Below are 144,179 nucleotides of genomic sequence, written 5' to 3' on the forward strand. Positions count from 1 at the left end.
TGTCTACAGAGTTGATGTGTCTGGTGAAGGCTTCCAATTCCTGTGTTTTAATCTTGACCCAAATATCATCCATGTACCTAAACCAATGAGTGGATGGAATTTACATTTTGACTCTCACCACCCACAGGAGCACAAAATGAGAGTGATCAGAACACTACACCAACAGGCTGAAGGTTTGCCTATCAGCAAAGAGGGAAAAGTAAAAGAACTAAAAACACATCAAGGAAGTCCTCAGAAGTTGTGGCTATCCCAACTGGGCCTTCATCAAATCCACAAAAAGACCCAGCAGAAGCTCCTCCATAACAGACAAAGAAGAGAACAATAAATGAAGCAATGTAGTCATTCTATATGTTGTAGGAATATCTGAAAAGCCCAGGAAGATTTTCAAACAACACGACATACATACACACTTTAAACCCCAAAATACACTAATGCAGAAACTTGTCCACCCCAAGGATACAACACCCAGACACAAACTGAGCAATGTGATATACATAGTACAATGCAGTGAGAAATGTGCAAGTTGTGTACACTGGAGAAACAAAACAACCACTTCACAAACACATGGTACAACATAGGAGAACAAGCCCATCAGGACAAGATTCAGCAGTCCACCTGCATTTGAAAGACAAAGACCACTCTTTCGAAGACAGAAAAGTCCATATTCCTGGACAGAGAGGACCACTGGTTTGACAGAGGGTCATAGAGGCCATCTATATTCTCTCTCAACAGAGGGGGACGGATTTGACATCACCTATCTGAGGACACAGATAAACCTCCAAGTGGCCTCAACTACTCTCAGAAAGAGTGCTAATGACCAGATGAGTGCAAAGGATATAAATCCTTCCATTCCCCACCATTCAGTCAGAACTGAAGAAGTGTCAGACTGCGGTGCTATCTCAAAATTAAATGAATTTCCAAACTACCAATCTTTAAGGAAATCTTTCTTTAATTGAGCTCAGCCACCGGATCATGACTCCGCGCGGACAAGGCTGACCTTTTGCCTCCCAATCCCTCCCTTTCCGATCCCCAAATCTCTGCTTCTCATTGGCTGTCTTCCAAGTCATTCTTCAGACTTCTTTTCCTCGTCATTTCCCAGGAATGTGCCCCCTCCCCTCATCTCCACGACAACCAGGCTTAAAAGGGATTTATCAGGCAAAAGTTTCAGAGTTTATCTTTCGTTCTCCTCTGCTCCCTTTCTATGCCAGCATTGCAACGCTGACATGAAGCTTCTTGGATGAGAAGTGAAATATCTTCAAGGAAAAACAAAGTCCAGTTGCCTCTTGAAAAAGCATCTTTGAGTCAAGGAAATGTAAACAGCCTCATTTACCTGTAGACATTGCAGTTCAGGAAAATAAAGACATTTTTCAGTTATGTGCTGAATTTGGTAGACGAATACAAGATAAAGATTCTAGATACAGAATAGAAACTAATGCTTTAGTTACTTAACCATATCAAAATCTAAAATTAATATAGATATACAAGTAGATGCAAAAAAACAATAGGATATGCTGGTATTAAATCATCTTACTATTTTTACCCCAATCTGATCAAAATATTCCATTCTCTTCACAATGGCCTTTGATATAAAGAGTGCAGTCCTAATAATCATATGCAGTTTTGTTCTCTGCAGAATGTCAGTCAGTTTCTCCTGGGTGCCCCAGTACTTTTTCATTTTTAAATAAGAGTCTAAATAAGCAGCCCTTCGGAGTAGAATTTGCAGTCAAAAAGGATATATTCGATGTCTTCAATGGGTGTTGCTTTACAAATAGAGTCTTTTTTTTTAAATGAAACTCCGTGAAACCTCCAATGCCAACATCCTTAGAAGAGATCCTGTAGCATCTCTTCTTTAAGAGTTTCCAACCTTTCCTATTCTAGTAAAGATTCCTGAAGTGGTGGTTTGGAGAAACCATAGAGCATCCATAGGAATGTGTAATCTGGACCCAATTTACTGTTCTGATCTAGGCTTCCTTAGAAAGTATAAAGCACATAGTCCCACAAAACCTCTTTTATTTATATGGACTTCCGGTGGCACCGCAGGGGCTGGCAGATGCTCCTTTTGGATCGTCAGCTCTGCGATCTCATTAAAACCGCTAAGACAGTGCAAATCAGCTGTCTGGCGGTTTGGAAACTTTCCCCTTGGGAGAAGAGAGGAAGGCGAGCAGCCGGACAAAGGTAGAGTTCCCCAAAAGCCCTAGGAGTAATTCTGGGGCTTGGAGGGTGAGAGCTCCCTGGTAGTCCGACTGAGCTCCAGATCTGGGACTTTTCTGCTTAAGCAGAACAAGACGCCGCAACTACCCCTGCAATCAACATTTAGCTTCAAAATAATCTTAAAGCAGGCAGAACAAAAACAGGAGTCCTAGCAACTGCAAGTACTGAACTTTAACACTATATAAATATTTCTTCCTTCTAAGATCTTCAAAAAGGAAAGGAAACATGGCGCCTGAACTGTAACAGGGCATGGGAAAAGTGAAAGTTATAGTGAAAGTGATTGTTAACATCATTAGTGCTTCTAAGGCTGTTTAAGACTATTTTTTTTTAATTTGATTTATATGCCGCCCTTCTCCCAAGACTCAGGGCGGCTTACAATGTGCTCAGCAATAGCCTTCATCCTTTTGTATATTTATACAAAGTCAGCTTATTGCCCCCACAAACTGGGTCCTCATTTCACCTACCTTAGAAAGGATGGAAGGCTGAGTCAACCTTGAGCCTTGGCGAGATTCGAACCCTGCAGTAATTGCAGGCAGCTGGTCTTAATAAGCTTAATAACAGGGTGCCTTAAACCCCTGTAGTACCAAGGCTCTTATTGGATTCTATATTAAAGAAAGAAAGATTTAAAGTGGAAAGATTACAATCTGGACTTTAAATAAACTATAATACTTCCAAACTACTCAAAATTTCCACTACCGGTTCTCCAGAACTGGTCAGAACCTGCTGAATACCACTTCTGGTTCAAGGCTAACTCAGCCTTTCATCCTTCCAAAGTCAGTCAAATGTGGACCCAGTTTGTTGGGGGCAAGTCATTCCACTGATTAATTAATTATTCTAACATTCAGAAAATTTCTCCTTAGTTGTAGGTTGATTCTCTCCTTGATTAGTTTCCATGCTTTGGAGAATAGGTTGACACCCCCTCCCCATTCTTTGTGGCAGCCCCTCAAATATTGGAACACTGTTTTCATGTCACCCCTAAACCTTCTTTTGATTAAACTAAACATACCCAATTCCAGCACCCACTCCTTATATGTTTTAGCCTCCAGTCCCCTAATCATCTTTGTTGCTCTTCTCTGCACTCTTTCTAGAGTCTCAACATTTTTTTTTTACATTGTGGTATCCAAAACTGGATGCAGTATTCCAAGTGTGGCCTTACCAAGGCATTATAAAATGTTATTAAAACTTCATGTGATCTTGATTCTATCCTTCTCTTAATGCAGATTAGGATTGCATTGGATTTTTGGGAGCTGCAGCACACTGCTGGCTCATATTGAAGTGATTGTCCACTAGGACTCCAAGGTCCCTCTCACAATTACTACTATTGAACCAGGTACTACCTATCCTATACCTGTACATTTGTTTTTTCTTGCCTAAATGTAGAACCTTACTTTTTCACCATTGAATATCCCTCTGTTAGATAGGGCCCAGTGTTCAAGTCTGTCAAGATCTTTCTGTATCTTAATCTTTTGGAGTGTTGGCTATTCTTGGTGTTAACTGCAAATTTGATGAGTTCCCCGTCTATCCCCTAATCCAAATAATTGATGAACATATTGAAGGGCCTAAGACAGAGCCTAGGAGTAACCCACTACATACTTCCCTCCATGTAGATGCAGTTCCATTAAGGACTACACGGCGGTAATGTTGCCTAACCCATATTTTTCTATCTTATCAAGGAGTAGATTGTGGTCTACTTTATCAAATGTCTTACTGAAGTCCAAGTAAACTATATCCACTGCATTTCTCTGATCCACTAATTTTATCCTTTTGTCTGGCATGATCTGTTTTTGACAAACCCAGAAGCAGAAGTCATGAGTCCAGTAGGAACTCTAGATGCTCATAGAATAGAATAGAATAGAATAGAATAGAATAGAATAGAGTAGAGTAGAGTAGAGTAGAGTAGAGTAGAATAGAATAGAATAGAATAGAATAGAATAGAATAGAATAGAATAGAATAGAATAGAATAGAATAGAATAGAATAGAATAGAATTCTTTATTGGCCAAGTGTGATTGGACACACAAGGAATTTGTCTTGGTGCATCTGCTCTCAGTGTACATAAAAGAGAAGATACATTTGTTAAGAATCATAAGGTACAACACATAATGATAGTCATAGGGAACAAATAAGATGTTAAGCAATGAATAAGAGTTATGCAAACTGGTTTATCAAAAGCTTACTTTATAGTAGAAAAAACAGTCTCATAGTCTTTAAACAAATTCCAAGTCTTTGCCAGTAAATCAGTCCAGTAGTTACAGAATCTTCTTACCCAACAAACAGTAGTTGGTTAGAATAACAAACTCACTCTGGTTCACAAACCACGATGGTAGCAGATTCCATCAAACGATGATTAGCAGATAGCAACTCCTCTCAATGGTAGCTTATCATAGCAGCTTCATCATCAATGGCAGCATAGCATAGCAGCTCAGCTCAGCATAGCATAGCTCACTCAGCGTAGCTAGCCAGCCACTGAATATGTTACAGGAGCTTTCTTAAATACTCTTATAACCAGTCATTATGTAATTACAGCATGACTCAGCATTAAAGTCACATAATGCATTTTCAGATTAAAGTTACAGTACACTTATATTGCCTGGACAACATAGTTAGGCTCAAACCATATCCTAACATAAGCAATCAAATCATATTAGGAAACAGTCAATATAAATCGCAAGGATATATATGGTCTGTCATGTGCAGAGAAATCCCATCCAGCTCCAAAGATGGAGTAATCCTAGAACCGGCAGGCTCAAAAACCCAAAGTCACTCAATTTTGCCCAAATTCAGCTGAAGCCTATTGTTTCCCATCAAGATATTCACAGCATCCAGGCACTCATATAAGACATTCACAGCATTACTTAATTTACCAGCGGTAAATTGATAAAGCTATAAAAAGACAGGACAGATACTATACCCAATCAAAGGGTCTTTGTACAAAGGGAAATTGAAGTAGAGATAAGAAGTTAATACTATGTGTATGATCTTAGTTAAATTAATGATATTTTGAATGGTGAGCAATCCCAGATTTGTGAAAAGAATCCCAATGGATTATCTTACATACAGTATATTTGTAAAACATAGGGCCCACTAGCATTCTTAAACTTTCTTTCCCAATGGAGTACTTTGGAAACTACACTCTTGAGGAAGTTACAAGAGTGATATTTCTTCTGCTTATAATTTTCCAAATCACAGTAATCTCTTGTTTCATCGCAATGCCACGTCCCTTGGGATTTTCCTTCCCAACAATCTGAAGAGCAAGATGGCGTGATCCATCATCCGGGCTGCATAAACATCTTGGGTAAGGCTTTGGGCAGAGCGGATAGTATGTAGATGGATATTGTCTCATCCTCCGGGTGTTAATCTTTTATTTGTCTGGGCTACAGAAGCCAGTGCAGGTTCATCTTCAAAGATGTTCTGCTAACAATGATATGAATATAGTTACAAAGCAGGAGGGAGTGCAAATATAGGAAGGATGGTCCTCTTACTCCTGCTATTTCTGCTGCTCCTCTTCCTACCCTGCACAGCTTCCAGGATGTGGAAGACCCACTGCCCCTTGACTCTGGAGCGGGATGGGGAACAGCCATTGAGTCATGGCAAGCTAGGAGACCTTCTCATTAGCGGCATCATCTGCGGAATGAAGACTCGTTTTCAATCAACTAATTGTCATGTTTTATGGAGCCCTGGGCTACCTGGGCTTCCTGGCTGCCGTCTGCTTCACAGTAACTTTCCTGGCCAGGAATCTTCAATGAAGCCAAGCTGATCATCTTCAGCATGCTGGTCTTCTGCGGTGTCTGGATTTCTTTTGTGCCCACCTATTTGTGCACCAAGGGGAAACTCATGATAGCCGTGCAGGTCTTCTCCATCTTGGCCTCCAGTGCTGGGCTGTTGGGTTGCATCTTCATCCCCAAATGTTACATTATTATCCTGAGGTCACATCTCAACACTAAGGAGCAGCTTATATTAAAATAAAATAAAAATGTAGTCTTATTTTTTTTTAATTTTAAGATGATAATTTAAAATTCCTTATCACCAAACAATTTTATTTGGCATAGGATGGTGATCGAATCAGAGCAGAGACTGAATAATTCCTTTCAAAAATGATTTTCTACGAAAAGAGACATAAAAATATTTTATTTTATTCTATATAACAAAGCTTGATCTGGGTTTCTCATTCCTAGGAATTTTGCTTATTTTTTCCTTCTTTTGCTTAATATTTTCCTTGACTTTACTTACAATTCCGTAATTTATTTTACTTACAATTTATTATTTTTTAGGACACAGCCTGACATAAACACTTGTGTGCATGATTGTAATCAGTTTGAATCCTACATGGACTTTATTTATATCCATTGTACTAAAAGATTAAACAAGAAAAATAAAATGAATAAAATGATTATGGTTTCTATTGTGCTTGATGTTTACTGATTCACCTGGATTCTCATCCAGACTCAATTATTTACTTATTATGTGATCCTAGACCATGAGACAACCATCAAGGTCACCACTGCAGGTGCTTAAGAAAGAGATGGACTGTTCCAGTGGTGAAATCCAATTTTTTTTTACTACTGATTCTAGCATGGCTTGGTAGGCGTGGTGTGGCATGGTGGGCATGGCAGGGGAAGGATATTGCAAAATCTCCATTCCCACCACATTCTGGGGCCAGCCAGAAGTGGTATTTGCCGGTTCTCCGAACTGCTCAAAATTTCCGCTACCAATTCTCCAGAACCTGTCAGAACCTGCTGGATTTCACCCCTGGACTGTTTCCATAACAAAAGGACATCTTATAATTAGACAATGTGATCATCCAGGGGTGGGGAGAAGGGGAAGCTATTATTTAACTAAACAAACATTTGCACGGGAAAACCAGAGCTGGTTTTGATTCTTCAGTACCAAAATGGTGCATCCAATAAAGTGTTACTTTTTGGAATTCAAAGCTCCCAAGTGAGTTTCCTTAGTTGGGTTCTCACTAGTCGGACAGTTGACAATGATTTTATGTTATAAAAACAGATTATTGAATATCAGTAGACATGCTGGATTTGAATTTGGATCCCAAATGTTTACTGTGCAGAAATAAAGTACTGGGGCTCAGTTTCCTCTCTAGTGACCATCCAGCAATAGAGCTGGTTATCATCAGCATATAGTGGTACCAAACATCAAGGATGGGTGTGTGTGACCTTCCCGAGTAGTCTCTGTTAATGTTGAAAAGCAAAGAAGAGAAGATACCATCCAAAACAACATCAGAAGTTGTTAAGCAGGAGGCTTAGGCCTGGCCTGCCAAGAACAAAGAGGCAGAGTCCAATTCTCTCTGAGTCACACATTTATTTAAATCTGGACAAAGGTGGGTCCTGCCATAAAGCTTGAAGAACCTAAATGCTTTCTTCAGCATGCCTTTATACTTTCCTTGGTTACACAAGCATGTTGTGACCCCGACTCCCGAGCCTGTCCTAACAGAGGAAGAGAACTCAAAAGGTGATGGGGAGGAACTGATAAGGCCTCCCTCTCCAGGACCCTCCTCTCTGGCAATGCCTCAGGTTCCATCCGAAGGCCAAGAGGAACAGCCTGGGATATGCCAGGAGGAAAGCATATTGGAACAACAACAGATAGGGAGCAAGGATGATGAATCCTGGCTTGATCCCAGGCAGCATCGGAGGGAGAAGCGTGCGCAGCAACGAAAGAGGCGTGGGAGGGCCAGAGATTGAGCTGAGTCACTGAGCCACACCCCACAAGGAATAAAAGTGGGTGTGATTGCTCTTCAGGCTTTGTGACAGTCAAAGTTAAAAACCTGAGAGTCACATCGTGTTACCTGAAATCTGGATTGGACCTTGGCCAATTCTGGCTTTGTGGATTACTTTTTGCTACTGAAATGGACTGAGGAGAAACTCTCTCTCTCTTGCTGACTGTGAGTGAAAACTGACTTGGCAGGCATTTCTCAGTTTACTGCCGAAACTCTTATCTGCAAGGGTTTCTAGTCTGATTGCTTAATAAAATCTTGGCAGGCGTGCCTGGTTGTGTATTTGCCTGTGTGGGGAAGGGCGACAGAACAAAGCAGGAAATACAGCTCTTTGCATGAAAGTAGTTAAAAACAGAAGTTGCTATAGTGTTATTGCTCAACAAGTACATTTAGAAAGAAGCATATTTAGCAAGCTGTAGAGTAGAGTAGAATAGAGTAGAGTAGAATAGAGTAGAGTAGAGTAGAGTAGAACAGAACAGAACAGAACAGAACAGAACAGAACAGAACAGAACAGAATAGAATAGAATAGAATAGAATAGAATAGAATAGAATAGAATAGAATAGAATAGAATTGTTTATAGGCCAAGCGTGGTTGTACACACCAGGAATTGGTCTCTGGTCATAAACTCTCAGACATTGCATCCTATCTCTGGTTTCCTGTCATGCCTCCATTGAGCTACAGACAGGCACACATTGTAACAATTCATTTAGGCTCTTTAATTCAGATATGTCAATGAAAGAATCCTAATCATCATAATCCTGACCACAAAGTATTTCACCCAGTTGAAGATGTTTTACAGATGGCATCTGTCACCGACGAGACTGGCAAAGATACACCCAAACAACAGTGCAATTTGTTGGAAATGTAAGAAATCCCAAGGAACGTATTACCATTTATGGTGGACGTGTCCGGCAGCAAAAAAAAATTGGTCAAACATTAAGAAATGGATAGAACAAATAACAGAACAACAAACAGAAAAGAAACCAGAAACATTCTTGTTAGGAATTTTTACAAAACCATATTCCAAAGAAATAAAATATTTGATGCTACACATCTTAACAACAGCACGAATAATGTATGCAAAAAACTGGAAAGAGGAAAGAACTCCAACAGAGGAAGAATTGATAGATAAGATCTTAGAATGCACTGAGATGGACAGATTAACAAAAGAAATTAAGGAAAAAGAAGAGACAGAATATTATAGAATATGGAATAAATGGTATAATTGGTTTAAGACTAACAATAAAGAATAATAACTATTAGGAGAGAAAAATAGAAGTACAAAATAGAGATGTATCATACAGTATGTGCGGAGTGAAATAAAAATGTATATAAAATGAAGGTAGAAATGTATAATAGTAAAGAGATAACTAAAATGGACAGTTCTCTATAGGGGAAAAAGGGGAAAAAAGAGGGGGGAAGGAAAAGGAGGGGAAGAAGATGGAGTAATAGATTAAGATAAAGGGGAAGAAGAATAAAGTAATAACTGGAAGACCACTAAGAAACAATGCTTAAATATGATAAGTTATTTATATGTTGTATGTTGTGTAAATGTCCAATATGTGTTCTAATAAAATTACAAATTTTTAAAAAAACAACCAAAGTCTTTCACCCAGGAGTTGAACTCTCATCCTCTAATGTTCATTTCCTAAGGTATCCCAGTAGAAAGGGCCAGAACTACTACAAAACAGTACCCCCAGAGGCAAATCTGTGATTTTTCACTAACATACTATTCTCCAGCCCTCCCTTTGAACATGGAGACTGAGAAGAACTCAAAGGTCTCCAGAGGAGATGTTGCTTCTCAATATAATTATCACTATCCCAGTCTTTGGGACGTCTTCTGCTACTTCTCCTGTCATTGCCTTTCATGTAAAAATCAGACTAAAGCAACATGGAAGAGGTCTTGCATCAGCCTCCAGTCATCCTGAGTGTTATATGCAACATTTTGGACAGGCAAAGACTCGTCTGTTGAATGCACTTTTCACTCCTTTCCATGTGAAACTTGGTTTGTCTCTGTCTGAATCAGGAAAATCATTTGCTTTTTCATTTGTGAGCATGCTTTGAATTCTTCGAAGCCCTTTTATGGTTTAGAATCTGAAGTGACTGATTCAGCCAAAGGAGCAATGAACCTCCTGCCACTGCTTCTGATGCTTGGGCTGACCCAAAGAAATTTTGGGAGGCTCACAACCAAATGCCCCCTGATTTTGAAGCAGCAGGACAAAGGAAAGCCATGGAACTATTATGGGCCAGGAGACCATATCATCACTGTGTTTGAAACTGCAACAAATCCTTCTCCTGAGCTGTTACAATTTAACGGGGCTCGTTATATTTCTTCTCTGTAAGTCATTCAGTGTGATGGGGTTGCATTTCCCCTCATTTGCATTTCTACTACTCTTCTTCCTTTCTTTTTCTTCCAATTATTTCTAAATTGTAAGATATGTGTATGTTGGTGAATTATTTTGATTTATAAAGCTCTCCTCTTTTGCCCTATCTGGTACAAGATTCAAATGTAAGGATGGGGCAGAAAGAAACCTAAAAGAACCTGAGAAAAACAAACACAGAATTCAGAGGATCTCCTAAAATGAGTTCATCCTGTTCATATTGATTTTTTTATTTCATGTAGTTATTGAAAAGTAGTATTAATTGCTTGTCCTTATAAAATAAGAATGACTTATTTTTAGAATTGCTTAGCTGGCTCATTTATTCATCCATGCTTTAATGATTCAGTAGCGGTCCTTGACTGGATGACTATGAATCATGGTCATTGGAGATAAGAAAATCAGCATGAGTACAAATAATGATATATCTGTGACTATTGACCCTGATTGAACGCTATGCCCATCCCATCTTCTCAACACTTTTGGAAATTAAACGGTGATATGTGACTATCATTTCTTCTGGTTTTTGATCAGTAATGGTTTGTTTTGATGTTTTTGTTGTTCATGATGATAACATAAACATATTTGTACAGTACTAGAAATACTAATCTGGCAGGAATGCAACCCTACATTTTCGTCATTCAAGTGGTCAACAAATATTCCTGGCTCCTACACAATCTCACACTTGGTTACAGCATCCATGACAACTATCTGAGCACACTTGCCACTTCAGATGCCTTGTTGGACACACTTTCTACTGGAGAAGCCAATGTTCCCAACTATAGCTGTGGAAGGAAAGACAATCTTTTGGCTCTTCTTGATGGAGCCAAAAGAGACATCTCCATCCAGATGTCAACTTTAGTAGGCATCTACAAAGTCCCACAGGTTTGTGTGTGTGTTTCTCTGTAGGTAAAATGAGTGGAATGGTGGTTTGTGAGCAATAGATCCAACATACCTTCTCTATGGAATTCAAGAGCTGCTTTTCACCATGGCCATTGTAGATGTCATGGATAGGGATAGGGATTCCTAGTGGTGAAGGGTCAAGGATTGAAGCAGCCATATCCTTGTACATGTTGTTAATGTTGTCTGTTTTAGATTCTGTATCTTAATATGGCCAATGGCTAATCAACAGTTCTAAGCCATTCTATTATGTTCATTAGAACAAAGTTGAATCTATTCAGAGCAAATATTTTGGACTTGAACTCACCCAAAATATAATGCTCTTTATTGCTTTTTCAGATCACTTGTTCATTTGTTTCGGAGGCTCTGAGTGATAAAAGGCAATTCCCCTATTTCTACCGGATGGCTCCCAAAAATGGGATCCAGTATCCCGCAATCGTCCAACTGCTCCTCCATTTCAGATGGACCTTAATTGGACTCTTTGCTTCAGACACAGAGAAGGGGGAGAATTTCATGAAGATGTTTACTCCAATGCTTGTGAGGAATGGGATTTGTGTTGTTATATCACAACGATTCTCAACGACTACACCTACAGCACCCTTCAGGGATGCCATCTCTAAATGGAGACAGGTCAATGTCTTTGTTTTCTTTACAGACTTTAGTACCATGATGGATGGAATTCACCATGTTCATTTTGCACTTGAAGGTCTGCCACAACCCATTGAAGGGAAAATATGGATCATCACACTTTTTGGAGATTTGCCAGTGAAAAGTCATAGACTTTACGAATACGTTCACAGTATTTGGAACTTTTATATACAGGAAAGAGAGTATGATGATACCTTTCAACGATTTATCTTTGTGGAACCACAATTTCAAAATCAGTCTTTTCACTGTTCTCTTTCAAAGTACATCCTTTCTGTCAAAGTCCGAAGAAGATGCACACAGAAAGAGCCCCTGAAGACCGAACGGAAAAAACACAATGACAAGTACTATATTGACCATCGTGCTTATAGTGTCATTAAGACTCTGGCCTATGCCTTGAATGCTGCATATTCCTCCAGATCCAAGAAGAGAAGGAAGAAGAGGTTGGTGGCTTCAAGACTTCAGCCATGGCAGGTAAGGGGACTGTTAGGATACAACTAATGATGGATATTGGTTTAAAGATGGATTATCCAATTGTAATACATGAGGACAACCAAGGTGCTATAAAAATGGCAACAAATTTAGCAGTTAAAACTAGATCTAAGTAAACTGACATTCGGTATCTGAATGTTCGTCAGTGTATCCAAAGCAACATGGTTAAGTTGGAATATTGTATGTTGGAAGACAATATTGCTGATAATTTTACCAAAGCACAAGGTGCTATCAAACATAAAATGTGTTGTGAAAGCTATGGATTAAGAATCTAAATTGTATATATTGACCTGTCCAAAGGGGAGAATGTTAGGATATGGTTTGAGTCTAACAAGTTGTCCAGGCAATATATGTGTTCTGTGACTTTAATACGAATATATATTGTGTGACTTTAAAGTTTTACTGCTGATTCATTGTAATGCTGAGACATGCTGTAATTAGATATCACTGGTTGTGAACGTATTTAAGAGAGGTACTGTAATGTATTCAGTTGATGATAAGATACCATTGTGTGTGGAGTTGCTATCATTGTGCTATCATCATTGGATGGATCTGCTACCATCGTGGCTTGTGAACCAGAGTGAGTTTGTTATTCTAACCAACTACTGTTTGTGTGGTAAGAAGATTTTGTATCACTGGACTGATTTAACTGGCAAAGACTTGGATTGATTTAAAGACTATGAGATTGTTTTTTCACTATAAAGTAAACTTTTGATAAACCAGTTTGCACATCTCTTATTCATTGCTGTCAGCAATGTTTCTCTGTGCTCTACACTCTGCTGGTTGGTAACGCAACAACAATATCCTTAACAGGGACCTTACATGGGTTCATCAAGCTTAGTTCCTTTGAAAAATGAATCCAAAGGAAAAGAAGGGAAGCCATCTCAACCTACTTGTGCTACAAAAGGGCAACAGGTTTGGCCAACCTAGTTGCTTGGGCATAATCTTCCCAAGAGATATATTTTAATATTAAGCACTAAAGATTTTAAAAGGACGATGTGTGTATTTTTAAAATAAATCCCTGTGTGTATGGGTTCATTAATGGCACTCTACTATTTTAAGCTCATAAATTTCAAGGTGATCCAAATGCTTCCTCTCTTCAAAGATTATCCATTCTTTGGATAATCTCCCTGTGGTTTTCATAGAGTTTAAGAATAATCTCTTGATTTCTTTGTTAGTTCAGTTTCTGCTCTAGACTGTTCCCTACATTTCATTATTTTCTCAGTATATATTTTATTTATATATGATTGAAAAATTTCACAGAACTGTTTGAAGACAATGGTAGAAATTGTTCTTCCAGCTAAGAATAACAGAATAACAGAATTGGAAGGGACCTTTGAGGTCTTCTAGTCCAACCCCCTGCTCAGGCAGGAAACCTTATACCATTTCAGACAAAGGATTGTCTAATATCTTAAAAACTTCTTGTTTTGGAGCATCCACAACTTGTGGAGGCAAGTTGTTCCACTGATTAATTGTTCTAACTGTCAGAAAATTTCTCCTTAGTTCTAAGTTGATTCTATCCTTGATTAGTTTCCTTTCAGTGCTTCTTGTCCTGCCCTCAGGTGCTTTGGAGAATAGCTTGATTCCCTCTTCTTTGTGGTAACCCCTGAGATATTGGAACACTACTATCATATCACCCCTGGTCCTTCTTTTCATCAAACTAGACATACCCAGTTCCTGCAACTCTTCTTTATATGTTTTAGCCCCTTGTCCCCTAATCATCTTTGTTGCTCTTCTCCGCACTCTTTCTAGAGTCTCAACATCTTAGATCTAGAATCTCAAGCATATCTGCTAATTAGACAACTAGTATTAGAACAATGGAGACAATGCCGGCTGGCGACCCCCAGGAGGAGAGCCTTCTCTGTGGTGGCACTTACCCTTTGGAACAATCTACCCCCAGAGATACGAGTGATCTCCGACCTCCGGACTTTTCGTCGGGCCCTAAAAACTCATCTCTTTCAGTTAGCCGGTCTTCCTTGATTTTATGATTTTATGGTTGGTTTTAAATTTTGATATGGATTTTAAATTGATAAATTTTAAACTATGGGCCAAATTTAATTATTTTAAATCTATTTTTAATCGCACTTTATGTATAAATGTTTTTATTTTGGCTGTTCACCGCCCTGAGTCCGAAAGGAGTAGGGCGGTATAGAAATTCGAATAATAAATAAATAAATAAATAAAATTCAAATGTTCAAATATGTAGAGACCAAGTAGGGTAAGAAACCAAAGATTTCCACTTTTAAACTTCCATTCTAGGTTCATCCCTTTCTGAAGAAGAATGCGTTTTGCAATTTTTCAGAGATGAAAATGTATTTGGACCAAAATGGAGATCTGATAGCAGATCTGGATATTATGAGCTTGGTGGTTTTCCCTGAGGAGAATTATATTCAAGAGCAAATGGGGAGTTTTGAAAGGCATCGACTTATTATCAGCCAAGAGACTCTTTCCTTGCTAAAGTGGCTCAACAAGGTGGGTGAAATATTAGCCTTTTTTCTGTTTTCAAAAGCCTTATGACCCAGTCACAAAGGTGGGTGCACTTCACTGATAATGGAATGTATAGAGTAAAACTTATAACTTTCCTAGATGGATATTATTATCAACTAATATGATCTTTTCCTGCTAAAGTGGCTTAGGAAGATGGGTGAAATATGGACATTATTCTATTTTTTTTTTCATAGCCTCAGGATATATTTCAAGTAAGCTAGTCAGCTAAGTGGAGGATTTTCCATGAGAATTTAATGTGGAAGTAGAAACTTTATAGTTGCCTCAGACTATTTGGTAGGTTGCAACACTATTGACCAAGGTATCCTTGAGATGCTATAATATGGGAGCCTGCTTTAATCTCTCCCCATCATCCAGTCAGTGATGAGGAAGCTTCTTGGATGTGAAATGAACCATATTCAAAGGAAGATGAGAAAATCCAGTTGCCTCTTGAAAAAGCACCATTGGATGGCTGAGAATCTTCATAGACATTTCTAGGAGACATTTCATTGTCCAAACTAGGCAACAGATAGTTTGGGCAAGGAAACATCTGCAAGGGAACAACCAAGCTTAGAGAGCACCAAGGACCCCTCAACTCAACCCTGGCCTACAAATATTATACTTTATTGGTACTATTTTAAGATGATTATTTATTTATTTATTTATTTTATTTGTTTCCATTTCTATACCGCCCTTCTCCAATAGGACTCAGGGCGGCGAACAGCCAGAATAAAAAACAGAACATACAAAATTTAAAAACAGTATTAAAATAATTAAATATTTTGGCCGTAAATTAAAACAACCCAATTTAAAATCAATTTAAAATTTAACTCAAGCCAGCCCAGCTAGTTGAAATAAATAGGTTTTCAGGGCCCGATGAAAAATCCGGAGGTCTGTTATTGTACGTATCTCTGGGGGGAGGTTGTTCCAGAGGGTGGGTGCCGCCACAGAGAAAGCTCTCCCCCTGGGGGTCGCCAGCCGACATTGTCTGGCAGATGGCACCCTGAGGAGGCCCACTTTGTGCGAGCGTACTGGCCGTTGGGAGGCTATTGGTGGCAGAAGGCGGTCTCGTAAATATCTCGGCCCTAAGCCATTCAGCTAAATCCAGACTCAGATGCTGGGGAATTATTTTTTAGGATACAGATCATGGCTTTTTTGCATCCTCTCTGTTATTAGGATCTCTAACTAAAGAGTAACCCACAAGTATTGGAGATTGTCTTGCTAATACCCTCAGGTTCAATTATTCCTTGTGCTCAAATAGCAAAGAAGAAGGCAATTCAGTTGATCTGTGCCTGAATTCAGGTTGTAACTGAAGCAAGCTGATCTGTCAGAAGCAAAAGCAAGAATTAAATAAAGAATTTGCCAGCAGTCATATCTCCTACCACCATTTGAAACTATTTAGAAATTTCATATCTATCTAAAAGAAGCCCATAGTCTACTTGATAAATGTTCTTGTTGACCTCAGTTTCCTATGGAACAGTGAACCCTAATGTATTTTCTTTGGCATTTACTATTTTTCCGCTTAGTCTCTACCTCAATCCAAATGTGTAGAAAATTGTTATCCTGGATTTGTCAAGCGGGCTCGAGAAGGAGAACCAGTTTGCTGTTATGACTGCATTCCTTGTCCAGAGGGGACCATCTCCACCCAGGAAGGTGGGTGACTCTGGAGGATACTGGAGGTATACAGAGATCTTGACCAAAGTGCACTTTAAAGACATATGTAAGCTTGAATATTTTGCTGTTGCTCTTTATATTCAACAATTTATTTCAGAATAGGGGGAATAAGCAAAAATTCTGAAGATGAGGCAAGAAGAACATGGTGGATGTTTTAGCCAGAGGCAATCTCTCTTCTACTAGTCAGTTTGGAACTGTCTTTCCATGTTTACCTCTGTTAGGAACATCTAAATTCTTTGAAAGTTGAGAAACAGTTTCAGATCAATGTTTTGTTTTCACCCAAATCAACTTTACATTATGGGCCAAAGGATATAAAGCCATCAAACATGTGATAGGCAGCATATAAAAATAACAAACAAATAAAATACCTTACTCAATCAATTGAATAACCTGTTTATTCAATGTTTATTAAGGTTATACAGCCTTATAAAGCCTTATAAAACCTTATACAGCCTTATAAAGAGAAATGTATAGTCATGAGGAACATGGAGGTAAACAGTTGGGTTCAAGGGACAAGAGAAAACTAAATTGAGCACCCATCGTAAAATCCATTAAGAATTTTCACTGTGAGAGGAGGGACGAAACTAAATTTTCTATTAGCAGGGATAAAATCTGTCTGTCTTATAGATTGAGAAATAAAGCACCGATATTGCTTATAGCCCAGTTCAACAATCCTGGGTTCTCTAAAGCCAACAATAAAATATTTTACAAACCCAAATTAGAACAATGAAACCTAAAAAACTAAGATCAGCTCTGTTGAACGAATCACATTTTAAGGGATTTCCAGAAAACCTCAAATGTTGGAGTGAATCTCAACTTTAAGTACTGTATTTTTCAGAGTATAAGTCACTCCAGAGTATAAGTCGCACCTTAGTTTTTGGGTAGGAAAACAAGGGAAAAAATTCTGCCTACAAGTATCCATCGGTATTCATCTGGCTAGTGTCCTTGTAGCAAACAGCAAACAGTCTGGTCAGCTTCAGCAAGTTATCGCAGTCTGATTCAGTGCAAGCAGCTGATTGGCAATTGGATCGGCCTCCCGGAATACTGCCAATCAGCTGTTCCAGTCTGCGGGGATCGCCACAGCCCATCGCCACCTCCACACGTTGCATTTTTTGGCCTCCGTGCACCACGTTTTTGGTCTCCGTGCACCACTGATCCCTGCTTCCTGGAAACAGCCCAAAATGCATGGAGGCCAAAAATGGGTGTGAGGAGGCCAAAAATGCTACGCGCGGAGGCGGTGATCGGCAGTGATGTGCTGTGGCAATTCCACAGTCTGGAACGGTTCTAAAATGGAGCGTGCAGAGAGCAAAAATGTGACGTGTAGAGGCCAAAAATAGCCAAAGGATGGGGGACAGCAGGTGGGTGGGGCTTCGGCAACATTCAGTGTATAAGACACAGCACAATTTCCACCCACGTTTTATGGGGGTGGAGTGCATCTTATACTCCGAAAAGTACAGTAGTTAATGTATTTTCCCAGGAATGGATGGTACCACCATCTGTCCAGAAGGAGGCAGTAGTAAACCCCTTTCCCAGGGGCCTCTCCATAGGCCCAACCATAAAACACAAACTTTCATACACTGTGGAATATTTTTAGGACAGTTTGATGGGAAATGGTGGCTGCTCAGGTATAGTACCCAGGCTGTTGTCTGAGTTACAGCAGAAAGACGACACCGGTTGCTCTTGCCAATGACCTCTCCAGAGCTCAGGATGTGGGTGGTAAAACCATACTGTCTCTTCTGGATCTCTCATAAGCTTTTGTTGCCATCAACAAAGGTATCTTTCTAGACCAGCATTGGGGATTGGGAATGAGAGGCATACTTCAGCAATGTTTCTCTTCTTCACAGATGATTTCAGTTGATATTGTTGGGGGACAGAGTTCAGGGCCTAGGCCCCTTCTCCTTTCCTTTCTATAATGTGCATTAAACTGATAGGTGAGTCATTTGGAAGGAGAGATTGCTGCATAAACATTGATTTCTCTTTCCTCAGATACTGAAAAGTGTACAAAGTGCCCTGATGATCAATATCCAACTGAGAACAAAGTCCAATGTATCCACAAAAGAATAACCTTCCTGTTCTATGAGGAACATCTGGGCATCATTCTGGTCTCCTTTGCCATACTCTTATTCCTAATCACAGGATTTGTTTTAATCATATTCCTTAAATACCTAGAAACTCCCATTGTCAAAGCCAACAACCGGGACCTCTCCTTCATCCTCCTGGTCTCCCTCCTGCTTTGCTTCTTGTCCTCCTTTTTATTCATTGGCCAACCAAGAAAAGCCACCTGTCTTTTGCGACAAACTGTGTTCAGCATTGTCTTCTCAGTAGCTGTGTCTTCTGTGTTGGCCAAAACAATCACAGTGGTGTTGGCCTTCCTTGCCACAAAACCAGGGAACAAAGTGAGAAGATGGTTGGGGAAGAGCTTGGCCAACTCCATCATCCTTTCTGGTGCTGCTGGCCAAATTTTCATCTGTGTCATGTGGCTGGGAGTTTCTCCCCCATTCCCTGACTCTGATCTTCAATCCCAGCCTGGAGAGATCATCCTTCAATGCAATGAAGGCTCTGTCACCATGTTTTATGTTGTCCTTGGCTACATGTGTTTCCTAGCTGCCATTTGCTTCACTGTAGCTTTCCTGGCCAGGAACCTGCCTGGGGCCTTCAATGAAGCCAAGTTGATCACCTTCAGCATGCTGGTCTTCTGCAGTGTTTGGGTCTCCTTCCTCCCCACCTACCTGAGCACCAAAGGAAAGTCCATGGTGGCTGTGCAAGTTTTCTCCATCTTGGCCTCAAGTGCCGGTCTGCTGGTTTGCATCTTCTTCCCCAAGTGCTACATTATCATCTTGAGACCACTTCTAAACACCAAGGAGCATCTAATGATAAAAGTAGGGAACTGATAGTGAAATTAATTCTTATGTGGAACGTCTTAGCATAGTATTCTTCTCTTTCTCAAAGGCAGGTGAGGACAGAAGAGCTGATTGTCAAGAACATGCTGATACCCCTCAGTTGCAACATTCTGCATGACCTACTACAGTTATTTCTGCAGATGTTACGTGACAACATAGATCTTATGGGACCTCAGAGTTTTATGCCTTTGGTGTTGATTCATCACTCTCCCAACATCCTTTCTATACCCCGTTGTATAACCCCAGACATCCGGATGAATGTGTCATTCCATCCCACAGAGGAATGGGTCTCCCTATGCTGAATTCTTCATGTTTGTGGGCTCTGGAGGGAGCCTAAGCCACCCTGCAGGGGCAGTAACGCAAAGGGGTGCACCCTTTGAGGTTGGGGGGAGTTGCAGCTCTCCTGTCTGGCCTGGGGTCTTTTTTCCCTCTCAGCCATGGCAAGAAGAAGAAGCACTCTAAAGATGGCTGCTACAAAGCTGGGACAAATGAAGAATTACAGCTTAGACTGGTGCAGGAGAGAAGGTGAGACATGGTGGAACTGGGGGAAAGGATTTTTCTTTGTTTTAAATTACACCAAGAAATAAACCAAAACTATTTGCCCAGAACCATGTGTTAAAGTGGTGCCTAAGGTTTTTGGGGTGATCTGAAGAAATACCTAACTGGAAATGAAAGGTGCAGAAGAATAAAAAACAGATTTTTAAATAAACAGAGAAGTGACTCTTAAACTGGGGAGAAGTGGTACTGGGAAGTCATTTTTAAATATTAGAATTATCTATATACAAAACTTACTCTGCTTTTATATTTGTTATATAATCCAAATAACAATGGACTAGTAAACTGAAATCTAAGTGGAGAGTGCCACCTGCTGACAAAAAGGAAAACCACAAAGAAGTGATTCAATTAAAGAGACATTTGAACATTATATGAGAGGATCGAATTTGGAAAGAGGACATAAAGGGCTTTTGATAACCTCTCAGTGTACTTGAATGGAACTGAGTGTTAACCTTTATTGTTGTTTTGATTTGCTTTCCCTTTCTCCTCTCTTTCTTTTAAAGCATAGCAATTAAAGTATAAAGCGGGCAAGAGATGATGGATGGATGACTCCCTTTCTCTATCGCTGCTTTGAGTTGTCTTTTAGTCACTCTCACTCTCCACTCTTTTTTTTTTCTCTTTTTTTTTAGGCAGGTAACATGATTAGTAGTTAGACAGGAAAGAAAGAAAAAGCCTTTTAATATAGGGTGAAATGATTAAAAGCTAGAATAAGTGATAGAAATAAAGGGAATAATAATATATACATTTTTATTTGATAACATGAAAGTAATAATGAGAAATAGGTGGAATACTTGAATAATGATAGATTGTAACCTAATATAGATGTGTATTGTTATTAGAAATACATAAATTGATTGAATGTAATAATAATGTTTAATCTGATCAGTTTTATTTGTATTGGAATGTATGGTGTCCAGGTACCACACTGTTCACGCATTGATTTGATATTTTTATTAAAAAAATTTAAAAATAAAAAATCTGGGCGGGGGGAAGGAATGATCCCATTGTAAAACTTCACCCAGAAGGAGTGCAACAACCTTTGTGAAGGCTCAATGCAGGAAAGAAAAAAGAAAACTTGAGACTAGATTGGCCTCTTAGCAAAAGAAACCACTTGATCCTCTTGTCTCCAATTGGAAATTTTCAGCATTGTACCATGCGGATCGAAAAATAATCTTAAATAGAAAATGGCAGGAGGCTTTCCTGAGGCTTTACACCATGTAAATATAATTATAACACTCACAGTACAAACAAAAAGATGCAACCCCTTCTCTCAAGTCAACATGTACACATGCCCCTCAAGTGTCACACACTGTCAGCTGCCACCTTCTGCTTGCTTGTGCTTCCCTGCTATGCGGTGACAGGCTGCCATGAACTGTGGGGAGGACGACTGAAGGAGGGAAGGCTTGGGGAAATGAAAGTAAGTGATTTATATCCTTGAGATGCTGACTCAAGGTCACCCAGCTGGAAGAAGTACGGAACAGGATACCAAACTGAGCTTGGACTGACCATTATGAAAACCTCTTGCCTGAACCTGATTGGTTATTCCGGGATGGGCAAGGAGAGTTAGCTAAGGGAGGGGAACGTGGAACTTTGGGATTTTGGCTCATGATTCTCAGTTCTGGCTTTGCAATATTGCAGTACACTTGGCTTCTAATAAACTATGCCTTTCTCAAGAAATGAAGCCAAGGATTCTTTCTATTTAGAGATCTAAGGATAGTCCCCCTATAAAACAATCTCTCTGTACCCCCATTTTCTCTGTCACTGATCAGCTTCATCCTGCTTGTCTTCTGTGGTGTCTGGATTTCTTTTGTGCCCACCTATCTGTGCACCAAGGGGAAATTCATGGTGGCCATGCAGGCATTCTTCATCTTGGCCTCCAGTGCTGGGCTGCTGAGTTGCACCTTCATCCCCAAATGTTACATTATTATCCTGTGGCTACATCTTAATACTAAGGAGCAGCTTATATTAAAATAGAGTAAAAATGTAGTGTTAATGATAGAATGATTACTACATTTAGAATTCTTTACAACCAAACAATTTCATTTGGCATAGGGATAATGGTTGAATCAGAGCAGAGACTGAATAATTCCTTTCAAAAATGATTTTCTATGAAAAGAGGCCTCAAAATATTTTATTCTATATAAAAAAAGACGATCTGGATTTCTCATTCCCAGGAATTTTCTTTACTTTTCTTGTTTTGCTTAATCGTTTCCTTGTCCTTTACTTACAATTATTATTGTTATTTTTTTTAGAGAGAGTCAGGACACAGCCATATTTAAACACTTGCGTGAATAATTGTAATCAGTTTCAATCCTGCATGGACTTTATTTATATCAGAAAGAAGCATATTTAGCAAGCCTATGAACAGAACAGAACAGAACAGAACAGAACTCTTTATTGATCAAGTGTACTTGTACACATAAGGAATTTGCATAAGCTCTCAGATATTGCGAGGTGGTGCAGTGGTTAGAGTGCAGTACTGCAAGCTACTTCAGCTGACTGCTAGTTCAGCAGATCAGCGGATCAAATCTCACCTGCTCAAGGTTGACTCAGCCTTCCATCCTTCCGAGGTGGGTAAAATGAGGACCCAGATTGTTGGGGGCAATATGCTATTTAGTATACTCTCTTTGGTGTAAGCTACCCAGAGTCCTCCGAGAGTGGGCGGCATAGAAATATGAATAATAAAAATAATTTTAAAAATAAAAATAAAAAGAACAGAACAGAACAGAACAGAATTCTTTATTGACCAAGTGTACTTGTACACATAAGGAATTTGTCTCCGGTGCATAAGCTCTTAGATATTGCACCATATCTGTGTCTATGGAGATTTTCAGTCATCCAAGTCATGGTTATCCCAAAGGTGGGACAACCATGTTAAAGAGGCCATCTATGTCAAAACTGAACAGCCCTCTCACAACACAGGGGGAAGGATATGATATCATCGATCTCCATTCTTCAACACAGTCCTTTCAACAGTTCCAAGAAGGCTCCACACCCATTTGCACCACTCAGTTGATCCTGATGACACAGGTAAACCTCCAGGTGACCTTAATGAACCACTAAAAGAATGCAAATGACCAACTGTCTGCAAGGAGTATAAATCCTTCCAATCCCCACCATTCTTCAGAGCAGAAGAAGCTTCTCGGATGAGAAGCGAAATGTCTTCAAAGGAAAACCAGAAAGTCCAGTTGCCTATTACAAAAAACACCTTTGAAACACCCGGTCTGTGGTTTCCTATCATGCCTCCATGGGTACGACAGGTACACATTATAACAATTTGTTTATTCCCTTTAATTCTGCCATTTTAATGAATGAATCCTGATCATCATAATCCTGATCAACAAAGTCTTTCCCCTGGGGGTTGAATTCTCATCCTCCAATGTTTATTTCCTAAGGTATCCCAGTAGAAAGGGCCAGAACTATTACAAAACAGTATCCCCAGAGGCAAATAGTATCTTAGTGATTTTTTCACTAACATACTATTCTCCAGCCCTCTCTCTGAACATGCAGATCCAGAAGAACTCAAGGGTCCCCAAAGCAGATGTTGCTTCTCTCTATAATTATCATACTGGGATCCCAGTCTTTGGGACATCTTCTGCCCAGTCTTTGGGATGTTTTCTGCTACTTCTCCAACCATTGCCTTTCATGTATAAATCAGACTAATGCAACGTGAAAGAGGTCTTGCATCAGCCCCCAGTCATCCTGAATGTTATGCACAACATTTTGGGCAGGCAAAGACTCGTCTGTTGAATGCACCTTTCACTCCTTTCCATGTGAAACTTGGTTTGTCTCTGTCTGAATCAGGAAAATCATTTGCTTTTTCATTTGTGAGCATGCTTTGAATTCTTCGAAGCCCTTTTATGGTTTAGAATCTGAAGTGACTGATTCAGCCAAAGGAGCAATGAACCTCCTGCTACTGCTTCTGATGCTTGGGCTGACCCAAAGAAATTTTGGGAGGCTCACAATCAAATGCCCCCCGATTTTGAAGCAGCAGGACAAAGGAAAGCCGTGGAACTATTATGGGCCAGGAGATCATATCATTACTGTGTTCGAATCTGCAACAAATCCTTCTCCTGAGCTGTTACAATTTAATGGGGCTCGTTATATTTCTTCTCTGTAAGTCATTCAATGGGATGGGGTTGCATTTCCCCTCATTTGCATTTCTACTACTCTTCTTCCTTTCTTTTTCTTCTAATTATTTCTAAATTGTAGGATATGTGTATTTTGATTTATAAGGCTCTCCTCATTTGCCTTATCTTGTAAAAGACTTAAATGGAAGGATGGGGCAGAAGGAAACCTAAAAGAGCTTGAGAAAGACAAACACAGAATTCAGAGGATATGAGTTCATCCTATTCATATTGATTTTTATTCCATGTAGTTATTGGAAACTTATATTCATTGCCTGTCCTTATAGTTGTATTCATTGCCTGTCCTTGTAGAATAAGAATGACTTATTCTTAGAATTGCTTAGCTGGCTCAGTTATTCATCCATGTTCTTGCTTTAATGATTTAGCAGCTGTACTTGACTGAATGGCTATGAATCATGGTCATTGGATATATCTGTCACTATTGACCCTGGTTTAAAGCTATGTCCATCCCATCTTCTCAACAATTTTGGAAATTAAATGGTGATATGTGACTATAATTTGCCTCTCATTTTTTTTATCAATATTGGCTTATTTTGATGTTTCTGTTGTTCATGATGGTAACATAAACATATTTGTACAGTACTAGAAACAGTAATCTGGCAGGAATGCAACCCTTCATTTTCGTCATTCAAGTGGTCAACAAGAATTCCCTGCTCCTACACAATCTCACATTTGGTTACAGCATCCATGACAACTATTTGAACACACTTGCCACTTCAGATGCCTTGTTGGACACGCTTTCTACTGGAGAAGCCAATGTTCCCAACTACAGCTGTGGAAGGAAAGACAATCTTTTGGCTCTTCTTGATGGAGCCAGAAGAGACATCTCTATCCAGATGTCAACATTAGTAGGCATCTACAAAGTCCCACAGGTTTGTGTGTGTGTTTCTCTGTGGGTAAAATAAGTGGAATGGAGGTTTGTGAGCAACAGATCTAACATACCTTCTCTATGGAATTCAAGAGCTGCTTTTCACCATGGCCATTGTAGATATCATGGATAGGGATAGGGACTCCTAGTGGTGAAGGGATAAGGATTGAAGCAGCCATATCCTTGTACATGTTGTTAATTTTGTCTGTTTTGTCGTCCCTTTGTCAAATCTTTCCGGCAGAATGCCCAATAAAAATATTTCTGGTTTCATCTCTATATATTGTTTTATCATTTTTTCCAACCAAGCATGTATTTCTGTCCAGTATTTTTTGGCTTTTGGACATGTCTGCCACATATGGAAATATGAACCAGACATTTCCAACATTTAGCAGATCTATCCTTATACATTTTTGCCAGTCTTGTTGGTGCAAAATGCCATCTATAAAAACATTTAAATTTTCTTTATATGCAATTGACATAGTCGATTTAACATTTCTATCACACAATTTCTGCCTTTTGTCTAGTTCTATTGCATATCCAAAATTTTTAACCCAAACAATCATTGTCTCCTTTACCTGTACGAAACCTTTCCAGCTTGATACCTAATAAGTAACAATATATGTTCTTTATCAGTTTTTCATCCGTTCCAGTTAGTATCTGGTCCAATTCTGTTAACTCTTTATTGAAACCATACATCTTTCTCATATCGAGATTGTATCTGCATATTTAGCCACCATGCAATGTCCATCCCTTGAATATTAAGTTCCTGCTTGGTTTTTAATTCCCCTTTTTCATTCAAAATATCTTTATATTTTAGAATTTTTTCCATATTAATAACATTAGGATGTATCAATGCCTCCATTGCCAGACTGGTATTTTCAAGTAGTGTTGTTCTTTAATTTTAAGCCATACTGATAACAGTGCATTTCTAACATAATGTCTTTGAAAGTAACTAGGTATCTTATTCTTCCCATGCCATAAAAAAAGCATGCCAACCTAGTTGCAGGTCATGTCCTTCTAAAGTTGATAGTCTTTTATACCATAAATTGATCCATTCTTTCACCCATGTAAGTACCGAGGCCTGGTAGTACAATTCCCAATCTGACAGCCCAAAACTCCCTCTCTCTTTTTTTTTGGAGTCTTGCAACATTTTCAAACCTATTCTTGCTTTTTTCCCTAGCCAAATATTGGAATAAATATAATAGTCTTGGTAAAATATTCTTTTTTATAGTATTTTTTTTCTTCCTGTTAATGACAGTTGCAGATCTTTCCATTTCTCCAAATCTAGTTTAATTTGTTGCATCAGTTTCATATAATTGTCCTCTTTAATTGTTATACATTTTGCTGTTAATTGTATTCCTAGGTACTTCACTTTTTTAGCTCTCTGTATATCAATTCTTTCCATCAAAACTCTTTTTTGTGTATCTGTGAGATTTTTAACCAAAATCTTTGTCTTGTCTTTATTTATTTTCAATCCTGCAACTTCCCCATATTCTTCTATCTTTCTGATGAACCAGTCCAGTTTCTAAAGGGGCTTCTAATATAAAGACCAAGTCATCTGCAAATGCCTGTAGCTTATATTTTTCTTTTTTTATTTCCATTCCTTTTATTTCTTCATCTTGTCGAATATTTCTGGCTAAGACTTCCAGAGTCAGAATAAATAGCAAAGGGGACAGGGGTCATCTTTGTCTGGTGCTTTTTTTAATATCAAAGTTATTCGTCATGTCCCCCGTTTGCCATCACCCTAGCTGATTATTTGTGGTATATTGCTTTAATCATATTAATAAATCTCTCCCCAAAGAACATATATTTTAATTGTAATAGCATAAATTGCTTAATAATGTTGTGAAATGCTTTCTGTGCATCTAGGAAAATCAATGCCACTTGTTTTCCAGGGTGTGTTACATAATACTCCAATGTATTTAAAATCACTCTCATGTTTTTACTACATGAGCTACAGTTTTTAAAAATTACACCATTTCCATTCTCTTTCTCTGCAGTTCTCTCTGTAAACAGCTCTGTAAACAGGTGCAGGCAGTTTATCTGAGCCTTGTAACCATGTTCTTTTCATAAACCACCCAAGGTCAATTGTTAATCTCACTTTCTTTTCTTCACTTTCTCTCTATAACAGTTTTTTCCCAACCAGCAGGTATCACTATTGCTCTATTTCTCTTCTCTCCTTTAACTTCCTTTAACATAAATCAAATCTTTTTCCTTTAGGGGTTCCAGAGCCCGAGTTTTATATTCCAAAAAAGAAAGTTTTAGTTCACTGAAATCCAATTAATCCAATTAATATTATCCTTAGAATAACCAGTCCAGATTTCCTCTTTTAAAGCTTATTTCTCTCAAACAGTTCAAATAATTCAAATAATTCAAATTTCTTATCTGGATCTATTTCATCTTTGTGCTTATTCACCACTATTCTCAGAGGGTGGAAGATAGACAAATCCACCCCCTTCTTTTACAGTCCCACTGTCACTCAGGCCAGTTTTAAAAGGGGCAAATTCCTGAACAGAATTTGGAAAATTCTCACCCACACTCTTCTTCCCAATCTTCACTGATTCTTCTCTGGTCGGGGAGTCACAGCCTCAGTCAGGCACACAATGGCTGTCTTTTTCTTCCTGCTGGTTTGAGAGCTTTCCTCCATATCAAAAAAGGAGTTTGCAATCTCCTTGTGATCTATGGAGTGTCCTCTCTTCTTCACCACCCCTCCAGTGTGGCGTAGGTCCCTCCGACCCTCTGGCAGAAGGAATTTGGAGAACTTCCATAGAGCCCTGTGGAAAATACATTCTATCACCACAACAGTGACCCCCACCTCTCTCACTCTCTTAATCCCTGTTTTATATTCTTATCTTGATATGGCCAATGGCTAATCAACAATAAGCCATTCTATTATGTTCATTAGAACAAAGTTGGATCTATTCAAAGCAAATATTTTGGACTTGAACTCACCCCAAATATAACACTGCATTCTTCATTCCTTTTTCAGATTACTTGTTTATTTGTTTCAGAGGCTCTGAGTGATAAAAGACAATTCCCCTATTTCTACCGGATGGCCCCCAAAAATGGGATCCAGTATCCCGCAATCGTCCAACTGCTCCTCCATTTCAGATGGACCTTGATTGGACTCTTTGCTTCAGACACGGAGAAGGGAGAGAATTTCATGAGGACTTTGACTCCAATGCTTGTCAGGAATGGGATTTGTGTTGTTATATCACAACGATTCTCAACGACTACACCTACAGCACCCTTCAGGGATGCCATCTCTAAATGGAGACAGGTCAATGTCTTTGTTTTCTTTACAGACTTTCGTACCATGATGGATGGAATTCACCATGTTCATTTTGCACTTGAAGGTCTGCCACAACCCATTGAAGGGAAAATATGGATCATCACATTTTTTGGAGAATTGCCAGTGAAAAGTCATAGACTTTACGAATACGTTCACAGTATTTGGAACTTTTATATACAGGAAAGAGAGTATGATGATACCTTTCAACGATTTATCTTTGTGGAACCACAATTTCAAAATCGGTCTTTTCGCTGTTCTCTTTCAAAGCACATCCTTTCTGTCAAAGTCCGAAGAAGATGCACACAGAAAGAGCCCCTGGAGACCGAAGGGAAAAGACACAATGACAAGTACTATATTGACCACCGTGCTTATAGTGTCATTAAGACTCTGGCCTATGCCTTGAATGCTGCATATTCCTCCAGATCCAAGAGAAGAAGGAAGAAGAGGTTGGTGGCTTCAAGACTTCAGCCTTGGCAGGTAAGGGGACCTTACACGGATTCATCAAGCTTAGTTCTTTTGAAAAATAAATCCAAAGGAGAAGAAGGGAAACCTTCTGGGACAAGTAACGGGAGCTCACCCCATGACACGGCACTAGGAATTCGAACCACTGAACTGCCAACCTTTCGATTGACAAGCTCAGCGTCTTAGCCACTGAGCCACCGTGTCCCTTTGTATTAGCACAATTCAAATATTCAAATAAGAAACCAAAGATTTCTGCTTTTAAACTTTCTGGTTGTTTCTATTCTAGCTTCATCCCTTTCTGAAGAAGAATGCATTTTGCAATTTTTCAGAGATGAAAATGTATTTGGACCCAAATGGAGATCTGATAGCAGATCTGAATATTATGAGCTTGGTGGTTTTCCTCGAGGAGAATTATATTGAAGAGCAAATGGGAAGTTTTGAAAGGCAGCAACTTATTATCAGCCAAGAGACTCTTTCCTTGCTAAAGTGGCTAAACAAGGTGGGTGAAATATTAGCTTTTTTTTCTGTTTTCAAAAGCCTTATGACCCAGTCACAAAGGTGGGTGCACTTCACTGATAATTGAATGTGTAGAGTAAAACTTATAATTTTCTTAGATGGATATTATTATCAACTAATATGATCTTTTCCTGCTAAAGTGGCTTAAGAAGGTGGGTGAAATTCGGACATTATTCCATCAGGACACATTTCAAGTAAGCTAGTCAGCTAGGTGAAGGATTTCCCATGAGAATTTATTTTTTAAAAAAATTGTAATTTTATTATAACATATATATAACATTCACATAACATACAATATATACATAATTTACCTCTTTTAAACATTGTTTCAGTTTTTTTTCAGTTTTCTTCCCCTATATCTTCATTTCTTTCTTCTTCTCCCCCCCATTGTCCTTTTCTTCCCCCTAAAAAAAAATAAATAAGTTTTTTAGCTTTAACAAGCTTAATGTCAGCGTTCCAGAAAACCCCCACTCCAAGTAAAGATGCGGAAGCAAGCATTTTCCAAAGTCCTCTTTCCTAAAATAGGCAAACTGGCACATCTGGGAAAATCCGAATCTGAAAAGCCCGAGTTTTCCTTCAATAAGTCAAAGCTCCCAAATCCATCCCCTTTTCCACCCAGTCGGTCACATGCTCCAATCAACGTCCGTTCCATCCTGATCCAGCCTCCTGACCACTCCTCCTCCAGATGCCGGATCGCCCTGACCTTGACCGACAGGAAGAAGGTTATTATGTCTACTAACCCCTCCTCCTACTTTCCCACACATGAGAAAGTGGCAGCATTGGATCTTCCGGCCTAACATGGCTTCCAAAGCTGACAGGCGTCTCCCCCCACCCCCAGGAGGACCTTTCGGTTTATCAGGAAATTTGTCGTGAAACTGTTTCACAAACGCATCATCACATCCTAACTCTTAACCAAAGTAGCTTCAGCCAAAGGGTAGCCTTTCCAGTCCACCAAATATTGTAATCGACCCCTATAGAGTCTAGAGTCCAGGATTTTCTTCACCTCATAATGAGTCTCCCCTTGTATTATTAAAGGAGGGGGAGGAGCAGCTGGCAAAGGTCTGAGGGTAGATTCTCTGACCAGTTTCAATAAGCTACTGTGGAAAACAGGGTGTACTTTCCCTAAGATGCGTGGGAGTCTAAGTTGGACAGTCACTGGGTTAATCACTTTCTTTTGTGTTTTGTCAGGAGGAGGGGTTATTTTTGCGGGCGGGGGGGGGGAAATGCCTGTTAGCTTTGGAAGCCATGTTAGACCGGAAGCTCCAATGCTGCCACCTTCTCATGTGTGGGAAAGTAGGAGAAGGAGTTAGTAGACACAATAACCTTCTTCCTGTCGGTCAAGGTCAGGGCAATCCTGCATCTGGAGGAGGAGTGTTCAGGGGGATGGATCAGGATGGAAAGGACGTTGATTGGAGCATGTTTCACTCTTTGTGTTTCGTAAGTTTTTCTGTCTTCCTTATATTTGATCTCGCTGTTGCAATCTTGCGAGATCCGGCCATGAATGGTGTGCATGGGCTTTTAATGTTTTTAAAATGTTTTTATAGTATTTTTAAATAATTTATCAATGTTCATCGTTCGCATTATTTTTGCTGTAAGATGCCCAGAGTTCCTTGGTAGTTGGGCGGCATAGAAATACAATAAATTAAATTAAAGTAATTTACTGGGGAATTATTCTTTAGGATACAGATCATGGCTTTTTTGTGTCCCCTCTGCTATTAGGATCTCTAACTAAAGAGTAACCCACAAGTATTGGAGATTGTCTTGCTAATACCCTCAGGTTCAATTATTCCTTGTGCTCAAATAGCAAAGAAGAAGGCAATTCAGTTGATCTGTGCCTGAATTCAGGTTTTAACTGAATCAAGACTGGATGGAGGTCCTTTTGGTTCCAGTAAGAAATCATCTTTGGAATTAAAAACAGAATGGTTGGGATCAGAGTTTCCTGACAGGACAGGTTATTTATTTATTTAGCGTATGGTAAAAAAAAGCACATCACAATTGCAGTCTCAATGAGCAAACATGAAACTATTTGCTCTGTTTACAAATTCAGATGATTTAAATAGTGAATTATAGATATATAAAGAATGGAGGAATGGATTTTAAGCAGCCATGAGAAGGAACCCATTTTTTGTCACAATGCTTAAATTTTTTCTCTATTCCATTCTTTCCAACTTTATTAAGTACAAAAGACTTTTCTTGCAAGCTGATCTGTCAGAAGCAAAAGCAGGAACTAAATAAAGAAATTGCCAGCAGTCATATCTCATACAACCATTTGAAACTAATTAGAAATTTCATATCTATCTAAACAAAGCCCATAGTCTACTTGATAAATGTTCTTGTTGACCTCAGTTTCCCATGGAACGGTGAGCCCTAATGTATTTTCTTTGGCATTCACTATTTTTCCACTTAGTCTCTACCTCAATCCAAATGTGTAGAAAATTGTTATCCTGGATTTGTCAAGCGGGCTCGAGAAGGAGAACCAGTTTGCTGTTATGACTGCATTCCTTGTCCAGAGGGGACCATCTCCACCCAGGAAGGTGGGTGACTCTGGAGGACAGGATACCAGAGATCTTGATCAAAGTGCATGTTAAAGACATATATAAGCTTGAATATTTTGCTGTTGCTCTTTATATTCAACAATTTATTCCAGAATAGGAGGAATAAGAAAAAGGTCTTGAAGATGAGGCAAGAAGGACATGGTGGACATTTTAGCCAGAGGCAATCTCTCTTCTACTAGTCAGTTTGGAAGTATCTTTCCATGCTTACCTTTGTTAGGAACTTCTAAATTCTTTGAAAGTTGAGAAACAGTTTCAGCTCAATGGCTTGTTCTCACCCAAATCAACTTTGCATTATGGGCCAAAGGATACAAGCCATCAAACATATGATGGGCAGCATATACATTTAACAAACAAATAAAATACCTCGCTCAATCAATTGAATAAGCTGTCAATGTTTATTAATATTATACAGCCTTATAAAGAGAAATGTGTAGTCACAAAGACCATGGAGGTAAGCAGTTGGGTTCAAGGGACAAGAGAAAACTAAATTGAGCATCCATCGTAAAATCCATTAAGGGAATTTCAGTGTGAGAGGAGGGATGAAACTAAATTTTTTATTAGCAGGGATCAAATCTGTCTGTCTTGTCACCAACACTCCAACTATCCATCTTATAAATTGAGAAGTAAAACACCAATATTGCTTATAGCCCAGCTCAACAATCCTGGGTTCTCCATTTATTCTGGGTGTCATTCTCTAAAGCCAACAATAAAATATTTTACAAACCCAAATTAGATCAATGAACCTAAAAAACTAAGATCAGCTCTGTTGAACGAATCATCTCAACTTGAAGTAGTTAATGTCTTTTCCCAGGAATGGATGGTACCACCATCTTTCCAGAAGGAGGCAGTAGTAAACCCTTTCCCAGGGGCCTCTCCATGGGCCCAACTATGGAATAATTTTAGGACAGTTTGATGGGAAATGGTGGCTGCTCAGGTATAGAACCCAGGCTGTTGTCTGAGTTACAGCAGAAAGACGACACCAGTTGCTCTTGCCAATGACCTCTCCAGAGCTCAGGATGTGGGTGGTGAAACCATACTGTCTCTTCTGGATCTCTCATAAGCTTTTGTTACCATCAACAAAGGTATCTTTCTGGACCAGCATTGGGGATTGGGAATGAGAGGCAGACTTTAGCAATGTTTCTCTTCTTCACAGATGATTTCAGTTGATATTGTTTGGGGACAGAGTTCAGGGCCTAGGCCCCTTCTCCTTTCCTTTCTATAATGTGCATGAAACTGATAATGAGTCATTTGGAAGGAGAGTTTGCATAAAAGAAATATTGCTTTCTCTTTCCTCAGATACTGAAAAGTGTACAAAGTGCCCAGATGATCAATATCCAACTGAGAACAAAGTCCAATGTATCCACAAAAGAATAACCTTCCTGTCCTATGAGGAACATCTGGGCATTATTCTGGTCTCCTTTGCCCTCCTCTTATTCCTAATCACAGGATTTGTTTTAATCATATTCCTTAAATACCTAGAAACTCCCATTGTCAAAGCCAACAACCGGGACCTCTCCTTCATCCTCCTGGTCTCCCTCCTGCTTTGCTTCTTGTCCTCCTTTTTATTCATTGGCCAACCAAGAAAAGCCACCTGTCTTTTGCGACAAACTGTGTTCAGCATTGTCTTCTCAGTAGCTGTGTCTTCTGTGTTGGCCAAAACAATCACAGTGGTATTGGCCTTCCTTGCCACAAAACCAGGGAACAAAGTGAGAAGATGGTTGGGGAAGAGCTTGGCCAACTCCATCATCCTTTCTGGTGCTGCTGGCCAAATTTTCATCTGTGTCATGTGGCTGGGAGTTTCTCCCCCATTCCCTGACTCTGATCTTCAATCCCAGCCTGGAGAGATCATCCTTCAATGCAATGAAGGCTCTGTCACCATGTTTTATGTTGTCCTTGGCTACATGTGTTTCCTAGTTGCCATTTGCTTCACTGTAGCTTTCCTGGCCAGGAACCTCCCTGGGGCCTTCAATGAAGCCAAGTTGATCACCTTCAGCATGCTGGTCTTCTGCAGTGTTTGGGTCTCCTTCCTGCCCACCTACCTGAGCACCAAAGGAAAGTCCATGGTGGCTGTGCAAGTTTTCTCCATCTTGGCCTCAAGTGCCGGTCTTCTGGTTTGCATCTTCTTCCCCAAGTGCTACATTATCATCTTGAGACCAGATCTAAACACCAAAGAGCATTTAATGATAAAAGTAGGGAACTGATAATGAAATAAATTCTTATGTGGAACTTCTTAGCATAGTATTCTTCTCTTTCTCAAAGGTAGGTGAGGACAGAAGAGCTGGTTGTCAAGAACATGCTGATACCCCTCAGTTGCAACATTCTGCATGACCTACTACAGTTATTTCTGCAGATGTTACGTGACAACATAGACTTTATGGGACCTCAGAGTTTCATGCCTTTGGTGTTGATTCATCACTCTCCCAACATCCTTTCTAGACCCCGTTGTATAACCCCAGACATCCGGATGAATGGGTCATTCCATCCCACAGAGGAATGGGTCTCCGTGTTCCCTGTGTTGAATTCTTCATGTTTGTGGGCTCTGGAGGGAGCCTAAGCCACCCTGCAGGGGCAGTAAAGCAGAGGGGTGCACCCTGTGAGGTTGGGGGGAGTTGCAGCTCTCCTGTCAGGCCTGGGGTCTTTTTTCCCTCTCAGCCATGGCAAGAAGAAGAAGCACTCTAAAGATGGCTGCTACAAAGCTGGGACAAATGAAGAATTACAGCTTAGACTGGTGCAGGAGAGAAGGTGAGACATGGTGGAACTGGGGGAAAGGATTTTTCTTTGTTTTAAATTATATCAAGAAATAAACCAGAACTATTTGCCCAGAACCATGTGTTAAAGTGGCGCCTAAGGTTTTTGGGGTGAGCTGAAGAAATACTAGCTGGAAATGAAAGGTGCAGAAGAATAAATAACAGATTTTTAAATAAACAGAGAAGTGACTCTTAAACTGGGGCGAAGTGGTACTGGGAAGTCATTTTTAAATATTAGAATTATCTATATACAAAACTTACTCTGCTTTTATATTTGTATTTGTTGTATAATCCAAATAACAATGGACTAGTAAACTGAAATCTAAGTGGAGAGTGCCACCTGCTGACAAAAAGGAAAACCACAAAGAAGTGATTCAATTAAAGAGACATTTGAACATTATATGAGAGGATCGAATTTGGAAAGAGGACATAAAGGGCTTTTGATAACCTCTCAGTGTACTTGAATGGAACTGAGTGTTAACCTTTATTGTTGTTTTGACTTGCTTTCCCTTTATCTTCTCTTTCTTTTAAAGCATAGCAATTAAAGTATAAAGCGGGCAAGAGGTGATGGATGGATGACTCCCTTTCTCTATCGCTGCTTTGAGTTGTCTTTTAGTCACTCTCACTCTCCACTCTTTTTTTTTCCTCTTTATTTTTTTAGGCAGGTGACATGATTAGTAGTTAGACAGGAAAGAAAGAAAAAACCTTTTAATATAGGGTGACATGATTAAAAGCTAGAATAAGTGATAGAAATAAAGGGAATAATAATGTATGCATTTTTATTTGATAACTTGAAAGTAATAATGAGAAATAGGTGGAATACTTGAATAATGATAGATTGTTACCTAATATAGATGTGTATTGTTATTAGAAATACATAAATTGATTGAATGTAATAATAATGTTTAATCTGATCAGTTTTATTTGTATTGGAATGTATGGCGCCCAGGTGCCACACTGTTCACACATTGATTTGATATTTTTATTAAAAAATTAAAAAAATTAAAAATCTGGGCAGGGGGAGGAATGATCCTGTTGTAAAGCTTCACCCAGAAGGAGTGCAACAACCTTTGTGAAGGCTCAATGCAGGAAAGAAAAAAGAAAACTTGAGACTAGATTGGCCTCTTAGCAAAAGAAACCACTTGATCCTCTTGTCTCCAATTGGAAACTTTCAGCATTGTACCATGCGGATTGAAAAATAATCTTAAATAGAAAATGGCAGGAGGGCTTTCCTGAGGCTTTACACCATGTAAATATAATTATAACACTCACAGTACAAACAAAAAGACGCAACCCCTTCTCTCAAGTGAACATGTACACATGCCCTTCAAGTGTCACACACTGTCAGCTGCCACCTTCTGCTTGCTTGTGCTTCCCTGCTATGCGGTGACAGGCTGCCATGAACTGTGGGGAGGAGGACTGAAGGCTTGGGGAAATGAAAGTAAGTGATTTATCTCTTGAGATGCTGACTCAAGGTCACCCAGCTGGAAGAAGTACGGAACAGCCCTCTCACAACAGAGGGGGAAGGATATGATATCATCGATCTCCATTCTTCAACACAGTCCTTTCAACAGTTCCAAGAAGGCTCCACACCCATTTGCACCACTCAGTTGACCCTGATGACACAGGTAAACCTCCAGGTGACCTTAACGAACCACTAAAAGAATGCAAGTGACCAACTGTCTGCAAGGAGTATAAATCCTTCCAATCCCCACCATTCTTCAGAGCAGAAGAAGCTTCTCGGATGAGAAGCGAAATGTCTTCAAAGAAAAACCAGAAAGTCAAGTTGCCTATTTAAAAAAAACACCTTTGAAACACCCTGTCTGTGGTTTCCTGTCGTGCCTCCATGGGTATGACAGGTACACATTATAACAATTTGTTTATTCCCTTTAATTCAGCCATTTTAATGAATGAATCCTGATCATCATAATCCTGATCCACAAAGTTTTTCCCCTGGGTGTTGAACTCTCATCCTCCAATGTTTATTTCCCAAGGTATCCCAGTATAAAGGGCCAGAACTACTACATAACAGTATCCCCAGAGGCAAATAGTATCTTAGTGATTTTTTCACTAACATACTATTCTCCAGCCCTCCCTCTGAACATGCAGATCCAGAAGAACTCAAGGGTCCCCAAAGGAGATGTTGCTTCTCACTATAATTATCATACTGGGATCCCAGTTTTTGGGACATCTTCTGCCCAGTCTTTGGGATGTTTTCTGCTACTTCTCCTGTCATTGCCTTTCATGTATAAATCAGACTAATGCAACGTGAAAGAGGTCTTGCATCAGCCTCCAGTCATCCTGAATGTTATGCACAACATTTCGGACAGGCAGAGACTGTGCTGTTGAATGGATCTTTCACTCCTTTCCATGTGAAACTTGGTTTGTCTCTGTCTGAATCAGGAAAATCATTTGCTTTTTCATTTGTGAGCGTGCTTTGAATTCTTCGAAGCCCTTTTATGGTTTAGAAACTAAAGTGACTGATTCAGCCAAAGGAGCAATGAATCTCCTGCTACTGCTTCTGATGCTTGGGCTGACCCAAAGAAATTTTGGGAGGCTCTCAACCAAATGCCCCCTGATATTGAAGCAGCAGGACAAAGGAAAGCCGTGGAACTATTATGGGCCAGGAGATCATATCATTACTGTGTTCGAATCTGCAACAAATCCTTCTCCTGAGCTGTTACAATTTAATGGGGCTCGTTATATTTCTTCTCTGTAAGTCATTCAATGGGATGGGGTTGCATTTCCCCTCATTTGCATTTCTACTACTCTTCTTCCTTTCTTTTTCTTCTAATTATTTCTAAATTGTAGGATATGTGTATTTTGATTTATAAAGCTCTCCTCATTTGCCTTATCTTGTAAAAGACTCAAATGGAAGGATGGGGCAGAAGGAAACCTAAAAGAGCTTGAGAAAGACAAACACAGAATTCAGAGGATATGAGTTCATCCTATTCATATTGATTTTTATTCCATGTAGTTATTGGAAACTTATATTCATTGCCTGTCCTTATAGTTGCATTCATTGCCTGTCCTTGTAGAATAAGAATGACTTATTCTTAGAATTGCTTAGCTGGCTCAGTTATGCATCCATGTTCTTGCTTTAATGATTTAGCAGCTGTACTTGACTGAATGGCTATGAATCATGGTCATTGGATATATCTGTCACTATTGACCCTGGTTTAAAGCTATGTCCATCCCATCTTCTCAACAATTTTGGAAATTAAATGGTGATATGTGACTATAATTTGCCTCTCATTTTTTTTATCAATATTGGCTTATTTTGATGTTTCTGTTGTTCATGATGGTAACATAAACATATTTGTACAGTACTAGAAACAGTAATCTGGCAGGAATGCAACCCTTCATTTTCGTCATTCAAGTGGTCAACAAGAATTCCCTGCTCCTACACAATCTCACATTTGGTTACAGCATCCATGACAACTATTTGAACACACTTGCCACTTCAGATGCCTTGTTGGACACGCTTTCTACTGGAGAAGCCAATGTTCCAACTACAGCTGTGGAAGGAAAGACAATCTTTTGGCTCTTCTTGATGGAGCCAGAAGAGACATCTCTATCCAGATGTCAACATTAGTAGGCATCTACAAAGTCCCACAGGTTTGTGTGTGTGTTTCTCTGTGGGTAAAATAAGTGGAATGGAGGTTTGTGAGCAACAGATCTAACATACCTTCTCTATGGAATTCAAGAGCTGCTTTTCACCATGGCCATTGTAGATATCATGGATAGGGATAGGGACTCCTAGTGGTGAAGGGATAAGGATTGAAGCAGCCATATCCTTCTACATGTTGTTAATTTTGTCTGTTTTGTCGTCCCTTTGTCAAATCTTTCCGGCAGAATGCCCAATAAAAATATTTCTGGTTTCATCTCTATATGTTGTTTTATCATTTTTTCCAACCAAGCATGTATTTCTGTCCAGTATTTTTTGGCTTTTGGACATGTCTGCCACATATGGAAATATGAACCAGGTATTTGGTTGCATTTCCAACATTTAGCAGATCTATCCTTATACATTTTTGCCAGTCTTGTTGGTGCAAAATGCCATCTATAAAAACATTTAAATTTTCTTTATATGCAATTGACATAGTCGATTTAACATTTCTATCACACAATTTCTGCCTTTTGTCTAGTTCTATTGCATATCCAAAATTTTTAACCCAAACAATCATTGTCTCCTTTACCTGTACCAAACCTTTCCAGCTTGATACCTAATAAGTAACAATATATGTTCTTTATCAGTTTTTCATCCGTTCCAGTTAGTATCTGGTCCAATTCTGTTAACTCTTTATTGAAACCATACATCTTTCTGATATCGAGATTGTATCTGCATATTTAGCCACCATGCGATGTCCATCCCTTGAATATTAAGTTCCTGCTTGGTTTTTAATTCCCCTTTTTCATTCAAAATATCTTTATATTTTAGAATTTTTTCCATATTAATAACATTAGGATGTATCAATGCCTCCATTGCCAGACTGGTATTTTCAAGTAGTGTTGTTCTTTAATTTTAAGCCATACTGATAACAGTGCATTTCTAACATAATGTCTTTGAAAGTAACTAGGTATCTTATTCTTCCCATGCCATAAAAAAAGCATGCCAACCTAGTTGCAGGTCATGTCCTTCTAAAGTTGATAGTCTTTTATACCATAAATTGATCCATTCTTTCACCCATGTAAGTACCGAGGCCTGGTAGTACAATTCCCAATCTGACAGCCCAAAACTCCCTCTCTCTTTTTTTTTGGAGTCTTGCAACATTTTCAAACCTATTCTTGCTTTTTTCCCTAGCCAAATATTGGAATAAATATAATAGTCTTGGTAAAATATTCTTTTTTATAGTATTTTTTTTCTTCCTGTTAATGACAGTTGCAGATCTTTCCATTTCTCCAAATCTAGTTTAATTTGTTGCATCAGTTTCATATAATTGTCCTCTTTAATTGTTATACATTTTGCTGTTAATAGTATTCCTAGGTACTTCACTTTTTTAGCTCTCTGTATATCAATTCTTTCCATCAAAACTCTTTTTTGTGTATCTGTGAGATTTTTAACCAAAATCTTTGTCTTGTCTTTATTTATTTTCAATCCTGCAACTTCCCCATATTCTTCTATCTTTCTGATGAACCAGTCCAGTTTCTAAAGGGGCTTCTAATATAAAGACCAAGTCATCTGCAAATGCCTGTAGCTTATATTTTTCTTTTTTTATTTCCATTCCTTTTATTTCTTCATCTTGTCAAATATTTCTGGCTAAGACTTCCAGAGTCAGAATAAATAGCAAAGGGGACAGGGGTCATCTTTGTCTGGTGCTTTTTTTAATATCAAAGTTATTCGTCATGTCCCCCATTTGCCATTACCCTAGCTGATTATTTGTGGTATATTGCTTTAATCATATTAATAAATCTCTCCCCAAAGAACATATATTTTAATTGTAATAGCATAAATTGCTTAATAATGTTGTGAAATGCTTTCTGTGCATCTAGGAAAATCAATGCCACTTGTTTTCCAGGGTGTGTTACATAATACTCCAATGTATTTAAAATCACTCTCATGTTTTTACTACATGAGCTACAGTTTTTAAAAATTACACCGTTTCCATTCTCTTTCTCTGCAGTCCTCTCTGTAAACAGCTCTGTAAAGAGGTGCAGGCAGTTTATCTGAGCCTTGTAACCATGTTCTTTTCATAAACCACCCAAGGTCAATTGTTAATCTCACTTTCTTTTCTTCACTTTCTCTCTATAACAGTTTTTTCCCAACCAGCAGGTATCACTATTGCTCTATTTCTCTTCTCTCCTTTAACTTCCTTTAACATACATCAAATCTTTTTCCTTTAGGGGTTCCAGAGCCCGAGTTTTATATTATAAAAAAAAAAAAAAAAAAAAGCTTTAGTTCATTGAAATCCAATTAATCCAATTAATATTATCCTTAGAATAACCAGTCCAGATTTCCTCTTTTAAAGCTTATTTCTCTCAAACAGTTCAAATAATTCAAATAATTCAAATAATTCAAATTTCTTATCTGGATCTATTTCATCTTTGTGCTTATTCACCACTATTCTCAGGGGGTGGAAGATAGACAAATCCACCCCCTTCTTTTACAGTCCCACTGTCACTCAGGCCAGTTTTAAAAGGGGCAAATTCCTGAACAGAATTTGGAAAATTCTCACCCACACTGTTCTTCCCAATCTTCACTGATTCTTCTCTGGTCAGGCAGTCACAGCCTCAGTCAGGCACACAATGGCTGTCTTTTTCTTCCTGCTGGTTTGAGAGCTTTCCTCCAGATCAAAAAAGGAGTTTGCAATCTCCTTGTGATCTATGGAGTGTCCTCTCTTCTTCACCACCCCTCCAGTGTGGCTTAGGTCCCTCTGACCCTCTGGCAGAAGGAATTTGGAGAACTTCCATAGAGCCCTGTGGAAAATACATTCTATCACCGCAACAGTGACCCCCACCTCTCTCACTCTCTTAATCCCTGTTTTATATTCTGTATCTTGATATGGCCAATGGCTAATCAACAATAAGCCATTGTATTATGTTCATTAGAGCAAAGTTGGATCTATTCAAAGCAAATATTTTGGACTTGAACTCACCCCAAATACAACACTGCATTCTTTATTCCTTTTTCAGATTACTTGTTTATTTGTTTCAGAGGCTCTGAGTGATAAAAGACAATTCCCCTATTTCTACCGGATGGCCCCCAAAAATGGGATCCAGTATCCCGCAATCGTCCAACTGCTCCTCCATTTCAGATGGACCTTGATTGGACTCTTTGCTTCCGACACGGAGAAGGGAGAGAATTTCATGAGGACTTTGACTCCAATGCTTGTGAGGAATGGGATTTGTGTTGTTATATCACAACGATTCTCAACAACTACACCTACAGCACCCTTCAGGGATGCCATCTCTAAATGGAGACAGGTCAATGTCTTTGTTTTCTTTACAGACTTTCGTACCATGATGGATGGAATTCACCATGTTCATTTTGCGCTTGAAGGTCTGCCACAACCCATTGAAGGGAAAATATGCATCATCACATTTTTTGGAGAATTGCCAGTGAAAAGTCATAGACTTTACGAATACGTTCACAGTATTTGGCACTTTTATATACAGGAAAGAGAGTATGATGATATCTTTCAACCATTTATCTTTGTGGAACCACAATTTCAAAATCGGTCTTTTCGCTGTTCTCTTTCAAAGCACATCCTTTCTGTCAAAGTCCGAAGAAGATGCACACAGAAAGAGCCCCTGGAGACCGAAGGGAAAAGACACAATGACATGTACTATATTGACCACCGTGCTTATAGTGTCATTAAGACTCTGGCCTATGCCTTGAATGCTGCATATTCCTCCAGATCCAAGAGGAGAAGGAAGAAGAGGTTGGTGGCTTCAAGACTTCAGCCTTGGCAGGTAAGGGGACCTTACACGGATTCATCAAGCTTAGTTCTTTTGAAAAATGAATCCAAAGGAAAAGAAGGGAAACCTTCTGGGACAAGTAACGGGAGCTCACCCCATGACACGGCACTAGGAATTCGAACCACTGAACTGCCAACCTTTCGATTGACAAGCTCAGCGTCTTAGCCACTGAGCCACCGTGTCCCTTTGTATTAGCACAATTCAAATATTCAAATAAGAAACCAAAGATTTCTGCTTTTAAACTTTCTGGTTGTTTCTATTCTAGCTTCATCCCTTTCTGAAGAAGAATGCATTTTGCAATTTTTCAGAGATGAAAATGTATTTGGACCCAAATGGAGATCTGATAGCAGATCTGAATATTATGAGTTTGGTGGTTTTCCCCGAGGAGAATTATATTGAAGAGCAAATGGGAAGTTTTGAAAGGCAGCGACTTATTATCAGCCAAGAGACTCTTTCCTTGCTAAAGTGGCTCAACAAGGTGGGTGAAATATTAGCCTTTTTTTCTGTTTTCAAAAGCCTTATGACCCAGTCACAAAGGTGGGTGCACTTCACTGATAATTGAATGTGTAGAGTAAAACTTATAATTTTCTTAGATGGATATTATTATCAACTAATATGATGTTTTCCTGCTAAAGTGGCTTAAGAAGGTGGGTGAAATTCGGACATTATTCCATCAGGACACATTTCAAGTAAGCTAGTCAGCTAGGTGAAGGATTTCCCATGAGAATTTATTTTTAAAAAAATTTGTAATTTTATTATAACATATATATAACATTCACATAACATACAATATATACATAATTTACCTCTTTTAAACATTGTTTCTTCGTGGTTTTTTTTCAGTTTTCTTCCCCTATATCTTCATTTCTTTCTTCTTCTCCCCCACCCCCATTGTCCTTTTCTTCCCCCTAAAAAAAATAAAATAAGTTTTTTAGCTTTAACAAGCTTAATGTCAGCGTTCCAGAAAAAAACCCACTCCAAGTAAAGACGCGGAAGCAAGCATTTTCCAAAGTCCTCTTTCCTAAAATAGGCAAACTGGCACATCTGGGAAAACCCGAATCTGAAAAGCCCGGGTTTTCCTTCAATAAGTCAAAGCTCCCAAAACCATCCCCTTTTCCACCCAGTCAGTCACATGCTCCAATCAACGTCCGTTCCATCCTGATCCAGCCCCCTGACCACTCCTCCTCCAGATGCTGGATCGCCCTGACCTTGACCGACAGGAAGAATGCTATTATGTCTACTAACCCCTCCTCCTACTTTCCCACACATGAGAAGGTGGCAGCATTGGAGCTTCCGGCCTAACATGGCTTCCAAAGCTGACAGGCGTCTCCCCCCACCCCCAGGAGGACCTTTCGGTTTATCAGGAAATTTGTCGTGAAACTGTTTCACAAACGCATCAGCATTCACATCCTAACTCTTAACCAAAGTAGCTTCAGCCAAAGGGTAGCCTTTCCAGTCCACCAAATATTGTAATCGACCCCTATAGAGTCTAGAGTCCAGGATTTTCTTCACCTCATAATGAGTCTCCCCTTGTATTATTAAAGGAGGGGGCGGAGCAGCTGGCAAAGGTCTGAGGGTAGATTCTCTGACCAGTTTCAATAAGCTACTGTGGAAAACAGGGTGTACTTTCCCTAAGATGCGTGAGAGTCTAAGTTGGACAGTCACTGGGTTAATCACTTTCTTTTGTGTTTTGTCAGGAGGAGGGGTTATTTTTGCGGGGGGGGACGCCTGTCAGCTTTGGAAGCCACGTTAGGCCGGAAGCTGCAATGCTGCCACCTTCTCATGTGTGGGAAAGTAGGAGGAGGGGTTAGTAGACATAATAGCATTCTTCCTGTCGGTCAAGGTCAGGGCGATCCCGCATCTGAAGGAGGAGTGGTCAGGGGGCTGGATCAGGATGGAACGGACGTTGATTGGAGCATGTGACCAACTGGGGTGAAAAGCGGATGGTTTTCGGAGCTTTGATTTACTGAAGGAAAACTCGGGCTTTTTAGATTCAGGTTTTCCCAGATGTGCCAGTTTGCCTATTTTTGTAAAGAGGACTTTGGAAAATGCTTGCTTCCGCGTCTTTACTTGGAGTGGGGTTTTTTCTGGAACACTGACATTTTTGGGGTTGCTATAAATCGTATAAGTTCATGATGTTTCATGACTTAGCTTTATACATTTCTTTACAATTATTATATACATATTTTAATTATATCTTTAATATTATACATTTCTATATTCTTGTTATATTAAAAAAAATCCTTTTTTATTTATACTACTTGTTTTTGTCCATTCCAATTTTTATTCCACTCCATACATTTGTTATGTATATATTTTATACTTCTAATTTTCTCCCCTGATAGTTATTATTCTTTATTTCTCACCTTAAGCCATTTATACCATTTATTCCATATTCTATAATAATCTGTCTCTTCTTTTTCTTTAATTTCTTTTGTTAATCTGTCTATCTCAGCACATTCTAAAATCTTATCTATCAATTCTTCCTCAGTTGGAGTTCTTTCCTGTTTCCAGTTTTTTGCATATACTATTCGTGCTGCTGTTTAGATGTGTAGCATCAAATATTTTATTTCCTTGGAATATGGTCTTGTAAAAATTCCTAACAGTAATGTTTCTGGTTTTCTTTCTATTTGTTGGTTTGTTATTTCTTCTATCCACTTCTTAATATTTGCCCAATTTTTTTTTATTGCTGTCAGGCACGTCCACCATAGATGGTAATATGTTCCTTGGGATTTCTTGCATTTCCAACATTTTGAGCTATTGTCTGGGTACATCTTTGCAAGTCTTGTCGGTGGCAAATGCCATCTATAAAACATGTTCAACTGGTTTTCTTTGTATGCCGCCGATAATGTTAGTTTTGTATTTACTTGCCGCATTATTTCCCATCTCTCCAGATCTATTGTATAATTAAAGTTTTGCGCCCATTTAATCATTGTATTCTTCACTATCTCTTCCTCCATTTTATATTGTAATAGATATTTATAAATTTTGATAATTAGCTTCTCTTCTGATCCTAATATAATTTTGTCTAATTCATGTTTCACTCTTTGTGTTTCGTAAGTTTTTCTGTCTTCCTTATATTTGATCTCGCTGTTGCAATCTTGCGAGATCCGGCCGTGAATGGTGTGCATGGGCTTTTAATGTTTTTAAAATGTTTTTATAGTATTTTTAAATAATTTATCAATGTTCATCGTTCGCATTATTTTTGCTGTAAGATGCCCAGAGTTCCTTGGTAGTTGGGCGGCATAGAAATACAATAAATTAAATTAAAGTAATTTACTGGGGAATTATTCTTTAGGATACAGATCATGGCTTTTTTGTGTCCCCTCTGCTATTAGGATCTCTAACTAAAGAGTAACCCACAAGTATTGGAGATTGTCTTGCTAATACCCTCAGGTTCAATTATTCCTTGTGCTCAAATAGCAAAGAAGAAGGCAATTCAGTTGATCTGTGCCTGAATTCAGGTTTTAACTGAATCAAGACTGGATGGAGGTCCTTTTGGTTCCAGTAAGAAATCATCTTTGGAATTAAAAACAGAATGGTTGGGATCAGAGTTTCCTGACAGGACAGGTTATTTATTTATTTAGCGTATGGTAAAAAAAAGCACATCACAATTGCAGTCTCAATGAGCAAACATGAAACTATTTGCTCTGTTTACAAATTCAGATGATTTAAATAGTGAATTATAGATATATAAAGAATGGAGGAATGGATTTTAAGCAGCCATGAGAAGGAACCCATTTTTTGTCACAATGCTTAAATTTTTTCTCTATTCCATTCTTTCCAACTTTATTAAGTACAAAAGACTTTTCTTGCAAGCTGATCTGTCAGAAGCAAAAGCAGGAACTAAATAAAGAAATTGCCAGCAGTCATATCTCATACAACCATTTGAAACTAATTAGAAATTTCATATCTATCTAAACAAAGCCCATAGTCTACTTGATAAATGTTCTTGTTGACCTCAGTTTCCCATGGAACGGTGAGCCCTAATGTATTTTCTTTGGCATTCACTATTTTTCCACTTAGTCTCTACCTCAATCCAAATGTGTAGAAAATTGTTATCCTGGATTTGTCAAACGGGCTCGAGAAGGAGAACCAGTTTGCTGTTATGACTGCATTCCTTGTCCAGAGGGGACCATCTCCACCCAGGAAGGTGGGTGACTCTGGAGGACAGGATACCAGAGATCTTGATCAAAGTGCATGTTAAAGACATATATAAGCTTGAATATTTTGCTGTTGCTCTTTATATTCAACAATTTATTCCAGAATAGGAGGAAAGAAAAAGGTCTTGAAGATGAGGCAAGAAGGACATGGTGGACATTTTAGCCAGAGGCAATCTCTCTTCTACTAGTCAGTTTGGAAGTGTCTTTCCATGCTTACCTTTGTTAGGAACTTCTAAATTCTTTGAAAGTTGAGAAACAGTTTCAGCTCAATGGCTTGTTCTCACCCAAATCAACTTTGCATTATGGGCCAAAGGATACAAGCCATCAAACATATGATGGGCAGCATATGCATTTAACAAACAAATAAAATACCTCGCTCAATCAATTGAATAAGCTGTCAATGTTTATTAATATTATACAGCCTTATAAAGAGAAATGTGTAGTCACAAAGACCATGGAGGTAAGCAGTTGGGTTCAAGGGACAAGAGAAAACTAAATTGAGCATCCATCGTAAAATCCATTAAGGGAATTTCAGTGTGAGAGGAGGGATGAAACTAAATTTTTTATTAGCAGGGATCAAATCTGTCTGTCTCGTCACCAACACTCCAACTATCCATCTTATAAATTGAGAAGTAAAACACCAATATTGCTTATAGCCCAGCTCAACAATCCTGGGTTCTCCATTTATTCTGGGTGTCATTCTCTAAAGCCAACAATAAAATATTTTACAAACCCAAATTAGATCAATGAACCTAAAAAACTAAGATCAGCTCTGTTGAACGAATCATCTCAACTTGAAGTAGTTAATGTCTTTTCCCAGGAATGGATGGTACCACCATCTTTCCAGAAGGAGGCAGTAGTAAACCCTTTCCCAGGGGCCTCTCCATGGGCCCAACTATGGAATAATTTTAGGACAGTTTGATGGGAAATGGTGGCTGCTCAGGTATAGAACCCAGGCTGTTGTCTGAGTTACAGCAGAAAGACGACACCAGTTGCTCTTGCCAATGACCTCTCCAGAGCTCAGGATGTGGGTGGTGAAACCATACTGTCTCTTCTGGATCTCTCATAAGCTTTTGTTACCATCAACAAAGGTATCTTTCTGGACCAGCATTGGGGATTGGGAATGAGAGGCAGACTTTAGCAATGTTTCTCTTCTTCACAGATGATTTCAGTTGATATTGTTTGGGGACAGAGTTCAGGGCCTAGGCCCCTTCTCCTTTCCTTTCTATAATGTGCATGAAACTGATAATGAGTCATTTGGAAGGAGAGTTTGCATAAAAGAAATATTGCTTTCTCTTTCCTCAGATACTGAAAAGTGTACAAAGTGCCCAGATGATCAATATCCAACTGAGAACAAAGTCCAATGTATCCACAAAAGAATAACCTTCCTGTCCTATGAGGAACATCTGGGCATTATTCTGGTCTCCTTTGCCCTCCTCTTATTCCTAATCACAGGATTTGTTTTAATCATATTCCTTAAATACCTAGAAACTCCCATTGTCAAAGCCAACAACCGGGACCTCTCCTTCATCCTCCTGGTCTCCCTCCTGCTTTGCTTCTTGTCCTCCTTTTTATTCATTGGCCAACCAAGAAAAGCCACCTGTCTTTTGCGACAAACTGTGTTCAGCATTGTCTTCTCAGTAGCTGTGTCTTCTGTGTTGGCCAAAACAATCACAGTGGTATTGGCCTTCCTTGCCACAAAACCAGGGAACAAAGTGAGAAGATGGTTGGGGAAGAGCTTGGCCAACTCCATCATCCTTTCTGGTGCTGCTGGCCAAATTTTCATCTGTGTCATGTGGCTGGGAGTTTCTCCCCCATTCCCTGACTCTGATCTTCAATCCCAGCCTGGAGAGATCATCCTTCAATGCAATGAAGGCTCTGTCACCATGTTTTATGTTGTCCTTGGCTACATGTGTTTCCTAGCTGCCATTTGCTTCACTGTAGCTTTCCTGGCCAGGAACCTCCCTGGGGCCTTCAATGAAGCCAAGTTGATCACCTTCAGCATGCTGGTCTTCTGCAGTGTTTGGGTCTCCTTCCTGCCCACCTACCTGAGCACCAAAGGAAAGTCCATGGTGGCTGTGCAAGTTTTCTCCATCTTGGCCTCAAGTGCCGGTCTTCTGGTTTGCATCTTCTTCCCCAAGTGCTACATTATCATCTTGAGACCAGATCTAAACACCAAAGAGCATTTAATGATAAAAGTAGGGAACTGATAATGAAATAAATTCTTATGTGGAACTTCTTAGCATAGTATTCTTCTCTTTCTCAAAGGTAGGTGAGGACAGAAGAGCTGGTTGTCAAGAACATGCTGATACTCCTCAGTTGCAACATTCTGCATGACCTACTACAGTTATTTCTGCAGATGTTACGTGACAACATAGACTTTATGGGACCTCAGAGTTTCATGCCTTTGGTGTTGATTCATCACTCTCCCAACATCCTTTCTAGACCCCATTGTATAACCCCAGACGTCCGGATGAATGGGTCATTCCATCCCACAGAGGAATGGGTCTCCCTATGCTGAATTCTTCATGTTTGTGGGCTCTGGAGGGAGCCTAAGACACCCTGCAGGGGCGGTGAAGCAAAGGGGTGCACCCTGTGAGGTTGGGGAGAGTTGCAGCTCTCCCTTCAGGTCTGGGGTCTTTTTTCCCTCTCAGACATGGCAAGAAGAAGAAGCAGCCTAAAGATGGCTGCTACAAAGCTGGGACAACTGAAGAATTACAGCTAAGACTGGTGCAGGAGAGAAGGTGAGACATGGTGGAACTGGGGGAAAGGATTTTCCTTTGTTTTAAATTATACCAAGAAATAAACCAGAACTATTTGCCCAGAACCATGTGTTAAAGTGGCGCCTAAGGTTTTTGGGGTGAGCTGAAGAAATGCCTAACTGGAAATGAAAGGTGCAGAAGAATAAATAACAGATTTTTAAATAAACAGAGAAGTGACTCTTAAACTGGGACGAAGCGATACTGGGAAGGCATTTTTAAATATTAGAATTATCTATATACAAAACTTACTCTGCTTTTATATTTGTATTTGTTGTATAATCCAAATAACAATGGACTAGTAAACTGCCACCTGCTGACAAAAAGGAAAACTACAAAGAAGTGATTCAATTAAAGAGACATTTGAACATTATATGAGAGGATTGAATTTGGAAAGAGGACATAAAGGGCTTTTGATAACCTCTCAGTGTACTTGAATGGAACTGAGTGTTAACCTTTATTGTTGTTTTGACTTGCTTTCCCTTTCTCCTCTCTTTCTTTTAAAGCATAGCAATTAAAGTATAAAGCGGGCAAGAGATGATGGATGGATGACTCCCTTTCTCTATCGCTGCTTTGAGTTGTCTTTTAGTCACTCTCACTCTCCACTCTTTTTTTTTCCTCTTTATTTTTTTAGGCAGGTGACATGATTAGTAGTTAGACAGGAAAGAAAGAAAAAGCCTTTTAATATAGGGTGACATGATTAAAAGCTAGAATAAGTGATAGAAATAAAGGGAATAATAATGTATGCATTTTTATTTGATAACTTGAAAGTAATAATGAGAAATAGGTGGAATACTTGAATAATGATAGATTGTTACCTAATATAGATGTGTATTGTTATTAGAAATACATAAATTGATTGAATGTAATAATAATGTTTAATCTGATCAGTTTTATTTGTATTGGAATGTATGGCGCCCAGGTGCCACACTGTTCACACATTGATTTGATATTTTTATTAAAAAATTAAAAAAATTAAAAATCTGGGCAGGGGGAGGAATGATCCTGTTGTAAAGCTTCACCCAGAAGGAGTGCAACAACCTTTGTGAAGGCTCAATGCAGGAAAGAAAAAAGAAAACTTGAGACTAGATTGGCCTCTTAGCAAAAGAAACCACTTGATCCTCTTGTCTCCAATTGGAAACTTTCAGCATTGTACCATGCGGATTGAAAAATAATCTTAAATAGAAAATGGCAGGAGGGCTTTCCTGAGGCTTTACGCCATGTAAATATAATTATAACACTCACAGTACAAACAAAAAGACGCAACCCCTTCTCTCAAGTGAACATGTACACATGCCCTTCAAGTGTCACACACTGTCAGCTGCCACCTTCTGCTTGCTTGTGCTTCCCTGCTATGCGGTGACAGGCTGCCATGAACTGTGGGGAGGAGGACTGAAGGCTTGGGGAAATGAAAGTAAGTGATTTATCTCTTGAGATGCTGACTCAAGGTCACCCAGCTGGAAGAAGTACGGAACAGCCCTCTCACAACAGAGGGGGAAGGATATGATATCATCGATCTCCATTCTTCAACACAGTCCTTTCAACAGTTCCAAGAAGGCTCCACACCCATTTGCACCACTCAGGTGACCCTGATGACACAGGTAAACCTCCAGGGGACCTTAACGACCCACTAAAAGAATGCAAGTGACCAGCTGTCTGCAAGGAGTATAAATCCTTCCAATCCCCACCATTCTTCAGAGCAGAAGAAGCTTCTTGGATGAGAAGCAAAATGTCTTCAAAGAAAAACCAGAAAGTCAAGTTGCCTATTAAAAAAAAAAAAAACCTTTGAAACACCCTGTCTGTGGTTTCCTGTCGTGCCTCCATGGGTACGACAAGTACACATTATAACAATTTGTTTATTCCCTTTAATTCAGTCATTTTAATGAATTTATCCTGATCATCATATCCTGATCAACAAAGAATTTCCCCTGGGGGTTGAATTCTCATCTTTCAATGTTTATTTCCCAAGGTATCCCAGTATAAAGGGCCAGAACTACTACATAACAGTATCCCCAGAGGCAAATAGTATCTTAGTGATTTTTTCACTAACATACTATTCTCCAGCCCTCCCTCTGAACATGCAGATCCAGAAGAACTCAAGGGTCCCCAAAGGAGATGTTGCTTCTCACTATAATTATCATACTGGGATCCCAGTCTTTGGGACATCTTCTGCCCAGTCTTTGGGATGTTTTCTGCTACTTCTCCAACCATTGCCTTTCATGTATAAATCAGACTAATGCAACGTGAAAGAGGTCTTGCATCAGCCTCCAGTCATCCTGAATGTTATGCACAACATTTTGGGCAGGCAAAGACTCGTCTGTTGAATGCACCTCTCACTCCTTTCCATGTGAAACTTGGTTTGTCTCTGTCTGAATCAGGGAAATCATTTGCTTTTCCATTTATGAACATGCTTTGAATGCTTCAAAGCCCTTTTATGGTTTAGAAACTGAAGTGACTGATTCAGCCAAAGGAGCAATGAATCTCCTGCTACTGCTTCTGATGCTTGGGCTGACCCAAAGAAATTTTGGGAGGCTCACAACCAAATGCCCCCCGATTTTGAAGCAGCAGGACAAAGGAAAGCCGTGGAACTATTATGGGCCAGGAGATCATATCATTACTGTGTTCGAATCTGCAACAAATCCTTCTCCTGAGCTGTTACAATTTAACGGGGCTCGTTATATTTCTTCTCTGTAAGTCATTCAATGGGATGGGGTTGCATTCCCCCCCATTTGCATTTCTACTACTCTTCTTCCTTTCTTTTTCTTCTAATTATTTCTAAATTGTAGGATATGTGTATTTTGATTTATAAGGCTCTCCTCATTTGCCTTATTTTGTAAAAGACTCAAATGGAAGGATGGGGCAGAAGGAAACCTAAAAGAGCTTGAGAAAGACAAACACAGAATTCAGAGGATATGAGTTCATCCTATTCATATTGATTTTTATTCCATGTAGTTATTGGAAACTTATATTCATTGCCTGTCCTTATAGTTGCATTCATTGCCTGTCCTTGGAGAATAAGAATGACTTATTCTTAGAATTGCTTAGCAGGCTCAGTTATGCATCCATGTTCTTGCTTTAATGATTTAGCAGCTGTGCTTGACTGAATGGCTATGAATCGTGGTCATTGGATATATCTGTCACTATTGACCCTGGTTTAAAGCTATGTCCATCCCATCTTCTCAACAATTTTGGAAATTAAATGGTGATATGTGATTATAATTTGCCTCTCATTTTTTTTTATCAATATTGGCTTATTTTGATGTTTCTGTTGTTCATGATGGTAACATAAACATATTTGTACAGTACTAGAAACACTAACATGGCAGGAATGCAACCCTACATTTTCATCATTCAAGTGGTCAACAAGAATTCCCTGCTCCTGCACAATCTCACATTTGGTTACAGCATCCATGACAACTATTTGAACACACTTGCCACTTCAGATGCCTTGTTGGACACGCTTTCTACTGGAGAAGCCAATGTTCCCAACTACAGCTGTGGAAGGAAAGACTATCTTTTGGCTCTTCTTGATGGAGCCAGAAGAGACATCTCCATCCAGATGTCAACATTAGTAGGCATCTACAAAGTCCCACAGGTTTGTGTGTGTGTTTCTCTGTGGGTAAAATAAGTGGAATGGTGGTTTGTGAGCAACAGATCCAACATACCTTCTCTATGGAATTCAAGAGCTGCTTTTCACCATGGCCATTGTAGATGTCATGGATAGGGATAGGGATTCCTAGTGGTGAAGGGATAAGGATTGAAGCAGCCATATCCGTGTACATGTTGTTAATGTTGTCTGTTTTAGATTCTGTATCTTGATATGGCCAATGGCTAATCAGCAATTCTAAGCCATTCTATTATGTTCATTAGAACAAAGTTGGATCTATTAAAGCTGAATATTTTAGACTTGAACTCACCCCAAATATAACACTGCATTCCTTTTTTAAAAATCTGTTTTATTTACTTTATTTGAATAACATATAAAAATTCCATTTCAATCAAATAGCGTGTTGTCTGGGTACAGTTGTTTGTAGGCAATCATAATCAAAATGTTTACAATAACATTCATCACAACATTGATACTATAATAATAATAATATTTTGTTTATCTATTTTATCCAAGTTCTGTTTTAACATTTATCCTTTTTACGTCCCCGCATTTCTAACCATTGGTAAAATATGTCCCATGTCAAAAAGTGTTCAGTTTCTTCTTTGTCCTTAATAGTAAATGTTAGTCTATCCATTTCTGCACGTTCTAATATTTTCTTAGTTACACTCTCATCTGTCAGGATCTCATCACACTTCCGTTGTTGAGCATGTACAATTCTAGCTGCAGTTAATACATATAAAATCAAGTATATAGTCCCTTTGTCATATCTTTCCAGCAGAATGCCCAATAAAAATATTTCTGGTTTCATCTCTATATGTTGTTTTATCATTTTTTCCAACCAAGCATGTATTTCCCTCCAGGATTTTTTGGCTTTTGGACATGTCCGCCACATATGGAAATATGAACCAGGTATTTGGTTGCATTTCCAACATTTAGCAGATCTATCCTTATACATTTTTGCCAGTCTTGTTGGTGCAAAATGCCATGTATAAAACATTTTATACAAATTTTCTTTATATGCAGTTGACATAGTCGATTTAACATTTCTATCCCACAGTTTCTGCCATTTGTCTAGTTCTATTGCATATCCAAAATTTTTAACCCAAACAATCATTGTCTCCTTTACCTGTACGAAACCTTTCCAGTTTCTTTCTTTCTTTCTTTCTTTCTTTCTTTCTTTCTTTCTTTCTTTCTTTCTTTCTTTCTTTCTTTCTTTCTTTCTTTCTTTCTTTTTCTTTTTTTTTTCTTTTTTTCTTTCTTTCTTTTTTTTTTTGCTTTAAATTATATGCCGCCCTTCTCCGGAGACTCAGGGCGGCTTACAATGTGTTAAGCAATAGCCTTCATACTTTTGAATATTTATACAAAGTCAGTTTATAGCCCCCACAATCTGGGTCCTCATTTTACCTACCTTTGAAAGGATGGAAGGCTGAGTCAACCTTGAGCCTGGTGGGATTTGAAGTTTGATACCTAATAAATTACAATATATTTTCTTTATCAGTTTTTCATCCATTCCAGTTAGTATCTGGTCCAATTCTGTTAACTCTTTATTGAAACCATACATCTTTCTTATATCGAGATTGTATCTGCATATTTGGCCACCATGCGATGTCCATCCCTTGACTATTAAGTTCCTGCTTGGTTTTTAATTCCCCCTTTTCATTCAAAATATCTTTATATCTTACAATTTTTTCCATATTAATAAGATTAGGATGTATCAATGCTTCCATTGCCAGACTGGTATTTTCAAGTAGTATTGTTCTTTAATTTTAAGCCCTACTGATAACAGTGCATATCTAATATAATGTCTTTGAAAGTAACTAGGTATCTTATTCTTCCCATACCATAAAAAAAGCATGCCAACCTAGTTGCAGGTCATGTCCTTCTAAAGTTAATAGTCTTTTATGCCACAAATTGAACCATTCTTTCACCCATGTAAGTACCGAGGTCTGGTAGTACAAACTCCCTCTTTTTTTTTTTTTTTTTGGAATCTTGCAACACTTTCAAACCTATTCTTGCTTTTTTCCCTAGCCAAATATTGGACTAAATATAATAGTCTTGGTAAAATATTCTTTTTTCTTCCTGTTAATGACAGTTGCAGATCTTTCCATTTCTCCAAATCTAGTTTAATTTGTTGCATCAGTTTCATATAATTGTCCTCTTTAATTGTTATATCAATTAATTGTATATCAATTCTTTCCATCAACACTCTTTTTTGTGTATCTGTGAGATTTTTAACCAAAATCTTTGTCTTGTTTTTATTTATTTTCAATCCTGCAACTTCCCCATATTCTTCTATCTTTCTGATTAACCACTCCAGTTCCTAAAGGGGCTTCTAAAATAAAGACCAAGTCATCTGCAAATGCCTGTAGCTTATATTTCTCTTTTTTTATTTCCATTCCTTTTATTTCTTCATCTTGTCGAATATTTCTGGCTAAGACTTCCAGAGTCAGAATAAATAGCAAAGGGGACAGTGGTCATCCCTGTCTGGTGCTTTTTTTAATATCAAAGTTATTTGTCATGTCCCCCGTTTGCCATTACCCTAGCTGATTATTTGTGGTATATTGCTTTAATCATATTAATAAATCTCTCCCCAAAGAACATATATTTTAATTGTAATAGCATAAATTGCTTAATAATGTTGTGAAATGCTTTCTGTGCATCTAGGAAAATCAATGCCACTTGTTTTCCAGGGTATGTTACATAATACTCCAATGTATTTAAAATCACTCTCATGTTTTTACTACATGAGCTACAGTTTTTTAAAATTAAACTGTTTCCATTCTCTTTCTCTGCAGTTCTCTCTGTAAACAGCTCTGTAAACAGGTGCAGGCAGTTTATCTGAGCCTTGTAACAATGTTCTTTTCATAAATTACCCAAGGTCAATTGTTAATCTCAATTTCTTTTCTTCACTTTCTCTCGATAACAGTTTTTTCCCAACCAACAGGTATCACTATTGCTCTTTTTCTCTTCTCTCCTTTAACTTCCTTTAACATACATCAATCTTTTTCCTTTAGGGGTTCCAGAGCCCGAATTTTATATTCCAAAAAAAAAAAAAAAGCTTTAGTTCATTGAAATCCAATTAATCCAATTAATATTATCCTTAGAATAACCAGTCCAGATTTCCTCTTTTAAAGCTTATTTCTCTCAAACAGTTCAAATAATTCAAATAATTCAAATAATTCAAATTTCTTATCTGGATCTATTTCATCTTTGTGCTTATTCACCACTATTCTCAGGGGGTGGAAGATAGACAAATCCACCCCCTTCTTTTACAGTCCCACTGTCACTCAGGCCAGTTTTAAAAGGGGCAAATTCCTGAACAGAATTTGGAAAGTTCTCACCCACACTCTTCTTCCCAATCTTCACTGATTCTTCTCTGGTCGGGCAGTCACAGTCTCAGTCAGGCACACAATGGCTGTCTTTTTCTTCCTGCCAGTTTGAGAGCTTTCCTCCAGATCAAAAAAGGAGTTTGCAATATCCTTGTGGAGTGTCCTCTCTTTTTTACCACCCCTCCAGTGTGGCTTAGGTCCCTCCAATCCTCTGGCAGAAGGAATTTGGAGAACTTCCATAGAACCCTGTGGAAAATACATTCTATCACTGCAACAGTGACCCCCATGTCTCTCATTCTCTTAATGTCTATTTTATATTCTGTATTTTGATATGGCCAATGGCTAATCAACAATAAGCCATTCTATTATGTTCATTAGAACAAAGTTGGATCTATTCAAAGCAAATATTTTGGACTTGAACTCACCCCAAATATAACACTGCATTCTTCATTTCTTTTTCAGATTACTTGTTTATTTGTTTCAGAGGCTCTGAGTGATAAAAGACAATTCCCCTATTTCTACCGGATGGCCCCCCAAAATGGGATCCAGTATCCCGCAATCGTCCAACTGCTCCTCCATTTCAGATGGACCTTGATTGGACTCTTTGCTTCAGACACGGAGAAGGGAGAGAATTTCATGAGGACTTTGACTCCAATGCTTGTCAGGAATGGGATTTGTGTTGTTATATCACAACGATTCTCAACTACTACACCTATAGCATCCTTCAGGGATGCCATCTCTAAATGGAGACAGGTCAATGTCTTTGTTTTCTTTACAGACTTTCATACCATGATGGATGGAATTCACCATGTTCATTTTGCACTTGAAGGTCTGCCACAACCCATTGAAGGGAAAATATGGATCATCACATTTTTTGGAGATTTGCCAGTGAAAAGTCATAGACTTTATGAATACGTTCACAGTATTTGGCACTTTTATATACAGGAAAGAGAGCATGATGATACCTTTCAGCCATTTATCTTTGTGCAACCACAATTTCAAGATCGGTCTTTTCACTGTTCTCTTTCAAAGCAGATCCTTTCTGTCAAAGTCCGAAGAAGATGCACGCAGAAAGAGCCCCTGGAGACCGAAGGGAAAATACACAATGACATGTACTATATTGACCACCGTGCTTATAGTGTCATTAAGACTCTGGCCTATGCCTTGAATGCTGCATATTCCTCTAGATCCAAGAGAAGAAGGAAGAAGAGGTTGGTGCCTTCAAGACTTCAGGCATGGCAGGTAAGGGGACATTACATGGATTCATCAAGCTTAGTTCTTTTGAAAAAGGAATCCAAAGGAGAAGACCTGGATGTTGAGTGTCAAAAACCCCTCAACAACACATCACCTTGATGGATGGTATTGAAGACCATGAAGGGGATCCGGAGAATACTGAAGGATTCCAGCAACAAAACATGGTGGAGGGGGGTGTTGCGTTAGGACACCATGTACCCTAATAGTGGGTGATGGACGGAAGGCAAGAAGAGGGAGGTTGGAATGGGAACGTAAATCAGATGCTGAAGAGATAATAGTGCGGAGGGGAATGATGTCCTATGTCTGCGATGAGCATGAACGGAACAAGCGGCAGCTTTGATTGTGACAGCTGTGAGAAATCATTGCCTGCTTAATGATAGTTAACTGTATCCACGCCCTATAAAACAGTACGGGCAGAGAGCCAGGGAGTCTCTGACTTTGTTTTGCTTAGAAGCTCAATCTCTACTGTACGCTGCTGTGTTGCCTCCATTAAACTGGGTTTTGGAACAAATCCTCCTTTTCATGTGTGCATGTTGGTTTGTACCCGGTGAAGCACTGGCGGCTCCAGAGGGGCTGAGTCTGGAACTATCTCAACCTACTTGTGCTACAAAAGGCCAACAGGTTTGGCCAACCTAGTTGCTTGGGGCATAATCTTCCCAAGAGATATATTTTAATATTAAGCACTGATGATTTAGAAAGGACGATGTGTGTAGTTTTAAAATAAATTCCTGTATGTATGGGTTCATTATTGTCCCGCTAGTATTTTATGCTCATAAATTTCACGGTGATCCAAATGCTTCCTCTCTTCAAAGATTATCCATTTTTTATATAACAGTCCAACTTGATTACTCTTCTTCTTTTAATTTTAAAAATATCAAATCTTCTTCTTTTTTAAAATCCAGTCCAAATTTTAAAATTCTGTCCAGTCTTTTAACCATGTCTCAATATTGAATTTTTTCAATTGGTTCTGTTCAAAAATCAGTTGTTTGTCGAGTCTTTGTTTCTTTGAAGTTACATTTCAAATTTTTCATGCCCCTTTGCTGCTCAGCCACTGTTTTATTGCTTGGGGTCTTATAGTTAAAAATATTGCTCTAAGCGTAGTTACAAGCCTGGGTTGGTTGTCACTCACCTGGCTTCAAAGAGCTCCATTTCAATCCACTTTCCTCCTGTACATCACTCAGTCCGGTTGTCCCAGCTTCGTGGCAGCTGCCATGGCTGCCTCCCCCCACCTCCGACTAACAGAGAGTTCCCTCCGACCTCTGAGGAACTTGCCTGTTCCTCTTAGTCGTCCAAGGTGCCTCTCTTTCTACCCCATCCCTGAAGGATGGTTTTGGTCCGAAGACCCATTGGCGGCGGTTTGTTAGCCGGGGTTTTCGTGGCGCTCATCGGAGCTCGCTAATTCCCTGACTGTCTCGCCGCGACACCAAACCGGAAGTCCTTTATCCATTCTTTGGATAATGTCCCTGTGGTTTTCATAGAGTTTAAGAATAATCTCTTGATTTCTTTGTTAGTTCAGTTTCTGCTCTAGACTGTTCCCTACATTTCATTATTTTTTCAGTATATATTTTATTTATACATGATTGAAAAAAATCACAGAACTCTTTGAAGACAATGGTAAAAATTGTTCTTCCAACTAAGAATAACAGAATAACAGAATTCGAAGGGACCTTGGAGGCATTCTAGTCCAACCCCCTGCTCAGGGAGGAACCATTTCAGAAATGGTTGTCCAATATCTTTAAAGTTTCCACTTTTGGAGCATTCACAACTTCTGGAGGCAAGTTGTTCCACTGATTAATTGTTCTAACTGTCGGAAAATCTCTCCTTAGTTCTAAATTGAGTCTCTCCTTGATTAGTTTCCTTTCAGTGCTTCTTGTCCTGCCCTTAGGTGCTTTGGAGAATAGCTTGATTCCCTCTTCTTTGTGGCAAACCCTGAGATATTGGAACACTGCTATCATGTCTCCCCTAGTCCTTCTTTTCATTAAACTACACATACCCAGTTCCTGCAACCGTTCTTCATATGTTTTAGCCTCCCATCCCCTAATCATCTTTGTTGCTCTTCACTGCACTCTTGCTAGAGTCTCAACATCTTAGATCTAGAATCTCAAGAATATCTGCTACTTAGACAACTGTATTAGAACAAGTCAAATGTTCAATTATGTAGAGACCAAGAAGGATAAGATACCAAAGATTTCCACTTTTAAACTTTCTGGTTGTTTCCATTCTAGCTTCATCCCTTTCTGAAGAAGAATGCATTTTGCAATTTTTCAGAGATGAAAATGTATTTGGACCCAAATGGAGATCTGATAGCAGATCTGGATATTATGAGCTTGGTGGTTTTCCCCGAGGAGGATTATATTGAAGAGCAAATGGGAAGTTTTGAAAGGCAGCGACTTATCATCAGCCAAAAGATTCTTTCCTTGCTCAACATGGTGGGTGAAATATTAGCCTTTTTTTCTGTTTTCAAAAGCCTTATGGCCCAATCACAAAGGTGGGTGAATTTCACTGATAATTGAATGTGTAGAATAAAACTTATAATTTTCTTAGGTGAATATTATTATCAACTAATATGATCTTTTCCTGCTAAAGTGGCTCAAAAAGGTGGGTGAAATATGGACATTATTCTATTTTTTTTTCATAGCCTCAGGACATATTTCAAGTAAGCTAGTCAGCTAAGTGAAGGATTTTCCATGAGAATTTAATGTGGAAGTAGAAACTTTATAGTTTCCTTAGACTATTTGGTAGGCTGCAACACTATTGACCAAGGTATTCTTGAGATGCTATAATATGGGAGCCTGGTTTAAGTTCTCCCCATCATCCAGTCAGTGATGAGGAAGCTTCTTGGATGAGAAACGAAACATATTCAAAGGAAGATGAGAAAGTCCAGTTGCCTCTTGAAAAAGCACCATTGGATGACTGAGAATCTTCATAGATATTTCTAGGAGACATTTCATTACCCAAACTAGGCAACATCATCAATGCTAACAGATAGTTTGGGCAAGGAAACATCTGCAAGGAAACAACCAAGCTTAGAGAGCACCAAGGATCCCTCAACTCAACCCTGGCCTATAAATATTATACTTTATTGGTACTATTTTAAGATGATTCAGCTAAATCCAGACTCAGATGCTGGGGAATTATTTTTTAGGATACAGATCATGGCTTTTTTGTGTCCTCTCTGTTACTAGGATCTCTAACTAAAGAGTAACCCACAAGTATTGGAAATTGTCTTGCTAATACCCTCAGGTTCAATTATTCCTTGTGCTCAAATAGCAAAGAAGAAGGCAATTCAGTTGATCTGTGCCTGAATTCAGGTTTTAACTGAATCCGATGACATTGAATTGGTCCAATTTTGGTTCCAATAAGAAATCATCTTTGGAATTAAAAACAGAATGGTTGGGATCAGGGTTTCCTGACAGGACAGGTTATTTATTTATTTAGCATATGGTAAAAAAAAAGCAGATCACAATTAAAATCTCAATGAGCAAACATGAAACTATTTGCTCTGTTTACAAATTCAGAGGTAGACTATTTAAATAGTCAATTATAGTTATATAAAGAATGGAGGAATGGATTTTAAGGAGCCATGAGAAGGAACCCATTTTTTTTTTCACAATGCTTAATTTTTTTCTCTATTCCATTCTTCCAACTTTGTTAAGTACAAAAGACTTTTCTTGCAAGCTGATCTGTCAGAAGCAAAAGAAAGAATTAAATAAAGAATTTGCCAGCAGTCATATCTCCTACAACCATTTGAAACTAATTAGAAATTTCATATCTATCTAAAAGAAGCCCATAATCTACTTGATAAATGTTCTTGTTGACCTCAGTGTCCCATGGAACGGTGAGCCCTAATGTATTTTCTTTGGCATTCATTATTTTTCCGCTTAGTCTCTACTTCAATCCAAATGTGTAGAAAATTGTTATCCTGGATTTGTCAAGCGGGCTCGAGAAGGAGAACCAGTTTGCTGTTATGACTGCATTCCTTGTCCAGAGGGGACCATCTCCACCCAGGAAGGTGGGTGACTCTGGAGGATACTGAAGGTATACAGAGATCTTGACCAAAGTGCACTATAAAGACATATGTAAGATTGAATATTTTGCTGTTGTTCTTTATATTCAACAATTTATTTCAGAATAGGAGGAATAAGAAAAAGTTCTTGAAGATGAGGCAAGAAGGACATGGTGGACATTTTAGCCAGAGGCAATCTCTCTTCTACTAGTCAGTTTGGAACTGTCTTTCCATGTTTACCTTTGTTAGGAACTTCTAAATTCTTTGAACGTTGAGGAACAGTTTCAGCTCAATGGCTTGTTCTCACCCAAATCAACTTTACATTATGGGCCAAAGGATACAAGCCATCAAACATGTGATAGGCAGCATATAAATATAACAAACAAATAAAATACCTCACTCCATTAAATGAATAACCTGTCAATGTTTATCAAAATTATACAGCCTTATAAAGAGAAATGTGTAGTCACAAGGACCATGGAGGTAAGCAGTTGGGTTCAAGGGACAAGAATTGAGCACCCATCGTAAAATCCATAAAGGGAATTTCAGTATGAGAGGGGGGATGAAACTAAAGTTTCTATTAGCAGGGATAAAATCTATAAAGTCTTATAGATTGAGAAGTAAAACACCGATATTGCTTATAGCCCAGGGTTCTCCATTTATTCTGGGTGGCATTCTTTAAAGCCAACAATAAAATATTTTACAAACCCAAATTAGATCAATGAAACCTAAAAAACTAAGATCAGCTCTGTTGGACGAATCAAATTTTAAGGGATTCCCAGAAAACTTCAAATGTTGGAGTTAATCTCAACTTTAAGTACTGTATTTTTTCGAGTATAAATCACTTCAGAGTATAAGATGCACCTTAGTTTTTGGGTAGGAAAACAAGGAAAAAAATTCTGCCTACAAGTATTCATCGGTATTCATCTGGCTAGTGTCCTTGTAGCAAACTGCAAACAGTCTGGTTACCTTCAGCAAGTAATCGCAGTCTGATTCAGTGCAAGCAGCTGATTGGCAGTTGGATTGGCCTCCCGGAATACTGCCAATCAGCTGTTCCAGGCTGCGGGGATCGCCACAGCCCATCACCACCTCCGCGCATTGCATTTTAGGCCTCTGTGCACCATGTTTTTGGTCTCCCCGCACCACTGATCCCTGCTTCCTGGAAACAGTGGAAAATGTGTGGAGGCCAAAAAGACCATATTACCTAAATTTTTATATTTGTTTCAGGTCACCCCAATTAAAATAGATAAACTGTTTTTTGAAAAGCTGAATAAAATAACATCTAAATTTATATGGCAAAGGAAAAGGCCATGAATAAAATTTAAGCTGCTTCAGGATACAAAAGATAGGGAGGTATATTACCAGGCAGCAGTACTATCGTGGGTCAAAGATTGGATAGAATTAAAGAACTCTAGAATTTTAACAATTGAGGGACACGAATTCCAAACTGGCTGGCACTCCTTTATGTGGGATGAGAAATACAAAACACATTCATATTTTAAAAGACACACAATAAGAAATTCATTATTACAAATTTGGCGTAAAATTAAAAAAAACAACATTATATGAAGATACCAAATTGGCTAGCACCGGCAGAATCAATTAGGCACCCTAATTTAACAGATAAGACAAAAATAATTAGATATAAAGATATAATTGACTATCAAGGCAAATTAAAGGCAAAACAACAATTGGAGACAGATTTACACAGAGAAATAGACTGGTGGACTTATACTCAAATACAATCCAAATACAGAGAACATATAAAAACATATGAAATTTATAATCAAAAACAAGAAATAGATAAAATTATATTAGATTCAGAAAATAAATTAATTAGTAGAATTTACAAATTTCTTCTACGCTATAAATTGGAAGAAGAGACAGTCAAAGAAACGATGATTAAGTGGGCTCAAAACATCAAACACACAATACCTTTGGAAAAATGGGAAAGTTCTGGCAGGTAAACCTAAATTTAATTAAAGCAACGGCGTACAAGGAAAACCAACTGAAAATGTTTTATCAGTGGCATATGTCTCCAACCAGATTGGCAAAAATACAACCTAAAAATAGCCCGATTTGTTGGAAGTGCAAAAAGGCACAAGGGACTTTCTATCATTTATGGTGGACGTGCCCGGCAGCAAAGAAATTTTGGTCTAACATCAAAAAATGGTTGGAACAAATAACAAAAACACAGATTGAAAAAGAAACAGAAGCATTTCTATTAGGAATCTTTAACAAATCATACCCTAAGGATATCAAATATCTCACAATTCACATATTAACTGCTGCAAGAATAACCTACGCAAAAAATTGGAAGCAAGAAAAAACACCAAGTGAAACAGAAGTAATAGGAAAAATTTTAGAATGCGCTGAAATGGATAGGTTAACCAAAGAATTACAAGAAAGAGAAGAAACAGACTATTATAAAATATGGAATAATTGGTATAATTGGTTAAAAATCAGAAATATACAAAAAATAAAGGGGGAAATATTACCGATTTAAATATATATATATATATAATAAAAAATGTTATTAGATTAAGGAGAGGTGAAGGAATATATCATAAGTAGAATTGTAGAATGTCACTCTGAAAAAATGCTTAAGAAGAAATTATACTCTTTTTGTGTATATGTTGTATAAATGTTTGTTGTGTATATGTTACGTATGTCTTTTTTAATATTTATATTCAATAAAAACTACTTTTAATAAAAATAAGCTTTTGTTACCATCAACAAAGGTATCTTTCTGGACCAGCATTGGGGATTGGGAATGAGAGGCATACTTCTGTTTGAATGTTTCTCTTCCTCACAGATGATTTTGGTTGATATTGTTGGGGGACAGAGGCCCCTTCTCCTTTCCTTTCTATAATGTGCATGAAACTGAGAGGTGAGTCATTTGGAAGGAGAGATTGCTGCATAAACATTGATTTCTCTTTCCTCAGATACTGAAAAGTGTACAAAGTGCCCAGATGATCAATATCCAACTGAGAACAAAATCCAATGTATCCACAAAAGACTAACCTTCCTGTCCTATGAGGAACATCTGGGCATTATTCTGGTCTCCTTTGCCCTACTCTTATTCCTAATCACAGGATTTGTTTTAATCATATTCCTTAAATACCTAGAAACTCCCATTGTCAAAGCCAACAACCGGGACCTCTCCTTCATCCTCCTTGTCTCCCTCCTGCTTTGCTTCTTGTCTTCCTTTTTATTCATTGGCCAACCAAGAAAAGCCACCTGTCTTTTGAGACAAACTGTGTTCAGCATTGTCTTCTCAGTAGCTGTGTCTTCTGTGTTGGCCAAAACAATCACAGTGGTGCTGGCATTCCTTGCCACAAAACCAGGGAACAAAGTGAGAAGATGGTTGGGGAAGAGCTTGGCCAACTCCATCATCCTTTCTGGTTCTGCTGGTCAAATTTTAATTTGTGCCATGTGGCTGGGAGTTTCTCCCCCATTCCCTGACTCTGATCTTCAATCCCAGCCTGGAGAGATCATCCTTCAATGCAATGAAGGCTCTGTCACCATGTTTTATGTTGTCCTTGGCTATATGTGTTTCCTAGCTGCCATTTGCTTCACTGTAGCTTTCCTGGCCAGGAACCTCCCTGGAGCTTTCAATGAAGCCAAATTGATCACTTTCAGCATGCTGGTCTTCTGCAGTGTCTGGGTGTCCTTCCTACCCAGTTATTTGAGCACCAAAGGAAAGTCCATGGTGGCTGTGCAGGTCTTCTCCATCTTGACCTCAAGTGCTGGTCTGCTGCTTTGCATCTTCTTCCCCAAATGCTACATTATCATCTTAAGACCAGATCTAAACACTAAGGAACATCTAATGATAAAAGTAGGGAACTGATTAAAAAAAATCTTAAATCTTGTGATGGGTCAGGTGTGGATATGTCAGGTGAGGGTTTTCTGATGTGATTTATTTATTTATTTTATTTTAATTTTATTTTATTTCTATACCGCCCTTCTCCTGCGGGACTCAGGGCGGTGTACAGCCGAGATAAAACATTGCATATAAAATTTAAAAACAGTTTAAAAAACAATTAAATAATTTCGGCCCAAGATTTAAAACAACCCAATTAAAACCAAAATTCGATTAAAAAACTGAGAGGATGGAATCAAGCCAGCCCGGCTAGATGGAATAAGTGTGTTTTCAGGGCCCGACGAAAAGTCCGGAGGTCTGATATCATGCGTATCTCAGGGGGTAGGTCATTCCAGAGGGCAGCTGCTGCCACAGAGAAGGCTCTCCCCCTGGGGGTCACCAGCCAGCACTGTCTGGCCGACGGCACCCTGAGGAGGCCCTCCCTATGCGAGTGAACCAGTCGGTGGGAGGCTATTGGCGGCAGAAGGCGGTCTCGCAGATATCGCCTTCTGAGACAGCTGAGTCAGCTGTGTGTGTGTCAAGTAAAGGTCTTGTAAAGGGTCTTTGGAAACCAACTCACAAGCTTGGAGAATGAACCTTTACCTTCATCCTACACCCGAGCTACAGATATTCATCACTATTGCAATGTTATAGGGTTTCCTGCTGAAGCAGGAGTTTGGATTAGAAGACTTCCAAGATCACTTCCAACTTTGTTATTGAAACTGCTTAGTTTAAATTGAGTATGTGTTGCAAAAATGATCCCAACAATGAGATATTCTCCTGCCATGTAAGGCTTTGGTGGTTCTAATCCATCCCACTTCCAAGCCAAGAAACATTTGGTCTTCTATACCCCATAGATTTCATGGAACAGACACATTATCATCTGAACCATTTCTCTGGTGACAGATAGTGTCACTTGTACAGTCACCCCTCTTATCACATAGACACAGTAATGACTGCAGGTCAAAGGTCTAATATGACATGATTGAGATCCCTATGGGCTTTTGTGATTTGGATTGTGGAACAGCGAGAATCCACATGATGCACAAAGGATACAGATGTTCTATTCAAGATATCTCTTTATGTCAATTTATAGCAATAGCAGACTTATATATCACTTCACAGTGCTTTACAGCCCTCTCTAAGCAGTTTATGAATCAGCATATTGTCCCCAACAACCTCATTCCTCATTTTACTGATCTTGGAAGGATGGAAGGCTGAGTCAACTTGTCCTCCACTCCTCCGCTCACAACAAAATACCTTATACTACCAGACTTGAAATTTTGGGCTTAGAAAATTTAGAACTACTCCGCCTTCAGTATGACCTAAGCATAGCTCATAAAATCATCTGCTACAATGTCCTACCTGTCAATGACTACTTCAGCTTCAACCACAACTATCCATGAGCTCACAATAGATACAAACTTAAGGTAAACTGCACCAAACTCAATTGCAGAAAATATGACTACAGCAACAGGGTGGTCAATGCCTGGAATGCACTACCTGACTCTGTGGTTTCTTCCCCAAACCTCCAAAACTTTAATCTTAGACTGTCTACTGTTGACCTCACTCCATTCCTAAGAGGTCTGTCAGGGGCGTGCATAAGCTCACCAGCATGCCTACCATCCCTGTCCTAATGTTCCGTTTAATTGTATTCATTTTATGTATTCAATTTATGCTTATACTTATATATATTATTTAATACGTACTTGACAAATAAATAAATAAATAAATAAAATAATAAATAAATAAATGAACTGGTGGGAATAGAACTCTGGCAGTCAGTAGAATTAGCCTGCAATACTGCATTCTAACCACTGTGCCATCACAACTCCTTTTGATTCTTATTTCCCTGCATCAGCTTCAGTTTGTTTGAGTGGGGTGAAGATTGGAGAAGGTAGTTGAGGAGGTGGTGGGTTGTGATGATTGGAGCGAACCTGGATCTCTTCTAAACATGCATCAATCATTATGCAAGTCCTGTAGACTTGATGTACCATTTGGGGAACTCCTTACCTGATGAATTCATTTGCAAATCTGTCATTCAGGCCACGCCTGAACTGTAGCCATTAGGGAGGATCCATTCCAATTCAAACCAGCTGCAATCAGTTTGTATTCTTCTATGTAGAAACTTACTCTGTGGTTGTCTTGTTTAAGTTAGTACAGTTGTTGTGTGGTGGTATCTTCTTCTATGGGATCACTGAAGTGTTGCCTGAAGTTGGTTATGAAGTTTTGGGAATTATCCAAGATTGGATCATTGAGCTCAAGCACAAGCCATGCCCATCTGGTGTCTGAAGCTGTGAGGAGGCCACGAATGAAGGATACTCATGATCTTTTCATCACAAATTCCCCTGGTCTGGTGCTGATGAACATGTTGCATTGAGCAAAAGATGTTGCCATTTTATCTGAGTCTCCCACATACCTCTCAGATAAGCAGTCAAAACCCAGACACACCCAGGACCTAGTAGCCAAGCACTAAGATTAGAAGCCAAGGACCATACAGTGGGAAAATTCAACAATGAATACTCCTCTGCCTGTTGATATCAGGTAGTTCTGCCTATCTCCTAAACTTCCTCCTCTTACTCAAACTGCCAGTTCTGTTTTCTAGGCTAATGTCATGGCTTTATAGACAAGGCTCTAAATATAGAGCCGTGGTGGCCCAGTGGTTAGAATGCAGTACTGCTGGTCTAACTCACTGCTCACTTCAGGAATTCAATTCTGAGCAGCTCAAGGTTGACTCAGCCTTCCATCCTTCCAAGGTCGGTAAAATGAGGACCCAAATTGTTGGGGGCAATATCCAGACTCTGTAAACCATTTAGAGAGGGCTCTGAAGTGTGAAGTGGTATATAAGTCTAAGTGCTATTTCTATACCAATATATTATTTATTTATTTATTTATTTATTTCAATTTGTATACCGCCCTTCTCCTAGTGGACTCAGGGCGGTGAACAGCCAGAACTAAAACACATGCCAATACAAAATTTAAAATTATTAAAAGAATTACATAACTGGCCCAATTTAAAACAATTCAATTAAAACCCAATGACATTTTAAAACTAAAAACTAAAAAAGACTAAAAAGGGGGAGGGGGTTCACGCCAGCCCTGCTTGATGGAAAAGAAAAGTTTTCAGGGCACAGCGAAAGACCCGGAGATCCGATATCCTTCGTATCTCCAGGGGCAAATCGTTCCAGAGGGCAGGAGCTGCCACAGAGAAGGCCCTCCCCCTGGGGGTCACCAGCCGACAGTCCCTCTCTGTGGGCGCGTACTGGTCAGTGGGAGGCTATCGGCGGCAGAAGGCGGTCCTGCAAATACCCAGGTCCTATGCCATGGAGCGCTTTAAAGGTGGTAACCAACACCTTGAAGCGCACCCGGAAGACAACTGGAAGCCAATGCAGCTCATGCAGGAGAGGTGTCACATGGGAGCGCCCCCATGTGACACCTCTATATCTATATCTATATCTATATCTATATCTATATCTATATCTATATCTATATCTATATCTATATCTATATCTATCTATCTATCTATCTATCTATCTATCTATCATCTATCTATCTATCTATCTATCTATCTATCTATCTCTATCTATCTCTATCTCTATCTCTATCTCTATCTCTATCTCTATCTCTATCTCTATATATACCCAAACTCCAAATAAGAAATGTAACACCCAACAAACAGCCGAAATCACCAAGAACATAGGTATTACCAACTGCACGTTCCAAAGGTTTTTTTCAGTGGGGTTCTCACACAGTCTCAAATGTGAGAGTCCCACAGAAGTCCTCACCAAATGCATGTATACAACCATAAGAAGGGCCACCATGTCCCTTTAAATGAGTTTCTGGGTGGGTGTGGCAAGAAATCAAGTTGCACCACCCAAAGGTTGTAGGCATTGCCACCACCACAGATGCAGGCCTCACAGGTGACTATTTATTTAATAAACTAAAAAAAACTTCAAATTATGAAGAATCTCTTTCTTACATCAATGCAGAAAGATAACACAGAAAATATCCTGGAGGGGGGAATAAAAACATGTATCCACTCTGTAACTTTCTCCCTATTTACTGACTGATACAGTTCCAGAGCCATCGTTTTCAGTCATGGGTTCCTCCCGGTTCCTCCCAGTTCCGCTGAGCCGGTAGCGGTGATGATATGACGTCACTGAACTGGTTCTGCCCCCCCGTCCCCCACCCTCTGCATTATTCTTACCTTTTATTTGGCCCCAACCCCAATCTATTGCTGCCTCCTGAGTCCCAGCTGATAGGCTAGAAGGAAAAAACCTGTTTAAACTCTTGCCGTGGGGCTTCAAAGGGCCGCCCTACAGCTGATCAGTGTTAAAAGGCAGTGTGGTGGTAGACCAGTGCCTCCAAAAACAAATGAGTAGACCGGTGCCTGCAAAAATAAATGGGTAGACCAGTGCCTCCAAAAACTAATGGGTAGACCGGTACAGCTCTGCAAGCAGTTAAAATTTACACACTTTCCACCGCGCCCTAAAAACGTTTTTATTCCAACAGGCTGGTCTGGCCTAACTCTCCCTTTTAAATTGGGTTTTAAATGTTTTACATAAATTGGATGTTTTTAAATTTGTTTTTGAGCCCAAATTATTTAATCTATTTTTAATAACTTTTAACTTTTATATGTTACTTGTATTTTTATCTTGGCTGTTCACCGCCCTGAGTCCCCTGGGAGTAGGGCGGTATATAAATATGATAATAAATAAATAAAAATAAATAAATAAATAAAAGCCTGGTAGACCAGTCCCTCTGCTAAATCCTAAAGAATTGTCACATGACCATCAAGCCATGCCCATAAAATAAGCCCACAGAACCAGTAGTAAAAATTTGTAGAACCCACCCCTGATCGTTTTCCTATCTTAGTCAGCTCTCATCAAAAAAACATATAGTTCTATCAATTCTCAAGACAAAGATAGTTTGACACCCAGAGAATTCCTCAAGCATCACTTTCTAGACATGTCCTGACAGGAAGGACGGCAATCACTACAGAATAGTGCCTCAGGGGTGTAGCTGTGATTTTTCACATGCTTTTCTCCAGCTGCCCTGCAAATGGAGCCCTTTAAAATGTTCAGCATCCCCAGAGAAATTGCTTCTCACTGTCTTTATCACTATCCTAGTCTTTAAGACTTCTTTGGCTACTTATTCAGTGACTGCCTTTGACGTAAATAGTCTAAAACAACCTGAAAGAGACCTTGCACCAGAAATGAATAAAATGGCTCTGGTCACAGTGTTTGTGGCACATGTTTTGGAACAGGCAGGGGCTGTGACCCTTTCACTCCTTTCCAGGTGAAGCTCAGTTTGTCTCTGAATCAGCAAAGACTGGCATTTTCATCTGGTGAAAGCTCTTTGAATTCCACTCACACTTCTTGTTGCTCGTTTTAAGAAATGGGAAAGAGATTAATTCAATCCGATGAATTATGGAACTCAAACTTTTGCTTCTAATACTGCTGGTGTCCCAGCCAGTCTCCGGGAAATTTAGAATGAAATGCCCACTAAAATTTGTGGACCAGGTTGAAAAAAATCCATGGAGCTATTACAGGCCAGGAGACTATCTCGTTAGTGTTGTCGTGACAGCTTCAAACATTGTTGTTCAGCCATTACATTTCAACATGGCTCCTTTTATGGTCTCTAATCGGTAAGTCATTCTGTGTGATGCAGTTGCATTTCTTTGGTTTGAAATGAAGTGTCTTCTTCATTTCATTTTTTCCCCCTACCTATTACAAAGTTGCAGGACAGCAGTAAATTCTTGAATCATTTTAATTTATAGGGCTGTCTTAAGTGGTCTTTCTTGTATGAGACTCAAATGCAAGGAAGGGGAGAAGGAAACTTAAAAGAACCCCAGAAAGAGAAAAAACAATACAAAGAATTTCCCCTTCCTCTTTCAGTCTAGATTTCATCATTTCAATATTGACTTTTATTCAATGTACTTATTGAAAAGGTTCCATAGTTTTGTCTCATTGCTATTCAATGCTTTCATAATGCCTTGGTAAGGCCACACTTGGAACACTGCATCCAGTTTTGGTCACCACAATATAAAAAAGATGTTGAGACTCCAGAAAAAGTGCAGAGATGAGTGTAGGAAGTTAGCACCCACCCCTTTCCTAGAAGAATGAAATATTTTGGGTAATATTAAAAAGGCAGAATATTATGTTTCCCTGTATGAGAAATGGAGAAGCATGTTTTTAAAGACAAAGCAGCTCCCACCTTCCTGCCCCCACCCTTTTGTTAATGGGCCAGAGGCAGAAACTCAATCTTTGTCGATGGACCTTCATCTGCAACACAATAGCAACAGAAACTAACACAATGGGACCCATCTAGACAGAAACTCACCACATGGCACCTGGGAAGATTACATCAGCCAGCAGGGCTAGCTAAGACCCCCACCCCCTGAGAGTCTGACAACCAATCAGGAAACTCTTTCTGGGCCCCAAGAAATGCAGAGCCAGAGAGAGCATAAAAACCCGAAGATTTACTGTATCACCCCTTTTCTGTTCAGGAATTCAAGCCATGTGATCCTGTCCACCATTAAATCATCTTTCCAAGCAGTCTCCATGTTTCCAGGGTCTTTTTCCCCACTTGGAGCAGAACCCAGAAGGATATTTCTTCCTACATGAGCAACCAAGATGATTAGGGATCTGGAGGTTAAAACATATGAAGAACGGTTGCAAGAACTGGGCATGGCTAGTTTGGTGAAGAGAAGGACAAGGGGTGACATGATAGCAGTGTTGCAATATCTAAGGGGCTGCCACAAAGAAGAGGGAGTCAACCTATTCTCCAAAGCACTTGAAGGCCAGACAAGAAGCTAAACTAATCAAGGAGAGAGGCAACCTAGAACTAAGGAGAAACTTCCTGACAGTTAGAACAATTAAATCAGTCGAACAACTTGCCTCCAGAAGTTGTGAGCACTCCAACACTGGAAGTTTTAAAGAAGAAATTAGACAGCTACTTGTCTGAAATTGTTTAGGATTTCCTGCCTGACTAGGGGCCTGGACTAGGAGACCCTCAAGGTCCCTTCCACCTCTGTTATTCTGTTATTCCTTATCCACCTAGGAACAGAGAATGGATTGTATTCGGTGTGTGTGATGGGTCACTTATGAAGCATGGCCCTCCTTTTATGGTGCTTACTTTAATCATTAGACAAATGAAAATAAGCACTACTACAAATAATGATATGCCATATTTGTGACTGTTAATTCTGTTGGAAGACTATCTCTATCCCATCTTCTAAATACTCTTAAATGATGATGGCTGACTATCATTTACCTCTGCCTTTGGATCAGTATTGGCTTAAGTTTCAATAGGCTTGTGGAGATAAAGTGGAATAAGTTAAATGAGGATTATGTTCATGCTGTTGATCATGATCATTAAATGAATTTTTTTTTTTTACAGTAGGTTAAATATTGATATGACAAGTCTCTTACCCTTCGTTTTCGCCATTCAAGAGATCAATAAGGACAGGCAGCTCCTGCAGAATCTCACACTTAGCTACAACATCCATGACAATTATAAGAACACTCTTGGAACTTCGGGTACCTTGTTAGACATGCTGTCTACTGGAGAGGCCAATGTTCCCAACTACAGCTGTGGAAGGAAGGACAACCTCATGGCTCTTATAGATAGAGCTGCCAGTGACATCTCCATCCAGATGTCAACATTAGGAGGCATCTACAAAGTCCCTCAGGTTTGTCTATGCGTTTCTCTATCTGGCAAAATTAGTGGGTGAGGGGGTGGTGAGCGAGTAGTTTTGAGTAGTTCAGAGAACTGGCAAATACCACCTCTGGCTGGCCCCAGAGTTGGGTGGGAATGGAGATTTTGCAGTATCCTTCCCCTGGCACACCCACCAAGCCATACCTACAGAACCGGTAGTAAAAAAAAAAATGGATTTCACCACTGATTTAAGGTAAAGGTAAAGGTTCCCCATGCACATATGTGCTAATCATTCCTGAGTCTAGGGGGTGGTGCTCATTTCCGTTTCTAAGCCGAAGATCTAGTGCTGTCTGAAGATGTCTCCATGGTCATGTGGCTGGCATGACTAAACACCAAAGGCACACGGAACACTGTTACCTTCCCACTAAAGGTGGTCCCTATTTTTTCTACTTGCATTTTTTACCTGCTTTCGAACTGCTAGGTTGGCAGAAGCTGGGACAAGTAACGGGAGCTTACCCCGTTACACGGCACTAGGGATTCAAACCACTGAACTGCCAACCTTTTGACTGACAAGCTCAGCATCTTATCCACTGAGCCACTGCATCCCTTTCACATAGATTTACTGGTGTAAAATTAAAGCTATGAAAACTGACAGACTCCCCAAATTCTGTCTTTTAGAACAAACAAAATTTCAATTAAGAAAATGTAATTGAATTGTACAATGACAAATTAGATTAGAAGCCGTGCCCTCTCTCTATACTGTATAACTTTGATACAACTGGAGAAGAAGCTAAAAAGATTGCTGCTCAAAGGATCCAGGATATCAAAACAGAGAAAGATATAGCCGTCCTTAGTAAGACTGGAACATTGAAATGGAGGAGCTGCTACAAATGTTCCATTAAAATTAAAAATTTACGTATGATACGGCAATTTATTGGAAGAAAACAGTTCAGCTGAAATGTGTGTAACTGGATTTGGCTCAGTGGTGGTTGCTACTGGTTCGGTCTGGATCTTGCTGTTGTGGCTCTGTTACCTGAGCCTGTGTCATCGGCAGGAGAGGACTCCGAGAGTGAAGGAGAGGAGTTGGCAAGGACCCTCTCCAGGACCCTCCTCTCTGGCAATGCCTTCGGTGTCCGCTGAAGGGCAAGAGATAGGGCCGGGCCAAGCATGTCCACGCAGCCACAGATGGACAGTGATGAGGGTAATGAGTCTTGGCTGGATCCACGCCAGCGTCGCAGAGATAAGCGCGCGCAACAGAAGAAAAGGCGTGCCCGACATTAGGCTGAGTCACTGGACCACACCCCACAAGGTATAAAAGGGAGTGTGGTGGCCAGTCAAACCTTGTGATGAACAAAGCTGAAAGCTTCCACGCCATTCTGCATTACCGGACTTTTGCTATAGACTTTGCTGGATTATCTCTGGACTTGATTGACTCTGTAATTATTGAGCTGTTTCCTTTGATGTACCAGAAGTGGGGAGAAGTTATCTCTCCTCTTCGTAAGTAATAAACTCTTGGCAGGCAGCCACTAGGTTGTTGCCAAGTTCCGTTATCATAAGGAAAAGGATTTTGCTGGCTGGTTTGGTCTTTAACTCTTGAACGTCTGTTGATGTATGTGCGTGTTGGACGGGGACAGAACATTTGCAAACCGGTAGTAATGGTGGCGGGACATGCGCAGAAGCTTCTGAAAATATGATTTGCATTCTTTATTTTTTTTTTACTTAATTGGTTTCTTTTATTCTGTTTTATATACTTCCTTGTTAATGTCATGTGTTTTGCCTTCTGTGTTTTGATATGGTCTAATAGCTAATCAACAATAATCATTCTAATGCATTGATTAGGACCAAGTGGGGTTTATTAAAACCTAATATTTTGGACTTTGCCTGATCTCAAATATATCATAGCATTCTCCATTGTTTTTTAGGTCAGTGATGTAAGTGTTTCAGAGGCTCTGAGTGATAAAAATCAATTTCCCTTTTTCTACGCAATGGCACCCAAAGAAGGGATCCAGTATCCAGGAATTATTCAAGTGCTCCTCTATTTCAGATGGACCTTGGTTGGTCTCTTTGCTTCTGACACAGAGAAAGGAGAAAAAATCATAAGGTTTTTGACTACTGTGCTTGTCAGAAATGGAATTTTTGTTGTTATATCACACCTATTCCTAAAAGCTAGACCTACAGATCACCTCAGGGATGCCTTCTCTAAGTGGAGACAAGTCAATGTCTTTGTTTACTATTTAGAATACGGCAACTTCCTGGATGGAATTCTCCTCGCTTACTTAACCCTTGAAGGTTTTCCAGGACCCATTGAAGGGAAAGTCTGGATCATCACAATTGTGGCAACATTGCCAATCAGAAGGGAAAGAATTTTCAAATATGTCCATAGTATTTGGAACTTTGAAGTGCAGGACAAAAAAAGGCCAACAAATTATGTCATTAAACCTGATATCTTTCTGAAAACCCGGTTTCAAGATCAATCTTTTCATTGTTCTGTTTCAAAGTACATCTTTTCTGTCAAAGGCCGGAGAAGATGCACCCAGAAAGCACCACTGGAAACCCAACAGGAAAAAAACAGGTTACGGATCCCAAATGACCATCCTGTTTACAATATTGTTAAGACGCTGGCCATTGCCTTGAATGCCGCATATTCCTCCACAACAAAGAGGAGAAGGAAGGACAGCAAAAAGTCTTCAGCCGTGGCAGGTATGGTGATCTGTCCCCGTCCACACACACACACAAACACAGCCAGCCAAGGGTTAAGGAAGCACTTAGCACGCACCCAGGTCTTTATCTCCAACTTGGCAGTGATATACACACCGTCTGCCAAGTGCTTTTATTTCCACAGAAACAGAAAGATAATATACTCAGCGTACAAGAGTCCAACAAAAACAATATTCCTCTCAGCAGCTTCGGACGAGGCTCTAGTGACTATCCAGGGTTTGTTTTTGTTCGTCACAGGGATCACTGGCCACCACCCTCTATTATATAGTCTCTGGGGTGTGGTCCAGTGACTCAGTTCTAATCCCTAGCACGCCTCCTGAGCTTCTGCAATCGTTTATCATGCCTTCGTTGGCGTGCATCAAGGAATGACGTCTCTCCTTCACTCTCATCCGAGACACCTGTCTCCCGGCTAATCTCCTCTCCCTCGGCCGGCACCTGAGACAGTGCCAGAGGGGAGGGGCCTGGAGAGGGAGGCCTGGCTGACTCCTCTTCCTCATGCTTGGAGCTTTCTTCCTCCGATGGGATAGGCTCAGAGGGCGGGGCCACAACATATGGGATCTCAACAACATTATTTATTTATTTATTTATTTATTTATTTATTTATTTATTTATTATTTTATTAATTTTTTATACTGCCGTTCTCCTGCTGGACTCAGGGCAGTGAACAGCCAAGAATAAAAACATCACATACAAAATTTAAAATTTTTAAAAGAATTAAACAACATTAAATGTTAAAATATTTAAATTTAGTAGCTAAAGCAGTGGTAAGCCAGAACACACAGCCTTTATCCTGCAGTGGATGGACAATGACTAAAATGATGATGATGGGGATGATGATGATGATATAGATATATTGGCACCAGAGGTGGTATTCAGCCGGTTCAGACCAATTCACCCAAACTGGTAGCGGCGATGGCAGGTGGGCCTGCCCACTCTCCCCAGCTCCAAGTCATGCTATTTAGGCATGTTTTCGAGGCCGGGCGCATCCGTGGTGAATCAGTGGTAAAGGTAAGTGAAACACACCCCTGCTTGGCAGCCAATCTGATATCACCAGCCAACTAATATCCCTTCAATTCTCTTTCATTCACATCAATAAACATTCCCATCAAATTAACTAATGTTTTGGTATCATTACACTACACTGCTACTAATTTATTCTAATTAATAAGCAGCACGTATATATACAAAAATGTGAAAATGAAATCTTAATGAAAGGTCTAAATTATAGCTGTTCTTTATTTATTTATTTTTAAATTTGATTTATATGCCGCCCTTCTCCGGAGACTCAGGGCAGCTTACAATGTGTTAAGCAATAGCCTTCATACTTTTGTATATTTATACAAAGTCAGTTTATTGCCCCCATAATCTGGGTCCTCATTTTACCTACCTTAGAAAGGATGGAAGGCTGAGTCAACCTTGAACCTGGTGAGATTTGAACTTGCAGTAATTTCAGGCAGCAGATGTAAGTGGATGTTAATTAGTCTGCTGAGCCACCAGAGCTCATAGCTCTTTTAAAAGAAACCATAGTTTGTCAAGTCTTAGTTTCTAAAAAATCAGATTTTTTTCCAATTGGATTCTACTCATGCGCCTCTCTATCAGGAAATCATAAATATTTAGCTTTGTCTAATAGCTGCATTAAAAAAAAACATGATTTATTAACTTTATTGTATTACTCCTAGTGGACTCCTAGTGTATTAGTCTTAGTGGACAACCATTTAGATATGAGCCAGCAGTGTGCAGCAGCTGCCAAAAAGGTCGACACAGTTCTGAGCTGCATAAACAGAGGGATAGAATCAAGATCATGTGAAATGTTAATGCCACTTTATAATGCCTTGGTAAGGCCACACTTGGAATATTGCATTCAGTTTTGGTCGCCATGATGTAAAAAAGATGTTGAGACTCTAGAAAGAGTGCAGAGAAGAGCAACAAGATGATTAGAGGACTGGAGGCTAAAATATATGAAGAACGGTTGCAGGAACTGGGTATGTTTAGTTTGATGAAAAGAAGGACTAGGGGAGACATGATAGCAGTGTTCCAATATCTCAGGGGTTGCCACAAGGAAAAGGGAGTCAAACTATTCTTCAAAGCACCTGAGGGTAGAAAAAGAAGCAATGGGTGGAAACTAATTAAGGAGAGAAGCAATTTAGAACTAAGGAGAAATTTCCTGACAGTTAGAACAATTAATAAGTGGAACAACTTGCCTGCAGAAGTTGTGAATGCCCCAACAGTGGAAATTTTTAAGAAGATGTTGGATAACCATTTGTCTGAAGTGGTGTAGGGTTTCCTGCCTGTGCAGGGGGTTGGACTAGAAGACCTCCAAGGTCCCTTCCAACTCTGCTATTCTATTCTATTCTATTCTATTCTATTCTATTCTATTCTATTCTATTCGATTCGATTCGATTCGATTCGATTCGATTCGATTCGATTCGATTCTACTCACAGTATATGAGAATGGATGACCAAGGACTGATTGTTATTCATAATTAGCCAGTTTTATGAGAAAGATTAAAAGTTATTTGAGTACAGTTTTTATCCACTCAATTATCATACCATCCAACCCTTTCTTAACTAGGCCCCTAATCATCACATCAAGAAGATGTAGTTTGTTAATAATTTTGCAAGTTACAAAAGTATTAAAAAAACCTTTCAAGTATGAAAAAAACTGTATATAAAAACAAACCAGTATTTCAGTTTTTAAACTTCCTACATGTCTCCTTTCCAGTTCCATTCGTTTCTGGATAAGAATGAGTTTTGCAATCTGTCCCAGAAGAGTCTCTACTTGGACCAAAATGGAGATGTAACAGCAGATCTAAATATCTTTAGCTGGGTGGTTTCCCCAAAAAAAGATCCCATCAAAAAGCGACTGGGAAGTTGCGAAAGACAGAGACTAATTATCAACCAAGATACTATTTCACAGCTACAGTTGCTGAACAAAGTGGGTCAGATTTGGTGTCTTTTCTTTCCCAAAGGTTCTTTTTCAAGAAACAACTAGACTTTTTTTGTTTTTCTTTGAAGACATTTCGCTTCTCATCCAAGAAGCTTCTTCAGTTCTGACTGGATGGTGGGGAAATGGGAGGATTTGTATTCCTTGCAGATAGCTGGGCATTTGCATTCTTTTAGAGTGTCATTGAGGCCACTTGGAGGTTTATCTGTATTCTCAGTGTCACCCGAGTAATACAAATGGGTGTGGAGCCTTCTGGGAACCCCTAAAAGGACTATGTTGTAGACAGGAGATAGATGATGTCATATCTGTCCCCCTCTGTTGAGAGAGGGCTATTCAATTTTGACATAGATGGCCTGTTTGACCCCTATTTCAAAGAAAAAACAAGAAAGTCCAGTTGCCTCTCGAAAAAGCTCTTTTTGGGACAACCATGACCTGGATAACTGAAAATCTTCATAGATATGTGTCTTTTCTCTGTTTTCCAAAGCCTTAGGCCCTATTTCATGTGGGCTAAGCCACCAGACTCAATGTCATTCACAGAGCCTGGTCTTCAGTACTGTTGACCAAAGTATCCTTTAGATGCTGTAATGTCGAACAGTGTTTTAAGTTAATTCAGACTTGTCCACCATGTGTGTCGGATGACAATTCTTTAGGACACAGATCATAAACCAGGAGCCTGGTTTAGCTCAACAGACAGAAGCATTGTAATTTTAACACCAGCTGTCTGCAATTAAAGTAAGATCGAATCTCACCAGGCTCAAGGTTGACTCAGCCTTCCATCCTTTCTAAGGTAGGTAAATTGAGGACCCAGTTTGTGGGGGCAATAAGCTGACTTTGTATAAATATACAAAAGTATGAAGGCTATTGCTTAACGCACTGTAAGCCGCCCTAAGTCTCCGGAGAAGGGCAGCATATAAATAAAATAAAATAAAATAATTTATTTTTATTTTATTTTTATTTTATTTTGAATTTGTATACCGCCCTTCTCCCTGAGGACTCAGGGCGGTGAACAGCCAAATAAAAACATCAAATACAAATATTAAAATACAGTTAAATATATATATATATAAATTTGGCCCCATTAATTAAAATGATAAACAAAACAATTAAAAACACTTAAAAAGAATTAGGCCAGCCCGGCTTGTTGGAAAAAGAAGGTTTTAAGGGCACGGCGGAAGGCACTGAGGTCATGGATTCTCCTTATCTCTGGGGGCAATTGATTCCAGAGGGTAGGTGCCCCCACAGAGAAGGCCCTCCCCCTGGGGGTCACCAGCCTGCAAAATAAAATAAAATAAAATAAAATAAAATAAAATAAAATAAAATAAAATAAAATAAAATAAAATAAAATAAAATAAAATAAAATAAAATAAAATAAAATAAAATAAAATAAAATAAAATAAAATAAAATAAAATAAAATAAAATAAAATAATAAAATAATCCTTTTGTGTCCCCTCACAATCTGGTATCCCCATAAATCTGATGAGAGCGCTCAGGTATGGGGAATTGTGGTCCTTATGGCCTCGGATTTGCTTGTTCTTTGTCTTCAAAAAAACAAAGAAGTAGGCGATTACTTGACCAATTCCTGAGTTCAGATTTGGACTGAATCTGGAGAAATTTTAATTAAGACGGGATGGGGGGGTCACTGGTGCCAGTGAGAAATAAGCTTTGGAATTAGGATTCAGTTTGACCTGAGTGGTCATAATGTCTCCTGAAATATCAGGTCCACGGTTGGTGATATTTTTAGCAGTCTGGACCTCACCAGAATTATCTATGGCTCTTCCCATTGGGATAGTGGAATAGGCCTTTTGCTCCTAGGAAAGAGGCCCAAGGTTTTCAGTTCAAGGGAAATTATAATCGCTGGTCAGATGTGAGACAATGCCCTGAGACAGAAAGTTGAAGCACTGAAATATGATTCTGACCTAAAGAAAAGCCATTCCTGATATCAGAAGTAATGTACAACCTGGAAGGAAATGCTGCTAAGATTTGGCCTTTAGCTTTCAAGAGGGTACTTTACAGTGGTAAAATCCAAATTTTTTTTACTACCGGTTCTGTGGGCGTGGCAGGAGAAGGATACTGCAAAATCTCCATTCCCACCCCACTCCTGGGGGAAGGATATTGCAAAATCCCCATTCCCTCCTCACTCCTGGGGGAAGGATATTGCAAAATCTCCATTCCCACTCCACTCCTGGGGAAAGGATATTGCAAAATCTCCATTCCCACCCCACTCTGGGGCCAGACAGAGGTGGTATTTGCCGGTTCTCCAAACTACTCAAAATTTCCACTACCGGTTCTCTAGAACCTGTCAGAACCTGCTGGATTTCACCCCTGGTACGTTATCTGAAAATCCCTTGAATGCCATTGTTTATCTTGATTGTTAACTATCTTAAGTATCTCTGGAGAACATATTTATCTAATAATAAACATAAGTGTGTCTTTCCATGCCAGTTGGTGTCTCCTAACAGAAAAGACCTTTTCTTGGATATATAGCTGGGCCTTAGAAATATCCGTTTCCCACACAGGGCTCATACTCATGTCCCATGTGCTGCAGCAAAAGATTCCTCACCTACTCTTTTTGAGGGACGTGTTCTCGTGAACTCACTGTCACTGCGTTATGTGTTTGTCAGCCAAGCTTCCATCCTAAGACTTACGGTAGCCTGCCAGAGAACTTTATCACATCTCTGTAGCAACAGAGATAAGACTGTCTTGTGATTTCTGAGGTACTGCGCATGTCCAAGTTTAAGGAAGTAACTTCCTGATCTTTTCCTTTGTCCGTCTATGTTATAAAACTGCCGGTAACAATGTAGTTAGTAAGTTTGTTTTATTTCTTTATAATAAAATGTTTCTTAGAATATATTTCGGGTTTTCTTTCTTTAAAGTATACAGCATGGAAAACAAGATCCATCCGTCTCTAATTAAGTGCAATTACCCCAGGGGAGTATCGAAGCTGATTTACGCTTTGACACTCACTCCATCTCACCTACAGTAGCTATAGTTCTAGACACTAGGCAGCCACTTTTAGTCATAGTTCCACAGCATGGAACCCATTTGAATTGAACAAATAAATGAACGAATAAACAAAGAACATCTGAAGAGCCATGGTGGCACAGTGGTTAGAATGCAGTATTGCAGGCTATTTCTGCCGACTGCCAGCAATTTGATTCTCACCGGCTCAAGGTTGACTCAGCCTTCCATTCTTCTGAGGTCAGTAAAATGAGGAGTCAGATTGTTGGGGGGCAATGTGCCCCCCAACATGACTGTGAATGTAAACCACTCAGGGAAGGCTGTAAAGCATTCTGAAGCAGTATATAAGTCTAAGTGCTATTGCTATCTTCTTTAAAGTTGTCAGCCCTGATGTGTAAGGACTTTTTTCCTTTATATCTTAGTTCTCTGCTGCTTTCAAAGGGTTTGAAATGCTTCATGTAGTCCAGAAGAAACCTTTCCAAATCCTACTGGTCAGATGTTTTTTTCTTCATCACAGTTTTACTCCATTTTAATGAATCTAATACAATGAAGATCATGTTCTAAAATTTAATATGAATGGATCATCAGAGTTTAAAACCGTGGATCTATGACAAGTGGAGGAAGGAATGCTAATATAACCATGAGGAGGATCTCTCTAGCTGTCACCTAATCCTTAAATCTTTTCTCAATCTCCTCCCTCCATGTTATTAAGTGGAAAAAATCCTTTATTTCGATGTGATATTTCAGAAGCAAAAGGGGGTAACTAGATGACAACTCTGCAAATAGTTGTATCTTTTATAATCTGGAAAGAGTCAGAGATTTCATATTTACCTAACTGAAGCCTAGAAACTACTTGGCTAATGTTGATGTCAACCTCCATTTTCCATAGTTGGTGAATCCTAACTTTTTTACCCCTTTGGTATTCCTTGTTTTCATTCTTAGTCTCTGCCTCAGTCCAAATGTGTGGAAAATTGTCATCCTGGATTTGTCAAGCGAGCTTGGGAAGGAGAGCCAGCTTGCTGCTATGACTGTGTTGCTTGTCCAGAGGGGACCATCTCTACTCAGGAAGGTGGGTGACCCCAGAGGAAAGGGTACTGAGTTCGTCCAAATCCAGTTGTTGTGATCAATGTGCATGTTAATGATACATCTAAGCTTGACTATTTTGTTGTTGTTGTTTATTTTCAACATGCTCCATTATTGAATAGAATAGAATAGAATAGAATAGAATAGAATAGAATAGAATAGAATAGAATAGAATAGAATAGAATAGAATGGAATGGAATGGAATGGAATGGAATGGAATGGAATGGAATGGAATGGAATGGAACGGAACGGAATGGAACGCACAAGGAATTTGTCTTGGTGCATACGCTCTCTGAGTACATAAAAGAAAAGATACATTCATCAAGAATCATAAGGTACAACACTTAATGATAGTCATAGGGAAAAAGTCAATATAAATCTTAAGGATACCAGCAATAAGGTTACAGTCATACTGTCATAAGCGGGATGAGATGGGTGGTGGGAACGATGAGAAGATTAATAGTTGTTAAGTCTACTAAGTAGACTTAGTAAATAGTTTGACAGTGCTGAAGGAATTATTTGTTTAGCAGAGTGATGGCGTTCGGGGGAAAAACTGTTCTTGTGTCTAGTTGTTCTGGTGTGCCGTGCTCTATAGCGTCCTTTTGAGGGTAGGAGTTGAAACAATTTACGTCCAGGATGTGAGGGGTCTGTAAATATTTTCACAGCCCTCTTTTTGACTCGTGCAGTATACAGGTCCTCAATGGAAGGCAGGTTGGTAGCCATTGTTTTTTCTGCAGTTCTAATTATCCTCTGAAGTCTGTGTCTGTCTTGTTGGGTTGCAGAACCAAATCAGACAGTTTTATTGTTTTAAATTTATTTATTTATTGGAGGTATAAGGAAAAGATCTTGGGGTATCAGGTAAGAAGAGATAGAAGGACAAGGTGGATTGGACAAGATTACTTCTTCTGGAGGAAATATTTCTTCTCCTTGTCAGATCAGAACTATCCTCTTAGGTTTACCTTTCTTAGGAAGATTGGAATTCTTTGAAATTTGAGGAATGGTTTCCAGTCAATGGCTTTTGCCCACTGAACCAATTTTAGATTTTGGGCCAAAGGATGCATTAATTAAACAGTCAATTTTTATTATGATCATAGCACCAGATAAGCAGAAAGATTTAATTAAGAGGACTATGAAGGGAGTGTGGTTGAGTTCAAGGGACAAGAGGAAGCCAATCAGAAGACTCAGCATAAAACCCTTACAGAAACATTGATGCCAACGTGGAGCTTATTCAGTCTTTAAAAATGTTATGAATCTAAATAAATTCATCTTCTCATTTTTAGAAACTAAAGACTTGGCAAAGGGAGATAACAGACTCAGTTTCTCCTCTTGAATTACTTCAGGAATTAATGTTGTTTTTTATTATGTTTTCCTTCCTTCCTTCCTTCCTTCCTTCCTTCCTTCCTTCCTTCCTTCCTTCCTTCCTTCCTTCCTTTCTTTCATCATTCGCTCTTGATACCTATCTCATACAAAGTTATCCTGGAGGGACCTAAACTAAAACAATCAATAAAATATTTTATAAAACTAGATTCAACCAATGAAACATTGACCAATGAAACATTGACCAATGAAACAATGACCAAGATTGCCAAGAAGGGAGATGAAGAAGTTACATATGATACAATCATTGCACAGGGCTTTGTTACCAAGGATCTCCAGGCCTGTTTAAAGACCACGTTATAAGGGATTTCCAGAAGGCCTCAACTATTAGCAATAGCAATAGCATTTAGACTTATATACTGCTTCATGGTGCTTTTACAGCCCTCTCTAAGCAGTTTACAGAGTTAACATATTCCCCCAACAATCTGGGTCCTCATTTTACCCACCTCGGAAGGATGGAAGGCTGAGTCAACCTTGAGCCGGTGAGATTTGAACTGCTGAACTACACCTAGCAGTCATCTGAAGTAGTCTGCAGTACTGCACTCTAACCACTGTGCCACCTCGGCTCTTAGGGGCTAATATCAATTTGGGGCTAGTTAATGCCTCTGTTGAGGAATGGTTGTTACCACCACCTTACCTTGAAGGAGGCCGCAGTGCATCCATTTCTCCAGAGACTCTCCATGGATCCAACCATGATAGATAACTTTCATAACACTGTCCCACATTTTGAAAGCATGAGTATTGCTCGGTATTTAGGTTGATGGCTGAATTACAGTACCAAAGTAGCATTGGTTGCTCTTGCAGATGACCTCTGGATGGAGGTGGTGCAAGCATCATGACATTTCTGGATCTCTCAGTGACTTTAGATACCATCAACCAAGGTATTCTTCTGGACCAACTGGATGTGGGAGATATTGTTTTGCAATGGTTCTTTGTTCTTTGCATATGGCATCAGTTGATGTTGTCGGGGGAAGACATCAGACCCTAATACCCTTCATTCCTCAGGATTTGATTATCTCTCTTTTCCTCTTTATTATTTACATGAAACTGATGGGTGAGTCATTTGCCACCATGGTGTATTGTATCATTCATACACCACCCATGGCAGGGTAAGTGGTGGTCTTATAAGGATGTTCAGCATGCAGAGGCTGTATGGATCTGAATGGGAGGAATTGACTTCAACTCAATCCTAGCAAGATAATACCTTTTTAAATTAGACACTGTGCAAGAAATATTACTTTCTGTTTTCTCAGATACTGAAAAATGCACAAGGTGTCCAGATGATCAATATCCAACTGAGAACCGAGTTCAGTGCATCCAAAAAAGAATATCCTTCCTCTCCTATGAAGAACATCTGGGAGTTATCCTTGTCTCCCTTTCCCTTTTCTTGTTCCTAACCACAGGATTTGTTTTACTCATGTTCATTAAATACCTAGAAACTCCCATTGTCAAAGCCAACAATCGAGACCTGTCTTATATCCTCCTTGTCTCCCTCCTGCTTTGCTTCTTGTCTCCTTTTCTCTTCATTGGTCAACCAAGAAAAGTCGCCTGCCTTCTCCAACAAACATTTTTCAGCATCATCTTCTCAGTTGCCGTTTCTTGTCTCTTGGCCAAAACCATCACAGTGGTGTTGGCTTTCCTAGCCACAAAACCAGGAAATCGAATGAAGAGATGGTTGGGGAAGAGCTTGGCCAACTCCATTATCCTTTCGTCTTCTGCTGTCCAAGTTGTCATCTGTTCTATCTGGCTTGGAATTTCTCCCCCATTCCCTGACTCTGACTTCCACTCCCAACTTAGAGTGATCATCCTGCAATGCAATGAAGGCTCTGTTGTCATGTTCTATATCACCCTCAGCTACATGGGCTTCCTGGCTGCCATTTGCTTCACATTAGCTTTCCTGGCCAGGAATCTCCCTGGGGCCTTCAATGAAGCCAAGCTGATCACCTTCAGCATGCTGGTCTTCTGCAGTGTCTGGGTGACTTTTGTGCCCACCTATCTGAGCATCAAAGGGAAATACATGGTGGCTGTGCAGATCTTCTCCATCTTGGCCTCCAGTGCTGGTCTGCTAGGCTGCATCTTCATCCCTAAGTGCTACATTATTATTTTAAGACCAGACCTGAACACAAAGGATCATCTTACAGCCAGAATAAATGTAAAACCATGAGACATAACACTATTATGATATTGGAAGAATTGTAAAATTTCTTGTATTTGAAAGAAAATATTAATTATGTCCACTTAGATTGGATGCAGTAGTCCAAGAAAATCAGATGCATACAGTATATTTCTGGAATTGGAAATATATTGGAATTGTTGAATGACTTTTTGCAACTCCCTTCTCTATCATCTCAATCTATCCTGCTAAAGAGAACTCTGTGAATGTCATTTAGAGCAATTTGAAGTTTGGCAACTGCCAATGACCCTGAAACTTTAAATAATTAATTTGAGCAATTATTCTGACTGACAGTGGGTAACAGTGTATATGTGAGGCAGAGTATGTATGAAAAGAGTCGAGATGGATTCAGTGGATTTAAGAGAAGTACTTTCAGTCTTGTAAAATTGATGTTAACCAGTGGTGGGTTCCTCCCAGTTCGGCCCGGTTCGGCCGAGCCGGTAGTGATGACAATATGATGTCACCGGACCGGTTCTCTTTGTTCGGGAGCTGGGCCCTCTCTCCCGCCCCCTGTGTTATTCTTACCTTTTATTTGGCCCCACCCCCAATCTATTGCTGCCTCCTGAGTCCCAGCTGATTGGCTAGAAGGAAAAAAAATGTTTAAACTCTTGCCGTGGGGCTTCAAAGGGCCACCCTACAGCTGCAGTTGCACCCTACAGTTAAAAGGCAGTGTGGTGGTAGACCAGTGCCTCCAAAAACGAATGAGTAGACTGGTGCCTCCAAAAATAAATGAGTAGACCGGTGCCTCCAAAAACAAATGAGTAGACTGGTACAGCTCTGCAAGCAGTTAAAAGCCTGGTAGACTAGTACCTCTGCTAAATCCTAAAGAATTGTCACGTGACCATCAAGCCATGCCCACAAAATAAGCCATGCCCACAGAACCGGTAGTAAAAAATTTTAGAACCCACATCTGATGTTAGCCCTGCAAATCCAGACAAGAAGCACCACTACAGAATCTTGGTGTGGTTCTTGGAGATAGCTTGATTCTAAGTTCTAGTGCTCTTTAGCGTAAGACCAGCACTTTTCTTTGAACTTGATAATTGATATGCAACCAGTGTAGATTTCAGCTGCCCTCTTACACTTGCTTGTCTTTCGCTACCATCTGGTGACAGTCTGCCAAGGACTCTGGGGAGGGTGGATGGGAGTGGGAATGATTGGGGGAAAATGAAAGTGACTGCTGTATCTTCCCAAAATGCTGTTTCAAGATCACCTGGGTGGGAGAAGAAGACAGATGCATACCCACCTCGCTTGAAGTGACCATTCTGAAAACATCTTACTTGAACCTGGTTGGTCACGGGGAGATCAGCAATGGGAGGCAGTTAAGGGAGGGAAAGATTGAACTTAGGGATTTTGGTGCACAATTCTCAGTTCTGGCTTTTTATTACTGCAGTACACTTGATTACTAATAAAACTATACCATTCTCAACAAATTGAGCCAAGGATGGTTTCTATTTAGAGGTTTAAATGGTGGCAGGTCTGACTGTAAAGCTGACCTAGGCCTCCCAAGATCATGAAGCAGACTCCTCATCCCAATACAACCTCTTTTATTTAGGTTAAAGGGAATTCCTCTCCAGCAAGGTCCTGGTAAACAGTCTTTCATGAGATTTCACAACTACAGACCTTTATCAGGCTTAGAGAGTTGCCAGGCCAATATCTTCCAAGCGCCACGTTGTAGCAGTAATTACTTGGCATGAAGTCAGGAACAGATCTTCACCCTAATGAATTGAACTAATTGTCTCCTGTAAACTCCCCTCCCCTTTGCTCCTTTTTATTCCCTATGGGAGGGGCCATTCACTGTCCACCTGTGCCTTTACTCCTGAGTTGGCCCTTGTTCTTAGCTGTTCTCTTCTCCTGGCAGCTCTGTGCATGCTCACACTGGGAACAGGCTCCAGCTGTTCTTCTGCCCCACTGATATCCTACTCCGAAGGCAGTTGATAACTGTCAGATGGCCCTGGCCCCGTCTCTGCCTCCGACACAGAGCACTCATCAGAGCCTTCCCCAGACTCCAAGACTGGCCCATGTTCCTCCCCAACCACCTCACTGTCTGAGTCTGCCACCAGCTCTGCTGGTAGCTGGCAGGCCACAACAAAAGGTTGCATTGCCAATGAGCATCCAGACCATTGCATCCAACACTAGCTGAAATTTCTGAATGATTTTTTAAGAAATCCCTCCGGAGAACACATTACCCAAGTGGTGATTATGGAAAGGATGGTTGACCTGCCAAAGTTGGGCAGAAGCACCTAGCCACAATCTTCATCTGTACTTCTCGCAGAACTATGAATCTAGATTCATAGTTTGAGGGGCTACCACATACAAATGGTTGCCCAAACTCTTCTTAAAAACTTCCAGTGTTGGAGCATTTACAACTTCTAGAGGCAAGTTGTTCCACTGATTACCGTCTTTTTTGGACTATAAAACGCACCGGATTATAAAACGCACCTACGTTTACAGGGGGGAAACAAGAAAAAATAGTTTTTGCCCTCCCCAGCCCCCAGAAGCACTCTGCAGTGCTCCACATGGCCCATTTTCACCAAAAACTGGTGCGTTTTTGGGCTCCCAAGCCCTCCATGCATCGCATTTTGGCCCTCGCAGGGCCCCCAGAAGCACTCTGCAGTGCTCCGCACAGCCCGTTTTCAGCAAAACCAGGTCCATTTTTGCCAAAGTGCAGAGTGCTTCTGGGGATTGGGGAAGGCGAAAATGCGACAGACTGTGGGCTAGGGAGCCCAAAAACAGGCCAATTTTTGCCAAAAACAGGCCATGCGGAGAAGTGCAGAGTGCTTCTGGGAGCTGGGGAAGGTGAAAACATGACACTTGGAGGGTTCAGAAAGCCAAAAATGCCCATATTCAGTCTATAAGACTCACCTAAATTTTCACCCACTTTTAGTGGGGGGGGGAGGTGCATCTTATACTCCGAAAAATATGGTAATTGTTCTAACTATCAGGAAAGTTCTTCTTAGTTCTAGGTTGCTTCTCTCCTTAATTTCCATCCATTGCTTCTTCAGGTGCTTTGAAGAGAAGGTTGACTCCTTCTTCTTTGTAGCAACCCCTGAGATATTGGAACAAAAAGCATATACACACAACGAGAACAAGGGCCACCAGGTGACCTCAAGCCTGCTTCTGGCGGGATGTGGCAAGAAATAAGGCCTCCCTGTTCACCAATTGATGGTCACCACCATCACCTCAGCTGCAGACCTCCCAGGCAATTGTTTATTTAATAAAATAAGAAACTTCAAAATATAAAGAATCTCCAGTGTCTTGCATATGCTGGAAGGGCAACGTAGAGCAGGGGTGTCAAACTTATGTCGTCACGATGTTGTCATGTGACATATCATTATTTTTTCCCCTTCACTAAACCGGGCATGGGCATGGCCAGTGTGTGACACATCCGGCCCATGGGCCGTGAGTTTGACAGCCCTGAAATAGAGAGTGTCAAGGAAAAAATAAATAAATACAAACTTCTATCCAATCTATAACTTTCTCCCAATTTACCCATCCATACAGTCCACAGGCTGCTACTTTCCTGTCTCTTAATAAGGTCTCATTCAAAAATTTATATTGCCAGAACAAGTGGGAAATGAAATGTCCCTTCATGAAGAAATAATTTTAAACTCAGCTTTGATTTACCATAAATATATGGAGATCTAATATAAAAGAAAATCACAAACAGGCCCTACTCTGTTTGTGTTCAAGGGTGTTCAAGGCAGTGGTGGGATTCAGCTGGTTCTATCCGGTTAGGGTGAACCGGTAGTGGTGACTGAGGGAGGCTCCGCCCACCCACTCGGATGTAATTTGCGAGCAATGTGCATGCACTCACATTTGCAAACTGGTAAGGAAGGTAAGTGTATCCCACCTCTGGTTCAAGGGTACTGATCTGTTCAAGGGTACTGATCTGTTCTTTGGTGTAGAAGACAAGTAGCATTAGAATTAAGTCTCATCAACCTAGAATGGCACAAAACTCCATACTTATGGGTGAGCTTCCCTAGCTGTCTATGGAGGCAAAATACCAGGATAGCAAAAGTCAATTACTTAGATGGTGAACTATCTACCTGCAGCATCACTTTTTGTACATGTCCTGACAGGAAGGAGCCAAAACACTACAAAACAATGTCCCCCAGATGTGTGTCTCTGTTTTTTTTCCCACCAACATGTTTTTTTCTGCATAATCCTTCTTTGCACATGGAACCCCAAAAGACCTTCAAGATTCCCAGAGGAGAAACTGCTCCTCACTGTAATTATCACCATCCTGGTCTTTGCTACTTTGCTGTAAATATCAAACTGAAGCAACATGGAAGGGATTTTTCGTTAGAAAAGAATAAATGCCTTAGAGGACACTCTGTGTGATACAATTTTTGGCTTTGCTCATGAATGTACCTTTCTATCCTTTCCAAGCGAAGCTCAGTTTGTCTCTGTCTGAATCAGGAAAACCATCTTGTGGCATTTCCATCTTGTGAAAGGGCTTTCAATTCATCTACCTCCTCTTATTGTTCTCCTTTAGAACTGGGAAGGCAATTGAGGGTTATATGAATAATGGACCTCATCTTTCTGCTTCTGATATTGCTAGCATCCCAGCCAGTCTCTGGGAAACGTAGATTGAAGTGTCCGCTAAATTTGAAGCACTGGGGTGGAGAAAATTCTTATTACAAGCCAGGGGACCATATCATTAGTGTGGTCACCACTGCAACAAAACTATTGCACACAAAGTTGCCTTTCAACTTTCCACATAGTCAGTTTCGCACGTAAGTCATTCAGTATGATGGAATTGCATTCCTTTCATTTGCATTTCTAGCAATCTTCTATTTTTCTTCTTATTTCATTTACTCCTGGATGGTAGAATATGTCTAATTTCTTGAGTTGATTGATATCCGTGGCTTCTCTGTTTTGTCTTATTTGATGAAAGAGTCCCAAAACAAAAAATCAGGCAGAAAAAAATCCTGAAAGAATCCAAGTTATTTTCCCCTTCATGTCCAATCTTGATTTCAACACTTCAAAACTGAATTATTAAAAGAGTTATACTCACCTCTGCCCAGCCTATTTCTGTATTTTTATGGCCATTCATTGATATTCAAAGCCAAATGTTTATACAAATAGATTGATTTATTTTTAGAGTTGCTTTTCTGAGTCACATGTGAAATATCTCCTTCCTATTCTGGTGCTTCTACTTTAATGATTCAATGATTTTCAATACTGGTTATTGGACAAAAATAAGCCCTACTATAAATAATGATCTATTTGTGATTATTAACTTTGTTGGAAGTTCACTCTTCTCAACATTCATAAAAATTAAATAGGGATGGGTGACTGTAATTAGTCTCCCATTTGGGATCAAAATTGGATTAAGACTCAGTAGGCTTCTGAAGATAAAGATACATAAATAAAAATATTTGATGATCATGATGATGGCATGAATATTTTTTTACAGTAGCTTGTCTACTGATAAGTCTAGAATCCTTGGCTTCATTTTTGCCATTCAAGTGGTCAACAATAATCTCCAGCTTCTGCTCAATCTCACTCTGGGCTACAACATCCATGAGAAAAATATGAATGCCATTGCCACTTCAGATGCCTTACTGGACATGCTCTCAACTGGAGAAGCCAACGTCCCCAATTACAGCTGTGGAAGGAAGGACCATCTTTTGGCTCTTCTTGATGGAGCTGCCAGGGACATCTCCATCCAGATGTCAACCTTAGTAGGCCCCTACAAAGTCCCACAGGTTTGTTTGTGTGTGTTTCTCTAGCTGGTAAAACAGGTGTGGTGGTTGTCAGTGAGCAATAGATTCAACCATATCTTCTCTATGGAATTCAAAAGATGCTTTCCACCATGGCCATTCTAGTTGTCACAAATATAAATTGGGATTCAAAATGGGGAGGGAGAAAGGTTCAAAACAGACATATCCTCTTAAGACACCATTCCCATTGTTATGGGAGCTTCTTCTGAAGGTGAGGAGAGGCTCTGGGTCCAATCAAAGAGTGTTCTATAATGGGAAGCTCATATTTTGTAAATGATCTTTGCAAAAAAAAATTTTTTTCAATGTCTAATTGAAACTATGGAAACTGACTGACTCAAATTTGTGTCTGTTTCAACAGACAAAATTTCAATTAAAGACCTACAGACAAATTATTTTAGTAGCTGTGCTTTCTCTGTCCCTTGCGCAACTGGAGAACAAGCTAGAAAGTTTGTTGCACAAAGAACCTGGGATTTTCAAGAGAAAGAAATAGCTAATGTAGGTAAGATTGGGAAGCTGAAATGGATGAGCTGCTACAAACATCCCTTCCTAATTGTTCAGTATTGAAACTCAGAAATGCCTAAACATCTTTGGACAGTATTTATTCAAGCAAGATTTGAGCAGCTGGACAAAATCTTTATGGAACCTCTCTTCCCTTATAGAATAGAATTCTTTATTGGCCAAGTGTGATTGGACATACAAGGAATTGGTCTTCGGTGCAAAAGCTCACAGTGTGCATAAAAAATACAAGAATCAAGATGCAACACTTAGTGATAGAGATAGGATACTAAATAAGCAATCAAAATCATACTAGAAAACTAAAATTAGAAAATTATAATTTTATATAAAATTATATATAAAAATTATAGCGAACAAAGTTATATTTGTGGATTTTTGAGAGATAGAGGATGTAATGCACCTATGATTTGAATTCCACTGTGTAAGAAGTCAATATCTTGGACTGCACATTAGATGAAAGACCTATTGGCATCTTTATATTAAAACAACATATTTGCTGGGTGATCAAAAATTGAAATGTATGTATAATAAAGGTAAAGGTAAAGGTTCCCCTCACACATATGTGCTAGTCATTCTAAGCTAGCATGACTAAGGCTCACGGAATGCTGTTACCTTCCCAACATAGTTGGTCCCTATTTTTCTACTTGCATTTTTTACAAACTGCTTTCAAACTGCTAGGTTGGCAGAAGCTGGGACAAGTAACAGGAGCTCACCCCATTACGCGGCACTAGGGATTCGAACTGCTGAACTGCTGACCTTTCGATCAACAAGCTCAGCATCTTAGCCACTGAGCCACCACATCCTCATGTATAATAGGGCTCCTTATTTGAACAAAACAGTTCAGTTGATGGTAGAGATGATATATAAATATAATTTGCATTAGAAACAAAGAAACAGGGAAATATACAGTCTAAGAGCAATCAACAATAATTTTTCATCCAAACCAAGTTGGATTTATTAAAAGTAAAATAATATTTTTGACTTGATCAGTCCCCAAATATAACACAGAATTCTTCATTGCTTTTCCAGATCACTGACAAAATTGTTTCAGAGGCTCTGAGTGAAAAAAATCAATTCCCTTTTTTCTACCGGATTTTCCCCAAATTAGGATTCCACTACCCAGCAATCGTCCAAGTGCTCCTGCATTTCAGATGGACCTTGATTGGTCTCTTTGCTTCAGACACAGAGAATGGAGAGAATTTCATGAGAACTTTGTCTCTTGTGCTTTTCAGGAATGGGATTTGTGTTGTTATATCACAACTATTCTCAAGGACTACACTTATATCATCCTTCAGGGATGCCATCACTAAGTGGAGACAAGTCAATGTATTTGTTCATTTCATGGAATATGATTCTCTTCTGGACAGAATTTTTCCTTTCCATACTGTGTTTAACCATTTTCCAGGGCCCATTGAAGGGAAAGTCTGGATCACATCATTCCTGGGAACATATAAAATAAACCAGAGCAAACTGTTCAGATATATACATAGTATTTGGACCTTTGCTTTTCAGGAAAAAAAAAGACCAAAAGATTATTATTTTCAACCTGACGTATTCGTGGAACAGGAATTTGAAGATCATTATTTTCTCTGTTCTGTTTCAAAGAATGTCTTTTCTGTCAAAGGCCGGAGGAGATGCACCCAGAAAGCACCACTGGAAAACCAACAGAAAAGGAACAGTATATGGATCCGAACTTACCACCATCTTTACAGTGTCATTAAGACTCTGGCCCATGTCTTGAAAGCTGCATATTCTTCCAGATCCAGGAGGGGAAAAAAGGAGGGTGAAGAAAGATTGGCAACTCCAAGGCTGCAGCCATGGCAGGTATGGGGACCCAACAATCATCCAATAACCAGATTCCTAATTTTCCACTCCAGTAGACCAATATGGCTATTATCGTTGTCTTTCATTGAGGTTAATAGCTCCTTTGATCTTGTCAGAGTTTAGGCAGCGTAACTAGTATTATGAGATAAACCCAGGAGCAAAACACAGCACACAGCACACAGAGCCTTTAGATAAATAACAGTGGTTTTTTCTACACTTAAATATTTACAGACTTATACATGGTTAAATACCTTTACAGCTACTGACACATAGAGAGCAATAATATACACAATGAGAGAACATGAGGAGAATGCATGAGGAGAAGGAAACGCCCTCTAATGGCTTCCCTTATATAGGCAGCCTCTTACTCAGCTTCTTAAAGTGACAGTAACCCTGCTGCCTCATTCCATTGTATCAGCATCTGGTTGCCTCCGTTTACAACTTCTCATCAGCTTACAGCTATTCACTTTTTATACCCTGACAGATTTTCCTTGGCTTCATTGTCCTTCCATAAACCTCATCCAGTTTTTGTGCAATGTCTTCTCCGTAGACCTTTGTCTGCAAGTTGAACTTATACTAGAGTTGGGGTCACTCCCAACCAGAACATTCAAGGAATTATGGAAGCATTTTCCTTCTTTCCATGAGCACCACACTACCAACTCAAAGTCAGTTTGCAATCAACTACTATTTTGAGACCACATTCACAAATATTATATATTATAAAGTTTGGTATCCGTCACACTGCTTCTAGTGCATCATTAATGTCATTATTTTCCAATTCATATAATTATTAAAACTTAAAATGTTACTACCAATTTTTAAAAACCATTCACCATTATACATATAGATCTACACTGTAGTTATCATTTTATTTTCTTACCTAAGAACCCATCGTTTGTCAAGTCCTAGCTGCTAAAAATGAGATGTTTTTCTTTTTTTATTGAAAAGTTTTTATTTTATAAACAAGCATACATACAATATATAATCAATCAATCAGTGTATCATCTGAATACATCTTTTTTCCTCTTACTCCTCCAATATTTATCATATCTTGATATTATCATTTCATTTGTTGTAACATTTTCCCCACATTTACTTTTATATTTGTACCTTTATCTATTCAACAATTTTATCCCAACCCAACCCTCCACCCCTCCCCACCACCCCCCCTCCCGACTTCCCAGAGCAAAAACAGGGTATAACATTTAACAAGCAAAAGCTAAAATATACTAACCTACTACAAAGTTTAAAACTCCCTCACGCTCTTTAACTCCTCTTTTGCAAATTCATCAACCTCCCTTTTGTAAATTCTCAAAATCAATTGGGTTAAATTCTTTCTTCCTGAATATAAAAGCTTTTTTCTTGGTATGTAATCCAATAGCTTTAACAATATTACAAGCATTAACAAACACTGATAAGTTTCATTTTCATCCCTCAAACACCTTTCTTTTTCAACATTGCTCCCTAATAAGATTCTAAATTAAACATTTATCCTCTTTATTCCTTCATAAACCAATTATCAATTTCTAACTATTCAGCATTAAAAATTTTAAATTAAACATTTTAAAACTTTAAACATTTTATCACCTATACCTTTTAAAATAGTATAATCTTATATTAAACATTTTAAAAACCTCTTAATGCATCAATAAGACCTTCTTAGTTCATTTCTCAAAATATAAATTTCAAAACCTTCAGGAAACTATCCCTTAAATTTTTAATTAACCATTTCTATATTTTTTCCAGTCCTTCTTCCTCAATCAACATTGCTTCCTAATAAAGTTCTAAATTAGACATTTATCCTCTTTAATCCTTCATAAAATTAAACATTTTAAAACTTTAAACATTTTATCTCATATACCTTCTTAAGATACTATACTCTTATGTTAAACATTTTAAAAATCTCTTAATACATCAATAAGACATTAAGTCATTTCTCAAAATATAAATTTCAAGCCCTTCAGAAAGGTATCCCTCAAATTTTTAATTAGCCATTTTAATACCTCGATAACTCTTAAAAAGCTATCATTTTTACCTCGATAACTCTTAAAAAGCTATCATTTTTATGTCCAAAACCAATTGTAATAACACACTTCCTTTATATTATTATCTTAGGATAAACTTTAAAAATACAAATTTAATTAAGCTTCTCAACCTATTGCCAAAATCCTCCCCCAAAAAAGATTAATCTTCAGTTCTTCCCTTCTTTCTGTATTTTTTCCAGTCCTTTTTCTTCGATAATTCTTTTTTCTCCTGCTTTTATTTTCAAGAATTTTAAAATTTGGATTTGAGGTTGATGTCTCTTTGAAAGTTTTTATCTTCTTAAAGTTATTTCATTTAATTTGAAACCCCCATAAATCTCTCTCAAGTCCTCCTGATTAAACTCTTCAAGATTCCTTTGCTTTCCCCTCTTGGTCTGGAAAGCATCCTTTTTATCCAAAGTCACATTAAACTGAGTTTCTGCCCCATCTTGTTCCAACAGCTCACTACTGTCTAACAAGCCTTGAAATGATACTATATTCTCCTTTGTCTCCATGTTTTGAGTCAAAACAGTTTCCTCTTCCTGAGACCTTTCATCAAAAAAACCTTTAAGACTTTCCAGTAAAGCAGTGGTTTGTGACTCAAAAATTTCATGTATTATAGCTCTTATTTGTGTATTTGCTGGTGTGTGTAATAATAGTCCTTCAGCACTTTCAAAGGTACCAGCCATTTTCTTTTTTTCAAAGTCCAATTATTCACACAATTTAAAAATGTAAATTAGTTGAAATCAATTCCATAGTCTTTTGCTTTCCGCTTCCACTTTAAATCTTTTTCTTAATGTGTAATCTGGTAGTTGTTAACAATGTTGCAAACGTTAAAGCACTTTCACTGGTAAGTTTCGTTTTCACGCCCTCAAGAGCCATTTCCCCCCTTTTTTAAATGGAGTTAAAGCTCAATATTTGCTTTTTGTCGTTCTCCTGATTTTGCTCTGCCAGCATCCAAAGTCATGATGTCTTGTAAAACTTAAAATTGCATTGCTGGTGTGGTCGTTATGCCTCGGTCTGCAAAAGGCAGACTCACCCCGGATCTGGAGCTAATGAAGGGCTTTCAGGGAGCTCTCACCCTGCAAACCCCAGGCTTAAAAAGAAAAAAAACCTGGGGGTCTAGAGGAGCTCTACCCAGACTCTTCTGCTCTTCTCTCCCCCTTTTTCCCAGGGGAAGATTTTTTAGCCGCTAGACAGCTGGTTTTCGCTGTTCTAGCGGCTAAAATGAGATGTTTTTCTAATAGACTTAATTTTTGCAATTCTTTCTATCTGTAAATCATCAATATTTTTCTGGATCTCTAAGGTATTGCCTCTTCTATCCTCTCAAGAAAGCAGAACTCTTGAAACAATCAGCATTTCCAAAGGAAACTTTTATTGAGAGATAGTGATAGCAAGGAGGGAAGGCAGGATCTAAAGTTCCCACATGAAAACTTTAGATTAAAAGTTGTAGAAACCCCTCCCCTTTGTCCCTTTTGTCCAGTCCGTCATGAGCCAATCTCCAGGTATGAAATTGTTGTGAGAATTTCAACCTGAGAAGGTGATACGGAGCTTTTCTCAGGTGTCATGTACTTGTCTTTCTGGAGATGAGACAAAACAGATGGCCCCAGGCACATCCCTCCCTTCCCCCCTCCCCCGCCGTTCCCAGGAAGGTAGATCAAACTAAAGAAAAGCTCAGAGCTAGGAATAGGTCATAAAATGTTTTTGGGTCCTCCCAAAAATCCCTCCCACCAGAATGGCATCGTCCCAATAGGGATCTATGGCGAACTGACAGGATCCTTCACATTTTTTAAAAGAGATCAAAATAACTTTAAGTGTTGATAGAAATCTTGCATTAGGATATTAGTAGTCAACTATTTCTGTCTATGTTAATGAAAATATAGAATTATAGCTAAGGGCTAATTGTTATTAAGAACTCCAGGTTTATGAGCAAAATTGGAAATAAATTGAGTACAATTTTTCAGACAATTATAATTCATTTACTTATCATGCTATCCAGCCCTCACTTAACGAGCTTCCTTATTATCACATCATGAAGTAGTTTGTCAATACTTTGCCGAAACCAAGTTATATCACCATTATTCCCACAATCCATTAAGGAAGTATAAGGACATGTGGGATTGACCTTTGGGGCTAGGAGGAAGAGATGCTGCCTAAAAATGATCAGATAAAATGGAGGAAGATATATAACAGGCAAAGAAAGAAACTCAGGAAGGATCCTTCCTAAACGTGTAAAAACTATTCGTGAGAAATTACCCTGTTTTCCCCAAAATAAGACATCCCCTGATAATAAGCCCAATCGGGATTTTCAGTGCATGGAAATAAGGCCAAGTGCTTATTTCAGGGTTCAAAAAAATATAAGACAGAGTCTTATTTTCAGGGAAACATGATATTTATTTATTTATTTATTTATTTATTTATTTATTTATTTATTTATTTATTTATTTATTATATTTCTATACCGCCCTTCTCACGAAGGACTCAGGGCGGTGTACAGCCATGATAAAATAATACCAACACAAAAATTAAAAACAATTTAAAATAATTTAAAGCATTGGCCGTATTTAAAATCCCTAGCTAAAACCCCTTTAAAACCATTAAAACCCACTTAAGTTAATTCATTCAGTCAGGCCAGCTTGCTGAAACAATAAAGTCTTCAGCGCACGATGGAAGATGCGGAGGTCGGGGATCTTCCTTATGTCCGGGGGCAGCTCATTCCATAGGGCAGGAGCCCCCACAGAGAAGGCTCTCCCCCTGGGGGTCGACAGCCGACATTGTTTGGCCGACAGCACCCTGAGGAGGCCCTCTCTGTGGGAGCATATCGGGTGGTGGGAGGCATGCGGTGTCAGAAGGCGGTCCTGTAAGTATCCTGTAATTTCCCCCTTGCAAAGTTCTGTTAATGTAGCTTAACAATGTACTAAAATTACCCTATCATTACCACATAGAAACATTTTTCACTTTTCAGAACACCTTGTTCTCCCAGCTAAGCATATTTGCACATTAGACAAATGTAGAATAGAGATTCAAGCATGAAAAGACCACCTGTGATAAGAAACCAAAGTTTCTGCTCTTAAAATTCTTGAATGTCCAAGTCTAGTTCCATCCCTTTCTGGAGAAGAATGAGTTTTGCAATCACTACTACACTACCAACTCAAAGTCAGTTTGCAATCAACTACTATTTTGAGACCACATTCACAAATATTGTATATTATAAAGTTTGGTATCCGTCACACTGCTTCTAGTGCATTATTAATGCCATTATTTTCCAATTCATATGATTATTAAAGCTTAAAATGTTACTACCAATTTTTAAAAACCATTGACCATTATACATATAGATCTGCATTGTAATTATCATTTTATTTTCTTACCTAACAACCTATCGTTTGTCAAGTCCTAGTTGCTAAAAATGAGATGTTTTTCTAATAGATTTAATTTTTGCAATTCTTTCTATCAGTAAATCATCAATATTTTTCTGGATCTCTAAGGTATTGCCTCTTCTATCCCCTCAAGAAAGCAGAACTCTTGAAATAATCAGTATTTCCAAAGGAAACTTTTATTGAGTGATAGTGATAGCAAGGTGAGAAGGCAGGATCTAAAGTTTCCATGTGAAAACATTAGATTAAAAATTGTAGAAAGCCCTCCCCTTTGTCCCCATCATCTAGTCTGTCATAAGCCAATCTTCAAGTATGAAATTATTGTGAGAATTTCGAACTGAGAAGGTGATACGGAGCTTTTCTCAGGTGCCGTATACTTGTCTTTCTGGAGATGAGACAAAACTGATGGCCCCAGGCACATCCCTCCCTTCCCCCCCTCCCCCACCGTTCCCAGGATGGTACATCAAAGTAAAGGAAAGATCAGTGCTAGGAATAGGTCATAAAATGTTTTTGGGTCCTCCCAAAAATCCCTCCCACCAGAATGGCAGCGTCCTGATAGGGAACTATGGTGAACTGACAGAATTCTTCACATTTTTTAAAAGTGTGTTGATAGAAATATTGCATCACAAAATCTTGCATCAGGTTATTAGTAGTCAACTATATCTGTCTATGTTAATCAAAATATAGAACTATAGCTAACTAAGGGATAATTGTTATTAATAACTCCCCAGGTTTATGAGGAAAATTGAAAATAAATTGAGTACAATTTTTCAAACAATTATAATTCATTTACTTATCGTACTAGCCAGCCCTCACTTAACTAGCTTCCTTATTATCACATCATGAAGTAGTTTGTCAGTACTTTGCCGAAACCAAGTTATATCACCACAATTCCCACAATCCATTAAGGAAGTATAAGGACATTTATACTTCCTTAATGGGATTGACATTTGGGGATAGGAGGAAGAGATGCTGCCTAAAAATGATCAGATAAGATGGAGGAAGATACATAACAGGCAAAGAAAGAAACTCAGGAAGGATCCTTCCTAAATGTTTGTTCTGTAAAAACTATTCATGAGAGATTACCCTTTTTCCCCAAAAATAAGACATCCCTTGATAATAAGCCCAATCGGGCTTTTCAGTGCATGGCAATAAGGCCAAGCGCTTATGTCAGGTTTCAAAAAAAATATAACACAGGGTCTTATTTTCGGGGGAAACATGATAGTAATTTCCCCCTTGCAAAGTTCTGTTAATGTAACTTAACAATGTACTAAAATTACCATATCATCACCACATAGAAACATTTTTCACTTTTCAAAACACCTTGTTCTCCCAGCTAAGCATATTTGCACATTAGACAAATGTAGAATAAAGATTCCAGCATGAAAAGACCACCTGTGATAAGAAACCAAGGTTTCTCCTCTTAAAATTCTTGAATGTTCAACTCTAGTTCCATCCCTTTCTGGAGAAGAATGAGTTTTGCAATCTTTCCTGGAGGAAACTGTACTTGGACCACAATGGAGATGTAGCAGCAGATCTGAACATCATAGGTCTGGTGGTTTTCTTCAAGGAATATCTTAGGAAAGAGCACCTGGGGAGTTTTGCAAGACAGAGTCTTACTATTAACCAAGATGCACTCTCACAACTAAGGTTGCTCAATAAGGTGAGGATAATATTGGTGTATTTTCTCTTTTGCCAAAGCCTTGGGACCCATTTCAACTGGTCTAAGCCTAGTCACTGTACTATAGACCAGGATGCGCAGGTGGTTGGACTGGAAAACCTCCAAGGTCCCTTCAAACTCTGTTGTTCTGTTATACTGTCCTGTTTTACTGTTACTGTAAAAGGGAACCCTGTTTTAAGCTGATTCAGTCATGTACAACATGGATTCTGGGTGACTATTGCTTAGGACCCAGATCATGGCCCTTTTGTCTTCCCTCTGTACTTTAGTGCGGGAAAACCAAGTCCTGTTGTCTTTTGAAAAAACACCTTTTGGTTTTCTTTGTATTTTAATTGGAAGACTGTTTTTGACTACTTTGAAAGGGGAGGGGTATGTGACTTTGCAATATTTCACATAGTCCAGGAGAAACTTTTCCAGATACTACTGGTTTTTTTCTTCATCACAGTTTTATTGTATTTTGATAAATCTGATAGAATAAACAATTTTAAAATATTTTTTTCTAATTTTTAACATGAATAGATCATCATACTTTGAAGTCATAACTATATGAAGAATGGAGGACTTTTTATCAAAACTTATATGTTAAACTGGGGGAACTGGAATATGAACTTGTCTGTTTAGTGGGGGATTTCAATGCTGCAACAGATAGAATGCAGGATTATGTCCCGGGAAACATACAAGGAAGGTTGAAGGATATTAAGAGAACATTACCAAAAATATGTAATGATTTAAGGGAGGAATTTGGATTACAGGATATATGGAGGTTGAGAAATCCCAATAAAAATCAATATACTTATTTCTCTCCCAGACACCACTCGTGGACCCGAATAGATAGGATATGGATGTCGCTTGAGTTGAGGGGGTTGGTCTCGGAAGTGGAAATAGGGCCCAACCAGTGGGCAGACCATAACCCGCTAATGGCAACTTGGAAGATCCCACATTGTAGGAAGGGTAGATGGAGAATGAATATAGGTATTCTGAAAGATGAAGAATTTATGAGTAAATTTAAGAAGGAGTTATATCTTTTTTTCCAGGAAAATAAGAAAGAGGATACTTCAATATACAATACATGGGATACGGTTAAGGCAGTGATGAGGGGATGGTTAATCAAATATATGATTGATAAACGTAGGGCAGGTAAGAAACACCGAGACAACCTCTTGAATAAATTACAACGGGTCGAAGAAAGGATGCAAAATGGATTAACCCAGACAACATTGATAGAGGAAAGGGAATACCGGCAACACCAGATTAAATTATTAGATCAAGAGGAATTAGCAAATAAAATAAAGTGGACTAAACAAAATTTTTTTGAAAGGGTGAATAAAACAGGAAGATGGTTGGCTTACCGGCTTAGAAAGGAGCAGGAACAACGGAGAATAGAAGGGCTGAAAGATGTAATTGGGAATCTTCATTGTACTAAGGAAGGCAAGAGAATGGTAGCTCAGGATTTTTTCACACAGCTTTATCAGAAAGGAGAGGAAAATATTTGTGAAATTCAGAAATATTTGGAAAAGACAGACTTGCCTAAAGTCTTGGAAACAATGAAGGAAATTCTTAATGCGGAATTTACGATGGAGGAAGTAGAAACAGTTATGAAAGCACAGGTGAATGGCAAAACCCCGGGTAGAGATGGCCTTCCAGTTGAATTATACAAAATAGTGTTTGACGTGGTAGGAAGACACATGACGGATTTATTCAATGCGGTTATGAAAGAGGCTCAGGTTCCAGTATCTTGGACTGAGGTTTATATTTCTATTATCCCAAAAAAAGGAACTGATCTATCTCTTATTAAGAATTATAGACCTATATCATTACTAAATTCCGATTATAAGATATTTGTGGGGGTTCTTGCAGCCAGGCTTAGCTGCTTCCTTAACCAATTCATTCATTCAGACCAAAATGGCTTCCTTCCTAATAGATATCTACGAGATAATCTTAGAATTATCATGAATACACTAGAATTTTTTGAAAATCGCCCGGATAAACAATTAGCTTTAATTTTTGTTGACGCCCAAAAGGCGTTTGACAGAATCAGTCGGGAATTTATGATTTCTCAATTGGAATATATGGAGTTTGGTGGGAATTTTATTCGGGCAATTCGAGCTATCTACTGGGAGCAGACTGCAACAGTTCTCATAGATGGAGAGGAGACAGGGAGAATTTAAATTCGTAGAGGTACAAGACAGGGAAGTCCCCTTTCCCTGTTGCTATTTGTATTAACTTTAGAGCCCCTGCTTAGAGAAGTGAGAGGAAACACGGAAATAAGAGGAATGAAGATTGGGCAGGAGGAAGTTAAAGTCCAGGCTTATGCAGACGATCTTGTATTTATCTTGGATCAACCACTGGACTCGGGCCTGAAATTATTACGCTTGATTAGAGAGTATGGGAAGGTAGTGGGATTACTGATGAATGAAGAAAAAAGTAAAATCCTAGGAAAAATATGACTCAGATGCAAAGGCAACAGCTGAAGCAGTTAATGGGTTTAAGAATAACAAATAAAATTAAGTATCTGGATATATGGTTGACTGCCAGATGCTCCTCCATAAAGGAGGATAACTATCTTCCTCTTTACAACCAGATGCTCAGAGATCTAGAAAGATGGAAAAATCTCCAGCTATCAATTTTGGGAAGGGTGGCAACCATTAAGATGTGTGTGTTACCCAAATGGTTATTTCTATTCCAAACAGCCCCGGTAAGGTTGAATAAAGAGTTTTTTACAAATTTGTATAGGAGCATATCTAAATTTATCTGGCAGGGAAAGAGGCCACGGATTAGACTTAAAATGTTACAAGAACCCAAAAATAGAGGAGGATTTGGACTCCCAAATTGGGAGCTCATCACCAAGAAGCGAACTTGATTTGGGTGAAAGAATGGATGATCCTACAAAAGAGACGACTTTTGACATTTGAAGGAGCCGGTCTTCAACATGGCTGGCACTATTTTCTATGGCCAGGAGCATCCAGCCACCCTAGATACTTTGATGATCACTATTTATGTAGGACGCTTGGGTACACTTGGGAAAAGATTAGAAGAAGAGTATATTCAAAAGTTCCATGTTGGATTTTGGCGCAGGAAGCTCAGATTTACCCGACATTGTATAAAGGGGAGAAAACCTTGACGTATGAAGTTTTTTTGGATGTTCAGGGTAATCCAAAGTCACGAGAATTACTAACTCTTCAAGGATATAAGATAGACTGGTGGTCTTATTCTCAAGTGCACTCCAGGTATAAAAAAGCTTTATATAGTGAAGGAATCTACCGTAAAAGACAAGAATTGGATAAGATCTTATTAGAAGGAGGGAAAGGGATACTATCTAAATGTTACGCATATTTATTGTCTTTGCAGATAGGACAGGATGTAGTGAAGGATTCTATGATAGCGTGGGGGAGAAATTTTGGATATCCCCTTGACTTCCAGCAATGGGAAGAGATTGCTGTTGGTTGAAAAATATGAAATTAACCATGGCTTCTTCATACAAAGAAAACATATATAAAATGGTCTACCAGTGGCATCTCCCCCCTGCGAGACTAGCTAAAATGTTTCCCGGGACATCTGCCTGCTGTTGGTAGTGCGGTACAGTAATGGAACTTATTTTCACCAATGGTGGACCTGCCTGCAGGTGGTTAAATATTGGAAAAAAATACGGCAATGGATTTTGGAAATTACACAGATTAATTTGGAATTAAGGCCCGAGATTTTCCTATTGGAGGCAAAACCTTTGAATGTTAAATCAGATATATGGTTCTTGTTGATTCACATTATTACTGCAGCAAGATTAGCATATGCGCAGGAGTGAAAAAATCAATACTTACCGATGGATTTGAAAATAATATATAAAATTAATGAGTGTGTAGAATCAGATAGATTAACTAGATTGATCAATGGTAAAAAAAGATTCAGAATTTTATAACAGTTGGAAAGTATGGGTCCAGAAAAGGTGGGATAGAATAGATATATGATGATGTATATATATGATGGCAAATATGTATGTATAAAGGAATGACTTTATATTTATGGACAATGTAGTCACATTATACCATGGTGGCAGGATTGTATATTTTATTTGTGTATTAGTGTATAGAATATATTAATAAAAATTAAAAAAAAATAATAATGGAGGAATGCATGGTAATACAACCATAAGGAAGAACTCATTGGTTGTAACTTAATGCTTAAATTTTTACTCAGATCCATTCCTCCAGACTTTATCAAGTAGAAAAGTTCTTTCCTACAATGTAATATGCCCAAAGCAAAAAGAAAGAGCTAAATGAACAATCTGCAAGTGGTTATATCTCCTACATCTGTCTTGAGCTAGTTAAAGATTTCATATTTGCCTAAGTGAAGCCCAGAGATTGCCTGGCCAATGTTAAGTCTACCTTCATTTTCCATACATGATTAGTTTCGATGCATTTTCTTTGGCATTTTTCTTTTTCTGCTTAGTCTCTGCCTCAGTCCAAATGTGTGGATAATTGTCGTCCTGGATTTTTCAAGTGGGCTCAAGAAGGAAGACCAATTTGCTGCTATGACTGTGTTCCTTGTCCAGAGGGGACCATCTCCACTCAGGAAGGTGGGTGACATTGGGTGAAAGGGTACTGGATTATTCAGAGGCTTTAGGTCAAGGTTCATGTTGCAAGATGCATTTAAGGCTGAGTCAAACTTGAGCCTGGTGAGATTCCATCTGCCAAACTGCTTGCAGCAGTGATCAGCAGAAGTAGTCTGCAGTACTGCACTCTAACCACTGTGTCATCATGGCTCATATGGTGATTTGGTGGAGTGTGCAAGGTTCCTTCTGCCCCAGGAAGTATCTCTTCTACTTCTCAGTTTGGAACTGTCCTTCTGTGTTTACTTCTCTTAGGAAAATCTGAACTCTGAAAATCTGGAATAGTTTTAGGTCATACAAGTTTGAGTAACTTTCTGGTTTTGACTTCCACAAGCCTAGTGATAAACCATCTCCTACTCTGAATAGGGTGGCACTCTCCTGGATGAAGGTGGTGCACAATTTAGGGATCCTCCTAGACTCACAGCTACTACTCAATGAACAGGTGTCAACGACTGTATTCTTTTATCTATCTATTCTTTAATTATGCCAAAGCACAGAAATTATTCAGAGTTGGCTTTACAATTGAATATGCCTGTTGTGGCCCACTGGTGGCCAGTGGAGCTGGCAGCAGAGTCGGACAGTGAGGAGGTTGGGGAGGAACTTGGGCCAGTCCTGGGGGCTGGGGAAACCTTGGAAGGGGGCTCTGCATTGGAGGCAGAGAGGGAGATAGACAGCAGTGAGGCAGAAGAACAGCTGGAGCCTGTTCCCAGTATGTGCATGCACAGAGCTGCGAGAAGACAAGAACAATTAAGAAAACAGGATCGACACAGGAGTAAGGCCACACCTTGGAGATAATTGGCTCCTCCCATAGGACATTAAAGAGGAGCAAAAGTTCATGACTCTAATCGAATCTGTGCCATGTTTGGCCTTGCCCTGCATTTGGAAATTGGGTCTCTGGCAGCGTTAAATTATTGGAATGTGCTCTATATTGTGTTACTCTTGAATACCACTTGGAATATATAAATGGTGTAGAATGCGATGGCATGTGCCTCATTGAGTTCCCCTATGTTCAACTACATTGCATTCCTGTTCTATGAGCTTCACAGGCTCCCAATTTCTTTTCAAGTGCAATTAAGTTCACTTGTAAAGGCCTACATGGCTTGGGAAAAGGTATCTGTGGGATCTCCTCACCCTAAGGATTTCTGATTGTGCCACCAGAACAGATATAGAAGGCATGATTTAGGTCTGTTCCTTAAAACATGGGCACATTGTGGGTTCTTACAAACCTGCTTATTCTGTTACAGCCCTTTCCTTATAGAATTCCCATCCCATTAAGCTCAGACAGGACCAGTGGTGGGTTGCTCCTGGTTCTGTCTGGTTCTTGAGAACCAGTAGTAAAAACAGTGGGAGGCTCTGCCCACCTGCCCTCATGTCATATTTGGTGATTTGCGCAAGGCGCATGCTCCCGTTGTGAACCGGTAGTAAAGGTAAGCAGAACCCACCCCTGGACAGGGTCCAACCAGTGTAGGATGAAAATTCACAGGCTCAGCCTGTGAAGGCATAGTCAGTCCTGAACAAATACAGAGCAACCTGGCAGAGCTGTCTCAAGCTATAACAGACAGGATTAATGAGTAACAAACCAGGCCAACCACGAGGTCATGGACAAAACAGCAAATTGCAATGGTTGACAGTCTAACATCTTCCCCCACAGCCAAACCAGCTAGGAGGGAGGAAACAGTAGGAATTAAGCCTCCATCAACCAGCAAGACAACAGCAAAAACAACACAGCTAATTACAAGTGGGAGACAGTTGGAAGGGCCTATTACGCGCCCAATGGCCAAATTGAGTAATGACATATAAAGGCAGAGATCACTGTAATGATAGTTTAATACTCTGATGATGTCAGCAAATGGCTGATGAAAGCTTAGTAGAATAAGTAGTTAAGTTAGTAGAACTCAGGATGTTAACACACAGCCCATTACCCAGGTCGTTAAAACACAAAAGACTAATGGGCACACATCAAGGACCTCACCCACACAGGATGCTACGAAACAGCTGACTAATCTGCAAATATCAACTCCATCAGCCAATCAAGATGTAACAACACAGGCAACCAATCCGCTCACAACAACAAACCCAGCACCCCATACCTCCCCACCAGTATTTATAGAGAGACGGCAGCTCCGATCACGCTTTCCTCGCAAAAGCACGAAGCCGAAGACACCATGCTGAAGATGATGAGTGGAACCTCTTTGAAACGTCACTAAGACACTATCAATCTTACACGGGAAAAGACCTGAATACACCAAAACTTGCATACCTCTACCCGTGAAAATCTATGAAAACAAATCTATTATCTATCTATCTATCTATCTATCTATCTATCTATCTATCTATCTATCTATCTATCAGGTGACATCTAAAACAGGTGTGAGAATGTTAACGAAATATTGCTTTTTTGTTTTCTCAGATACGAAAAAATGCACAAAGTGCCCAGATGATCAATATCCAGCCAAGAACCGAGTCCAATGTATCCCAAAAGTTATAACTTTCCTGTATTATGAAGAAGATCTCGGCATCATTCTGGTCTCTTGTGCTCTATTCTTGTTTCTAATAACGGGCTTTGCTTTAATCCTATTCCTTAAATATCGAGAAACTCCCCTTGTCAAAGCCAACAACCGGGATCTCTCCTTCATCCTTCTGGTCTCTCTCTTGCTTTGCTTCTTGTCCTCCTTTCTCTTCATTGGTCAACCAAGGAAAGCCACCTGCCTTCTCCGACAAACAGTGTTCAGCATTGTCTTCTCAGTAGCTGTGTCTTCTGTGTTGGCCAAAACAATCACAGTGGTGCTGGCCTTCCTGGCCACAAAACCAGGCAACAGAGTGAGAAGATGGTTGGGAAAGGGTTTGGCCAACTCCATCATCCTTTTTTGTTCTGCTGGACAAATTATCATCTGCTCCATCTGGCTTGGAGTTTCTCCTCCTTTTCCTGACTCTGACCTTCACTCCCAGCCTGGAGAGATCATCCTTCAATGCAGTGATGGCTCTGTCACCATGTTTTATGTTGTCCTTGGATACATGGGTTTCCTTGCTGCCATTTGCTTCATGGTGGCTTTCCTGGCCAGAAATCTGCCTGGGGCCTTCAATGAAACCAAGCTGATCACCTTCAGCATGCTGGTCTTCTGCAGTGTCTGGGTTTCCTTTCTGCCCACCTACCTGAGCACTAAAGGAAAGTCCATGGTGGCCGTGCAGATCTTCTCCATCTTGGCCTCCAGTACTGGGCTTTTGAGCTGCATCTTCTTTCCCAAGTGCTACATTATCATCCTGAGACCAGATCTAAACACTAAGGAACATTTAATGATAAAAGTAGGGATTTAATAGTGAAATGGTTTCTTAGAATCATAACATTTAATTTTTCATTGCAGATATTATGGGGTTTGTATCCTTTCTTTACAACAGATTGACAAGGCTTTTTTAAAGGAAAGGGAAAGGAAAGGAAAACAAAGGAAAAGCAAAGGAAATGAAACTATGAAGGGTGTAAAACTAATGAGATTAAAATCCAATGTAATCATCAAACAGTAAACTAAATGAATGAATAATTAAAACCTTCATGCAGTCAGAGAAGGACAGTATAACAAATGAGATATGCTCTATTCACATCATGTATCTGAACAGAAGAGAAATAGAGGGAGAGGAAGTCTTTGCCTAAAATGGAATTAAGATGGAAAATGTTATGAGGGCATGAGTGAGAGCCTCATTCCCACATAAGAAAGAGAAACCTTTAGATAAAAATAGAGGAGTGGAGGCATAGGAGATAAAAATAGGAGTTGGAGGGTAGTAGATATTTATTGTACATAAATTTATATGTATCTGAGTCAATTGTTGTGGAGTTCATGTTTCTTAGCTTGAGGAGGGCACATTGATATATACATACACATATACATATACACAATATACACAATGTACACATATACACAGACATACATATATACATCTGTGGTGAAATCCAATTTTTTTTACTACCTATTCTGTGGGTGTGGCATGGTGGGCGTGGCTTGGTGGGCATGGCAGGGGAGGATACTGCAAAATCTCCATTCCCATCCCACTCCAAGGGAAGGATACTACAAAATCCCCATTCCCTCCCCACTCTGGGGCCAGCCAGAGGTGGTATTTGCTAGTTCTCTGAACTACTCAAAATTTCCACTACCGGTTCACCGAATGGCTCAAAATTTCTGCTACCTGTTCTCTGAACTGCTCAAAATTTCTGCTACCGGTTTTCCAGAATCTGTCAGGAGCTGTTGGATTTCACCCCTGATATATCTACACACAATGCACCCTCTTCCAGCTAAGAAATATGATCTCCCCAAAAACTGAGCCAGATAGATTAGGAAACACAAGGATTCTCAATTGCATCTTCCAAACATATGGAAGACTTTTAGAGAGGTGACACACAGCCTCATATACAGGAAGACCACAGGGGCACCACACCACCAAATATGACAACAGAACCAGACGAACCGTTTATATAATAAACTAAAAAAACATCTTCAAAATATAAAGGATATCAGTGTCTTAGATGAATATGAATACGGAAGACCACATAGAGAGCATCAAGAAAAAAATTAAAATGTCTATGCAGTCTACAACTTTCATCCTATTTATCCAACAATACAGTTCACAGCCGGACATTTTGCTGGATCTTATTTATTTATTTATTTATTTATTTATTTATTTATTTATTTATTTATTTATTTATTTATGATGGATGGATGGATGGATTTACTTACTTACTTACTTATTTATTGTCAAACATGTACAAGATAGCATGATAGTATGAACATGGACATGAACGAAGAAAATGAATACAAATAAATGGGGACAGTAGGACAGGGATGGTAAGCACTCTGATGCGCTTATGCACCATTTTACGGATCACTTAGGAATGGGGTGAGGTCCACGGGAGACAGTTTAAGGTTTAAGCCGTGAGGGTTTGAGGATCTTAGTCAGCTATTATCAAAAAATGGATTTTCTGCAACAGATGGGAAATGAAGTTTAACTTCAGACATAAGCAACTCGGCTGCAATTTAAGATTCCTATATGAAGGAAAGAATAGGAAAGAAATAGGAAACATATCCTACTCTTAACATTAGAAAGGGTTCAAGTGTTTGAATTGTTTCCTTGGCATTAGAAGCACTGGAGTTAAGTGTCATCAATCTACATTGGCACCAAGCTCACTCTTCTGGGTACAAACCCCAACAGCCTGTGATTTAATTTAATTAATTCAATTTAATTAATTCAATTTATATGCCGCCCCTCTCTGAAGATGCAGATGATGACAAGATATCATGTTGAATGAAATCAGAAGACTATCCATTGCATATTGAACTTCAGCATCTCTTTCTAGACAAGATAGGAAGGACCACAATCATGACAGAACAGTGCCCCCAAGGGTGTATCTGTTCTTTCAGTAACATGGTTTCTCCAGCTACCTCTCTGCACATGGAGCCACAGAGAAGTTCAGGAACCCCAGAGGAGAAGTTGCTTCTCACTGTAATTATCACCATCCCTTTCCATTGAGACCTCTTCTGCTACTTCTCCAGTGTCTGCCTTTCATATAAACATCAGACTGAAGCAACATGGAAGGGATCTTGCATTAGAAAAGGATAAGTGCCTCAGGTTCTGCTCTGCGTGGCATAGGTTTTGGAAGAGGGAGGGGCTGTGCCCTTCAGTACACTTTCTCTACTTTCCAAGTGAAGTTCAGCTGGTCTCTGTCAAAATCGAGAAAGCCACTGGCATTTCCATCTTGTGAGAGTGCTTGGAGTTTTACTATCTCTTCTTGTTCTTGCTTAGAAATGGGAAGGTGATGAGTCAGCCCTATAAATTATGGAGATCCTGCTTCTACTTCTGATACTATTGGTATCCCAGCCAGTCTCTGGGAAACGTAGATTGAAGTGTCCCCTAAATTTGGAGCACCAGACTGGAGAAAATTCATATTACAAGCCAGGGGACCATATCATTAGTGTGCTCACCACTGCAGCACAGCTATCACACAGAAAGCTGTCTTACAACAGGGCTCCATATAGTCAGTCTCACTCGTAAGTTATTCACTATGATGGCATTGCATTCCTTCCATTTGCATTTCTAACATTTTTCTATTTTTCTTTTTATTTCATTTACTCCTAGATTGTAGAACATGTCTAATTTCATGAATTGGTTGATTTCCATGGTTTCTCTGTTTTGTCTTATTTTATGGAAGAGTCCCAAAACCAAAGATCAGGGAGAAAAAAATTCTGAAAGAATTCAGACTATTTTCCCCTTCACTTCCAATCTTGATTTCAACAATTCAAAACTGAATTATTAGAAGAGTTATACTCACCTCTGCCCAGCCTATTCCTATATTTTTATGACCGTTCATTGATATTCAAATCCAAATGCATATAAAATAAAGACTTACTTGTTTATAGAGTTTTTTTTCTGAGTCACATGTGAAATATCTCCTTCCTATTTTGGAGCTGCTACTTTAATGATTCAATGATTTTCAATACTGATTATTGGACAAACAAAAATAAGCCCTACTATAAATAATGATCTATTTGTGATTATTAACTTTGTTGGAAGACTATCTCCATCCACTCTTCTCAACATTCATAAAAATTAAATAGGGATGGGTGACTGTAATTAGTCTCTCATTTGGGATCAAAATTGGATTAAGACTCAATGGGCTTCTGAAGATAAAGAGAAATAAATAAAGATATTTGATGATCATGATCATGATGATGGCATGAATATTTTTTTACAGTAGTTCATCTACTGATAAGTCTAGAATCCTTGGCTTCATTTTTGCCATTCAAGTGGTCAACAATAATCTCCAGCTTCTGCTCAATCTCACTCTGGGCTACAACATCCATGACAAAAATATGAATGCTATTGCCACTTCAGATGCCTTACTGGACATGCTCTCAACTGGAGAAGCCAACGTCCCCAATTACAGCTGTGGAAGGAAGGACCACCTTTTGGCTCTTCTTGATGGAGCTGCCAGGGACATCTCCATCCAGATGTCAACCTTAGTAGGCCCCTACAAAGTCCCACAGGTTTGTTTGTGTGTGTTTCTCTAGCTGGTAAAACAGGTGTGGTGGTTGTCAGTGAGCAATAGATTCAACCATATCTTCTCTATGGAATTCAAAAGATGCTTTCCACCATGGCCATTGTAGGTGTCACGAATATAGATTGGGATTCACAATGAGGAGGGAGAAAGGTTTAAAACAGACATATCCTCTTATGACACCATTCCCATTGTTATGGGAGCTTCTTCTGAAGGTGAGGAGAGGCTCTGGGTCCAATCAAAGAGTGTTCTGTAATGGGAAGCTCATATTTTGTACATGATCTTTGCAAAAAAATATATATTTTCAATGTCTAATTGAAGCTATGGAAACTGACTGACTCTCAAATTTGTGTCAGTTTCAACAGACAAAATTTCAATTAAAGACCTACAAACAAATTATTTTAGTAGCTGTGGTCTCTCTGTCCCTTGCGGAACTGGAGAACAAGCTAGAAAGTGTGTTGCACAAAGAACCTGGGATTTTCAAGAGAAAGAAATAGCTAATGAAGCTGAAATGGATGAGCTGCTACAAACATCCCTTCCAAATTGTTCAGTATTGAAATTCAGAAATGCCTAAACATCTTTGGACAGTATTTACTCAAGCAAGATTTGAGCCGCTGGAAAAAATGTTTATGGAACATTTGTTTCTTATAGAATAGAATTATTTATTGGCCAAGAGTGATTGGACACACAAGGAATTTGTCTTCGGTGTAAAAGCTCACAGTGTACATAAAAAAATACAAGAATCAAGATGCAACACTTAGTGATAGTCATAGGATACCAAATAAGCAATCAAAATCAAACTAGAAATTAGAAAATTATAATTTTATATAAAATTATATATAAAAATTATAGCAAACAAAGTTGTATTTGTAGATTTTTGAGAGATAAAAGATGTAACACAACTATGATTTGAATTCCACTGTGTAAGAAGTCAATATCTTGGACTGCACATTAGATGAAAGACCTATTGGTATCTTTATATTAAAACAACATATTTGCTGTGTGATCAGAAATCGAAATGTATGTATAATAAAGGTAAAGGTAAAAGTTCCCCTCACACATAAGTGCTAATCGCTCCTGACTCTAGAGGGCAATGCTCATCTCCATTTCCAAAGAGCCGAAACTGTCTGTAGATGTCTCCGTGGTCTTATGGCCGACATGACTAAACGCCAAAGGTGCACGGAATGCTATTACCTTCCCAATATAGTTGGTCCCTATTTTTCTACTTGCATTTTTTACAAACTGCTTTCAAACTGCTAGGTTGGCAGAAGCTGGGACAAGTAACAGGAGCTCACCCCATTACGCGGCACTAGGGATTCGAACCGCTGAACTGCTGACCTTTCGATCAACAAGCTCAGCATCTTAGCCACTGAACCACCACATCCTCATGTATAATAGGGTTCCTTATTTGAACAAAACAGTTCAGTTGATGGTAGAGATGATATATAAATATAATTTGCATTAGAAACAAAGAAACAGGGAAAATACAGTCTAAGGGCAATCAACAATAATTTTTCATCCAAACCAAGTTGGATTTATTAAAAGTAAAATAATATTTTTAACTTGATCAGTCCCAAATATAACACAGCATTCTTCATTGCTTTTCCAGACCAGTGACAAAATTGTTTCAGAGGCTCTGAGTGAAAAAAATCAATCCCCTTTTTTCTACCGGATTTTCCCCAAATTAGGATTCCACTACCCCGCAATCGTCCAGGTGCTCTTGCATTTCAGATGGACCTTGATTGGTCTCTTTGCTTCAGACACAGAGAATGGAGAGCATTTCATGAGAACTTTGTCTCCTGTGCTTTTCAGGAATGGGATTTGTGTTGTTGTATCACAACTATTCTCATGGACTACACCTATATCATCCTTCAGGGATGCTGTCACTAAGTGGAGACAAGTCAATGTATTTGTTCATTTCATGGAATATGATTCTCTTCTGGAGAGAATTTTTCCTTTCCATACAGTATTTAACCATTTTCCAGGGACCATTGAAGGGAAAGTCTGGATAACAACATTCTTGGGGACATATAAAATAATACAGAACAAACTGTTCAGATATATACATAGTATTTGGACCTTTGCTTTTCAGGAAAAAAAAAGGCCAAAAGATTATTATTTTCAACCTGATGTATTCGTGGAACAGGAATTTGAAGATCGTTATTTTTTTCTGTTCTGTTTCAAAGAATGTCTTTTCTGTCAAAGACCGAAGGAGATGCACCCAGAAAGCACCACTGGAAAACCAACAGAAAAGGAACAGTATATGGATACGAACTTACCACCATCTTTACAGTGTCATTAAGACTCTGGCCCATGTCTTGAAAGCTGCATATTCTTCCAGATCCAGGAGGGGAAAAAAGGAGGGTGAAGAAAGATTGGCTATTCCAAGGCTGCAGTCATGGCAGGTATGGGGACCCAACAATCATCCAATAACCAGATTCCTAATTTTCCACTCCAGTAGACCAATATGGCTATTATCGTTGTCTTTCATTGAGGTTAATAGCTCCTTTGATCTTGTCAGAGTTTAGGCAGCATAACTAGTATTATGAGATAAACCCAGGAGCAAAACACAGCACACAGCACACAGAGCCTTTAGATAAATAACAGTGGTTTTTTCTACAGTTAAATATTTACAGACTTATACATGGTTAAATACCTTTACAGCTACTGACACATAGAGAGCAATAATATACACAATGAGAGAATATGAGGAGAATGCATGAGGAGAAGGAAACACCCTCTAATTGCTTCCCTTATATAGGCAGCCTCTGACCCAGCTTCTTAAAGCGGCAGTAACCCTCCATTGCATCAGCTTCCAGTTGCCTCCGCTTACACCTTCTCATCAGCTTACAGCTATTAACTCTTTATACCCTGACAGATCTTCCTTGGCTTCATTGTCCTTCCATAAACCTCATCCAGTTTTTCTGTAATGTCTTCTCCATAGACCTTTGTCTGCAAGTTGACCATATACTGGAGTTGGGGTCACCCCAACCAGAACATTCAAGGAATTATGGAAGCATTTTCCTTCTTTCCATGAGCACCACACTACCAACTCAAAGTCAGTTTGCAATCAACTACTATTTTGAGACCACATTCACAAATATTGTATATTATAAAGTTTGGTATCCGTCACACTGCTTCTAGTGCATTATTAATGCCATTATTTTCCAATTCATATGATTATTAAAGCTTAAAATGTTACTACCAATTTTTAAAAACCATTGACCATTATACATATAGATCAGCATTGTAATTATCATTTTATTTTCTTACCTAACAACCTATCGTTTGTCAAGTCCTAGTTGCTAAAAATGAGATGTTTTTCTAATAGATTTAATTTTTGCAATTCTTTCTATCAGTAAATCATCAATATTTTTCTGGATCTCTAAGGTATTGCCTCTTCTATCCCCTCAAGAAAGCAGAACTCTTGAAATAATCAGTATTTCCAAAGGAAACTTTTATTGAGAGATAGTGATAGCAAGGTGAGAAAGCAGGATCTAAAGTTTCCATGTGAAAACATTAGATTAAAAATTGTAGAAAGCCCTCCCCTTTGTCCCCATCGTCTAGTCTGTCATAAGCCAATCTTCAAGTATGAAATTATTGTGAGAATTTCGAACTGAGAAGGTGATATGGAGCTTTTCTCAGGTGCCGTATACTTGTCTTTCTGGAGATGAGACAAAACTGATGGCCCCAGGCACATCCCTCCCTCCCCCCCCCCCGGTTCTCAGGAAGGTACATCAAAGTAAAGGAAAGATCAGAGCTAGTAATAGGTCATAAAATATTTTCGGGTCCTCCTCCCACCAGAATGGCAGCGTCCCGAAAGGCAACTATGGTGAACTGACAGGATTCTTCACATTTTTTAAAAGCGTGTTGATAGAAATCTTGCATCACAAAATCTTGCATCAGGTTATTAGTAGTCAACTATATCTGTCTATGTTAATCAAAATATAGAACTATAGCTAACTAAGGGATAATTGTTATTAATAACTCCCCAGGTTTAAGAGGAAAATTGAAAATAAATTGAGTACAATTTTTCAAACAATTATAATTCATTTACTTATCGTACTAGCCAGCCCTCACTTAACTAGCTTCCTTATTATCACATCATGAAGTAGTTTGTCAGTACTTTGCCGAAACCAAGTTATATCACCACAATTCCCACAATCCATTAAGGAAGTATAAGGACATTTATACTTCCTTAATGGGATTGACCTTTGGGGATAGGAAGAAGAGATGCTGCCTAAAAATGATCAGATAAGATGGAGGAAGATACATAACAGGCAAAGAAAGAAACTCAGGAAGGATCCTTCCTAAATGTTTGTTCTGTAAAAACTATTCATGAGAGATTACCCTTTTTCCCCAAAAATAAGACATCCCTTGATAATAAGCCCAATCGGGCTTTTCAGTGCATGGCAATAAGGCCAAGCACTTACGTCAGGTTTCAAAAAAATATAACACAGGGTCTTATGTTCGGGGGAAACACGATAGTAATTTCCCCCTTGCAAAGTTCTGTTAATGTAACTTAACAATGTACTAAAATTACCATATCATCACCACATAGAAACATTTTTCACTTTTCAAAACACCTTGTTCTCCCAGCTAAGCATATTTGCACATTAGACAAATGTAGAATAAAGATTCCAGCATGAAAAGACCACCTGAGATAAGAAACCAAGGTTTCTGCTCTTAAAATTCTTGAATGTTCAACTCTAGTTCCATCCCTTTCTGGAGAAGAATGAGTTTTGCAATCTTTCCTGGAGGAAACTGTACTTGGGCCACAATGGAGATGTAGCAGCAGATCTGAACATCATAGGTCTGGTGGTTTTCTTCAAGGAATATCTTAGGAAAGAGCACCTGGGGAGTTTTGCAAGACAGAGTCTTACTATTAACCAAGATGCACTCTCACAACTAAGGTTGCTCAATGTGGTGAGGAAAATATTGGTGTCTTTTCACTTTTGTCAACGCCTTAGGACCCATTTCAAGTGGGCTAAGCCTAGTCACTGTACTATTGACCAGGGTGAGCAGGACAAGAAGATTTCCAAAGTCCCTTCAAACTCTGTTCTTCTGTTATTCTATTAAGGTGTCCCAATGGTTTTTTTCTTCATCACAGTTTTATTGTATTTTAATAAATCTGATAAAATAAACAATTTTAAAATATTTTTTTTCTAATTTTTAACATGAATAGATCATCATACTTTGAAGTCATATGAAGAATGGAGGAATGCATGATAATACAACCATAGGGAAGAACCCATTGATTGTAACTAAAATCTTTACTCAAATCCATCCCTCCAGACTTTATCAAGTAGAAAAGTTCTTTCCTACAATGTAATATGCCCAAAGCAAAAAGAAAGAGCTAAATGAACAGTCTACAAGTGGTTATATCTCCTACATCTGTCTTGAGCTAGTTAAAGATTTCATATTTCCCTAAGTGAAGCCCAGAAATTGCCTGGCCAATGTTAAGTCTACCTTCATTTTCCATACATGATTAGTTTTGATGCATTTTCTTTGGCATTGTTCTTTTTCTGGTTAGTCTCTGCCTCAGTCCAAATGTGTGGATAATTGTCGTCCTGGATTTTTCAAGCGGGCTCGAGAAGGGGAACCAATTTGCTGCTATGACTGTGTTCCTTGTCCAGATGGGACCATCTCCACTCAGGAAGGTGGGTGACATTGGATGAAAGGGTACTGGATTATTCAGAGGCTTTAGGTCAAGGTTCATGTTGCAAGTTGCATTTAAGGCTGAGTCAAACTTGAGCCTGGTGAGATTCCATCTGCCAAACTGCTTGCAGCAGTGATCAGCAGAAGTAGTCTGCAATCCTGCACTCTAACCACTGTGCCACAATGGCTCATATGGTGATTTGGCAGAGTGTGTAAGGTTCCTTCTGCCCCAGGAAGTATCTCTTCTACTTCTCAGTTTGGAACTGTCCTTCTGTGTTTACTTATCTTAGGAAAATCTGAAGTCTGAAAACCTGGAATAGTTTTAGGTCATACAAGTTTGAGTAACTTTCTGGTTTTGACTTCCACAAGCCTAGTGATAAACCATCTCCTACTCTGAATAGGGTGGCACTCTCCTGGATGAAGGTGGTGCACAATTTAGGGATCCTCCTAGACTCACAGCTACTACTCAATGAACAGGTGTCAACTCTTGAAACGACTCTATTATTTTATCTATCTATTCTTTAAGTATGCCAAAGCACAGAAATTATTCAGAGTTGGCTTTACAATTGAATGTGCCTGTTGCGGAGCTGGCAGCAGAGTCAGACAGTGAGGAGGTTGGGGAGGAACTTGGGCCAGTCCTGGGGGCCGTGGAAAGTTCTGATGAGGGCTCTGTGTTGGAGGCAGAGAGGGAGATAGGCAGCAGCGAGGCAGAAGAACATCTGGAGCCTGTTCCCAGTGTGTGCATGCACAGAGCTGCCAGAAGACAAGAACTATTAAGAAAACAGGTCGACTCGGAAGTAAGGCCACACCTTGGAGATAAGGGATGTGTGCTTTTGCAGTTAATTAGTTCATTTGGTCGATTCAAGTTTGGAAAGTATTGTTCATGACTCTAATAGAATCTATGCCAAGTTTAGCCTTGCCCTACATTTGGAACTTGGTTCTCTGGCAGCATTCCAAGTAAGATATGGTGGGTGTTGATAAACATTCCTCTGAAAGACTGTTTGTCAAAGCCTTGTTGACTGTGAATGACAGTAATTCACAGTCATTTAAATAAAAGAGGTTTGGCCAGAATTAAGATGTTGCTTCATGCTTTCTAAGGAACCCTAGGTCAGAACAGGGCTGATGTACTCAATAAACAAGATTTTTGAGAAAACAACTGCCTCAGAGTCTTGAACTAACTGGTATTGTTACTTGGAACCACGACAGCAGGAGAATAGCAGTAGCACTTAAACTTATGTATAGTGCTTTATAGCAAGGGTCTCCAACCTTGGCAACTTTAAGACTTGTGGATTTCAACTCACAGAATTCCTTCAACTCATAGAACTCAGGATGTCACAACACTAGAGCTCAGGATGCTACCACACAACCCATTACCCAAGTCGTTAAAATACGAAAGACTAATGGGCACACAGCTAGGACCACGCCCACACAGGATGTTACGAAACAGTCAACTAATCTGCAAACATCAACTCCATCAACTAATCAAGATGTAACAACACAGCCAACCAACCTGCTTACAACAACAAAGCCAGCACTCCCCACCTCCCCACCAGTATTTATAGAGAGACGGCATCTCCGATCACGCTTTGCTCGTACAAGCATGATGCCGAAGACACCAGCCTGAAGATGATGAGTGGGACCTCATCGAAACGTCACCAAGATACTCTCAATTTTACACAGGAAAAGACCCGAATACGCCAAGACTTGCATATTACAATTTTTTTGTGAATGAAGAACCTGGCTAAAGAGAAATACACATAAAGGCCTACGAAAAGAAAAGAAAACAAATACTGTACCTTTACAGGGAGGATACATGGGATGAAGGTGTGGCTAACTGATGAGGGCTTATAAATCCAAAATAGATCTATGTTAATCTCCTTAGTCTCCCAATGGGCAGCAGGATGCTTGCTGGCTGCCGGAAAAAAAAAAAAAGCCTAGAAACTAGTGGATTGGGATTTCACTGAATTAGGGCTGCATAAAAATCTTGGTTTACGTAGGAAGAACCTAGCTAAAGATATATATATATATATATATATATATATATATATATATATATATATATATATATATATATATATATATATATATGTCACCTGATATATATATATATATAATACATATATATATGTATGTATATATCAGGTGACATCTAAAGCAGGTGTTTCTTAAAAAGTGAGAATGTTAAAGAAATATTGCTTTTTTGTATTCCCAGATACGAAAAAATGCACAAAGTGCCCAGATGATCAATATTCAGCCAAGAACCGAGTCCAATGTATCCCAAAAGTTATAACTTTCCTGTCTTATGAAGAAGATCACGGCATCATCCTGGTCTCGTTTGCTCTACTCTTGTTTCTAACAACGGGCTTTGCTTTAATCATATTTCTTAAATACCGAGAAACTCCCCTTGTCAAAGCCAACAACCGAGATCTCTCCTTCATCCTTCTGGTCTCTCTCTTGCTTTGCTTCTTGTCCTCCTTTCTCTTCATTGGTCAACCAAGGAAAGCCACATGCCTTCTCCGACAAACAGTGTTCAGCATTGTCTTCTCAGTAGCTGTGTCTTCTGTGTTGGCCAAAACAATCACAGTAGTGCTGGCCTTCCTGGCCACAAAACCAGGCAACAGGGTGAGAAGATGGTTGGGAAAGGGTTTGGCCAACTCCATCATCCTTTTTTGTTCTGCTGGACAAATTATCATCTGCTCCATCTGGCTTGGAGTTTCTCCCCCATTCGCTGACTCTGATCTCCACTCACAGCCTGGAGAGATCATCCTTCAATGTAGTGATGGCTCTGTCATCATGTTTTATGTTGTCCTTGGATACATGGGTTTCCTTGCTGCCATTTGCTTCATGGTGGCTTTCCTGGCCAGAAATCTGCCTGGGGCCTTCAATGAAACCAAGCTGATCACCTTCAGCATGCTGGTCTTTTGCAGTGTCTGGGTGTCCTTCCTGCCCACCTACCTGAGCACTAAAGGAAAGTCCATGGTGGCCGTGCAGGTCTTCTCCATCTTGGCCTCCAGTACTGGGCTTTTGAGCTGCATCTTCTTTCCCAAGTGCTACATTATCATCCTGAGACCAGATCTAAACACTAAGGAACATTTAATGATAAAAGTAGGGACTTAATAGTGAAATGGTTTCTTAGACTCATAACATTAAATTTTTCATTGCAGATATTATGGGGTTTGTATCCTTTCTTTACAACAGATTGACAAGGCTTTTTTAAAGGAAAGGGAAAGGAAAGGAAAACAAAGGAAAAGCAAAGGAAATGAAACTATGAAGGGTGTAAAACTAATGAGATTAAAATCCAATGTAATCATCAAACAGTAAAATAAATGAATGAATAATTAAAACCTTCATGCAGTCAGAGAAGGACAGTATAACAAATGAGATATGCTCTATTCACATCATATATCTGAACAGAAGAGAAATAGAGGGAGAGGGAGTCTTTGCCTAAAATGGAATTAAGAAGGAAAATATTATGTGGGCATGAATGAGAGCCTTATGCCCACATAAGAAAGAGAAACCTTTAGATAAAAATAGAGGAGTGGAGGCATAGGAGATAAAAATAGGAGTTGGAGGGCAATAGATATTTATTATACTTTGTGTAGATTTTTGGTTATTCGGGTTTTCTCCCGCGTAAAATTGGAAGTGTCTTGGCGACCTCGATGGCTTCTCTGATTATTCTGTTGTTAAAGTGTTCAGTTTTGGCAATAGTTCTGGTCTTTTTAAAGTCTATTTCATGTCCTGTGGCTTTAAGGTGTTGGACCAGGGAAGAAGTTGGTTCCTCTTTTCTGACTGAGTTCTTGTGTTCTTCAATGTGTGCACTTATTCTTCTGTTGGTTTGTCCGATGTATGTGGTGGGGCAGGCGGTGCATGGGATTTCATATACTCCTTGATTTTCTAACTCAATTTTGTCTTTGGGGTTTCTTAGGATGGTGGATATTTTTCGGTTTGTGCAGAATGCTGTCTTTTATTTATTTTACTTATTTTATTTTATTGAATTTGTATACCGCCCTACTCCTGAAGGACTCAGGGCGGTGAACAGCCATAGAATAAAACATATAAATACAAAATTTAAAATAAAATAAAACGAATTAAATAATTTGGCTGGACAAATCTTGATGTTGTGTTTGTGGAGGATTTTGCTGATTCTGTCTGTGGTGCCTTTTATGTATGGGAGGAGGGCTTTGCCATTTTTTTGTTCTCTGTCTTGGATTTTAGTGGGGGTTTCTTTTTGGATTAGGTTGGTAATCTTATTTCTTTGGAATCCGTTGGATGTTAGTACGTTAGTGAGAGTGTGTAGTTCGGTTTTTAGGTGTTGTTTTAGGTGTTTTAGGTGTTGTTAGGTGTTGTTCAGCTAAGCGTTTTGTTCTGGAGATGAGTGTCTTGGCTACAGAGTTGATCTGTGCTGGGTGGTGGTGTGAGAGTGCGTGCAGATAGTGGTTTGTGTGTGTTTTCTTCTGGTAAATGGTGTGTCCTAGGGAGCCATTGGATTTCTTGTAGACTAAGACATCCAGGAAGGGAAGTTGGTTGTTAGCTTCTGTTTCCATGGTGAACTGTATTTTGGGACGTAGGCTATTAAGGTGTGTGAGGAAGTTGTCCAGTTTTTCTTTCCCATGTGGCCAGATTATGAAGGTGTCGTCCACATATCTGAGCCAGAGTTTGGGTTTGTGATCAGATTTTTCTAGAACTTGGGTTTCAAAGTGTTCCATTTAGAGGTTTGCAATGACAGGTGAGAGGGGTGATCCCATGGGTGCTCCTTCTATTTGTTTGTATTTTTGTCCATTATAGATAATGTATGTGTTGGATAGGCAGTGGTTGGTCAGATCTAGGATGTGCTTGGGGGGGTTATATTTGTTTTGGATAACTGTCAAGGCTTCTTTGTTTGGCACTTGGGTGAAGAGGGATATGACATCGAAGCTCACGAGTAGGTCACTGGGCTGTAAGTTTTGTTGCTTTATGATGTCTATGAACTGGAATGAGTTTTTTACTTGTGAGATGATGGATTCTGCATAGGGCTGTAGTTGTTTGGCGAGAAATTTGGCTAGGTTTTGTAGAGGTGAGCCTATGGAGCTGACTATGGGTCTAAGGGGGATTCCTTCTTTGTGTATCTTGGGGAGACCATAGAGCTTAGGGCATCTGGATGGTTTCTCTCTGGGAATGATTCTTTGCTGGATCTCTTCGCTGATGGGGGAGGCTTTTATTTTGGATCTAGTGTTTTTTTCCAGGTAGGTGGTGGGATCTGTGTTTAGGAGTTTGTATGTGGAGTCTTGGAGTAGGTTGGTTAATTTGGTTTGGTAGTCAGATGTGTTCATAACCACCGTGGCGTTGTCCTTGTCTGTGGGTAGGATTATTATGCTGGTGTCTTCTTTCAGGTTAAGTAGTGTTGTCTGTTCCTCTTTGGGTAAGTTATTATACCGTATATAAATTTATATGCATCTGGGTCAATTGTTGTGGAGTTCATGTTTCTTAGCTTGAGGAGGGCACATTGATATACACATACACATACACAAACACAAACACATACACACAATATACACATATACACAAACATACATCTATACATCAGTGGTGAAATCCAAATTTTTTTACTACCGGTTCTGTGAGCATGGTTTGGTGGGCGTCGTGTGGCTTGGTGGGCATGGCAGGGGAAGGATACTGCAAAATCCCCATTCCCTCACCACTCTGGGGCCAGTCAGAGGTGGTATTTGACAATTCTCCGAACTGCTCAAAATTTCTGCTACCAGTTCTGCAGAACCTGTCAGGAGCTGTTGGATTTCACCCCTGATATACACAATGTGCCCTCCTCCAGCTAAGAAAAATGACCTCCCCAAAAACTGAGCCAGATAAATTAGGAACACAAGGATTCTCAATTGCACCTTCCAAACATATGGAAGACTTTTAGAGAGGTGACACATAGCCTCATATACAGGAAGACCACAGAATATGACAACAGAACTAGAAGGAAGGCCATCATACTTGTTTCTGGGTAAATGTGACAATAAATCAGCTCATAGTTTCAATCATGCTGTGGATACTGCCACCATCTCAGGAGCAGACCTACCAGTCCACGGTTTATATAATAAATTAAAAAAACACCTTCAAAATATAAAGGATATCAGTGTCTTACATGAATATGAATATGGAAGACCACAGAGAGAGCATCAAGAAAAAAAATTAAAATTTCTATGCAGTCTACAACTTTCATCCTATTTATCCAACAATACAGTCCACAGTCTGACACTTTGCTGGATCTTATTTATTTATTTATTTATTTATTTATTTATTTATTTATGATGAATTTACTTACTTACTTACTTACTTACTTACTTACTTACTTACTTACTTACTTACTGTCAAACATGTGAAAGATAGCAGATATAAGTATGAACATGGACATGAACGAAGAAAATGAATACAAATAAACGGGGACAGTAGGACAAGGACGGTCGTGCACTTATGCACCGCTTTACGGACCACTTAGGAATGGGGTGAGATCCACGGGAGACAGTTTAAGGTTTAAACCGTGAGGGTTTGAGGATCTTAATCAGCTATTATCAAAAAATGGATTTTCTGCAACAGATGGGAAATGAAATTTAACTTCAGGCATAAGCAACTCTGCTGCAATTTAAGATTACTGTATGAAGGTATAATAGAAAAGGAAATCGGAAACATATCCCACTCTTAACATTAGACAGGGTTCAAGTGTTTGGATTGTTTCCTTGGCATTAGAAGCACTAGAGTTAAGTGTCATCAACCTACATTGGCACCAAGCTCACACTTCTGGGTAGCTATCCCAACAGTCTGTGGTGACAAGATATCATGTTGAATGAACTCAGAAGACTATTCATTAAGTATTGAACTTCAGCATCACTTTCTAGACAAGACAGGAAGGACCATAACCATGACAGAACAATGCCTGCAAGCAGTGGTGGGATTCAAATTTTTTTACTAATGGTTCTGTGAGCGTGGCTTGGTGGGTGTGGCTTGGTGGGTGTGGAGGGGGAAAGATACTGTATAAACTCCATTCCCACCCCACTCCAGGGGAAGGATACTGCAAAATCCCCATTTCCTCCCGATCAGCTGGTACTCGGGAGGCAGAGAATAGATGAGGGTGGGGCAAGTCAGAGGTGGTATTTATTGGTCCTGTGAACTACTCAACATTTCTGCTACCGGTTCTCCAGAACTGGTCAGAACCTGCTGAATACCACCTCTGCCCCCAATGGTGTATCTGTTCTTTCAGTAACATGGTTTCTCCAGCTACCTCTCTGCACATGGAGCCACAGAGAAGTTCAGGAACCCCAGAGGAGAAGTTGCTTCCCACTGTAATTATCACCATCCCTTTCCTTTGAGACCTCTACTGCTACTTCTCCAGTGTCTGCCTTTCATATAAACATCAGACTGAAGCATCATGGAAGGGATCTTGCATTAGAAAAGGATAAGTGCCTCAGGTTCTGCTCTGTGTGGCATAGGTTTTGGAAGAGGGAGGGGCTGTGCCTTTTAATGTACTTTCTCTACTTTCCAAGTGAAGTTCAGCTGGTCTCTGTCAAAATCGAGAAAGCCACTGGCATTTCCATCTTGTGAGAGTGCTTGGAGTTTTACTATCTCTTCTTGTTCTTGCTTAGAAATGGGAAGGTGATGAGTCAGCCATATAAATTATGGAGATCCTGCTTCTACTTCTGATACTATTGGTATCCCAGCCAGTCTCTGGGAAACGTAGATTGAAGTGTCCCCTAAATTTGGAGCACCAGACTGGAGAAAATTCATATTACAAGCCAGGGGACCATATCATTAGTGTGCTCACCACTGCAGCACAGCTATCACACACAAAGCTGTCTTACAACAGGGCTCCATATAGTCAGTCTCACTCGTAAGTTATTCACTATGATGGCATTGCATTCCTTCCATTTGCATTTCTAACATTTTTCTATTTTTCTTTTTATTTCATTTACTCCTAGATTGTAGAACATGTCTAATTTCATGAATTGGTTGATTTCCATGGCTTCTCTGTTTTGTCTTATTTTATGGAAGAGTCCCAAAACCAAAGATCAGGGAGAAAAAAAATCCTGAAAGAATTCAGACTATTTTCCCCTTCACGTCCAATCTTGATTTCAACAATTCAAAACTGAATTATTAGAAGAGTTATACTCACCTCTGCCCAGCCTATTCCTATATTTTTATGACCGTTCATTGATATTCAAATCCAAATGCATATAAAATAAAGACTTACTTGTTTATAGAGTTTTTTTTCTGAGTCACATGTGAAATATCTCCTTCCTATTTTGGAGCTTCTACTTTAATGATTCAATGATTTTTCAATACTGATTATTGGACAAACAAAAATAAGCCCTACTATAAATAATGATCTATTTGTGATTATTAACTTTGTTGGAAGACTATCTCCATCCACTCTTCTCAACATTCATAAAAATTAAATAGGTATGGGTGACTGTAATTAGTCTCTCATTTGGGATCAAAATTGGATTAAGACTCAATGGGCTTCTGAAGATAAAGAGAAATAAATAAAGATATTTGATGATCATGATGATGGCATGAATATTTTTTTACAGTAGTTCATCTACTGATAAGTCTAGAATCCTTGGCTTCATTTTTGCCATTCAAGTGGTCAACAATAATCTCCAGCTTCTGCTCAATCTCACTCTGGGCTACAACATCCATGAAAAAAATATGAATGCTATTGCCACTTCAGATGCCTTATTGGACATGCTCTCAACTGGAGAAGCCAACGTCCCCAATTACAGCTGTGGAAGGAAGGACCACCTTTTGGCTCTTCTTGATGGAGCTGCCAGGGACATCTCCATCCAGATGTCAACCTTAGTAGGCCCCTACAAAGTCCCACAGGTTTGTTTGTGTGTGTTTCTCTAGCTGGTAAAACAGGTGTGGTGGTTGTCAGTGAGCAATAGATTCAACCATATCTTCTCTATGGAATTCAAAAGATGCTTTCCACCATGGCCATTGTAGGTGTCACGAATATAGATTGGGATTCACAATGGGGAGGGAGAAAGGTTTAAAACAGACATATCCTCTTATGTCACCATCTCCATTGTTATGAGAGCTTCTTCTGAAGGTGAGGAAAGGCTCTGGGTTCAATCAAAGAGTGTTCTGTAATGGGAAGCTCATATTTTGTACACAATCTATAAAAAAACAGACAAATTTTCAATAAAAGACCTACTGTATTGTATAACAGACAAATTATTTTAGGAGCTATGGTCTCTCTGTCTCTTGCACAACTTGAGAACAAACTAGAAAGTTTGTTGCATAAAGAATCCAGGGTTTTGAAACAGAGAAAGGGATTGTTAACTTAGGTGAGGTTGGCACACTGAAATGGATGAGCTGCTACAAGCATCCCTTCCAAATTGTTCAATATTGACACTCAAAAATGCCTAAAAATCTTTGGGACTTATTTACTCAAGCAAGATCTAAGCAGCTGGACAAAATGTTTACAGAAGATTTAACCAAGTCCTTAATAATGAACAAAGTTGTATTTGTGGATTTTTGAGAGATAGAAGATGATTTGAATTCAATTGTGTAAAAAGTCAAAATCCTGGACTGTACATTAGATGAAAGACCTATTGGTATCCTTATATTAAAATAACATACTTCCTGTGTGATCGGAAATCAAAATGTCTTTATAATATGGCTCTTTATTTGAACAAAACAGTTCAGTTGGTGGTAGAGATGATAAATCAATATGATTTGTATTAGAAACAGAGAAATGTACAATCTAAGGGCAATCAACAATAATTTTTCATTAGAACCAAGTTGGATTTATTAAAATTAAAGTAATATTTTTGACTTGATCAGACCCCAAATATAACACACCATTCCTCATTGCTTTTCCAGATCAGTGACAAAATTGTTTCAGAGGCTCTGAGTGAAAAAAATCAATTCCCCTTTTTCTACCAGATTTTCCCCAAATTAGGATTCCACTACCCAGCAATCGTCCAGGTGCTCCTGCATTTCAGATGGACCTTGATTGGTCTCTTTGCTTCAGACACAGAGAATGGAGAGCATTTCATGAGAACTTTGTCTCCTGTGCTTTTCAGGAATGGGATTTGTGTTGTTATATCACAACTATTCTCAAGGACTAAACCTACATCATCCTTCAGGGATGCCATCACTAAGTGGAGACAAGTTAATGTATTTGTTCATTTCATGGAATATGATTCTCTTCTGGACAGAATTCTTCCCTTCCATGTAGCGCTTAAGCGTTTGCCAGGACCCATTGAAGGGAAAGTCTGGATCACAACATTCTTGGGAACATATAAAATAAAGCAGAACAAACGTTTCAGATATATCCATAGTATTTGGACCTTTGCTTTTCAGGAAAAAAAAAGACCGAAAGATTATTATTTTCAACCTGATGTATTCGTGGAACAGAAATTTGAAGATCATTATTTTCTCTGTTCTGTTTCAAAGAATGTCTTTTCTGTCAAAGGCCGAAGGAGATGCACCCAGAAAGCACCACTGGAAAACCAACAGAAAAGGAACAGTATATGGATACGAACTTACCACCATCTTTACAGTGTCATTAAGACTCTGGCCCATGTTTTGAAAGCTGCATATTCTTCCAGATCCAGGAGGGGAAAAAAGGAGGGTGAAGAGAGATTGGCAACTCCAAGGCTGCAGCCATGGCAGGTATGGAGACCCAACAATCATCCAACAACCAGATTTCCACTCCAGTAGACCAATATGACTCTTACTGTTGAGATCCGGACCATCCCCACCCTACTCCTGAGATCCGGACCATTCCCACCCTATTGGCCTTCCGAAAAGCGGTGAAGACCTGGCTTTTCTGGCAGGCCTGGGGCCGTTGATCTCGCTGTTGCAATCTGGCGAGATCTGGCCATGAATGGTGTGAATGGGTTTTAATTGTTTTTAATGTTTTAATTTTTAATGTTTTTATATATGGCTTTTAAATGCATTGTAAGCCACCTTGAGTCTTTGGAGAAAGGCGGCATGCAAGTTGAACAAATAAATAAATAAATAAACTGTTGTTTTTCCTTGATTTTGAGAACAGCTCATTTGATCTTGGCTTCATTGACCTTCCATAAACCTCATCCAGTTTTTGTGCAATGTCTTCTCCATAGACCTTTGTCTGCAAATTGACCATATACTGGATTTGGGGTCACCCCAACCAGAACATTCAAGGAATTATGGAAGCATTTTCCTTCTTTCCATGAGCACCACACTACCAACTCAAAGTCAATCAACTACTATTTTGAGACCATCTTCACAAATATTCTTATAAAGTTTCATGCTCGGTCATGCTGCTTCTAGTGCATCATTAATAATATTAACACCTAATTAATATGATTATTAAATCTTAAAATTTTACTAGCAATTTTTCATAATCATTGATCAGTATACGTATAAAATAAAATGAGAAAAAATAGAAATCAAATCTGAATTATAGTTTTACATTGTAGCTGCCATTTTATTTTCATAAATAATAACCCATACTCTGTCAAGTCCTAGTTGCTAAAAATGAGATATTTTTCAAATAGATTTAATTTATGTACTTCTCTCTATCAGTAAATCAATATTTTTCTGGATCCATCTCATTTTTTAAAACATCAAAATAGCTTTGTCTAAGAGATTTATAAATCTTGCAACACAAAATCTTGCATCAGGAAATTAGTAGTCAACTCTATATGTCTATTTTTATGAAAATATAGAATTATAGCTAAGGGCTAATTGTTATTAATAACTGTCCAGTTTTATAAGGAAAATTGGAAATAAATTGAGTACAATTTTTCAGACAATTATAATTCATTACATATCTTACTTTCCAGTCAGAGGTGGTATTCAGCCAGTTCGGACCAGTTCAGGTACCAGTGACTGCAGGTGCGAACCGGTAGCAGCGACGGCAGGTGGCTGCCTACATTCCCCAGTGTAATGCCATCCTATTTAACCACATTTTTGAGGCTGGCCGGCCATACGCATGGAAGGTATACATGCGAGCAAAGCACACGTGCGGAAGGCATGCACGAGAAGTGAGCGTGTGTATGGTGAACCGGTGGTAAGAATATTGGAAACCCACCACTGTATCCAGTCCTCACTTAACTAGCTTCCTTATTATCACATCATGAAGTATTTTGTCAATTCTTTGCAGAAACCAAGGTATATTACCACTATTCCCACAATCCATTAAGGAAATATAAGGACATGTGGGATTGACCTTCAGGGATAGGAGGAAGAGATGCTATCTAGAAATGATCAGATAAATTGAAGGGAGATTGTAGCTGCATAATAGGCAGGGAAGGAAACTCAGACTTACATGCTGTGAAAATTGTTGGTGAGAGACTTATACTTCTCACTTGAAAGTTTCTGTTAATGTAGCTTTACAATGTAGTAGCACTGCCACATCTGATCATGCTTCTCATTTGGTCTATCTGAGAGAACATTCTTCTTGACAAATACATACTTTCTGGTAATCACTCTTTTGTTCTGAAGCCGTTTATAAATAATCTCTTCATTTGTTTCTTTGTTCCATTTATTTGTGATCTGATCAAAATGCTCTCTATAATTGGCAAAAGTTGTCAATATATATTTTAGTTTGCCTATGTATCATTGATGAAGTCTGATGAATCTTTGCTTTTCACTTGTCAACAAGTCATTCGGAAACATTTTTCACTCTTCAAAACACCTTGTTCTCCCAACTAATTTGCATGTTAGAGAAATGTAGAAGAAAGATTCAAGCTGTTAGGGCTGCCTCTGTTCATTTCCAAGGAAAGAAAAATCCTTGGCTCCATAGATTTAGAGAAAAGTACTTTTACTAGGAAAAAACTGAAAGCAGACAGTTTCAAGCAAGCTACGAGGGAAACTGTGTGAGCACAGCAACTCCAAATACAGTATACAGCCCAACCCCCTTATAGCTAGACAACTGCATACCAGAGCCAATGGTCTTGGCCTTGGCGATAGCAGCAGTTGCAAAGCTGCGATGTAAGCTTCTCCCTATTCCCTCCCCCCTATTCTATGGCAGCCAGCAACAGGCTGGCTGACACAAGCATGAAAAACCACCTGGGATAAGAAACCATGGTTTCTGCACTTAAAATTTTCGGATGTTCAATTCTAGTTCCATCCCTTTCTGGAGAAGAATGAGTTTTGCAATCTTTCCTGGAGGAAACTGTACTTGGACCACAATGGAGATGTAGGAGCAGATCTGAACATCATAAGTTTGGTGGTTTTCACCAAGGAGGATCCCGTCAAAGAGCACCTGGGGAGTTTTTCAAGACAGAGTCTTACTATTAACCAAGATGCAGTCTCACAACTGAAGTTGCTCAATATGGTGAGAAAAATATTGGTGTCTTCACTTTTGTCAAAGCCTTAGTTCAAGTGGGCTAAGCCTAGTCACTGTACTATTGACCAGGGTGAGCAGGACAAGAAGACTTCCAAAGTCCCTTCAAACTTTGTTGTTCTGTTATTCTGTTAAGGTGTCCTTCAGATGCTATAACATGGAACACTGGATAACCATTTGTCTGAAGTGGTGAGGGGTTTTCTGCCTAAACAGGGGATTGGACTAGAAGACCTCCAAGGTCCCTTCCAACATTGTTATTCTGTAAATTCTGATACTATTTTAAGATGATTCAGTCATGTACAACATGAATTCTGGATTACTATTGTTTATGGCACAGATCATGGACCTTTTGTGTTCCTTCTGCACTTTAGTATCTGCATAAAACTGATGAGAGGGGCCATCAAGTGCTGAGGATTGTGGCCCTGATAGCATCCACTTCTCTTGTTCCTTGCCCAAATTAGGTGAGAGAGAGAGGGAGGGAGGGAGGGAGGGAGGAGTAGGGGGAAGTGAAAAGGGAAGGAGATGGAGAAGGAGATTGTGGTCCTAATAGCATCCACTTTGCTGGTTCCTTGCCCAAAATTGGAGGAGGAGGAGGAGGAGGAGGAGGAGGAGGAGGAGGAGGAGGAGGAGGAGGAGGAGGAGGAGGAGGAGGAGGAAATTTCTTTGACCAGTGCCAAAGTTCACATTTGGACTGAATTTGATGAAATTAAATGAAGAATTGATGTTGCTTCTTTTAGTCATATTGGGAAATGGTCTATAGAATTCAGGTTTATCTTGTCATGGTTGGGGAGGATTATATTCTGTGATTTTGTCTACCTCCATTTTCCATACATGGTTAGTTCTGATGCATTTTCTTTGGCATTTTTCTTTTTCTGCTTAGTCTCTGCCTCAGTCCAAATGTGTGGATAATTGTCGTCCTGGATTTTTCAAGCGGGCTCGAGAAGGGGAACCAATTTGCTGCTATGACTGTGTTCCTTGTCCAGAGGGGACCATCTCCACTCAGGAAGGTGGGTGACATTGGATGAAAGGGTACTGGATTTATTCAGACTTTAGGCCAATGTCCATGTTGGAAGATGCATTTAACCTTGGCTATTTTATTGTTGTTCCACATTTTCAAAAATTTCTTTGATAATGGGAGGAAGAAGAAAAAGATTCAGAAAAAAGAAAAAGATGAGGTAGGCTGAAGTAGAAGGACATAGTGGATTGGGCAGATTACTTTTGCCCCAGGAAACATCTCTTCTACTTGTCAGTTTAGTATTGTCCTTTCTGTGTTTGCTTGTCTTAGGAAAATCTGAACTCTGAAACTTGCAGAACAATTTCAGGTCAACAACTCTTGCACTCATACAAGTTTGAGTGTCTTCTGGTTTTGACCTCTGTAGGTCTAGTGATAAGCCATCTTCTACTCTGAATAATGTGGCACACTCCTGGATGAAGGTGGTGCAAGATGTAGGCATCCTCCTAGACCCACAGCTACTACTCAATGAGCAGGGGCATAGCAGTAGCACTTAAACTTTTATATCCTGCCATAATGTTTTATAGCGCACTCTGAGCAGTTTACAGAGTCAGCATATTGCTCCCCACAACCTGGGTATTCATTTTATTGACTTCGGAAGAATGGAAGGCTGACTCAACATTGAGTCGGTTAGGATTGAACTCCTGGCAATGGGCAGAGTTACCCTGCATTACTGAATTCTAACCACTGCCCCACCACAGCCCAGCTAATGCCATAGCTAATCTTCACACATAAGTTTCACATGGCATGGGACAGAGTATCTGTGGGACTTCCTCACCCTAAGGATTCTGCTTGTCCCACCAGAACAGATATATGTAAAAAGCATATTTCAGGTCCATTCCTTAAAACATTGGCATGTTGTGGGTCCTTAGAAACTTGCTTATTGGAAACCAAAAGCATTGCGGTGAGACCGGCTGGAAAAATAATGGGCTCTGACAAACTCCACGAAAATCTAGCCGGACAAATCATTGTCGGGGGGTCTTTGGACCGGAACCGTCCTGTAGGGACGGTGAAGAAGGAGAGGCATCTCGGACGACCAAGAGGAACAGGCAAGTTCCTTGAAAGGTCAGAGGTAGCTCTTCAGACTGGCAGTGGGGTGACAGCCATTGTAAAATGACTGCTCTGAAACTGGGGCAACTGGACTAAGTTTCTGTGCAGGAGCGGTGTTTGAACGGAGTGCTGGTACCAGGTGAGTGATTGGCCAACTCACAGGTAAAAGAAAATTTTGAATTGGAACATTAAAAGGTGTCCCAGAGCTGAAATGAGCAGCTAATTGGCATTTGAGAAACTCTATGGAGGGAGAAGAACAAAGAGGAGGCTAAAATGCTAAAGCCCAAGAAAGTTTTTGTATCTACAATTGGATTTGGAGAAACTAAAAATAATAAAAGAAAAGAACCCAAGGAAAAGTATTTTTTTATGTGGATTTAAAATATTTTTGGCAGCTTTGACATTTAGTTGGTTTGAGAATATTGTGGATTTGAGAGAGACATCTGCTGGCGGAAAGAGATCTGCAATATTTGTTGGAAGATAGAAGAGAAAGTACAGCTGTGACCTTGACTACTAAAAGATAATTTGGAAACTATGCAAACTTTTAAGGAGTATTTGTATTTCTACATTGCTGGGTTTTGATTCTCAACGTCTGCGGAAGATAACAAATCTTTACCTTGGAGTCGACTGGATAAATACTTGAATTGGACATTATTTGAAAACAAAAAGAGATGATTGGATTTTAAATTTTAATTAAATGTGACATAATTCAAAAGTGTTAACAATTTCTTAAATTGGCAATATGGAGTCTTGGATGTGTGAGGAGTTAATTGAGATGTTTAAAAATATGCGTGAATCACTAAAGGGTAATAAAAAGTCAGAAATTTTGCTGGAACACACAGAACAGGAAATAGGGCAGAAGGTGGTAAAAGAGAGCATAAATGAGGAGCAAGAAAATAATATTGAAGAAAAAGGAATTGAATGCAAAAAGCAGTTAGATGATTTCACTGGGATTTACAGTGGCAAAAAAAAAGAGTGGATGTGGGGGGGGAACATCACCCCAAAAAGTATCAATCAAAGGGTAAAGAGGGAAATAGTGGAAAGAGATTAGGAGAAAGAGTGGGCAGAACTACTCAAATAATATATCTAAAAGTGAGAAAAAGGATACAGAAGAAAAGATATAATAAATATTTAAAAGAAAAGAAAAGAAGAAGTTAAGAGAATGGGATAAAAGGAGAAAATTGTCAAGAAGTGGAATTTTGGAGAGACCAGGAGAAAATGGTTAAAGAAGGGAAGATTAGTGGAAAGGAGAAAGGGAAATAAGGTACATACTAATAGATTTAAGGGAACAGTATTAATATTATTAATTGTGGATGATCAACTAAGTTAAAGGGTTTTAATGTAAGATTTGAATATGATGATGTATATTGCTTATAGTAAAACAGAATAGCAGATGAAATGTGAAATGGCAATTTGGTTTAATTTTGAAGACAATTTAAATTAAGAGACAAAGTTGAAATGTTAAAAAGTGGGATGGGGATTTTGAGAAATATATTTTGTAATGGAGAAATAAGATAATTAATTGATGTAATTGTAAGAGATTAGGAATTAAGGGTGGATAGTGATACTCTTTATGTATTATGTATTAATAAGAAATGAAGATAACATAAAGAAGTATGGAAAAAGAATGTTATGGCTGAAATTGGAAATATATAAAATGGACTTGTTTATGTTTATGTTTATGTTTATGTTTATGTTTATGTTTATGTTTATGTTTATGTTTATGTTTATGTTTATGTTTATGTTTATGTTTATGTTTATGTTTATGTTTATGTTTATTGGACTTCTATACCGCCCTTCTCCCGAAGGACTCAGGGCGGTGTACAGCCATATTAAAACACATATAAATTTACAAAGTTTAAAAACAATTTAAAATTGAATATATAAAAAATTTGGCCCACAAATTAAAAACTAACATACACCCATTATAAAATTCATATTAGGCCAGCCTGGCTTGTTGGAACAGAAGGGTCTTCAGGGCGCGGCGAAAGGTACGCAGGTCAGGGATCGTACGAACCTCTAGGGGCAGCTCATTCCAGAGGGCTGGTGCCCTCACAGAGAAGGCTCTCCCCCTGGGTGTCGCCAGCCAGCATTGTTTGGCCGACGGCACCCTGAGGAGCCCCTCTCTGCGGGAGCGTATTGGCCGGTGGGAGGCTATTGGTGGCAGAAGGCAGTCTCGTATGTATGGTGAAAAATATGGAAAAAATATGGTGAAAAATGATTAATTTGTGATAAAGAATTATATAAAAGAAATGAATATGGAAAAAATGGGAAGATTGGAATAGATTATAAAGATTAATATATATAAGACATATAAGATGTCACTCGGTCCAGTCTCTCAATACCAGGTAAAATCCAAAGCAGGTGTTTATAATATTGCTTCTTGGTTTTCTTAGATACAGAAAAATGCACCAAGTGTCCAGATGATCAATATCCAACTGAGAACCGAGTCCAATGTATCCCAAAAGTTATAACATTCCTGTCTTATGAAGAAGACCTTGGCATCATCCTGGTCTCTTTTGCTCTACTCTTGTTTCTAACAACAGGCTTTGCTTTAATCATATTCCTTAAATATTTAGAAACACCCATTGTCAAAGCCAACAACCGGGATCTCTCCTACATCCTCCTGGTCTCCCTTATGCTATGCTTCTTGTCTTCCTTTCTCTTCATTGGCCAACCAAGGAAAGCCACCTGCCTTCTCCGACAAACAGTTTTCAGCATTGTCTTCTCAGTAGCTGTGTCTTCTGTGTTGGCCAAAACAATCACAGTGGTGCTGGCATTCCTTGCCACAAAACCAGGCAACAGGGTGAGAAGATGGTTGGGAAAGGGTTTGGCCAACTACATCATCCTTTTTTGTTCTGCTGGGCAAATTATCATCTGCTCCATCTGGCTTGGAGTTTCTCCCCCATTCGCTGACTCTGATCTCCACTCCCAGCCTGGAGAGATCATCCTTCAATGCAGTGATAGCTCTGTCACCATGTTTTATGTTGTCCTTGGATACATGGGTTTCCTTGCTGCCATTTGCTTCATGGTGGCTTTCCTGGCCAGAAATCTGCCTGGGGCCTTCAATGAAACCAAGCTGATCACCTTCAGCATGCTGGTCTTCTGCAGTGTCTGGGTTTCCTTCCTGCCCACCTACCTGAGCACAAAAGGAAAGTCCATGGTGGCCGTGCAAGTCTTCTCCATCTTGGCTTCAAGTACTGGTCTGTTGGGCTGCATCTTCTTACCCAAATGTTATATTATCATCCTAAGACCAAATCTAAACACTAAGGAGCATCTAATGATAAAAGTAGGGAATTGATTGTGAAATGGTTTCTTAGACTCATAACATTTCATTTTTCTTTGCAGTTATTATTGGCCTTCTATGCTTCCTTTGCATCTGTTTGAGAATTGAGGTGATTTAAAAGGCAAAGAAAAAGCAAAGAAAAAAAAAACTATGAAGAATGTAAGTCTAATAAAATTAGACTTATCCTATATCATCATGAAACAGGAAAATAAATGAATGAATGAATAAAACTGGCATGCAGACAAGGAAGGACATGATAACAAATGAGATACTCTATATTAACATAAGACATCTGAACCGAAGAGATAGGAGTCCCAAAATAGAGGGTCTTTGTTTAAGATGGAATGAATATGGAAATCTGTTTGTACAATCTATGATTTATCCCCAAAAGTAGGCATGTACACTAGAACTGGGTGCCAGGAAGATGCAGGTTTTGATGATATCATAGACCTCCAGGGAGTGGTGGGATCCTGCTGTTTTAACAACCGATTTGGTGATTGTGCGCTTTGCACGCTCTGAGCGCACATGTGCATTTTTACGAAAACTTACCTTCCACAGTAACACAGCTAAGGCGCGGCAATCCGCTCTGCTGCATGAATCAGCTGAGAAGATATAGGTCAGTAAAGCACAGGGGTGGGCGGGCAGGCCCACTTGATCGTCGGAATGAAACTGTTCACTCCCAGCTGATCATTGCAGCTACCGGTTCGCCCGAACCAGTACGAACCGGGAGAATCCCACACCTGCCTTCATGTGACATTTTTCATTTGTTTCTTTAACAACTTTGTTCTGCCCATCTACCTCCCTTAAGTTATTTTGTAGACAAGATTCCTGGCTTTTGTCATCCTGCTTTCCTGCCTGCTTCATGAGAGGTCCTTGGTGCTCTCTGAGCTTGGTTGCTTTCTTGAAGACATTTCATTACCCAAACTAGGTGACATCATCAGTGCCAGCACTGCTACTAGCTGTCAGGTGTGCTTCCTTCAAAGTCCAGGAAAGAATAAACCAAACTCCATTATTTATAGAGTAATGTATTTTTACTAGAAAATGAAATGAACGCAACCAAGGAAAAGCTGAAACTAAAGTAATAGGCGCGAAAATTGCATATAGAAAGCATCCCCTCCCACTGTCCATCGTCAATCATCCAATCCAAAGGTCTTCCAGAGGTCAGGTGGAAGCATGTCTGGCATCGTCATCAATCAGGAACACGATGACGATTGACCTGATAGACACTTCAGAGATTCGGTTTTGTTTCTTCGAAAAAAACCCTCCAGCACGCTTCCCCCCCACCCAGTCCCCCTAGCTCTCCCCTCCCCGTTTCTTCTGGCAGCCAAAGCAGTAAAGGCGGAGGCTGACACTAGCACTGATGATGCTATGTAGCTTGGGTAATAAAATGTCTACAAGAAAACAACCTGGAGCAACAGGAAGCCCTCATTTCAACCCTGAGCCACAAATGTTCTCCTTTGTTGGTGCCTGTTTCATTTTTAGCATGGCAGCTTCAGCCTAGTCTTACATATTGCTCCTCTTGGCATTGAGTTAAGCAGGAAGTGCTACAAAATGGGTCTCACTTATCACACAAATCATTACAGGAATTTTGGTTTGGTTTGGTTTTGTATTTTTGCCAATATGTTTCTGGAGATTCTCAGTCATCCAGGTCATGGTTGTCCCAAAGGTGTTTTTTCAAAAGGCACCTGGACTTTCTGGACTTTTTCTTTGAAGATGTTTCGCTTCTTGCACAAGAAGCAAAACCTCTTCAAAGAAAAACCAGAAAGTCCCGTTGCGTCTTGAAAAAGCACCTTTGGGATTTTTGCCAATAGTTTGTTGTCCAGTTGTATGGAGGCACAATAGTTCAGAAAAACAGATTTAATACATTGAAATAATATTTTTTTAAAAAAAACAGGTGTAACACCTATTGCACCTTCCAAATATATGGAAGACTTTTGGGGGGATGACACACAGCCTCCTCTACAGGAAGACCACAGGGGCACCACACCACCAAATATGACAACACAACCTGAAGAAGACCATCAGGTCCCCTCGTACCTATTTCTGGGTAAATGTGGCAAGAAATCAGATCACAGCTTCAATCATCCTGTGGGCACTGCCACCATCTTAGCTGCAGACCTCACAGCCCATGGTTTATATAATAAACTTAAAAAAACCCTTCAAAATATAAAGAATTTCCATATTCCTATATATAAATATAGAAAGCAACACGGAGAGCATCAAGAAAAAGATAAAAATGTCTACTCGGTCTATAACTTTCACCCTATTTACCCAGCAATACAGTCCACAGCCTGACGCTGTCATGGTTCCATCAGATGCCCTAAAACCATGAGCCTCGAGCCAAGTTTTCAAAGAAATCCAGTTATTTATTAGGAGCAACATGTCAGCACTTACCCAATTGAAGTCAGCTTTGCCCCATGTAATTTAGGGCCCAACTATGACCTGTTTCCTCACTTCTCCCAGGGTGTGTCATAAATCACATTCTCCAATATGGCACTTTTGCGGGCTGTAGAGATCATGCCTCTCCGGCTGGTTCCAATAACCTGGGATACAGCCTTGAGAAAGGTATGTGTGGAATGTGCTTCTGGTTGTGTCTGCCATGCTGCTTCATCAGTCCCCCCCCCTTCTGCCTATGGCAACTCGAGAGCAGGCCAAGAATGCTTTACGAGTTGACAGACACTTTTCTGGCTCATAGTCTGCTGTTATCAAAAATGGATTTTCTACAACAGATGGGAAATGAAATTTAACTTCAGCATGAACAGCTTAATTTAAGATTAATAAATGGATATCTAATAGAAAAGAAAATCAGAAACAGTTCCTACTCTTAACACTAGACAGGGTTCAAACCAGTGGTGAAATGTAAAATTTGTTACTATCAGTTCTGTGGGCATGGCTTGGGGTGGGGGTGAGGGTAATGTGACTGGGTGGGCATGGCAAACTTTTTTTTTTTTACTTTTAAAAACATTTTTTCTACAAGCTGTTCGGCCGAAGAGGTTGTAAAAAAATGCTTTTAAAAGCCTCTGATGATCAGGCAACTCAGTTGGGATTGTCAGAGGCTTTTAAAAGCATTTTAAAGCCTCTGACAATCAGGCAACTCAGCTGGGATCATCAGAGGCTTTTAAAAGCATTTTTTTCCCTACAACCTCTTCGGCCGAAGAGGTTGCAGGAAAAAAATGCTTTTAAAAGCCTCTGATGATCAGGCAACTCAGCTGGGATCGTCAGAGGCTTTTAAAAGCATTTTTTCTACAACCTCTTCGGCCAAAGAGGTTGTAGAAAAAATGCTTTTAAAAGCCTCTGACGATCCCAGCTGAACTGTGCAATCATCTGAGGCTTATTTTTTTACTTTTAAAAGCATTTTTGCCCCCCCCCCCAAAAAAAGAAAAAATGCTTTCAAAAGTAAAAAAAAAGCCTCTGATGATCGTGCAGCTCAGCTGGGCATGAGGGGGGGCGCAGGGATTTTGCTACTGGTTCTCTGAACAACCGGCTGCCATCGCTACTGGATCAGGTGATCCGGTCCAAACTGGGAGCATTTCAACCCTGGTTCAAGCGTTTAGATTGCTTCCTTGATGTTAGAAGACAGGCAGTACAAGAGTTAACTGGCACAAAGCTCATACTTCTGGGTAGCCACCAGTGGTGATATTCAGCCGGTTCAGATCGGTTCGGGTGAACCGGTAGTGGCGACCTGCTGGTGGGCCCGTCCCCCCGCCCCGGCGCTATGCCATCCTATTTAGCCACGTTTTCTAAGCCCTGGAGACAAGATACCATGTTTTCTAATCTCTGGAGACAAGATACCATGTTGAAGGAAAGCAGAAGTCCATCCTTTTAGTGTTGAACTCCAGCATCACTTTCTGGACAAGTCCTGACAGGAAGGACCACAAATCACTACAGAACAGTGCCCCCAAGTGTGTACCTGTGTTTTTTTTGGTACCATGGTTTCTCCAGCTACCTCTCTGTACATGGAGCTACATAGAAGTTCAGGATACCCAGAGGAGAAGTTGCTCTGTATCACAGTAATTAAAATCATCCCATTCTTTGAGACCTCTTCTGCTACTTCCCCAGTGACTGCCTTTGATGTAAACACCAGACTAAAGCAACACGGAAAGGGTCTTGCATGAAAAATGGATAAATGCCTCAGATCTCACTCTGCATGGCACAGGTTTTGGGACAGGCAGGGGCTGTGCTTTTTAAATGTACTTTCTCTACTTTCCAAGTGAAGTTCAGTTTGTCTGAATCAAGAAATTCTGGGATTTCCCTCTTGTGGGAGTGCTTTGAGTTCTACTTGCCCTTCTTGTTGTTCTTATGTAGAAACGGGAAGGGGATTGATTCAGTCCTGCGAATTATGGACCTCCTGCTTCTGCTTCTGCTACTCATGTTGTCCCAGCCAGTCTCTGGGAAGCCGAGAATGAAATGCCCACTAATTTTGGAGAAGGAGGATGGAAAAAATCCACGGACCTATTACAGCCCAGGAGACCATCTCATTAGTGTGGTCACCACTGCAACAAGACTATCACGCACGACATTGCCTTTCACCAAGGCTCCTTCTAGTCAGTCTCATGCGTAAGTCATTCCGTGTGATGGGGTTGCATTCCCTTCGTTTGCCATTCTAACACATACTGCCTTTTCATCGTATTCATTTCCTCATATATTGCAAGATCGGTCTAGTTCACTAAATCATTTTGATTTCCAAGGCTTCTCTCTTTTGTCTTATTTTGTGGAAGAGACTCAAAACTAAAGATGGTGGCAGATAAAAACCCAAAACCCAAATCCCAATTATTTCCCCCATCCAATCTTGAGTTTATCACTGAATTATTGAAAGGATTGTAGTTAACACCATGCAGCCAAGTTGCATTTTTATAACCACTCATTGATATTCAAAGTCTGTTCCTTGTCAAAATAGAAGCTGACTTGTTTTTAGAGTTTATTTTCTGGGTGACATGAACCATTCTCTTCTTGTACAATAGTTCCGCTTTAATGTTTGAATGATTTTGAACCCTAGTTATTGGACAACTGAAAATCAGCACAATTACAAATAATGATATATTTGTGACTATTAACCCTCGTGGAGGACTATCTCTCAACCCTCATAAAAATTAAATCTTTATGGTTGATGATTACCATTTGCCTCTGGTTTTGGATTATTGACTTAAGACTCAATAGGCTCTGTATTTTCTGGTTATTGTTTATGGTGATGATGAGTATGACATGAACATATTTTTACCATAGTTTAACTTCTGAGCCGTCAAAAATCATACGCTTCATTTCCGCCACTCAAGACGTCAATAAGAATCACAAGCTCTTGCACAATCTCACACTGGGCTACAACATCCATGACAACTGTCTGAATACACTTGGCACTTCAGATGCTTTGCTGGACATGCTCTCTACCGGAGAAGCCAATGTTCCCAACTACAGCTGTGGAAAGAAGGATAACCTTTTGATTTTTCTTGATGGAGCTGCCAATGACATTTCTGTCCAGATGTCAAGATTAGTAGGCACCTACAAAGTTCCACAGGTCTGTGTGTGCATTTCTGTATCTAATAGAGGGAGTGCAGTGGTGATAGGTGAGCGATAGATCAAGTCGTATGTTCTCTATAGAATTCAAGAGCTGCTTTTCACCATGGCCATTGTAGGTGTCATGGCTAGAGATTGGGATCCACAGTGTGGAGGGGGCAAGGATCAAAGTGGCCTTATGCTCTCATGAAACCATCCCCATTGCTTTGGGGGCTGGGGCTGCATGTTGTGAAAGTAAGGAATGCTTCAATGTCCAATCAAAGTGTTTTCTGTAAAACATAAAGTATCATAGTACTTGAAAGCTCATATCTTAGACGTGATCTTAGCCAAAATAATGATCTTTTCAATGGTAAACAAGTCCTAAATTTATCAAAGGAATTCCAATGGATTATCCTACCTACAGTTGATTAAAGAAATACGAATTATGAATTCATAGGGATCCCCAGCATTAGTTAACCACTTTATTTTTAAAAAAATTGCAAGCATATTAACCAACATGTCAACTATTTTTTACCATAATCAGTTCATGATCACATTCATCTTAAAAGTCTTGAAGAGCAGTAAGGATGATGGAGAGGACATTCTACCAGCTGAACTACTCAAGTAATATCCCAACTGGTGGGGGCCTCTTTTTGGAAATTTTATTTCTAACCCCATTCAATCTGAGCCAGGTTTATCGAAAAAATATCAGGCAGGTGTATGAAATTAAGTTCTATAATCTTCACCCAAGAGCTTGTTGTTAGGTGGGCAATTATGATACTGAAGATAAATTCCTTGTGTGTCTAATCAGACTTGACCAAATAAAGTATTCAATTCAATTCATCCAGCCCAGTTTATGCACATTACAATCAAAATCTCCTTTAAAATACCACTCCAATTCCCTCCTCAGTATCCTTTCCTATAAGGAACTTCATTCCTTCCTTGCCGGGGTTCCTAAGGTTTCCGAGAATACTTATCTAAGGAGAAACTATACTTAAAATATTCCAAAGATGCTTTTTTCAAGAGGCAACTGGATTTTCTTTGTTTTTCCTTGAAGATGTTTTGTTTCTCATCCAAGAAACTGAACTTCTTCAGAAACTGAACTTCTTCAGTTCTGAAGAAGTTCAGTTCTGAGCTGAAGAAGTTCCTTGGATGAGAAGCAAAGCATTTTCAAGGAAAAACAAAGAAAATCTAGTTGCCTCTTGAAAAAGTGTCTTTGGGACAACCATGGCCTAGATCACTGAGAAACTTCACAGCCATATCCTTAGAATGTATATCTTAGCTCATTTCCCCGGTTAAACTGCTTTCAAGACCTGTGGAACAATGAAGTGTGAGAATGAATACAAATCTTAAAGAAAACAAAAGGAGACGTGGTGTCTGAAGCTTAATAAAAATGTAAATGCGCAACTGAAATATTATAATAATGTATAACCAATATTATAACACTCTGTTGGCAGGCTTACGCACAAATAAATAACAGCTGTCATACCCCAGTTGGGTGGAAAATGGCAATAGTATTTTTTATGCAGCTTGTCCTCGACTTATGATTACAATTGAGCCCAAAATTTATGTTGCTAAGCAAGACATTTGTTAAGTGAGTTTTGCCCCATGTTACGACCATTCTTGCCACAGTTGTTAAGTACACCATTCCAGTTGTTAAGCCAGTTGTTTAAAATATTCTGGCTTCCCCATTGACTTTGTTTGTCAGAAGGTTGCA

General features: G+C 39.3%; 3 protein-coding genes across 3 annotated transcripts; all 3 read left to right on the top strand.

Annotated features, from left to right (window-relative positions):
• Positions 1-34,489: 34,489 nt before the first annotated feature.
• LOC148116064 (vomeronasal type-2 receptor 26-like) lies at positions 34,490-85,861 on the top strand. Its single transcript, XM_087885371.1, has 5 exons — positions 34,490-34,550; positions 41,211-41,386; positions 42,240-42,452; positions 57,023-57,077; positions 85,047-85,861. The coding sequence occupies exons 1-5, from the start codon at positions 34,490-34,492 to the stop codon at positions 85,859-85,861; spliced, it is 1,320 nt and encodes a 439-aa protein (XP_087741497.1).
• A 21,527-nt stretch (positions 85,862-107,388) lies between these two features.
• On the top strand, positions 107,389-109,003 carry LOC148116065 (vomeronasal type-2 receptor 26-like). The gene is made up of 2 exons (XM_087885373.1): positions 107,389-107,401; positions 108,026-109,003. Exons 1-2 carry the CDS (start codon positions 107,389-107,391, stop codon positions 108,928-108,930), a joined length of 918 nt encoding a protein of 305 aa, XP_087741499.1. The 3' UTR covers positions 108,931-109,003.
• A 16,961-nt stretch (positions 109,004-125,964) lies between these two features.
• LOC148116066 (vomeronasal type-2 receptor 26-like) lies at positions 125,965-136,987 on the top strand. Its single transcript, XM_087885374.1, has 6 exons — positions 125,965-126,176; positions 126,877-127,168; positions 128,171-128,965; positions 131,406-131,618; positions 132,508-132,634; positions 136,083-136,987. The coding sequence occupies exons 1-6, from the start codon at positions 125,965-125,967 to the stop codon at positions 136,985-136,987; spliced, it is 2,544 nt and encodes an 847-aa protein (XP_087741500.1).
• The last annotated feature ends 7,192 nt before the right edge of the window (positions 136,988-144,179 follow it).

Source organism: Pantherophis guttatus, chromosome 2 (genome assembly GCF_059756535.1).
Source record: "Pantherophis guttatus breed Tessera chromosome 2, ASM5975653v1, whole genome shotgun sequence".
Lineage (NCBI taxonomy): Eukaryota > Metazoa > Chordata > Lepidosauria > Squamata > Colubridae > Pantherophis > Pantherophis guttatus.

What these genes read in the sequence shown, in the direction of transcription:
- LOC148116066 (XM_087885374.1), top strand. Translation starts at nt 125,965, where the DNA reads ATGGAGATCCTGCTTCTACTTCTGATACTATTGGTATCCCAGCCAGTC. An exon ending in CCATATAGTCAGTCTCACTC is followed by an intron (nt 126,177 to 126,876) that starts GTAAGTTATTCA and finishes ATTTTTTTACAG; the next exon opens with TAGTTCATCTACTGATAAGT. An exon ending in AACTGAAGTTGCTCAATATG is followed by an intron (nt 131,619 to 132,507) that starts GTGAGAAAAATA and finishes TTTTCTGCTTAG; the next exon opens with TCTCTGCCTCAGTCCAAATG.
- LOC148116064 (XM_087885371.1), top strand. Translation starts at nt 34,490, where the DNA reads ATGGCTGCTACAAAGCTGGGACAAATGAAGAATTACAGCTTAGACTGG. An exon ending in GGACTTTGACTCCAATGCTT is followed by an intron (nt 41,387 to 42,239) that starts GTGAGGAATGGG and finishes TTTCTATTCTAG; the next exon opens with CTTCATCCCTTTCTGAAGAA. An exon ending in TGCTAAAGTGGCTCAACAAG is followed by an intron (nt 42,453 to 57,022) that starts GTGGGTGAAATA and finishes ATATTCCTCTAG; the next exon opens with ATCCAAGAGAAGAAGGAAGA.